Here is a 144,179-nt window from a genome sequence, read left to right as displayed (position 1 = left end):
AAGGAGGTGCCGAAGAATTGGGGCTTCATCTTTTTCATTTCCTGTCCCTGTTTACAGTTGGTATTTCTAGCAAAAATGTTTACATGTATTGTGCATTCAGTAGTGCCTGCTGAGTCTACAAGTAGCCCCTAACAATAGCACTCGGAGAAGTAAACTGCTATGTTCATCTTCTCCATAGAGTTCTCCAAGTGGTCTTGCAGCTGAAGAACATGTCATTTGCTCAGAACCCCACAGCATTCAATCTTTGGCTGCATCTAGACAACAAGGATTGAGTTTTCAGTCTTACCATACTGGAATTTCTTGCCAGCCTTCTACTTTCTCACAACGATAATTGATTTTATTGTGTGCTTCAGGTATTGTGCTGTGGAACAAGGGAACTGAGAATCATGGAACCACCTTGCAGGAGTCAGAAAGTCAGGATGGAGAGCTAGACAGTGTGGAGAGCAATGTGAGATGGAGGTCTGAGGGAAAAAGCCATAATGAACGTGATGAAAAACCATACATTGGTGGTAGAAATAAAGTTTATGTTCATAAGGGTACTGCTATCAAGACTTCCTAGTACAAAATTTTGTTCTGTTGTACTAGAAAGTATGCAAGGCCATGTCTGAGTTTGGTTTGCCCTCCTCTGTGCCTTCTGGTAGAGGACAGCATCTGGACCAGGGTTTTGAAAGGGAAGTCACTCATGTTTCTGTATCTCTTAGCACACTCCTCAGGTGTTTGACTCTTTCAAACCTTCTAATCATGTAGTAAAACATTTTAAAAGAATATATCTAGCCAACTAGGTGACTGACTCTCAAAAGCAATTGTTCTTTGCCAGCAATGTCTTCAAGTTCAAAAATCTCAGCCATCTGCTTTCCATCTTATGTATATTGATGTTATTTTTTATTTAGTCAGCATTTTATGGGGCCATTATAATAAGGGCAAGTCTGGGTAATTAAAACTGTATCATGGCTTCATGATCATTAGTGGTAAAACACATCTGTTGACACAAATTTATCTTTTTTTTTTCTTTTTTTTCCACTACTTCAGCTGCTTTGGAGATTCTGATGCTTTTCTTCTGCGACATCGGTTCAGTAGTCTACTGTACTCTCAGGGCTGGTGTTAATGTTAACAAGGGCTGGCTGCAAGCGTGTCAAGTACTTAGAAGCAAAATGGACAGGGCCATCTGAAACCACAGACTGCTGCCTTCCCTGTTTCTGCTGCTTGGCCCTTTCTCTGGAAAATAGACATTTTCAACTACTCCATCTTCCAGAATATTTTAGTTACAGCACAGGAGCAGCTGTAATATGCTGTGCTGTAATTAGAAGTTATTATTTCAGTATTAATATAGAACAATGCAGCATGCAGGTTTAAAAAGTGATCTTTTTCATATTAAGCTGGCGAGCAATAGTCACCTTGGACTGCTAGGTTTAGAAAGAGTACTCTCATTCAGAACCACTGGTGACCTGTGATCACTACCTTTTTTCTGTAGTGGCTGCTAAGTGAAAAGAGAGTGTTTTCAACCATTCAAAAATGGGAATGCCTGATTATATGGGCATGTCTACTAAACTGTCTTCTGACTAAGTATTCTGGATAATTTATATTTATATTGGGGAAACATTTCTGGTCTAACCCTTTTCTTTAAAGCTCTGTTAACCAAACTAGTACAGTTTTGCAGAGCTCATACTGGTCAAATGATGGGCTTGTTGACATTTCTGCAGTTTTGCTGGCAGCACTATCCCTTAAAAGCAGTTCGAACCAGAAAGTATTTTTTTCCTGTGTGATTGCACCTACTACAGGCTTTGGAGATGTGATTTTTATGTTTTATATTCTCTAACTGACATTATAGTCCTGGGAGGGGATTAGCCTGATGAGATTCTTGGGACTCATCTGTGGTGCTGTCCAAGGAACAAGAGGAGCTGGCTGTCAGGGTCTGACTCACCAACCGTGCTCATTGTGACCTCTCACGTCAGCCTGAAAAGGTCACTTCAGCAGAAGTCCCCGTGCCCTCCGGAGTCTGCAAGCACTGATACTGTCTGGGTTCTGTTCGTACAGTCTAGCTCCGGTGCATGGGGCTGAGCATGCTATAGCCCTGGTAGGCAGTAGATACCCACTCTGTGGATGCTTTGAGCTGCAGGATAATACCTGAGAGGGTGAGATCTGGCGATGTGGCTGATGGTGTGTGGATAACAGACCTCTCAATACTCAGTCCTGGTTTTGAGCCTCCTTTTTACCCTACATCATAAGCACGAGGTGGTTATTTTCACCTTACTCAGCAGCTAACAGACCTACCTGGTTGTACCGTACATCCAGACAGGAGGGGTAATAATTTGCTAGTGGAGAGAAAGGACAGAGGGAAGGAATTTTGGCTGTGACCATCCCTTTCACCCAGAGCTGGTAAATGTTAAAAAATCATCCAGAGTGAGGAAAGAAGCCCAAAGCAGAGACATGCTGTAACACAGGTCTTCTGACAGCTGTGATTTCTGGTGACAAATAGAAAATAGACAAAAATGAATAGACCTGCTTTTAGGAACTCTTTGAGATTGAATTAGAATTGATTAGTAGATTTTTGTCCTGCACAAACTGAATGTCCATTTTTAACCCTTGCATGTTAATGCTCAAGCTGGTCACTAAGTAGCATGGAAGTCCCCCATTGACTTCAGAGGAAGGGGGATGGAAAAAATTATGCAGCAGGATGAAACCCCATCAGTTACTTAGGGTTTTAAATACAAGGCTTGTCTGTGTCTGTTTTCCACTGTGTGTAACCTGGTGACAGTGGTTTGCCGGGTAGCTTTCTCTAGGCTCTTGAAAGCACATACATTTCCCTCAGCTTGTCCCTCAATAGAGGGTGCTTTCTGTGGATGTAGTGGATTTAATTATTTAAGCCTTGTTCATGTCTGGTACTTTATAGATAGCTGTACCTTAAATCTCTCACTAACATAATGTGAATTGGGATTCTCAACGGAAGAAATATGCAGACAATATGGTCACTACTGTAACACCCCTTTATTAAGCTGCAATTGCAATTCATGAAATCATTGCAAAATAATAAAAAAATGGTTGGAAGATAAATACCATAGATACAGTCCCTAGAAACCACCTCTCACTTTAATTGAGAGCAGCTGCAATATTGCAGAAGCCCAGGGAATGTTGCAGTTCATATTCTCCCTCCCTGGCTCTTTCTAGGGGAGCACAATACGTTTTGACTAACATACATCCTGGCAAGTTTGTATGCAAATGTTTCTCTTAAATATAAAACAAAATGAATTTAAAAGTTGCTTGCACTCAGGAATGTTGATGCATGGATGCTCTACAGCTTCAGAGCCAAACAGGCTGCTGTTTGCCCCTTTCCTTTGTTCTTGAAAAATTGCCCATACATTGGGTTGTGCCTTTAAGATTTTCAATTGAATGGGGCATCTGGGAACTCAAGGGAGCACTTGCTCTGCCAAAAATTTACAAGCACAAATAGAAATGAATTGGAAAATATATATCTGTTATCTGGTTCATCTTCCAGTTCAAAGATTTTGTTTGGGCTGGTCTTTCATGTTACTTCTTTATCATTACTTCTGGAAAAAAAATGCATGAAGTCATACAGTGCTCCCAGAACTCCTATCTCTATTGAAACAGGCATCAGAGCAAAGAAATAGTGAGAACCTGGTATTTTTCAGTCCCACTTGTATAACTGATGAGAGACTATAACATATCCTTAGTCTGAAAATACTCTTGTGTGTGTTTTTGGAGGCAGAAGACAGGTATTAAGGAACACAGAGACAAACAGCTTAATAGCCCAGGTGTATAACTTGCACTTTTAAGTCATTCTCCCCCACACACACACACCCGTATAAGCCATTTGATTTTCCTGAAAGCCAAGTCAGTTGCACAACCCAATATAACCATTTTAACAGCATCAGGTCTGCCTTTGTGTACCTCTCCTCTTGCTAGCTTTAAGGATTGACTAAAGTGAGTGCAATTCTCTGGGGGAACTATCAAGGTTTAGAAACCTTCAAAACAATTGCCAACCAAACACATTCAGTTCCTGCCAATGAATAGCTCAGTTAGCTGATCTAAGATAGATTTTATAGTGTATATATGTAGAAGAAAACACACAGACAGCAAGACAGCATCTCAGGGAGAACACTGCACATCATGCAGAAGAAATCTGTTAGAGTTAAGCTTGCAGGTTAATCTTTGTCCTGTGCGCTGCACTGGCCATTTGAAGTGTATGCCACACGTACTTTATTTGTTTAAAAAATATGTTGTTCCTCCTTACAAGATTTTTATAAACCCTAATGAAGAACCTCTCCAGATGGTTCTGGGAGAGACATGGGTAACATTAATCAATTTTTATTTTCCGAAGAGAAAGTGAGGCACAGCAGCTGTGTCTCTCACCCAAGATCTCCTAGAAAGCCTGAACAAGAGAAAGCAAAAGAATCCAGATCCCCCTTACTCCAAGCCTCTCTTCCTTCCCCACTAATATTCTGTCTTCCTCTTTAATATTTCAGATTAGCCATACAGTGTGTAGGGAAAGGGTTCATAATGAGATTTTCTTCTGTGGAATTTTTCCAGGGTTCCACCTAGACATGGCATTTTTATTTTTATTTTCACAGAAGGACTCTCCCTTCCCCAGGCCCCACAAAAGTTTCTCTGATGGAGAGATGGGACAACTTGGGAGGTCTGCGTGAAGAACTACATTTTGCTGGATACACTCCTGCTGTTAGCAAATTGCTCCAATGGGAGGACCAGCCAACTAACTCAGTCAACCTACTAAAATGGATTCCCTATTTTATAGAGATAGATCCTCTCAGTTAATTCATCTGTTAGATTGTAAAAAATGAGAAGACAGAGCACACACTACATGAGGAGAGTAAACAAAGGCTAATGGGTAAGGTTTTGTTGGTATCAACAAAGGTTGGTACTTCCCTGTTTGCTCTTTGCTCTGCATCAGTTTTCATGCTTTCCCAGTCTCTCTTGACTGATTCTGATTTTGATTCTGTAAACATAAACCTGTCAAAAATTTCTACAGGGAGCAAACAAAGAACTCCTTGCAGATTATTGCCAGGATTGTCAAAGGAAAAAAAAGTGTATGCAAACCCCACAAAGAAGTCTCAGGAGACCCTCATCGATGTTTGGATTTAACCTGAGCACTGTGAAATGTGAATCCGCTGCTCTTTACTGCTACCTGTACGAGTCGGAAACTGCCCAAGCAATTGGAAAACTGGTCCTAAGTTACAGGCTTTGACTGGATGTTTCCTTCAGTCAGCTTTGGCAGCCTATGAAAGAATACGGGCTTTTGGAACAGCTAGTTCATCACATGAAACCCATACTACAGAATTGTATTATTTCTGCTGCTGTCTTCGAAGACAGGTCTCTGGTTCTCCCTCTTGTAGTTCATGAATACTCTCAGTTGGCTAATTTTGCTCTTGTTAGTTTTCTGGCAGCAGCACTGTTACGTCAGTGAGTTTCTCACAGTGTTGGATAGCTTTTGAAAGCTGGTCACATTTTTTAAAAGAGCAATGGGTAGTTACAGCTTTTTTTTTTCCTTTATTGTAGCTAGTCAAAGCAACTGGTATGTCAATCAAATCTGAAGTCTGGGCTGTAAAGGCAAGAGAGTGGGCATAGATGGGTGATACGTTAGAATGTCTGTCAGATGGGAGATCCCGCAAAGGCAAATGACAAGATAGGAACTGTTTATTGAGTGTCTTTTTACAGGCTGTATGCAATAGTGAACAATGCAGGGAAGACAAATAGGATGCTTCTGCTTACTCTCTCAGTGTAATTGAAGGTCACTCAACTGCGAAGGGAGCAAAATATGACTTAACGTGGTAAACAGCTTGCTAAAGGAACTGATTGCTGCAAGTTCCAGACTGTGAACTTCGCACGCACAAAGCAAGCAACTAGATTGTTACAACCATGTATATTCAGTTTGAAACAGTAAACAAAGAATGAAGGCTGTAGAGAGACAAGCCCTCAGCTCGTGAAGCTGAACTTACTTTAATGGAAGTTATTAGTGGTTGGTCTAAACAGTTAATTGAGCACCGGCAGCATTATATGCCAGTAAAATGACCTGTAGCTTCCTTCTGTTTGCTGTAATGATCCGTCATCACTTGGTGACATTCTTGGAGATGGGATATTAGGCTAAACACAACATTGATCTGATCATTGTACTCCACATCAGGCTGTGTGCTCCTCAGTTAATTCCTGCTATTTTCAAAGCCGTGGTATGGCACTTTGTCAGTGTTTCTGGTGACCTCATTGAACCATGGCAGCCTGGATGCTAGCATGTTATGGTTAGCTCTATAACAGGTTCAGCTATCCAGGCCTGGAATGGGTGTAGGAGAAACTAGTCAATGTTTCATCTCAAAAGCAAAATAAGAAAAAAGGAAAAAAAAAAAAAAAAGATGTAATTCCAGATTCTTTGTCACAACTCTGTGGGAAACCCATATTCTTGCATCTTTAAGTCATGGCGGCATTTTTATTGTGTCGTTTTTTGTTGTTATACTACATTAACTGTACCACTGTATTAACCGTATAAACTCTGCCAGATTGTAAATTAGCTGTAAAATCATACCATGCATGACAAACAGATATTAGACAATATTATTTAAATTGGTCTTGATTGTTTTTTCAGTCACTCTCTAAAGCCAGTAAGTCCCAGTCTTGTAAATCTATCAGAAATGCTGTCTGTTCTTACACAATTTTTGCGTGCCTAGCAGTCTTATCTCCCAGTTTGGTTTCTCAAATCAAAGACTCACTCTGAGGTGTAGGAAAACACCTTCATCTCCTTGTTTACCATGCACTGATGCTTGTTACAAGATGAAACCATTCTGCTGTTCTAGAGGTGGGTGGCTATGCTATATTTTATTGAGAAAAAAGCTTGATGCAGAACTAGTATTGTGTAATGGAGTATTATTTTTAAAGATACAACAGTATGGGCTTTGGATCAAAAGATGAATACGAACTTGCAGTATAGCAGCTAAGCTTTGTTAACTCATATGTGGACCAAAAAATAGGATTTATATAAAGGCATGACATTGGCTTGTTTCTCAGAAGAAAAATCCCTGTTACAGACCTGTGTAATTTCAGACCTTGCATGGAAAAACCCAAACTAAATAAAATTAAATAGCTGCCTATTTGTATCCCAAGTTCCTTGGGTGGACAAAGGAAGGGGACTAGACTCCCAGGCTACCTTCAACTTGCAGACAAGGGCAGCTAAGCCAGCACACCTTTGTAAATGCAAGCTAAATGACCTAGACTTTCTTTTGGGTATGCAGGCACCGCTCTGCCCAGCAAGACCTAAAGAATTTAGATGATTGGTTTGGTGTTCAAAATGGTTCCCGGATGCATAAGGCCAGATCCAGCGAGGACTGCGGTGCCTAAAAGTTAATTCTCACAACACCAGTCTTTTGACACCTGCTCTCAGGGCTCTCTGGTAGATGCCTAGGCTCCCTCCACAGCAGGGGAAGAGCTGGGTTCCAAACCAGCTGGCAAGTTGAGCTGCTCTAAATGCCTGGAATTGACCAGTTGAGAAATCTGAAGAATGGAGATGGAGCTGTAAACCTTCTCCCCAGTGGATCTCATTCAAGGCTGCAGGAACTGTTTCCATTCACTCTGCATCTACAGCCTGGCACTTCTTGAAGAAGGTTGTCAGCATCCTTTCTGTCAGGAATTCAACACAGCTCATTTTTCTTCTGAAATGAGGCTCCAGTCCTGGTAGCCTAGCCGTCTTGCCTTGGGAATAGGAGTGGGAGCACACACTTCTGACACGAGACCAGGGTCAATCCCCAGCTCTGCTGGTGGGGACTCGCACCCAAGAGAACTGCCTGCCAGCGGGCTGCCTTGACCACCAGGTTAAGGGCTACGGGAAGGAGGGAGAAGGCGGGCTTTCTCCGTTCCTTCTGTTAGGGTTGTGCCATTGCAAAATGTGAATAAGAGTCTAAGGCCAAGCATGACTTTGTTCTAATAGTTAAGAAAGTTCCACTTGCTGCTTTCAGTGTATTTTCTGTATTTTGGGTGAGGACTACTTAACTTCACACTAACTTAGGAATATGAATGGTCCTGACAGACAGGATTCGGACTCAGGATTTCTCTCTTTGTGGTTCTGTTAAAAGAAGAGGATGGTTGATACTGCATTTTTCCAAGACATGTCATTCTGTCAGTGTTTCACATACATGCTTCATTTCTAGCCCTGATTAAGCACAGCCCTGCACATCTGGGGAAGCAGAAGTTTCAAGCTTTTCCATGGCACAGATAGAGGTGTCTTATTTTTTTTTTCAGCTAGATGCAGCCGAGCAGAGCTTTCCAGTGTCACATCTCTGTATGGAGGGCTAGTCTCTGTTTGGATTACATCCATGTTCTTTTTCAAACCTAGGCTAGTATCATGGAACACTGGAGTGAGTGAGGCTCCTTGGCATGCCAAGTGCATGGCTCTGTGGCAGGCTAGCTATGGTACTGAAAAACAGCTAGATCTGAAAGCAGATCACACGTCAACTTGATCCATATGTGCAAACTTGCACTGGCATGTGTATATCCACATGTACCAAATATTAATCAACAAAATTAGACAATGTTCAAAGCTAGAGAATTAAACAATAGTAGGATTGTCACTTGGCTTGCCATCTGCTATAACATTCATGCATGTCAGTAAAATGTCTTTTCTATTCATATGTGTATATCTAATTGTCCCAGTATGAATCAAGATGGGCTAGGAAGAAATAGAGTGTAAGAAGGCTACAATTATCACAGTACAATCACTTTATGTCTCATCACGGTGCTTGCCAGTGTTCTCTTGGAAACAAGTTTTGAACAACCATGTCCTTTGAGACCAGGCACAAGTATCTTCCTAAGGGCCTTCTACCAGAGTGTTCTGCTTGGTGTTTCATGCAAATATGTAGAAACACTTAGAGTTCAGATTTCTTAGACTTTTACTCTCTTTTGGTTTCACATTGCTCTTCAGATACTAAATAATGATAGGCATCATTATAATCAGAGGGACAGTACTGCTCTTCTGTTGGGTGTAAATCTGGAGCAGATCCATCGACGTTGGAAGTTTTACCCTAGATTTGGTTTTGTGTACATGAGAACAGAATTTGGACCATACATCTTATTTTTCTTTTGATATAATCCAGTGCATCCGGAAACAAGAAAGCCATATCAAGCCCCAAATCATAGAACTCAAGTTTTTAAGGATATCAGCTTTCTTTTATGATCTGGGTGGCCTTCACCATGTCTGGGAAAACATGAGCCCAATGGCCCTGGTAATGCATCACCTGCTTTTTTCCCAGACTGCTGTAATCAATTTGTCTTTATCCACCACATTACCAAAAGATACTATTAAAATTCATATCTGTGTGTTCTCCCCAGAGGGTAAACCATCAGAGATCTCCAGGGTTTTAGAGGTTTTGTGGAGATGCAGAAGGCTTTAATTAGGTTTAAAATAAGATCAAATTTCTTCCCTACAGTAATTTCAGATACTTCCACCAGATTCCTGTAGGGCTATTTTGCACTCTGAAAACTTGATCAATCCTCAACCCCACAAATTACAGTTTTTGTTTACATTTTCCTAGAACATCAAAGCAGAGGAGTGTTGCCCTTAACCAGTGTTCCCAGGCTTAAATAATGATGTTTCAGTTTTTTGCTTAAAGACTTGTGATGATCTCTCCTGTAGACCCTGGAATGGTTAATTTGGGAAGCATAAGAATGCATTTGGGCCTGAAGGATCTTAGTTGCACTTAGGATAATCTTTAAGATACTTGGTATTCTTTAAGAGCTGAATCCTAAGGTTATTCCTCAGGCAAAGCTGTTGAAACAAATGGAGTTCTGCCCAAGGAATGCATGCATAAGAACCAAGTACAAACTTTACATTTTGGCCTCAAGATCTCTTCTAAACTGTCAGGAGAGACACAGTATTGTCTTATCTCAGGGATTTGTTTCACTGCTTTACTAAAACCCTTGGCATTACAGTGAAGGAAGGAGACTCAGTTCTTCTTCCAGATGCCTCTCCCTGCAAAGCATAACCCTGGAGAAGATGAACATCCAAAAGAATATGTCTTTGGGCTACCATTCCCCTGCTTGTGTTTGAGGCACCTTCTTTCAAAAGAGCATCTTAGGAAAGCAAGCAGCATTCCAGAAATAAATAGAAATGCAAAACTGATTGGAAAGGGGGAATACATGTTAGTAATAATCCTACAATGAGAACTGTCATGAAGAACCTACTGGACTCTTAGAGCAGAGCTGCCGATAACTCTGCACCTGTGTCTGGCTACTCATTTACTATGTTCTTCTTGTCCATCATGTCCCAGAGTGTCGTTCTATGGAAATCCATGAGAAAACTTGATTACTTTTTTTGTGAGAGGCAAATCTTAGATTTCAAACACTGTAAAATTTCTTAGAGGAAATGAGTCCATAGATGTGGTTTGGCTTCTCTAAGATTCCATTTTAATAACTCTTTATATGTCCTTTTTTATTACTTTTTGCAACATCATATTTCTTGTATCCAGCAAACATCTCTGTATTGTTCCATTGTTTCCAGCGTGAACAAAAAATGTACTTTATAACTGGAGTCCCTACCCATAAACACTGATTGCTCGAATCCCTTTTTGCTTCATTCATACTGTTTTCCACACTCTCCTGCTCTAGCTACTACTGGATCCTACATCTATCCACTTACAATCTAAAGTTTTAAATGACAGCTAAATCTGGAGCAACCATAGGCATTGTTCCAGGAGTAGCTAACGAAGCCTGAACACACTCTCTGTGGGTGTTGGATACCCTCTAATTCCCCTCCTCCTTTTTGCTGCAAACAACCCCACATTTGACTTTCCCTACCAGACAAAAAGAGGAGTGTTGTAGCAAGCCTGGAACAGTACATGTTCTGAATGGCCAGTCAATCATTTGTACCGATTGGATAAAGGGCTACTGTCAAATTTAACGTATTACACCTGAATTCTGCCCAGCTTGCCCTCTATTGGAGCAGTCATTTAGATCCCTCATATTTACTTGTAGAAGCCTAATTATTTTTGAGACTTTGACTGTTTTTTCAAGTATGGTTGAAACTGATGGATTGTTTCTTTAGAAGAACAGGCTTAACATGATTGCTGGTGGTGTGCCATCCGTTTTGCAGAACATACTAGGGATTTCTTTTAAAAGCATACAATTCTCAGAAGCCTGTCCTCCCCACAGAACAAAACAAATTATCAAATCGTGACATCGAAAGCAAATTGTCTTCCCCAAATATTCCAGTGCTCTGCAGTCTTCCCCATGCTGTCTCTGTATTGAGACTCCCAAAGTCCCTGCAAAATTAGTAGAGCCTTGCAGCTTGCCCTAAATGTTAATGTAATAGGGGTACTGATGCAATACAAGCATCTTTCCAACAGTACCTATCTCCAAAACTAAGATGGCTTCAGCTGATCTTCTCTGCTGACTGCAGCAGCAGCAGAATCCTGCAAAAACAGCTTGGTGGCCGCTTTTGGATTAATACCGAGGCCAATTTCAAGTCTTTGTTCCTAGTTTCATCAGTTTCCCTCTTGATTCTACTTTTTCGAATCTATGCAGCCCTATACAACAAAACAAAATACAAAGTGTCCATATATTCAGCCTGCAGATGAGAATCTGAGAAGATCTGGAGTACTCTGCATTCTGTCCAGCAAAGCACATAATCTCCTGCTTAATTTTAGGCATGTGACAAACCCCACTGAAGAGAGCAGAATTACCTACTCAGCTGGGTCCTGGCCAAAGTACTTAGCCCATGAAGTATTGCATTCTCAGTGAAGGTAAGCTGTCTTGGTTTGAGTGAGATAGACCTTTGGAAATAGGAGAGTATTATATTCCATGCAGCTCTGTTATTCCATTATTTAGTTATGCCAATTAATGTGTGAAAGTTCCATCTAAATTTCTTTACTTCGCACAAAGTTCATGCGTTTAGGAGAGTGTTCAATCTGTCAAACAGTAAGAATTCCAGATAAATATATTCTGTTTTAAAGGACACGAACACTTGAAATAAACCAACGTTCAAACATCTGACATCTAGATATTGGGGATTTACTTAAAATTTACACTCCAAAAGTCTTACTCAACTCAACAGAAGCCTCTGTACTGATATTACTGGGCAAATGTTACCTTATACATTGTCAGAAATCAAAATAAAGTTACTACCTGTTCAGTTCTGATATGGATGTAGCACCTATTCTAAGTACTCTGTTATAAAATAATAATCTATGTGAAACTGTGACTTACATGTTTCTATTTAAAACACTTGTTACTAGACTCACAGAAGTTTAAACATTTGGCTTTAAGGGCAAAGAAGAAAGTGACTTTCTATTTCTTAAACTCAGAGTTCAAATTTTAATTGAGATGGGTATCTTTATGGACTATACATTTAGATACTAGAGACACATGGTGTATGTTGCATATATTTTACTGGTTCTTGTTTGGAGTGGCTTGCTTGTGGCTATTTTGTAGTGAAAGTGGAGCAAAGTCAAGCAGTTAAATATACGTTGCTAACACCCACTTCCCGCAAGAAAACATTTGTCTTTTTCCATAAATATGGAACATCATTCTTTAATGGGTAGGATAAACAATACTCTGCCTGGATCTATGTTAAATTTCTGCTATCCATTTTAACCTATCAGGTAATGTAGAATTTTATGCCACACGTGAGCTGAAAATCTCTAAGGCATTAGTTGTTATACATACTCAATCACATGGAAATAGACCCTAGAACTGCCATTGGACTGCTGTGCATCAAACTGCTGTATGGAAAAGCTATTCTGGATATATTAAGAGGGTTCTAATGTGTTAATATGTGCTTTTTTCCTTTCATCAGGCCTGGTAGTTAGACCTGTGGTACTAAGGTAGCCAGACTTTAAAAATGCAAGAAAAAACCGTGTGGGAAAAATATTGTCGATAAATCCAAGTATTCTCATAAGTGGAATAAATGAAACAAGTTTCTGTGTTATGCTTGATATGCCTTTCTCAGCACCCCCGACCACAGCTGTAGTCCCTTCCCTTTTCTGTCCCCTCCCTCAGTATCCTCTGTCACTCAGATGCGTGTGTGGTTAACCCAGCTCCATCCATGACCCCGACAATCAAATGGACAAGAAACAATATACGTTGTGTCCGATTCCAAACTATATGTACGTTTATTGCCTGACCAGCCTGAGCGTACTCAAAGGGGTGGTGACAGACAAAAAAAGGAGGAGGACTGCTGAGCTCCCACTGCAGCTTTTCTGCCAATGGAGGCATCTTTACCTTTTCCTGTAAAGCTCAGATAGCATTTCAGTTTTTTACTTCTGCTGGAGTGATTTTGGTGTCAGAAGTGACCCTAAGATTCTGAACTAAGTTAAAAACTGAGGACAGAGGTCTCCTTGCTGGAGAATGTTGCTGTTATGGAAATTGTTTTAGGTGCATCCCTCTTTCTAACACGTGATGGCTTGGGTTCAGTTTTTGCCAGTTATTTTATGTACAGGTCTGGATTATAGCGTGGCATTGAGGAATTTGGGAGATTTTGCTGTTGATATTTGAGGAGGAGTACAGAGCTGGACAGGCTTCGTGAGTTGCTAGCGTTTCAGCTCTTTCCCTACTGCTAGGTCCTGCAGATTGACTGATCAGGCAAAGACTAAACTTTGAAAGACTCCTCAGGGTAAGGACTGGGTGCTGAAGGTGCCACTGGACTCTGTAGTTCCCTGGACTTGGTCTGAAGGGATGGGCCTGACTCATTTTGGAGCATTCCTATTTGCTACTTTAGCTTTTTAGAAACCAGTCAGGACTGCCAGGTGATCCATACTATGAAATGCTACAGAAAAGTCTGGTAGGACTGATATTAAAGGTTAACTTCCTTTGCCAGTGATCTGAGTAACACTATCCACAGCATGGCAACGCTATCCTCAACATTATGCAGATATGTATCTTAGATATGTAAGACAGACTAAATTTGTCCTACCTTAACGCTCAACTAAGAGGATCTGATAACTAGGAAATGGTGATAGAGATTGACTTCAGATAACCAGCTTAGAAAGAAAAGCTGACTAGTACTTGGCATTTTTCTTCATCAAAGTTCTTGCATCAAAGAAACTATATTTGCTTTTCCTCACTGGCCAAGATATTCCAGCATCTGCTGGAAATAACCTATATGCGGGCAGAGGGACTTCAATCCACGCAGATCCTGGACAAGATGATTTTCTGAGAAAGCTTTTTGGTGAAAGATTTCTTCAAAGCCAGCCCTGGAGCTAGTCCAGGAGGGCAGTCTGTTCAGGAAAGCAAACCCAAAGAAGAGAGAATTAAGAAGGATGTAAGTAGTGCATCATCTCCTGCCCTTTCTGCCCATACACTTGAGTCAGTACTGAATCACTTCTGCTGTGACGAAAAAAAAAAGAAAGAAAATAGTCATAAGGAAAGAAAGTAACTGCTTTTGCTTTGGGAAGCTCTGGAGATTTTAGTGCCATTTGTTGTTGAAAGCAGAGGCGGGAGCGGCGCTCTGAGGACAGGCTACAAAGTTTGGTCTAATAAATGTGAATGGATATACAGGGCTTGATTGTTCTTTCACACCAATGAAACTCCATGGACTGAAGTCAGGCACACTAATTACACAATATACTTCTGTAAACGATTTGTAACTCTGGAGTGGCTGAATTGTAATATAACCTAAGGCACAATGTGAATGCGCACCCCTGGTCCCTGAGACATGTGTTAATAGTAACACAGCTTGTCATCATGTGTTTTTAAATTTTTAAATCTAAATAAAATATAAAATTGCATGTAATACGTACTTTAAATGGCAGATGTGTAATAAACATCTCTATTTATGACAGACTTGGGCAGCAAAACATAATGAGGTGTGGTTCTGGTACAAAATTTTGCTTCAGGTTCACTTTGTACTTTTAACCACCCCAGTTAATTACACAGCTAAGATCATGCCCTGGAGAGTTTTAATTTTCTCGTGATTATATAATGGACTCTTACTAATATCATTATTCAAAAAAATAAATAGAAGGCGAGGAATATTTTCAGACAGAACTTCAAGTACGAAGATTCGTTTAAACCTCTTTTTACTAATTCTGAGTCACAACCCAAAACATTTAAAGATGTCTCTTCGCCTTAGGTAGCCGCGCAGCTTTTCCTCCGTGTTTGCGCTACTGTCTCTCGTATATACGGGTTTTGAATGACTGCCATTACCCTAGTTTCTGTAGGCAAGAAATGTCTTCATAATGGCCCTGGAAGATAGGGAATGTTCGCATCTGCCATTTCCTGATAGGGCACGGGCTTTTTTTTCTGTTCTTGCTCAGCTCGGTGGGAGGTAGGCATCCGAGCACCTCCATGGAGCGGAGTGTAGGTGGTTTGCCCAAGGTCAGGCGGGAACGAACGCTCGGCCATGGGAGAGGAGGAATGGATCTCCGTTTCTGAGCTCCCAGCTGGCGCTGCGAGCCCTGGGCCCTCCTTCATGCTCCGTATACGCGCGCTGGGAAAACGGACAAAAAGCGGTCCAATTATCGAAGGGACGGAGCGGTTTGGGAACACGACGACTGTGTGCTGTAGGAAACAGGTGCTCGTCCTACGGAGCGCGGGCTTTGGTGGCAGACGGGACAATTTGTCGGGCCTGCGGCCTGTTCGCAGCAGCCTTCTTCCCCGGGTACCGCTCTGGAGCGTAGAAGGAAGGGGCTGCGTGTCGGATGAGTCGTTCTGGCAGCAGCCGCGGCTCCCACCCGGCCCCAGCCCTTCCTGACGGCTGCTTGGCTGCTCTCCCATCGCACGAGGGTTACACGTCTGGGATGTGACAGGCAGATGACCCCTGGGCAAAATGGCGGCTGGGAGCAGCTGCCATTGCCGGAAGAGCGCGTTCAGCCTTGCAGCCGGCTCTCCTCCCTGTTCCCAGGCCGTCCCGGGGACGGGAGGTAGCGAGGCGCAGGCTGAACCGATTCTGCCGCCCTGGCAGCGGCCCCGTTCGCCGGAGCAGCTCCGAAGCGGGGAGCGACTTACCTGTGCGGGCGTGCGGCCAAGCCGGCGAGCCCGGGCACCGCCATGTCGCTGCTCCCGCCGCCGGGAGAGGCCTCCCACCCTGCCGCCGCTGCGGTCAGCCGCGCAGCGTGCCCGGCTGCGAACCGTGGGCATCTCTTGGATCCGTGGGAAGTTGCTGGAAGGTCAGAAGGACTGCCCGCAGGAACTAGCGTACGCTGTGCCGCTAGAAGGAGGTGGGTGTGAGACGCGTAGCAGACCCAAATCCTCAGCTGCTGTAAGCTGTCGTCGCTTCGCTGGCCAGCCTGTATCTTTCTGCTCTGTACTAGGGCCTTTTCCTCCCCCCGGGGTTCGTTTTGTGGACAAATTTGTTTTGTTTTAGCCATATGACGGTGGTTGTAAGGCTTCAGCAGGCAACAAAAGATCTTAAGGATCTTAGTGTTAATGCACATTCACAAAATAGCCATCCCTTTGAACGAGAATGCTGATTTTAACACCTTTTGGAATAGGGACTAAGAATTTACTGTAATGTAAATAATTTACTACATACTTTGTGAAAGTAAGTATAGTGGAAAATTATATTTAGCCACTAATTTCTAAACTGAAACAGCAATATACTTCTCTGGTGTAATATATTTTCCAGTCATGTGCTGAAGAGAAGCATTTTTTTCAGCTGAGCTCACTTAAAGTTCAAAAGATAAATATATCACAATGACAAATTGCAAAATGCTATTCATACATTTAGGTAAAAATCGTTCCCTCATTTGTTTGTATTTCACATAAACTGTATTACTGTTATTTCCAAAGAAAATAGAGTACAAAATAATTCTGATTAAAAATACAAGTATTGTTAATGGACCACAGCAGAAATTTATCTTAGCTTGTGGGGAAAAAAATTATAGAAACTAAGCATACTCTCTTTGGGTGAAATTCATTCCGGCACAAAGTGATATCCACTCAGCCCTCTGAACTGCCTAATCCCCGAGTCAGGGCCCGACAGGGTGGGACATGAGTGGAATAGTTAGTGCAGGGGTTTTTGCATCTGTTCTGTTCTGGGTGGTTGAGAACGTCTCCACATGGGAAAGTGGCTCAATTTATGTCACTGGCAGACTGTGTTAGGACTTGTCCACGAGGAGAAGTTAAAAGAAATTTGGGAGCAAATTTGCCATGACTCCATACCCGCAATGGTGAGGACACTCAGCCTGCTGTGAGTGTGAACTGGTTTATTGGACGGGCTGTGAGCAAAGTCACACTTGCTGTGCACAAATCAGTCCATGTAGGGAATGAACATGCAGTTGATCGATGCTGCCTGTTTGCCACTTAAATGCATCCTCCATGTGTGGAGTCACAGGGAAGAGTCAAAAATGTGCACTGGGACAGGGCTACTTGCTGCATTTTGTCCTGGAAGCAGAGAGCCTTTTCTCAGCTAAAACCTCACGAGCTCTATCCATACGTTATGATGCTGTGAGTAAAGTTTTTTGTTTGTTTTGGTTAAAGCTTATGATTCGTCAAACAAAGCATCAAATCCTTCTTTTTCCCTAGATCGCTAACTTACCCTACGCGTGTACATTCTCTGTCGGGTCTTTAGCAGGTAATGAGCCTTTAGTGTAGTGAGTAAGGACTTTCAGATGGTGCCTTGGTTTCACCTTCATGTAGCTTACCATTGACTAACATGTTGTATGACTCGGGTCGAAGGATCTGCCTTTAGAACGTAAGTAAAAACGAGGAAATGTGACAACAGTAAGCCCAATCTTTTAAATTACATAGCAACGGAAGGTGAATGAGTCATTTTATTGGTAGAATATATATAGTAGAGTAACATGTTGGGATCAGAAGTAGTATTTACCACACATACAATGTAATGCACTGGAGGTCTATAATTTCACTGCTCGCTCTTTTTATCACTTTTATGTTATCAGTTCAGAAATCACTTATGGAATTAATATACCCTGATTTCTCTTTCCAAACAATTATATGCACCCTGCCTCGCTTCCAACACATATGCATGTTCTCTCTTTCTCACACACACACAAAGGATTCTATAACAACAGGACCATTATAGAGAATGATCTAAAACATGTGGACTGCAGCCAATATTTAGATATGGTATAGTAAATTCTGGAAGGTATAAAAAGGAAATAACTGAACTCATTGCAGAGAAAAATGAGCCAGTCTTAAGTTCTTTTAATCACAGAGTTTCATATAAAAACATATGCAAGATACTGAGCCTAATATTGAAGGGAAAAGGGGCTAAGGGAGAGGAGAAATCCAGTTCCACTGGGACTTGGGATGGGAGTTTTTTAGCATTTTTAGAAGAACCTTCAGGAGATTAAGGGAAACCATTTAAGCAAAGATATTAATACGTTTACCAAGGGGCAGGCTGCTTGTGTGACAACTGTGACCCGAGAAGGTTGTCATGCATCCCCACTGCTCAATCTGAGCTAAAGGGGTAGCCAATACATCGCTCCTTGCTGGCCCACCTGCTTTGCAGGCAGCTCAGTTACTCTGCCCGCTCCCTCACTTTGTCCAGAGGGATCCCTGGGAGAGAGAAACAGCCACCGCAGCAGTATCGGAGATGAAGGAAGAGTGAGCCAGTTCGTTTCCCCCCTTCTCAAAATACCCAGCTGTATCCAAGTTTCCGCCCAATCGTTTTTTGCTCAACATCCCAGCACCCTGAGCAGAGCCCTGCGGCTCACCTCCGGAGCTGGGAGAATGTGCACAGCACCTCTGCTGTCTCTGCCCCTGTGCCGTTTCCCCGGGCAGGTATGCTGAGCCTCTGTAGATATCGATAAGCCTATGCAGTTGCCCACCATTCTGCATGTAGCTGTGTTCTGTATTTGCATAAAATGCCGTGCATGAATTGAAACCTGCTTGTCATTAATCAAGGGCTTTAGTAAGCTAGAGTTTTTCACTGAGGTTTTTGCTGAGCCTGGACTTCAACATTTTCACACTTGTGAACTGCACTGAAAAAAAACCTAACCGCCGGCATCTGTCTGATAAATAGTTGTTAAAAAGTATAACAAATGCAGAACAACACTTCCTTGTTTCAGTGTTGGACACGGATGTGGGAGAAAGATAGAGAGGGGCTTTTTAGAAGTATTAGTCTTACTCAAAAGGGGGTGACACCCCCATTTCACAAGCCTGTTTCATAACTGCTTCCTAAAGCACACGGGAACAAGTGGGACCGACTCTGCCAACTCTGCTCATTCGAAATAGACCTTCACTCCATCAGAAATCAGCTTGAGTCTTCACAGTGCTGCTCTGCATAAATAAGGCTTTACTTGTCAGCATAAAAAAAGCAAAACTGCTGGTGAACAAGAATCTCCAGCCTCCAAAGAACTAGGCCTGCATTAAGAAATTAAAAACCAAACCAAATTACAAAGTTGCCAGGAGTGAAAGGGCAAATTTTGTTTTGAATTAATGGAAGTATGAATCAATGAAAAAACACCACCAGACAACTGGCTCTTCCTCCACGCACCTACAAGTCCAGAGCTAGTGAGAACTAATGAGCAGAAGCAGCCCTATGGAGGTGACAGGAACACCAGTTTGCTAAGATGAAGTCTACTGAGTATTTCATACAGAAATATAAAAAGCACCCTCTGGACTGAAAGGACTGTAAGAAAAACCTCATTATGAAGGGTGACAGCCTAGGTGCGTAGCTGTTGAGGTGCAGCGGAAGCCTGTTTTGTCCCATAAGGTGGCTATGTTGCATTTCTAGGCTGCTTTTAGGTTGGAGAATTGTTACCAAAATAATCCCATGTGGGCTGATTCTACTGCAGCTGCACCAGGGTTAGCAACAATGGGAGCCTTAGTATAGACAGCTTTCGGCTCCAGCAGCCGTTTTCAGCACTGTATCAGTTAACCCTGCTCTGAGGAGGGTTAATTGACACAGTGCTGCAAATGGCTGACGAGATGAAAACTCATATATTATGACTCCAAACATCCCTAACAATTGTGCAGCTGCATTCATATTAGCAATGGTGGGAATTTGGAGGAGGGAAGAAAATTCCCCAGTGCAGACAAGGCCTGAGAGTGAGCCTCAATGTTCTTTTCTGGGTCTTGTTTGTCAGTCGCAGTCATGCTTCCCTAAAGCATTCTCTCAGCCATCTGCAGATTGCCGATTCTGAAGCAGCAGCCGCTGTTGGTTCCCCCAGTTGGATGACAAGAAGTGAGGGGAAGAGTGGCGATTCCCCCTGGCCCATCTGGTAGGTGCACTCAAGGGTCCTGTGCCTGCTCTTCTCGCTCTCGTACCCCCAGAGACCAGAGGGAGTCCATTCAAAAAGAACCAGGAAAAACAGAAGTACTTTTCCCACAAATACAGACAATACTTGCAAAGTGTACTTCTTCTGGGAGGACCGGTTTTCTAGAAACAGAATATCAGGATTCCCGGCTCCTTGAGTACCCATCGTAGCCTTTGACTACGTAAAGATCTGTGGCTGCTCTGGTTGGCCACAAAAGTGAACTACCCACCCAGTATAGGACCCTTCGGGGCAGGGTGGCCTCTAGCACTGGTAGGCCAAGAGTGTTCCTCTGAGGCAGCGCAGAGCTGTACGCTCCTTGAAGAACTGAGGAAACAGCAGAAAAATTCTCCTGAATTTCACCATCTGCTCTCCCATCCCTGGCCGAGACCTCTTTCAAAGTCAAACCATTGCTGCTCCCCCCGAGCTAGGGCCTTAGTCTTGCCTTATCACTATCCCCTTTGAGTAGCTCACGCTCCATGAGAACGAGGGTGGAGAAAACAGGACCCCCCTTGAGCAGAACGGAGGGTGCCCTGACTCTGGGCGCTCTTACGTACACGGTGAGCAGGCGCTGTAAACTCGGTGACACGCTTCCAATCGCACAGGCTGCATTGCAGATCTTCGGGGAAACACAGCAGCTTGGGAAAAAAAAAAAAGTTCTCTCCTCGTGCAATGCACTACCAGCTGAGACCATCTGAGCTCCTGGACTTCCACAGGTGGGAGTCAGTTGTAGTTACGTATGGGTTATGTTAGGTTGCTGTCTGTAGGTGACATCTCCCCGTGATGGTGCACGGCATGAGCCTGTTGATTTGCAGGGATGAAGAAGTGAGCAGGGGAGGGGGAGGGGGGGTGTCCTTGTTGCTATTTGTAATCTCCAAGGCCTATTTAACCTGTAATTTTCTGTCTTTCTAAAACATACTTGGCTGCAGCCTGGAGTTCTGTGTTCTGATGCAAAATACTATCGCTGCTGTTAGACTGCACAGTTTAAAAAGATCCCCCCTGGGAACAGAGGCCAATTAACCCTCTCCAAGCCATCACACTGACTACTGAGTAACGAACAGCCTCTTTATAAGTGTCCTGGGTTAGGTAGCAAAATCTCCATCTTACTTTTGATTCCCTCCATCTTAATCTTGTAGGCAGTTACTCTAATTTCTTTGGAAATTTACTGAGTTTGTAGGCTCGTGGAGAGTGGAAACCAGGCCTTATTTTATGTTTATAAATTTCCTACCCTATTATGAATGCTTCCAGGAAAAAAAAAATAATAAAAGCACTGACAATTAATACTTCTGTTGATAGACCAAAGCTTAAATCTCAGACCAAAGCTGGCGGAAAGTAGGTCATCTCTACGCCAGTAACTTTGCAGTATTCTCCTCAATGAATTATACAGTTATATTCACTGGTGTTTGCACTGGATGGAGCAATAATCCATACTGTCAAAGGATGGATTGGAACAGTGGAAGGAACAGTTACCACATCTCTTTCGGGAAGGGATCTGGAACAAAACCAGGAGCTGTTTCTGGCTTCTCAGCTTCCACCAGCCACTTGAGGAAGCCGGGCTTTCTGGGCTCAGGATGCCGTGTGTTGCTTACCTGTGTTAAGGTACTCTGGATATAACTGATGTACGAACGAGTTTTTGGTTTAATCTAGACAGATTTGTATCCCCAGAGCTGCCATCAGGAATATCATACTGGTTCATAATCTAAGAACTTTTGGTTAAGGAGGGAATCGAGAAGTTTCAAATAAATGAAAGACCCGTAGTCGTTTAGATGCCTGATGCCAATTCTTGTTACGATAGTGAATCTGCAGGCAGATGTCCCTAGAAGGACCCAAACTCTGTTGTGCTGGGCACAGTGCAAGCGCCAAGTCCTTTCTTGTCCGCAACAGCTTTCAAACAGGGAGTTTAAGAACATTGCTCCCACGAGAAGATTATTTGCTTATGGCTGTATGTAGAAAATCTTTGGGCTACGGTACTGTTACTAGAACTACTCAAGGGAAGACTAATGGAACTATTAATAGCCCATATAGGATGAATCTGTGGAGACGGCAGTTTTGGAGCTACAGGCTTTTAGCAATTGCATGTACCACTTTCTTCCAGGGAACTGGATACACGAATATGCTTCAAAGAGATTAATGGATGTCATAAAAGTTATTTGCTGCTACGCTTTAAACTATAGACTTTACAGTCTCCGCTTGGAATCCTGATCTCATACAGCAGCTTAATCTTTTGATGTACAGAATGGATGCAGGGCCCTGTGGATTTCTTCACGGTGTGGCGGGAACTGAGTATTTTACGAAGCATAGTTGGGACTACAAGACTTTTTCTGATAGCTGTGAGATTTAACAGGTGGACTGTGTCCATCTTCCGTAGCTGGTTGCTTTTGGGGATGGGAGGGAAGCAGGCTTTGGGAGGCTGGTGATTGGATTAAGAACACTTTGGGAATATTTTCAGCCTTAAGAAGTGCTCTAGGATTACTCTTTCTTTAGCCCATCTGTCTGCAGTGTACTTTCCCTATTCCACAGAAAATAACTCAGCTGTCTCCTCAGCACAGTCCTCGCCCGTCAGCGATCGCCTATGTTTGACCGGAGTAACTTTTTTGCCCGATGATGTTTCTTTACTCCTCTCTGTCGAGGGAGAAGAATTTGTAAGGTGTCGAGACAACTGGATGTTTCCCGCACAGCCAGTGCGGGAAAGCGTCGCGGCAGTCTCCCTGCCCTGCTCAGCACCCCAGAGCAGAACGCGACCTTCCCCCTCCGGCGCGGGGCTCCGCCGCCTCCCTCCAGCCCTGCCCGGGGCAGGAAGGCTGCGAGGGCAACAGCCGCGGGGGCGGCTCGGTCCCCGCCCGGCTCCCGGCCCCCGAGGGAGCCCCGGGGCTGCCGGAGATGCCGGCCGGGGTCGCGCAGGGAGCCCAGGTGTGAGCGTTTTCTTCGGGTAACGCACAGACCCCGCGGTCCCCGTGTCGTCGTCCCCCCCCCGCCCCGGTCCTCGGCGGCCGTCTCCCACCCGCGGTCTGCGCGGGAGAGGACCGGGGCGGGAGGCTGGGGAGGACACCCTGCCTGCGGGCTTCGGGAGGACCCGCAGAGCCCGGCCCGGCCGCGCTCCCGGGCACCGAGCCGGGGCAGGGCTCCTCGGCAGCGCTCCTTCCCCCTCGCCCGTCCCCGGGGAAGCTCCGGCCGCGGCGGGCGGGCGTACTGCACGCCGCCCTCGATCTCACCGTCCACCGAGCCCGCCGCCGCACACCCCGTCCCCGCCGAGCGCGGCCCTTCCCCGGCGCAGCGAAGGGGTCGCGCTCACCCTCCCGCCCGCCGCGGCCGGAGCGCGGGTGGCGCCCGGCGGGCCCGGCCCAGGGGCGGCCCCGGCCCGGCCGCCTTTGTTCCGCTCGGCGGCGGGGCGCCCACGTGCAGCGGCGGCACCGCGCCCGCGCAGCCCCGGTCCGGCGGGGAGAGAGTGTGTGTGTGTTTGGGGGGGGGAGCCGCCGGTGGGACGCGGGCCGGGGCGCCGGGACCCCGGCCTGGCCCTTTAAACCTGCCGCGGCGGCGGGGCCCGGCCGGTGCGGGACACGTGAGGCGGCGGTGGCGGTGTGTGCTCTGCCGCCGCTGCCCCGGCTGCCGGGCCGCTCGTGTTTTATCTGGCCGGCCGCCAGCCCCCGGCCGCTGGGTTTTTCGGTTTTTCGCTCTGCCTCCTCCTCCCCTTCTCCCCCCCCCCCTTTTTTTTTTTGCACAGCCCCCTCCCGGTTTTTCCACCCACGGGTAAAGGTGGTTTTTCTTTTCTTTTCCTTTTTTTTTTTTTTTTTTTTTTAAAAACCCTCATCCTGGTTTAGTCCGTGGGCAGGACTCGCATAATAGTATTTCCAGTCCCGGCAGCTCGCATCGCAGACACGAACCCAGGACCGCCCCCCCTCCTTTTTTTTTCCTCTCCCCAACCTCCCGAATCGTTTTATTATTATTATTATTATTTTTTAAATGATCGCTCTTTTTGCCCGCTGCTCACGCTGCTGCCGAAATCCCCGTCTTCCCAGGGTGCATGCTTCTGGCAAGACCGTGCAGTGTTCTCAGTCCATTTTCAGTGTGTCTTATCTTAATTTGTCCTGATCCGATCTAAGCGCGATAGCCACCACTTGCTTTCAATTTGTAGGATTTTTTTCCCCCTTCTTGGTTTGCTCCGACTACCCTTGGAGTATTTCCCTCTCTCCTTGCATTTCCAGGGTCGCAATTTACTCTGCCTTTTCTTCTTCTTCTTTTTTTTTTTTTTTCTTCCTCCCCGCTTTTGAATTGCTTCACGTTACTAACCATTCCTAAATTGTAAGAGAGATTCATTCCCCCTCCTCTTCCACCACCACCAGCACCACTACCACCATCACCTCCTCCTCCTCCTCCTCCCCTTCTCTTCTCCTTTTTGGCAGCACCAGGACGTCCGGTGTGGTGGTGGCAGCGAGCAGCAAAAGCAGCGAGAGCTCGTTTTGCTTCCCCCCCCTTCCAAGGTGCTTTGGAGAGACTGGTGTAAGGCTGAGCAGCAGAAGTCACGATGAGTGCACAAGGTGAGGGACCCGGTCAGCCTTCCACTGCTGCCCAGGAGCAACCTGCAACCGCAGAGCCTCAGAAGAGAGGACGAGGCAGACCCAGGAAGCAACCACAAGTCAGTACCGTATAGATACGTAGAGCCGCAGATCTATAGCGGTGTAGGCATGTACATGTACGTATTATGCTGCGAGCGAAGGGAGTCCCGGAGCCGGGGCGGGGGGCTTTGTTGGGCGCTGCTTCCCGGCGAGGTGGTCGCAGAGGCTGAAGCGAGGGGCTCGGGGGGGGGGAACGGGGACGGGGGAGCGGGGACCCCTCGCCCGGGAGCGGCGGGGGCGGCGGGGTGCTGCCCGCCGCCCGGGGACTTTCACTATTGTGCAGGGAGCGAGCCGGGGCTTTTCAATGTAAATGGGGAACATGGAGCAGCGCGGCTCCGACCAACCAGCGCTCGCTGGGTCATTTCGAGCTGATTTTGAAATTGCGAAAGGCAGGAGCGGGGGAACGGGGCTGCTGTCTCCCTCCTCGCTCAGCCCTCGCAATGTCTCAATCTGGGCGTGTGGCGGGTCCCACCGGGGGCTGCTGCCGCCTCCGAGCTTGACCAGCCCAGCCCCTGCCTGCCCCTAGATCCTGGGCTTGGGGGAGAGGAGGGTGGCGAGAAAGTCGCAAAGGTTTTTTCGCTTTTCTCTTCCCCCCCCCCCGCCCCACCTCCCCCCTCACCCCCCTCGTCGTACGCAGAGAGGTGCCCCCGTTGCCGAGGGAGGTGGGGGAGGCAGCCGGAGGGGGCTTGCCGTGCATTTGCAACACCTTTTGCCTTCGCTCCGGCGCTTTCCCAGGCAGGTCGAGGCGAGGGGGGGGTCTGGGGGGGGCTGTTCCCGGGTCTCGGCGCGGGGAGCGGAGCCCGCCTTCCTCCCCCCGCACCCGCAGCCTCCTCCCGGGCCCCGAAAGGGACGCGCCGGGCTCCTATTTTTCACTGGGAAGACCCGAACCCGCGCTTAAGATTGCTCGATCCGTGCATTATTTCCAAACCAGCCCCCCCCCCCCCCCCCCCCGTTTTTTTCCCTTCCCTTCCCCTCCTCTCCCGAAGTGCCATTGTCGCATCGCCTGGAAATGCCGAGCTGCGCTCAGCCCCCGGGCCAGGCTGCCCGGGAGACCCCCGCGCTTTGCAGCCCCCCCCCCCCCTTTTGCAGACCCGACCGCCCCCCCCCCCGGCGGCGCCACCGAGGGGGGATCCCGCCCGCGGCCGCCGCCGCTGCAGCCGGCAGCTCGGCGGGGGCAGCGCGGGGTTGTTCGCAGCCCGTTCCGTGCCTCCCTCGGAAGTCACGGCTGGGAAGTCGGGCTGCCTGCGGAGCTCGATTTAAAGGCAGCGGCTTCCGCGGGCTTTTAAAAAAAAAAAAAAAAAAAAAAAAAGGTTTGACTCCCATTCATTTAGCATCAGCCCGCTGCCACCGGAGACGGCGAGGGGCTCCGAAACCGCCGAGGGAGCTGAGCAGCAGACCCCCGAGCCGGGGGAAACCCGGCTGCTTCGTCCCCGTCCCCCCCCCGCGATGTGCTCCTGCAAACTGCCCAGAAAGCCCTTTTTGGAGAGCCATCAAAGCCAGCCCCTGCCTCTCCCGCTCTGCCCTCCCTGCCGCTGCTGCTGCCCCCCGGCCCGCATCGCCCCCCGCGCTGCCCTCGCTCAGCCCCAGCAGCCGGCACCGGCCCTTCCTTCTGCCTTTTTTTTTTCTTTTCTTTCCTCCCCCCTTCCCGTAGCGTTTGAATGTATGGAAGAGGAAGAAAAGCACGTCTCCCGGGCGGCGCGGAGCCCAGCTGCGCGGCCCGGGGAAGCGGCGCGGGGAGCCGGGGCGGGCGGGGGGACCCTCGGCGGGACCCCGTCACCCACCGGGAGTGCGAGAGCTGCGGGCTTCGGGGCTGGTTTACGTTAACAAACTGCGTTTAATTAGTTTTACCACATCCTGTAATCCGAATGAAATGTATAACATTTAGGACTAGAGGAGTTTTATAGTATTTATGATTCACTGAATAAATATTTGGAATCCGAACTCTTAGTAATTCGTACCCATTTCGAAGGGCTGGTTATTTACTGTCAGGCAGAGGAGCTAGTTAAGAAAATAGCTGAAAGAATCAGTGTTACTGTCGAGTCGTTTTCGAGTTGGGTTTTTGTTCCGGGTATTTTCTTTCGTCGAGGTTTTTTTTGCCTTGCCAGTGCTCGATTTGAAGAAACTTTCACGTTTGCACTTTAATACAAATAAGTTGTGTGGAGAATAGGTGTGAATATAATGCCGACTGCAGAACAACAGGAAAAAAATCCCTCCCAAATATTTGTGCCCTTGAGAGAGAAAGTAGTCTAAGCTTACTTTACAGTTTTCAAGTAGTTAACTATTTTTTTCACCCAAGTTTGTGCTCGAAACTGCATGTGAAAATTGTATTTTCCTATAATGAAATGCAATTGAAATTAAATGGGTAACTATTATTTTTTTGAATAATCATTCTTACATGAGGGAAATCAGAGCCATCTTCTTTTAAGAATGTGTTTTCTGCTATAGCTTACGTGGTAGACCATGCAAACTTTTCCAAGTTTTTTATGCAATTACAAGGGAAGTTAAACTCTTACTGTGCAAAATATGTTTTTCCTTTACCTCGAGTTGTTTAATTTTTCATGTTGCATTTAAAATACTGTGTTATTTATTTATACTGTTATTTCATGATGTTTTAAGTAACTTCTCAGTTATAGTTTATCCTTCAGATCTGGGTTAGTTGTAGCCTCTCGCCACAATAGCGTGTTTTCCTGTATTTAGGAACCAACTGGTGAACCATCTCCTAAAAGACCAAGAGGAAGACCCAAAGGAAGCAAAAACAAGAGTCCCTCTAAAGCAGCTCAGAAGGTGAGAGATTATTAGAGAGAGTTCCTAATGCTGTTTCTTCATCAACTGGTAGCAAAAAATCCAGTCATTTAGGCTGTGAAGTGTGGGCTTGGAACCCTTTTAATAATGGAAGCTACATAAAGCATGTATTTTGCCTTTTTAAGATTAGAATTAACATGCTGCACGAAGACGCTAGGTACAGAACCTATAAGGGCAGCTTGCTTTTTGAATAGTGTACAGATTAGTGAAGTAACGTAATGTATTTGATCTATTTACTGAGACCTCCTGTATCTAGTAAGGGAATCAACATTAAGGATATTATTTTCTCGATTAAGATTTTTGAAGGAGGAAGATTAATTTCTTGCCCACTTACAGTCATTACTACTACAGACCCAATCTGTATATTAAAGCTAAGTGTTTTGTCAAACACAGGTTAATTAGAAGTAAATCCAATTATGTGTTGATGGAAATGAGTGCATATATTGAAATTTACAGCTTTAAAATGTGATGGTAAAGTAAACTATGAGTTACAGTAAAAGCCTACTATATCTTGTTTCAAAGAGACTTTTACTTGAAGTGCTATTAGTCTTCTGAACCACTACTTCTGCTTGGTGATGGGAGCAGACTTTTGTTCTGGTGGTTCTGAATGCATTTAGCTGTAGGAGAAGCTCCCTGAAGTCACTGCATTTAGTGCATGGACTTTACATCACAAATACAACGTGAAAATGTGACTTGATTTTACTTGCATTGGGGAAAGCTCAGTGTTAGAAAACTGTGCTATGGAGACAAATAATACCTTTCCGTAGGAATTCTTTTAGTGAAGGCAAATAGTTGTGTATAGGCTTGAAAACAAACACGGGAGTTTTGTTTATGTTGATGGTAACACAGCAGTTAGCACTAATTTACAGGTACTAAATTGGAAACAAAAGCTTACAAAATCTGGTAGTGAACTGTAGGGCTTAAGTGTATCAGTGTCTTTTAAGTAGATCTGTGACAAAATGTGTGTGGAAGGTATTTGTGGCCTCATGTAATTACGGTTCATTTTTCAATATGCCTATGGTACTGACCATATTAAGTTTGATAGTTTTCAGTGTTATGAATTACTATAGCAACTACTGATAAATATTAAATTATTAGGGGGTGACTATGGTTTCATGTCTGTTTTGTTGTAAGTGTTCTCAGCATTTGTTTGAGGGACGTTTTACAACTCACTTTAAATTTAAAATTGTTTTTTACATTCTGAGCTGGAAAAAAGCAGTATATTCTGTCAAGAAGTTCATGAATTAGTAAAAAATGCTTTACAGGTTAAGTATTTAAAATATATCAAAGCTACTCTGCAACCTAGTGAGCTTAAAATGTTGATTTTTTTTCTTTATATAGTAAAAATGTTCCTCAGATTCACTTTAAAATAGTTTAAATTTCACTCTTCAAAAGAGAGAGAGCAGTTTTTTATTAGTCTAGCAAATCCAAATGTGAGCTTTAGTATTTTAAATATTACTCTTAGGAGTGTTGGCTTTCCTAGGAGAAATATTTGTAATAAGATTAAATTTTAAGTAATGTGTAGAAATGTGTTTTAAAAAGATATTTCTAAAAGAAATATTAACATTATTTCATTTATATGAGTGATTTGGAAATCAGTATAAATGGCAAATAACTTCAAAACATTCATATATATGTAGGTATATCCCATCAAGAGCTTTCCAGATGATTCTGGTACATGCGGTTGTTTTTTTTTTTAATCTAATTTACGAACTGAGCAATTTCATTGTAACATTTTGATTTTCAGAATGCATCAAGTTACTGCTCTAATTAAAGCAAACCCTTTTGGGTGTTGATAATGTGAAAAATTGACCCAAGACCACAAGTCTTTTTTATCATAAAAAAAAATGTTGAGGGGTATGTAATTATAAGTCTTACTTGTTTCTAGGCTTGTAGATGAAGTATATAAATATTTGATATATCCTCTAAAACGTAAAACACCTATAAAGCCTTAGTAGAAGAAAGTCACTGAGATCACATTTCGAATAAATATTTTAGCTCTTTTTCCAAATTGATAATTAACCCTGTCTAAAATGGTTCAGCTTCTCACCAGGCATCTCAAAGTATCTTTTTATGTAATATTAATTCTGATAGTTTTCCTAACAGTAATACGAATGGAAAGGTTTTGGCACTGTAAGAAAGCTTCATTTGGTGGTGAGGGTATCACCTCTTAAAAGAGCGACCTATATGTTTGATTTTGCGGTAAACATGTTTACGCATACATATGCATACATGTATTTATTTAAGGTTTTCTAGAGCCTGTCTCAAGTCTCAGAAAGAGAGCTGGCTAACTTAGCCTAAGCCCCGCTACATGTGAACCAGCGTACTATACCACACTACTGGAAATTGCTGGAATTTCTAAAGGCTAGTGTGTGGCCTGTGTGTTCCAAAGGGACCTCACTGAAATGTATGAGAGTGTTCACAACATGTAAGATAAACGCTGGCCAGGAGAACCCACCGGGCAGCCATGAGAAGGCACTCATGATTAATTGATTGGGTGTTCTCTTGCAAACCATTACACATCACAATTAAAAATGTATTGCACAAACTGGCAGCGAGTTAAAAATACTCCAGAACTGGGACTTTGTTTTGTTACACTTCAAAAAGGAAATACCCCTAAATCAGTTGAGGGACAGTTTACCCTGGAATCATGGTTGTGTTGTGTATTTAAAATTTCTTGGTGCATGGGATTATTTTTTTTTCTTTTTTTTTTTTCTTTTTAGCTTTCAGAGCTTGTGTTTGGTCTTAGTAAACTGGCCTTGGGGCATCTGAAAACAAACTGTGCTTGTTAGGAAATTAGCAATGTGAAACTTGACAATGCATACAGAATGTTGCAAGACCAATTGGACAGCTAATAATGTGGCAATTACTCTAATTTTAGGTAATATGCATTTTTTTTAAAAGCCTTGCATATCACACATGCCTAACTTGTTATAAACTGGACACAAAAGGTAAACTGCATTTTATAGAAAACCAAACCATTTCTCGATTGTTTAATTTTCAGGAACAGAAGGAACACAACGAGTTAGCAGATGAGAAGAGATAGATGCAAAAAGACTCTTAATCATCTTGTACTTGAACCCCCACAATTAGGCTGTTACTGAAGTCTGTGTCTTTAAACAAGTCATTCTGTTATTCATTTAAAATATTTGTAAAAAATTAGCAAAAAAGTGAAGATTTAATTTTTTTTCCTAAAGAACAACTAGTTTTGTGGGAAGACCCTTGTAGGGATGTTCCTTTTTAGTTTCCCGGGTGTTCTGTGGTTGAGTTTTATTTGTTAGGCTGAGCTCTGTTCCCAGCCCGTCGCATTTCCCTTAAGCATTCAAGGGCTTTTCTTTGTTTAGCTCCTGTAGTTGAGCTTGACAAAAATACTGTATAGGCATAAATACTCTCCTGTTTGGAAGGAGGAAACACAACTGTGAGGTTAAAAAAAGGAGTAGTAGCTACTATGTGTTCGTCTCGAAAGAAAATGTCAAGTGATATCCCAGGAATACCCAAAAGTAAAGGCTCTGTAGTAAAATGCACCTTCAGTTTAAGTATTTTGAGTTTTCTGGTAGTTATGATGCAGTGAAATTCACTGCAAATACCTCCAGATCTTGAAACATTATCCTCTGAAAACCAGAACTTGTGGTGCTGTGTGTGACTGCTCTTACTACTGTCTCTACATTACATGGCCAGAGTTTGGTATGTAGAAAGGCATGTCCCTGAGTTAAGCAGTCCAAAGGTAAAAAAAAAAAAAAGGTGCATGTGACCAGGACTCTGCCCTAAATTGGTTCATGAAAATCTATTTGGCTTCTCCATGCTTCATTCATTCTCACCAACACCAGTCATTACAGGCTTAAAGGGAAAACAGGATCAGATTTATCAAGTGATCGTAGCATGGTTATTGTACCTAAAAAATAAGAGACCTCAAAATCAGGCGTTTTGAGCAAGATGGGAGAAGCAGGAGAAGACTGACGCCTGTTTAGAATTAAAATGGGTAAAACAGGACATGGGAAGTGTGATATTTTTGTATCTAGCCAATGCCTAAGTTTCTCTTAAGAGGATTGGGTTTTTTTAAGAAAATAACTTTTTTTTAGGAGAGGGACAGGTTCCTGGGCAAGGTCTTTTGACAACAGTGATCTTCCTCCCCAGAACTCTCAGTTATTTCACCTGATTTACAGCTCTGACATGTTTTATCTGAGGTCTCCAGCAGATCATTTTGCAAAGTGGATAGAGTTCTCCAAATTTGGATTCTGTTGCAGTTGAGATCTTCCTTGACAATAGATAGATGCCCAAAGAGCACTTTACAGCCGTTCAATTATTTATACTTGTCTTGTCTTGTTAATTGCTTTCAGTAGTACAGCCTGGGTTTCTGTCTGGGCACGGCACATTTATGCAAGGAGGAGGCAGAGCTGGTGGGCAGTCAGTCCCTGGGCTGCTGACAGCAGCTCTTTGGAAGCAGGTTTGGATGGAGGAGGGTTTAGGGGAATTGCAAATCTGCCTGGGGACTGTTCGCTCCCTTCCAGGCAGCAATGACTGGAACGCCCCTCTTTCTCACCTGAGACAGAAGAAACCCCACGCACTTAAAGCGAGTAAATCTAGTTCTGTTCCTAAAATGGGACGTGGCAAAAATGATGTGTTCGTATTATTGGTTATGAGAAATTTCATAGTTTTTCATGAAATACCATAAACTTGTGTTTGATAACATACCTGGCCTGCCTTCAAGTTTGGTGATCTTGTGTCTTAGCTGTGTAGAGCAAGATCACGCCTCGTAGCGTAGCACCAAATGGTAAGAAAACCCTGGCCAAACACATCTCGGTTTCAAAAAGCGCTTTGGAGGGTGACGGCAGCAGCTTCCTTCCTGACCGAGCAGGTACCCACCGCTGCGCGTCGGGTGCCTGGAACATGTGCGTCTCACTGCCCCGATGAGGATCCGTCTTCCCTCTGGGTGGCGTGGGGCTCTCTGGATTTGTTCCGAGCTTCAGAGGCAACACTTCAATTAAAGCAAAGAACCGACAGACTGGCATGTTTCTGATTATGCAAATACCTGTTTCAGAGGAAAGGCAATGCTTAGGCACTTACGTGTTCCTTTTCTTATTAATTACTTGAAAATTATATGGAGAAACATTGAATTATTTGTCTGATATGCAATAAAACCTTTCTTCAAGCGCTTAAATTAAAAGACAGTCTTGTGCTGTTGGAGAAAATACAGGCTGCGTTTGCAAAATGCAAAGGAAAAAAAATCCTGAGGGGAAGAGGGGGAACTTCATGTCTTTATAGTCACCACTGGCCTGCCACTGCTTCTTTTGGGTGTTCCAGAAGCGTTTTGTCTTTCTCTTCCCTTGGAATGGAGATAAAAACGTCCACTTTGGAGGTTCTTGTCGTTCATTTTCTGCAGTTTAGTCTGTGGAAGCCTTCCTATTTACTTACAGAATCGCTCTGTACCGAAACATCGTCTCTGGCATGCCCCGCTGTTTGCTCAGCTCACCTCTGGGGAAGATTTGGTTTTGATAAGAACTATGGAAATATTATTCTTCTAACATGAGGTGGAAATGGTATACAGCAGGAATATAGTGCCTTTCAATCCGAAGGGTCCCCGAGCATGTGACAAACTGATACCCTCACTAGCCAGCAGGAGCACTGGCCACTGCTGACATGGACCTTCCTCGGGGTGAAGCCTCGCATTGTTCGTGGCACGCGGCCACGCTGCGTGACAGTTTATGGCAGGAAGCAAAGATTAGTTATTCAAAGAAATCTCTCATGTTCTCTTTCCCATCAAACTAGATTATATGCTGCCGATAAACTTACCATTTGTGTCAGGTTTGTAGGAACTTTAATTGCGAGACCAAAGTAGTTTTCATTCATCAAAAGGTAATTTTTTTTTTCGTAGAGTTTTGGAAGAGGGCCTTTCCTTCAGATGTGGTAAAATACAGAAGAAAATAGATGGCGTTTGTGTTCTCATAACATGTCAGGTGTTGATTTGTTATGAAGAATTTTAAGCAATATTTTCTCTTAAGAGTTGTGGCCAGTGTTTCGTGAAATAAACATAAATGCAGGGGGCTACAGCTCGTCAAAACTAAACTACATCTTGGTTTGCATACTTCAGGTTTTAAGGTATAAAGAAATGAACACTTTAAAAGGAAACAAAACTCTGAAATAGACAGCTACAGTGTATAGTAAATGCACTTTAACAAGTATTCTCATAAGAGGGTTTCACCTTACATGTAACGCTGGTATAAGTGATTAAAGAGCAAGTTTCCTCTTTTAACAAGTCTGAGTGATAATTTTGCCCTTTAGGAGTGTGAATTTTATTTTTCACAGTTTTCTTCTTGGTGAGATATTTATTTCAAAGTAATTGCATTTAACTTGCAGGGCATTTATTTTTTTCCAGAGATTCCTCTACTACTTCCTCAGCTCAAGTTCTCTTTTAGAGGGATCCGCTTTACAGAGCATTAGGTTACAGTATATGTTACAGAGATTGACCAGCAAGTGATTTATTTAATGACACAGTTGATTTCTAAGGGCAAATCAAATACACATACAGTTAACTAGAAAAAAAGCAATTCATGGAAATGTGGAATCACATCTACAGAGTGTGTACTAAAAGTCTTCATTCTCAGGGACTTTGTATGTGGTGAGTCCTGCCCTCACTAGAGCTGGTGGCAAAATCCTCATCACCCTCAGTGGGATTACTCACTTGATGAGGTGTATGGATGGGCAGAGCCTACCTAGAGAAAATAACCTGCAATTCTCATTTTAAAGCCTGTAAGTATTTTAGTGTAGCATGTGAGTAGTAATATTTACAGTGTCACGCAGTGAATTAATGGAAGAGCCTGTAAGAGAACCTGTATTTCCTTTACACAGAGCTCCAGGACCGACTGCTGGGCTTACATAAATATAGCTGTCACTTCTAGGGCACCTTCCATGGTGTTGCCTTAACCCCGAAAAGGGAAGGTGTGTTTTGGACCAGCCAAAGGTTTGCTTACAGCTTAAGGATGTGCTCTTACCTGGAAAACTTCATGTGAAGTAGAGGAGCTCTGTCCCGGTATGAACGCACGCACGCGTTCGTGGTGATAGTCTGTCCAAATCCATTTCACGCATGAACATCGTGAGGCTAAAAGAAGGAATTTGGCTGCAATAAACCACTTTGTTGAGGCTTGAAGCAGGCTGTATTTTTCATTTAGTATCTTCAGGTAGTTTCTGACAGCCTGTGAAAGACCAGGTTTGATGGTGTTGGGGTTTCTGGGGTTCCCAAACTGCCCGGTGGCTGGCGGGGGCCGAGCTCCCCCAGCTGTACTGCGGGCGCTGGGCTGCTGGCTCTGCTGGGACACGCTCCTCTGTGCCCGTGGGCGTGGGGGGGATATCGGGGCTGGGGGCACCCGTAGGCGTGGGTGAGGCATCCCTGGGCCGCAGTGGCTAGGAAATGTCAGAAAAAGCAACGTAATCACGCTCCGCTGAAAACCCCGTAGAGCGGATGGGGGGCTCGGTGCCACCCCAGTGGTACAGTGATGGGTGATCTTACAGTGAAGGAGTTCCTAGTTACTGAGGCAGTTGAGCAATGCTGAGGTATAAAATACGTTGCGTTTCTTTTCCCTTTACAGAAAGCAGAAGCCACTGGCGAAAAGCGACCCAGAGGCCGGCCCAGAAAATGGGTAGGTATTTCACTTCCAGTCGTTTGATTTATTTGCTGTGTTATAAAGCATGTTATAAAGTCCATTCTTTAAGAGAAGAATTATTTCTGCTTCATTTGTGAAAAAGAACATCCATCTTCTGTGTCTGTTTGTTCTGGTGGATTGACTAAAGGGTTAAGATAGCAGAGGAGTTAAGCACAGCTTCCTACCTTTAGACTCTGGTAGTTTGCTCAGGATACTTTACTATTAAATGTTTGCTGGGAGTGAATATTTATGTGTCTCTTATCAGCATGAAAAGAGGCACAACTCTTCCTTCAAAAGAGAGTAACAATGAGATAACTTGTTCAGTAATTGAGTAACAAAGGTTAAAGGGGCACTATCAGACATCAGAAGGTGATTAAGAGAGGTGATAACATTCAGACGTAGTGTGCACAAGATAAAAGTTTTAAAACCGAAACTTTGTCCTACATTGCCTGGAAACACAGCATATTTTCCTTAAGTCCAGTGAGAAAGAACAAAAATGAACAGCAGGATATTTGCATTTAGAATTAAGTTTTTCCATTCTGGGCCATTCATGCCTCATATAATTGTAACGACTGGTAATATGTTTCATTAAGTTCCCTCTTTCCCTGGCCATTTAGTCTGTAGACGTGGCTATCGGACACATGTGGTTTGATTCTTGGGCCATGGAAAGATTTCAGTCTCAGATACTTGAAATTCTGTGTTCTCACTGATGTTTACAGCTGATGAGTCTGCCTGGTGCACCTCTCCTCTGCATGTCTTTCACTTATGCGTACGCTTTCAAAAGAAAAGTGATGGGGGTGTCACTTGGAAAACATGATGGGATATTAGAAGATACGAAGGTGTGGCCATGTGCTCCATCCCACATTAACATTTCTGATTTCCCTTTTCCAGTTCCCTTTCCCTTTTTCTGGTCAACATTTTTCTTTAAACTACTTTTTCGAATCCGTCCCTCCCAATCTCAGTTTTGCTCCCTTATTTGACTCTGCCTTCTCTTTCCTTTCTGCATCCTGTCGTTCTTCCCTCCTTTTGTTCAGTTCTTCTGCATAGATGTTAATACAGCTGTAAAAGTATACACTTGCAAAAGCTCCAACAGCACCAGAAGGTACTTAAAACTGCAAGCTGAGGTTCTCCAGAGTATCAGCAGCTAAACACAGGAGAGATGGCTTTACCAGTCACTTTAAGAAATAGTTCTGTAGCGTTGTCCAGTGATGAAGTACCCCAGGATATTGCTGTGGAGAAAACGGTCTGTTATGCGCTACATGTATTGCTTATGCCTCTACTTTTTAAGGCAGGCAGATTTCAGGTACAAGAAGCGGCTCTTTGGCATTAGGAAACAAGGTGGTGTATTCAAACCTACCCGTGGTGGGGATCTTCGCAAAGGCAGCTCGCAGAAAGCAAACGCCAAGAGCAGTAAAACATGGAGCGGTTACTGTCTGCTCCCTCCCATCCACCTCGGAGCTTGCACGTGTGGATGCCGAGTGTTACTTGCCTGATCCTCGCCTTGGGTGCAATCCCAGGGGAAGCAGCAGAAATAGCTGGTTTATGAGGGTCACTGAATTGGGAATGTGTGATAGATGGGGGTGGTGGAAGAGCTCTGCAAAAAGGGGAAATGCAGCGGTCTGAAATGGTAAAAGAGTTTCTCTCCCAAGCACTCATAGTCAGAAATTAAGGTGAGTTTTTGGTGAAAAGGGCTAAATCTAACGCTTGTGGCATCTTTTAGGCTAGAATGTTTTGTATCTTTATGGGGAGGAAAGAATGGGCAGCATCAGTGGAGCATTAAGTTTAGCATGGGCTGTTTGTCCGGTGAAGAATCTGATTGCAGAAATGGGTATTATTGGTTAGCTAGTAGGCATATGCATTACTTGATTGTGAGACTGATGCAACAGCTGAACTCATTTTTTTGAAATAAGGCATGTTTTCAAACTCGGTATTACTTTGCTGTTGTGCCTGTTGAAAGCAGTCTTTTTATTTGCTTATTCCAATGATATGATTGCTTCTTGTGATTTTCAGAGATAATGCTCCTATCTCCAGCTTGCCTTGAGATAATTCTATAGACTGTTAGAATTATATGTGCCTTTTTTCCCCTCTCTTTCTTCTCTCTTTCCAGTTTAAATTAGGTTCATGGGTTCCTCCTTTGTGCACGATGAAATGGAGAGTGATGTTATATTTTGCTCCAGAAAGAAATGTGGTTAAATGATTATAAGCCATTATGGTGCCAACTATAAGCAAAGGTAATATTTGAAATCAAGGGAGGATTCTGCCCAAAAGCAGATAGCACAGTATCATCCTTTCCATTTTGACATCCAACACGTACTCAGAAAACATCCCTTTTTATCACCCAAACTTCCATTAAGTCCTTAGTGATTATTTTCTTCTTTAATCCAATTTATTTACATATTAATCCTTAATTATGATGGTTCTGTATCAGTGAAAGTAAGGAGTGTGTAGGGTTCTTTTTTGTGGAGAGGGCAGAATTCTATTTGGCAGGTATTTTCCTAAGTTTGTAACCCTTTTTTCGAGTCTAGAGGTTCTGTGTCATATGTTGTTCATCAAATTGTAAAGTATTATTTCTGCTGTTTCCTTCAATATGCAGACGCAGAGACATATGAGCTAACAGACCACTGTAGAATTCCGGTAGCTGGTCTTTCTGCCGGTTCAAATTAAGTATTTAATGTTTGTGATTCGCAATGTATTTATTTATATATTATTTTTTAGAGGAGAAATAAATCTTTTTGACTAGTATAAAACTGGGAAGGGGGAGGGAGACCCCAAGTGAGGAGGGCAAGTAGCCCAGTTTATCACAAGCGCGTGAGACATCCAATGATCTTTTTAATGCAAGAACGTGTACTTTGCAAAGTTGTCAAGGAAAAGAAGACCTTTGTCAGCAGAACAGACAGTAAAGATTGACAAACTCTCTGAAAATAAAATATTTGGCTGCTTAGAAAAGCTTTCCAAATGCGGGGAGCTAATTGAATAAAAATCCTGATGATAACAAGGATCATGCAGGTGGTAAATGAACATATTTGGAATCAGAAACACAGTGCCTGCTGCTGTAAAACTCATCTTCACTGTAGGTCGCTGCACGTGTGTGAAGCGCATTGAAGGCTGTGAGTCCTATTAACTGGGAGGGAGGTAAACCTCTTCATGACCTTGGTACTCCTTAATTTTAGAGGTTTTAATGCAGGAACATTTTCTCAGCTCTTTGGATGCAGCTGCGTTAGTGTGTTAGGTCAAATGAGGAGCGTGCTTTGGAAATGAATCTCCTAATTGTCCCCACTCACAGTATGCACTATGGAGCAGTCCCTGAGCTCGTGGGCTGGATTCCTTTTGAGGGAAAGCAAATTGGATCCAGTAGGCATTCACCCCATAGGACTAGGCTAGGACAAAGTAAAAACCTCTTGAAAGGTGCGTGGTGTGGACCTTAGGTCCTCAGCACCAGCCTTTTTTTTTTCCTGCTGGTCCACATTGTCTATGTGTTGTAGACATACCCTTTGATGTTTGGAAAAGGCAGATGAAGCAGCCTGCTTTTTATTAGCAGAATTATTTTATGTAGCATAGGCATAAAGTCAAATTCATAGCTATGGAGATTCACATTCCCAGAAGTCAGTGGAAGGTTTGTCATTGAGTTCATCAGTGCCAGGTTTTCACCACTGAGCCCTCATGCTGCTGCTTGTGGAATCAGCAGCGGTTTTGCCAATGGCTTCACGTAACCCTCTGTAAAGAGCTCATAGTCAAAGCCATTTTATTTTGGTTTTTTTTGTGTATGTCTAGAAGTTGACTGAAAGGAGGGGTCTGAAGGGTTGGGAGTAGAGCAGGAGACTGAATAATCAATTATGCTGTTTGTTCCAAAGAACTGCATTGAAAACCCGTGGAAATTTCATAGACTTCTGGTGCTCTCAGGCATCAGTTTAATGGAGAAACCTGAAACCCAGTTCTGAAGTTGATGCTTAAAAGCATATTTGTGTTTTATTTCCATTGTTTTTGTTATGTCTTTAGATAGACTTTTGGCATTGTCTGATTTCACCTCCACATTGTCCAACCGGAACCACAGATTCACTGCATGGCATGGCAGAGTTGCTCAAAAAATCAAGGAACAGTCCCGAGCTTTTTGCAGCTTTGAGCAGGACTGTGGTGGGGAGGAGAGATGGCTGATGCTGTGCCATGAAACTGTTTTAAAGGGTGGAAAGATGCAGTTCTGGAAGCTGCATGATTGTAACAGCAGAAGAGAATCAGTGACTTTCCAAGTGCAGGGTGCACGTGAAGTACCTGTGTAGCCATCTCGTCACTGATGGCCAGGTAACAACTGAGACTTGTTCAGAAAACCTCTCTCTCTTTCAAGAATTTTGTTTTCTTCTAGATAGTCTAGGTAGCACATTTCAGGTTGGTAGAAGATAAAAGATAATCAGAAATGAACTTAATTTCCTTAAGCAGGAGCTTTATCTGATCCCATCATGATTAGCTAGACTTTATAGTACTTTTGAAGCTCAGGTTTTCCCCTTTTCAATGACGGCAGAATTTTACTTTATACTGAAAGTTAGTTTCAGCGGTGCCAAACCACGTTTAAAAAATCATTACAAAAATGCTTTTTGTTCTAGTAACTTTTTCCTCAGATTATTTCCCGCTGCAGTTTTGACATAGCTGAGATATCAAACCTTAAACATGGAATTTGTGAGATGTTTCTATGCCAGCAGTCCCAGAAAGCCTGTGTCAGGGCAAGGAATCCTAATCCTCGTTCACTTGTAAGATTTTGAAAATGAGGTTCTGAATGTTGAAGGAATGCATATCACGAGAACCTTGTTGGCTCAGAAGACCCATTGATGTTTTGAGGCTATTTCTTGCCCATAATGAGTCTTTGCAAACCGTTATCTAAGTAGAAGTTTCTGTCTGGTAGTGCCATGCTCTGTGATGTGAAGCTGTTTAACCAATTGTGCTTATTTCTCACGCAGTGCAGTCATTTTTGTCTCATATGAAGTCATAGTCTAGGAGGTGCTTAAAGTCACGCAGGCTTCTTCGCTGGCCAGTGGAGAGAGAAGGATGCTCTGAGATCGTAGCCCATCCTGACTTGAAAAAGTCTTTGTTACAGGCGTGGTGGATTCTTGGCTGGAAATGGCAACCTTTTGCCATTGGGAAGGACAGCTGAGATAATAAAAAAAAGACTCACATCGGACTTGTAGATAGCAAAAGCTATGTGTGAGAGATCCCCCCCTTTGCTGCCATGGTGCTTACCAGTGCATTCCGAAGCTGGGCTAGAGATTCCGTTGTTAGGAGAACATATATTTGTTTGAATGAATTACTTCATGGTCCCTTTCGAGCAAAACCATGATTGAGGTAAAACTTAAATCATGTGTATTGGATGAGAATGAAAAAGGAAGTTGCTATGTATGTAATTATAGAAGATTACACAGATAAAAATTTGGTTTCCTGTACTTGGAAGAATAATGTCATTTCAGTTACTTTATGTCTTTCCAGCTTTTGAATGCAGTATCTATGGTGTTCCTGTTTTGTGTGAAGCACATCATGAAAATTTGCACATGTGGCTGTTATTCTAATCTTCCAAATTACCTTACCTTCTTTGTGAAGGTCACTGATAATATTTTGTAACATGGTAATATAAAATACCTTCTTTCATGGACATGTTTTACATCTGTGTGGGCAAGACTGTCACCTGGGAGGGGTCATCATTTCAGTTGTCTAAAGAGCTTGAAGGGGCTTTTATAATTACGAAAACCAGACTATTGAGCTCTCTTCTTCAGAATTCCTAAACTTAAGAAGTGGATGAAGGATGTGAATTGAACTCCTTAAAAGCTTTATGCCTGTACATTTACTTTCCGGTTCAGATGATCTGTAGAAGAAATCATCTCTCAAAACCTGAAAATTTTGACAAAAGCAGTGACTGTTGAACTTTTCTCCTATGACTAACGTATTTAATGGTCTTTTTTTTGCCATTTTTTGTCCTTTTTTCTATTCAACATTCTGGGAAAGGGAAAAAACATCTTGCATGCTTGTATCACATGCATAAAAATTCACAAAAAATGTGGTCTGTCTCACTTATGTTCAGAGAGGTATGTGTCTTCAGTTGTCTAGAAGCTTGTCTGAGCAAATAGTGTCCTTCTTTGGAATCTCAAGTCCTGTTTCTTGTTGGTATAAGTAGATGTGGCACCGTTTATATCAAGTGCAGGTCTTCCTGTAGACCACAACAGAAAATTTAGCCAAATTGTTGCTTTTCTAAAATAAATCTATATTACTGAGAGGATATTTCACTCATTCTCTAATTTGCTTCCACTTCCCTTAAGGAGTATTAAAAGATACCCAGTTTAGCTAAAAAATAATTTGACTTTAGCTGTCATTTCAGAATTCTTAAAGGCAAATCTTTTATACTGTTTGAGGTCCAAAGAGGAAATTTTAACGGGCAAAAAATGCAGAAACTAAAAATACAACACCTGTACTGAAAGGTAAATTGAATTTCTGAGCCATTTCTTTTTTATGATCTCAGATAATGGCTGTTCAAGAACTTTAAAAATTAGTTTTCCATTTGGCTGTGTATTTGATTTTGTAAGCCTCACTGCCCATTTTACGTACAAGGAAACTGAGCACGGAGGCTGGTCGTGGCAGCATCAGGAGGCATTTTTTGCACCTGCAGTGTTTGAATTCTCAGGTTTGTTGCTAGTTATCAGCAATTGTTCATCCAACTACCTGGCAGAGAAAACCTATCGGGTAGTGGAAAGTACAGGCACTCGTTCTTGCTCCTACAATTCCATTTTCACCGTTGAAAATGTTATGAATGCAGAAAGAGAAGCTGGGCCTCACCTCCATTGAAAATGCACTCCACAAGGTTAATTGCCTTGCCCAAGGAAATCTGTAGAAGAGCCAGGAATAGAACTCGGATTTCCTGGCAGCCTGCCCTGTGCCTCAGCTCAAGGCCATCCTCCTTCAGTAAAGCTCGCTCACGAACAGGTTGGATGAGGGAGGGAAAGGCGCTTTTCAATTCTGTATCTTAAACCGATACATGGGTTTTAGCTGTTTCTGTAAACTCAGGCCTCGGTATCTCAGTATCTGTAGTGTGTGTCTAACTGGTGGGCAGTGAGGGGTATGAGTAAGATATTAAAAAAATCCATGTATTCTCTATAAACAGGATAGAGTGGAGAGATTGGGGACCAGAAGGGTTTTGAACCAAACCGAAATACAAGCCTGAAAGGTATTTGATGTGTATTGGTGGTATTTTCTCGTCGTTGTACCTTAATTACGTATACAAGTCCGATACTGATCCAGTAAACAACAAATGTAGTCACGAAACCTGAGTGCCTAGTTCCTTTGAAGGTTTTGGATGTGGTGACTCCACTTCCCAGCACTGGCCGACCTGAGCCACAGCCGTGGGACAGGGCCCTGCCAGGTCACCTCAGCCAGAGTCGGGATTTCCATTCCCTGACCTCTCCAAAGGTAGTGGTGCAGAGGGAGTAAAACCCCCGGGTGTTGAAGTGGGATCCAGGACAGAAGATTTGGAGTCAAGACTTCTAGGTTTTCTTGTAATTTCTGATTAATTGTGCAGCTTATTTAATGTATCCGTGCCAAATTCTGCTTTATGCTGTGAGCCCCAGTAATGCAGCAGGAGCCTTACGAGAAAATACCATTTACTCTCTGCCAGTGATAGAAAAGGGCCATCTTACAGATGGCAGTCAGTCCCCGTGTGGGTGAATTTGCTCCTCTCAATTAAGAGTTGTTATGATAATAATTAAAGAGGAGTAATACTTCTGGCTTTGTTCTGCATTCCTTACTGACCCAAGCAGGAGATGTGGATGCCGAAGGCATGCAGGGTTGGGGAGAGGCTAGTACTGTGATAATTAATATTTGGAAAGTGCTTTCAGGTGTTTGAATGAAAGTCATTACATGCTCTAAGTGCAAGTATTGTTATTTCCTCTTCCTTAATCCTGCAACTAAGCCTCACTTTAAATTGCAGTTCAGTATTAGATTTTTGGTATGAGGCTAGATTTTCAGTAAGAAAGTGGGCTTCTTTCAGTAAATAGCTGCAAAATATCCTCACCAGGAGGTGGCTTCTAGTTTTGTAGCACATAGAGCAAGGAAAAATATTTTTTGTATCAACAGTAATGTATTTTATATGTGATTTAGTTAGTATGCATTCTTGCTCTGCTATCTTGAACTTACTTTGTGCTAGCTACCAATTTAAGACATAGAGGTAGCATAGTTTACAATGGTGTCTACGAGTCCACCTGTTTTTCTATCCCAAGACCTATCTGAGATATTCATCAGACTACAAAGGAAAAACAAAATAAAAATAGAGGGACAAGAACCTGACTGAAATTTGAAAACTGTCACTTCACAGGCTGTACTGTTTAATAGTCAGATTGGGATCCGCAGTTCCGTGGTTTGAAGATGCAGTGGTGACGCTGCTGCTGAAGGAGAAAGAGATCTTTTCAGGTCTGAGAGAATCCAGGTATTTTCAGTCTTCAGGGGAGCCCCGAAATGGGAAACGCTGAGACCTGGGAAGTTGACAGACTGAGTGAGAAGGCTGTGTGTTGAGGGACATGTAATCATGGGGTTGACGCTGATAATGCTGATAGCATGCTGTTTGTTCTGCAGTCTTTTGTTGCTCCCTGTTCAGAATGATTCTGATCGCACAGAAAATACATACCAGCCTTGCTGTTCCTGGAGGCTGGTGATGGGCTATGATTGCCTTCTTTGCAATACCGCGAGGCAGGGAGGCAGCTTCTCTGTCGTTTTGATCTTGCAGCGATTTCTTTCTAGGAAGGAAATCTTTCTGCTGCGCAAGGGCAGCCGCTCGCCACCCTGAGCTGACAGACAGGAGGAGAAGGTGGGTTTGTTCTCCCAACACAGGCATCGCTGGGTTTCATCCCTTTTCTTTCATAGCCTGACACTGTGGGAAGTCCATTCCGCCCAAGCTGCATGCTGCCTCACTAGGATTTTAGGAGCCTGTCCTGGACAGGGACAGATGATACCATCTACCTGACAAAACCCATTCTTTCTTAGTCTGTGTACAGCCAGTGCTGTGAGATAGGTGCCTTAGAAGGGCTGCAGAGAGGAATCTGTTCATCCAGCTTAGGTGCTTCGTGCTCCCCCCGAGGTGATGCACTGAGCTTACTCTGAATCGATGCACCTGCCCCTCCGCTCTGGGCACGGGGAACCAGAAATGCGGCGCTTCCCCTCGTGCTGCTCAGGACCAGTTTCCATAAGGATGGACACTTTGTGGAGGAGGACTGTCAGCCCATCTTTAGTGGAACAGCCTAATAACTGCAGCACTGAGCGACCCCAGGGACTGCTCAGCCAGGGCTGAGCCTGCGTGCCAAGAGAAGTGGTGTGCCGTGAGCTGGTCGGGGTGACACCTCTTTAGACCCGGGGCTGCTTTTCAGCCATGCCGTTCAAAATAGTAGGGCCACATGGGAGAAGAAGAAAAGAAGAGGAAGCCTGGCCTGGAGCTTTAGACATCCCTGTAAAGATCTGAGGTGACATCCCGAGGGCTGCTTTTTGTCTGATCTAAAACGCAGGTGTTGGAGAACATAGCCTGGAACCCCACTTCTGCCTCAATTTGAGAATGGGCCTTAACTATTACTCAAAAGATACACTTTTCTTCTTGTTTTTCTTCTGGAGCCTTTTCTCTGCATGGCATTTCAGCCTCAAGAGAAGGGCTGGAGAATGCTTCTCATCCAGGAAAGCATAGGAGCTGGTGATGAGGACACTTGTATAGGAGGTGTGGGTATAAAATTTCGTCATATTTACTAATGGGCAGCCCCCTGCGAGCACTCTCGCTCCAAGACACCGACATACAAGTTGGGGATGAGCGCTGTGACCGGAGCTCTGGGCTGTCCCAACCCTGTGTAGCTTGGGAGGTTTCTTCAGAGGCCGGAGCTGGCTTTTGGGTGGCTGTTAGCTGAAACTTGAAATGCAAGGAAGTGTTGGTTGGGAGGAAAGGCTTGCTACCTTAGACTAACAGTTTTGAGCATGTTCAGCTAGTTAAACTTCACTCTGCAGAGGGCTTTAAGGTTAAGTAGGAAAATACTAGGCAACTGAGGAACTTGCAGAGATAGGCAGTTGTGGAGAATAGGTGGATCGAATCCCACCCTAGAGAAATCTCTGCACACGTAAGACATTATTTGTGTGTTTTATAGCATGGCTGCAAGAATTTTGCAGGCAACAGCTTGCTGTAATCTATTTGCACGTGATTTTAATTCTTTTTCTTACCAGTTCAAATGGTATTGCCTGTTACTATTGCAACTATTGTAGGGTTTCAGAGTTTTTTTGGCAGTTCATTTATATATCTCTGTATGTGCTATTTCCATAGCAGTTTTAGGAGGCTAGTAATGCATAATATACATCTTTTATTCTGCTTTTTTCTTTTTACTTTCTAAAAATAAACTTGCTGTTTTCAGTTTGTTTTATTCTAGTCTGTCAATCCTGAGAACTGTTGAACTGTGGAACTGCAGGGTCAGACGTTGGCGCTACTTAATGATGATTTAAATAATCGTACTGATGAGTTACACTTGAAGTAATGTATTGCTTGTGTATCTGTATCAGTGTCAATGAGAACAGAGTCTGGTCCGCAGAGGTTGGTTTGCTTTGATTAAAATTGATTTACCAGTAGTGGCAGTCTCCGTTCTGGAGCCTTTAAGATTATCAGTGAATTGGCAAGATTTAAGATTTTTACATCCTGTCTGTTAGAGTAACTGCTGGGAGCTTAAAAAACAGTCAGACTGGTAGTTCCTGTATACAGCAGAAATCATGACTTTACCCAATATATTATCCTAATCCATTTTGACTGTTATATCAATTACCCTATTAGGCAGCAATTGGAGCCTTTTACAAGACGTAATACAAACACATATGTGAGCTTCACTATTACGATCTTATCAAAGTTGCATTGTGTTAACATGTTCTTGGGGTTTCCTTAGTATTCACACAGAACCCATTCATGCTCTGGCTGGTCCTCCTGCATTGTTTCCTGTTAATGATGCTAAAGGCCTTGAGAAATCTGCCTGGGGACTCTCCTTCCACAGACAACTGTCTGTTTGGGTCTTGAAAAAACGACTCACACAACACATTGTCAAAGTACATACAGTGCTTGGATCACAGTATTAAAAATGCAGAGGAGACAAGGCGCTCTCTGCCATGGCATGCACTCTTGCATTCATTAACATTCATTAACATTCATAAACTATGTGGAGGAGGCAGAGGTGTATGCAATTTTTAAGGTGCTTCTTTTGCAAACTTCCCATTCAAGTCAGGGATGACCATTCAAGCCTGCAACAATTGTTTTATCAAGCTTTATCTGCAAGTCCGATTGATACATAGGTGGACAAATGGTCTGTCAGTGACACACAGTGCCTCTGGTCAAGTACTTCGGATATGGAGCCAGGAGATGAATGATAAAATCTTAGGCTTGTTGAAGTCAGTGGCCAAACTCCTAATGACATCATTTGCCTAGATTTCAGCCCTTCTCCATGTGCCACTGATGTGGTGTATAACTGTGTGTAGTGGTTGGTTATAAGCTGTACAAGTTGTGCAGATAGCCATGTTTGTGCAAAACTCAGGTCCTTTGAGGATGAAGATTATACATGTTCAAGTTAGGCACCAGGTGAACGGAAACTTTATGGTGACTACCACATAGCAAGAATAGTATTTGTATCTAGCTGTGAATATAATAAATTTATTATTTACATCAAGAAGTTTTGAGCACTCATTGCATGAGTAGCAGGTGGGCTAGACTTGTACGGAGATGCAGACAGCAGATTTTTATTGTTTTTTTTTATTACAGAGCAACTTGTGTGCCATATAAACAGTATTACTTCTTAAAAATGTAGAAGTTTTTTCTTGTTTGATCACTTTAGTGGACTATTTGAAAGCTGGAATATGGACACCTCTGCACTTTAACCTTCAGCAAATTTTTCTAAGATACACAAAGGTTTTGAAAATGCCTCAGTGATCTTGCTTCTTTCATGTTTCATTAAGGATATGCCCGGCTGTGGTCATAGGTAGGTAGATACTGAGGGTATATTACCCACTGAAACAAATTCTTTTTAAGGCAAGTCTGTGTAAAGTATTGGCTCCATTGAAGTGAATTCACTAGTAAGACTTCCAACTGACTTGGTTGGAGTTAGAATTTTCTCTCCAAATAGTTACAAATGGTGATATATAAATTGGGAACCCTTGCTTAGTTATGCTGACAAAAAGCCACTGATGATGGTTTTGAGTAAGGGAAAGAATTTGCCCTTTAATCTGCAGCATATCTTCAGTGAGGAGGTTTTGTGCATCGTACTTTTTGTTTAAACTAGATCAAAATTCCTTAGGTGAAGGCAATATCCATTGCACAGAGAGCAACAAAGAGAAATTATGTTATAGTTGAAGTTCACACATGCACACTAAAACGTTTCAAAATTATATACTTAATAATAATTTTGCTCCAAGCAGGAGCTACTTCATCTCCTTCATTGCTCATTTCCGGAAGCACAAGGTCTCAGAGCCTCTGCAGGCAAACCAGATGCCACTGGTTTCCAAGAAAGAGATTATTAATCCTATCCTTCCAAATCACTAAGAAAGCTATTTAAGGGAGAAGTTAGAGTCATCATGATCCTTTTAAATAATTATAAATCATTGTGGTTTGCTCTGCATGATTAAAATTTCAAATAGTTAATTAAATAATGTCCCAGAGCAAGCTTTGTGTATTACAAAGCTCTGTACACCCTTCTTTACACCCCCAAACCCCATTATCTCAAGTGTCTAACGACTGGGAGGCAGAACTCTCTTGATTTATTTAGCTTCCTCATTTTTTGTTGACTTGTTATTTTTCATAAAAGTTTTTAGTGGCCTTATAATAAAAAGCCAGGGGAGTGATTCTGTCCTTCCTTTGCACTTTTGCAGTGTGAGCATTCCAGACACTTTGCAGAAGTACAGAGGCAGGGGGTAGCTGTAGCCGCATCCATTCTCAGTTTGTTTGTCTTCTCCAGGTCGACGTTTGAATACTTAGCTTGCCTGCTCTCCTCATTCAGGGCTACATAAATGTCATGGATAGAAGGTTTGAAAAAGTTCTCGTTTTGAGTAATTTGAGCATGATAAGGCAGCTGAAAAATTGCAAAGGGCATTTATTTAATTAAAAAACATCTGACTGGATTTATTTGGAAGCTATCCAACAAAACAAACATCTGGTCCAAGACTAAATGTGAGAAATTTCAGGTAACCTTTGAGAAGGTCTTGCAGCAAGGAGTAGAAGACGGACAAAAAGAATGAACCTAGAGCCCAAGTCTCTATAGGACTTGGAGCAATGGGGAATTGTCACTCCTGGGTTCTTGGGCTGAATCTGACCTCACCGGCTTTCGGCTCAGTTGTGCCCCACGCACTGATATCAGTCTTCGTGCAGGGTGAGAGAGTGCCTAAGTTATCCATCCAGCTCTTTGTTTACGTGACTGGGGGGGGGGGTCAGTCATGGCCCCTCTACCTCTTGCAGTCTAGGAGACTGAAAGGAAGAATCATTTTTCCTCTTTCAGAAACAAAAATGATGCAGAAGGCTCTTTTGTTTACAGCAGTTCTGCTGCATGTCTCAAGGTTCAGGGTAGTTGTCTTACGTACCTGGGTTAGCTTTGGAAGATACAGTTCAGGAGGTTGCATCCTGTCTCCCTTCCTTCCAGTTTTCCCCATCAAATTCCTTTTTTAGATCCTATTGCTCAGGCGGACACCTGGGGATCTCCTAGTGACTGGTTTATTGTGGTTGTCTTTATCAGGGAGGGAATAGCCAGACCCCAGAGCCAAAAGCCATGTCAGCATGAGGACGAGGGCAGAATCATGGGAAGTTTGAAGGCAGTTCAAAATCACTTCATTCCCTTCATATCCGGCCTTAAGCTGTACGTTTGATTTTGCACTTCCAGAAAGTGCAGCAAAGCATTGGACCCTCAGCATGTGATTTAAACTGCTGCTGACATGAAGCTTGGCCCACGCAGCACTAACGCCAAGGCTGAGTTTGGGTGGCAACACATCAGCACCATGAATGACTTATGAATGAAACAGAAATTTTTAAGGGACATTTTCATACTTGGCTCGAGTGAAAAGTAGAGAACATTATTTATGCAGATGGAAATGTCCATGCCCAGTGAGGTGCAGTGTTGTCTTTGCTAATCTCAGATATGTTTGTATTTGAGTGTGGATTTTCTCCTTCTCAGAGGTTCTCCTTCTAGTCGGTCTGTCAATGAAGTCATAACCCCACGATTGACATCATAGTCTGTACTCATGGAAACTATTGCGATCTCACAAATTCCGTTTTATAGCAGTCTCTGAACGATGGGAAAATGAGCTTAAGAGAGGAAGTTGCTGTTTAAACTCAAATATCTTTGGTAATTATCAGAAATAGAGAAAGTATTAAGACATAGTTCTGTAGGGCCAAATTGATTCTTGGTGTAGTACTGCTGAAGGCACTTGAGTTACCCCAGGGAGGAACTTACCCCCTGTGTCTGGAATGACTTGATCGCAAACATGTGAAGAGGAAGTGAATTTATGCTCCAGTTTAATATATTGGAAAGTTTTCCCTCGTCTGAAAGTCTTTCTTTATCTCTGAATTTCCTGGCTTTTGTGGATTTATATTAGATCCTTAATGTTATTTCAATGTATTTTTTCTGGTGTTTGATGTCTTTCGGGTTGTTTTTACTGGGGATATAATATATATATATATTTAATGAAAGTAAAAGCAATCTTCCATTGAGGAGGTCACAAAGCTTTCATGAACACTGCGTAGCTACCAAGTGCAAGACGTCTCCTTATTTCAGATCTGTGGTTGTTGCTTGTGTAGATAAAGAAAGCATTCACTTCAATGAGAAGATGCAAATATCTCTTAAAGAACATTTTAGCACCTGTTTTCCAGAGTTAAATATTATTGTCATTTTTAATTCTTTACAACAGAATTACCTCTCCAACTCTATATGCAGAGTGCTTGTAACCTCTTAAAATTAATGATCTGCAGTATAAAGAGAACAACAATACATTATGCTTGTTGAAACCTTGAAAAAGAATTATTTTTAAGACACGTTGAAAGATGGGATAAACAATTACATGCTGTACCTATGTGCAAGTTGCTCGCCCTTATTCTGCATCAGCATTCCCCATTCTAAGCCTGCTGGGAGGCACAGATTACGTACAAAGTCAGGCCATGGGGAGTGGAGGCTTCTGAGGATGCAGGTGAATGGAGAGCGTCGTTTGTGCCCTAGCCAAATGCCTAACAGAAGCAGAACTCCGTTCTCCCCCACTTGCACAGGTCTACTGCGTCCCTGGCAGTTCCCCAGTTATCTAGTGGTGTAAGGGGACAAGGGGCAATGGCCACAAGTTTCAGCAAGGGAGATTCCCACGGAGCAAGGAAAAAATTTCCACAGTGGAAGAGGATGAGCACGGGACATGCTCTGCAGAGAGGCTGGGGAATCTCCCCTTTCCAAAAGTCAACCAGAGAAAGCCTAGACCAACCTGATCTAACTTTCCATTTAGAAGTTAGCCCAGCTTTGAGCAGGAGGTTGGACTAGTTAAGCTCCAGGCACCTTCCAAACCAAATTTTCAGTGTTTTTATGCTATACCTGTCAATGTACGTGAGCCTGTTTTATCTTCAATCTTTTAATGACTGGGAATGTTGTCCAAGTGAGTAAGTTGATGATAGGGCCCAATTTATGCGCAAATTCTTACTTGATCTGTTGGGGATGCATTAGATTTAAGGATCTTCCATTAGGTTTTTATGGAAGTATTCAGTAAAATATTAGACTTGGTCACGGTGAAGCCCTTGTGGTGCATAAAAGAATAGCTGTGTGCTGGGTCCCTCCCCATCAAGCAGAAGCCTGTCATGAGTCTGTCAGTTTTGCTGTTGCTCTATTTCTTTTTCTCTGTTTTACCTGGGAGAGGAAGGACAAAGAGGATTTGCGAGTGGCCAGTGTTTGAAAAGGATTCGAGTGTGCTAGGGCAGCTCCTTTTGCTGAGCAGCCGAGTAGAGCAATTTGTTGCGGAGCTGACCAGCTTTCCTGGTGTTTCCTGATTTACGGTAGTGAAACGACAGGTATTTGAGTCCCTGCTACTTAGAGGTTTTCTTTTGTGGCAGATCAAGCCTGCAACGAATAGTAGAGTTGCCCCAGCTTTACTTCAGCTGCCCATCACGCTCCGCAGTAAGTGAAGGGAGGAGGACAGAGGGCCCTGGTCTGGGAAGTCTTGGTGGGAGCCAGGTGGCATCCCAGCCCTGCACGGGCTCTTTGCTTCTAAGAGGAAGAGATTTTTTCCCCGTTACTAAGTGGATTTTTAACCCTTGTACAAAGAGTCTGCTGCTTCAGCTGGCAGCTGCCAGGCGCGGAGGAGAGAGGCTGCGGGGTGGGTGAGCTGCTGGGCAAGGTCCTCGCTCGGGGACGGACCCATCAGGCAGACGCTTCAGCCGCAGGCTGGCGCCCGTGGCTGCCAGGTGACCGCGCAGCGGGCCAGCCTCGTCCCTCTCCTCTGCCTCGCTGCACCCGTGTCACCCGGCAAAGGGAGAGACCGTGCAAGGCTGAGCATCTCGCGGTGGCGAGGCATGAGCAGCAGCTACCCTGCTTGACGGCGCAGCAGGCAGGAGCCGTCAGGGGTTAGTTTCAGTTAGTTTGATCTGGACTCCATTGAGAAGGTTAATTTTATCACTATGACAAATGCATCATTTTCCAGGGGGAAAAAAATATCCATGTATTAGCCACAGAATATTTATTTTTTTGCTGTGTTGAGAAGGGAAGAGAAGCACAAGGTTAACAGTAGTTTGAATGTAAGGTCCTGTGTTCTAGAAGTATCTTACCGAGACACAGTAAATATATTCACTACCCGTAGACTTTTCTGAACATTGCTTCTGGACCAAAAATCACAAAGTAAATTCTTCTATCCCTGGCCTGTGACAGCATGGTGTAAACGTGTGTCATAGATCAGGTTTGGGGGAAAGTTTTTGTTTCCTTTCTTTTTTTTTGTTTCTGTGAATAGTTGCAGGAAAACAGCCTCTTTGTTTTTTAAGAGTTCATCTGCTCAATCTGTTTATTCCCTACTTGCAGTTTTACTAATCCTTTTTTTTTGTGACATCATAATCATTTCCACTTTGTAAGGTTGTAAACAAAGGATTATGACTTCAGGTGCAGAGTGAACAGACAAACTCTTAGGAAACAGGTTTTCAGGCAAATGACCCCATTAATAAAGAATGAGAGGGAAGGGGAAAAAACCCCAAACACGTGATGTACAGTACCGATAGAGGCGATTCAAGTTGAACAGTTGTTAGGATTTCCTGTAAGGCTGTAGCATTATTTGAAGGCAGTAAAAATACATGAATCTGTCAGAAATGTGTTCTTCACATCTCTATTAGAAATGCTGAAGTTGCTCTTTAAAGCTGCTTTGTTTGTCAGAAAGAAGTTACCTCCTGACTTGTGTGTTGTTTCCAAACAACACAAACCCCAGGTATAACTGTTATTGAAAAAGACACTGTTGATTCCTCAAGGATGTTGTTGCGAGCATGATGCACGTGTAGCTGACGGCCGCGATGAGTTTCTTGCAAAAGCTTCCTCAGGTTGTAGGCAGCGAATGTTCCTGATCAACTCAGTGGCACGTACTCGCTGTCAGAGTGACACGGTTGAAAGGATTTTGCCAGGAATAATCTTACCTTTGATGCCAGAAGTTCCCAAGTCTTGTTGATGTTTCCTACTTCCAGCTTCACTTTTGGGTTTATGGCTCTTCTTTCACTTCTGCTGCTTCGTAGTGCCCAGAAAGCCCCCTTGAAGGAGTCCTGCCGTTCCCCCAGGTTCAGGAACGTGTCTGCCGTACGTCCTCTCCAAGTGGGTGCGTTTTTAATTCCTCCGCAATACAAAGGAGTCATCCGTGCAAACAGGACAGTAGGTGCAGGACTGAGTCCCCAGCAACCAAATGGTTTCTGTGGCCATCCTTTTGTGTTCCGTACCTCTGTAGTCCTTGTTCTTCTTCCCAGAGCACGTTGCTGGGAAAGCTTACAAATCAGAGCAGCTCTGGGAGCGTGTTTCTTACGCTTCTTTCTGGCTGCTAACAGAGGTGGAGGTCTGTCTGTGCCTGTGCTTTGGCCTCGGTTCAAGGCTCTCTGCAGAGTTCATGGCCCTGGTTCACTTCAGACTGGTAACTGCTGCCCTGCAACCACTTTCTATCCCTGTGGCAGCGACCTTCTCCCCCCTCCCACCTTCCTTCCCAGGGCATCTTTACCAAAAAGCACCTGGAAAGGGGTAACAAGTTTATGGAGTCTGTATTAAACAGCCAGCATCTCCCAGTGGAGCTTTCCTCTCTCCATGTTTGTTCTTCAGCTTCCTCCCTTATCAGACCTCAAAACAGGATTCATAGTTATGGACATGTCAATTAATAAAGTTGATAAGTTATGGTAGGTCTTGCCTTATTTAATTTCATTTGTGTTCTTCAGGCATCTTTGTCTTACTCTCATTTCCCTCTTCTGATAACGACAGGAGGGCTTTCTGTGGGGGCCAGTCATTCTAACTCTAAATGCTTTCCAAATTTCCTTTCCCCTTTAGTTTCCCACGGGCGCCATTTCTTAGTTTCTCAGAAATATTTCCCCTAGGATTTGTCACTTTTTTTTCCCCAGCATTTCAAAGTTTGGACAGGGACTCTCTGCTTCCTGGAGTTTTAATAATTACATCCTCTGTGCCCAGCCGTGGCCTGTTAATGGAGTCATACGCGCTGGGTTTCATACAGGAATTTTCTGCTTGCTGCTCCCGAGACAGCAGAAAGGTTTCTCACAACTGGTATTGGAGTAAGAACCACAAACGGGGCTTTTCCTGGGCAGTGGGACTGGCTGGCAGGGGCTGCTGACTCTCGATCTGTCCACCCTGAGGAAGCGTCTGGTGTGAGTTTGCTCGTCATTTTGATGAGCTGAGAGGAGAAGAGGTAGACCTGTCCTCCTGGGGAGCAGGGCCTTTCGTGCAGACCACTTTAATCAGATTTCTTGTGTAACCTTATAACTGTTTGTCGGGACGGTACCTTTCCCCTTTTGAACGTTAGGCATTAGGAAATCCTAACAACTGTTCAACTTGAATCGCCTCTATCGGTACTGTACATCACGTGTTTGGGGTTTTTTCCCCTTCCCTCTCATTAGCAACTCTGGCCCCAGTACAGTTTCTTCAGGTGCTTAAAAATTAAAGTTGTATGAGGGTAAACGTACTTGGCAGAAGAAGTTTTTTAGGGTTGTTGCAGTGGTACTGACATTGTTTCAGGGATGTGGATTATTTTCAGGCCCAGTGGGTAGTATTTACCAAACTAGGGTAGATGTATAATTGCGGTGACTAACTACTTTTCCTCATGGACTGATGAGTCAAAATGAGAGGTGATCAGCCATTCCTTGAGCTGCCTGTGTGGTCCAAATATAAAGCCATGCCGTGAAGAAAGGAGAGGACTGGTTGTAAGGTTCGTGTTTGATTCCCCTTCCCCCTGTTAGCCATATTTTCCTTTTTCCACCCTGGGCCAGGTCTTCCAGCCTGCCACAGGTTGCTGTAGGCACCTCTTTCCAGTTCTCTTTCACCCAAGTAAGCCTGGTGTAAGGGAATGGTGCTCTTCTTAGAAATAGTTACCCTAGTAGGTATTGCTTTCCCTGGGCCGTGTAGGTAAAAGAGCAAATCCTTCAGCTTGGTGAGGAAATGTGCAGATATCAACAGGCAGTGTCTGCTGAGGTTTTTGCGTGCCAGAAAGGACAAAGAGGATAAAAAGAAAAGCTGTTGCTTTTATCAGGTACCTAGAAAAACCTGTGGTTGTCAATGTATAAATGCAAACACACACACTCTCCCCATTCCCGGTCCGTGCATGCACCTGAAGCACTCCGCAACCCTGCTTGTAGTTGTTGCAAAGTCATTCACCTCTATATGTGCAGAGCTGTATTTTAGCCATGATGTGGGTGGTTATTTTAGTCTCAGTTTCACAGTAACTATACCTGGAATGATTGCACCAGCAACAATGTGAAACACGTTAATGCAAATGGCAGTGATGAGTGGTGTGGGCTGGAATCCTCTGTACCCACACGTCCGTACCCACAGCCCTGCTGCAAGTCGGGGCTTCCCGCAGCTGGGAGTGCTTAACTCACAGGCTTCAAGAAAATAGCTTCTATTTCATTTGGAGCCCCATAACATCTCTGCTAAAAAAGAAACTGACTTTCCTGCAACTTGCGGAGCTAGGCTTGGAGACAAACACATTTGCGAAGAGGTTTAAACGTTAAAAAATTGAGATTAGGTCTCATGTTCTGGGTTTGATTTTTTTCAGCCTCTCCTTAGCTGCTTCTCTTTCTTAAATGAGTATTTTATTCCATTAGCCTTGGTGAAGAGTACTTCCAGAGGCTAGTGGGAATGCATTTTGGTTAAGTATTCTTCAGTTGTTACATATGTAAAACCTCCATGGCTGTGAGTACATTTTAGTGTATTTTTGTAAGTTACAAAAATACTTGAGGGCCTGCGGTCATTTTGTAGCATCTGAATAACGCCTTCGTCTGTTGGAAGGAGGCGTCAGGAGGCTGTGAGTGGCTGTGGTGAGGAATCATGGAAGGATCAGCCAGACCTGAGTTGATCAGAATGAGATGCTGAATGAGAAATGAGGGAGAGACAGCCTTTGTGTGAATTGGATGCCATCTGAGAAAGACCAGGTTGGCTGGTATGTGGCTGGTGAGGTCCTCTGAAGTGCCTGTATTTCAGCCATTCCTCTATATCCATATATGCACAGACACACATACCTCTTTTTAAGCTGAAGAAATTCCAAGGCGAGAATCTTTCACTGTAACTAACAGAAACAGATAATACTAATAGAACATAGAAAGTATTAAATTGAACAGAAAATTAAATTCTATTAAATTGCATAGAAATAGAAAATAATTGTATAGAAAATAAAATAATATTGCAGTTAAAACTTTTCAATCCTAATGTCTGTAAGCCTGAGAGATTCAAAATTCAGGTTATATTTGGAAAAACCCCCACAAACAACCCAAAGCCCCACCATTTGCTATTTCCCAAAGCTTGGAAAATATGCAAATGCTTACTTAAGGTCAATCAACTTTATCTCCTCCTGATGTTCCTTTCCTCACAACCAGAATTTTAGTGACAACCTTTCCTGCAGAGACACTGCAGTAGTGACCCCTAATACTAAACCCCTATTTTTTAATAAGTTACTTTCCATTACAGCTCTGGCAGACATCAGCGAGGACAAAATTTTAACCTCCGCAGTGAAATCACTTGATTTCTCTTTTTAATTGCGATTTTTACTTCATCCTCAAGTAGCTTGACTTTGAATCCTAAATGGGTGCCGTGCTATCATCTGAAAAGAGCTGGCCAACTCTCCTGACTCCTTTCGCAGTGACGGAGTTGCTGCGGCAGCTGGACGTTTATGCCCAACTGTGGGGAACGTCCTCGGGTCTGGAGACGGAGCTGTCCGTGGGTCGGGTTCACCCCGCGGGTTGTGAGGAAGGCACCGCTGGTTTGTACCTGCTGGGAGCAAAGTAACGCAATTTCATTTTTCTCTGCAAAAAAGGAGTCCGTCTTGCTCCTGAAGTCACACACGAGCCAACAACATTTATCAACAATTACGTCTATGTCCTTAGTCACAAAAAAATGTTGTATCTCTAAAGAGAAAATGATGTGATACAAATCCTTAAATTATGGGATAATATATATGGAATAAATAATATGGAGTGCTATCTACAGAATATATAAAATGTATGGAATGCGCTAAGAACAATGTTTAATGATTTGGCAAACGATCTCACTCTCCGTGCATGCAGCTGGGGCTGCATTTAATGTGGCGTGTCCTACATGTGGCATTCAGCTCCCTGTGACTTTTCCATTAAGTTTGCTGACATGTGTGCTGGTTTTCTTGAAGTGCTTAGGAAAAGGAAGTTTTGCAGCAACTAATCTCTTTCAGGAAAATAATGATAATGTACCACTTTACAAAATAAATATGAAAGGTGAACGTTTGGTGGGGTTACTGAGAAGAGTTAAGGTTAGGGAGATAATCAGAATTGTACAATCCTATCTTTTACTTGTTTGCATGTTTATAGTGCTAATTGCTGCATCAGTTTTTATTTTAAAAATTACAAGTTGATACGCTGCTTTAAAAGGCTTCAGCTTATCTTACCGAGCAAATGAGCAATGATACACTTTCAGCAATACTTGTTAAAGAGTCATTTCCTAGTACCACAAACCGAGGAAGTAATTTTAAATGAGTAACCAGTTGATTTAATAAGTCAGCTAATGTACTCTTTAAAGGAATGGAAATAATTTAATATCAAACTACAATATTTGATAAAGAACCTATTGTACCTTCATCTCTCAGGCTCGACTCAAGTATTTAAAATCTGTGGAAGTGTTTTCTGTGACTTTAGTGTGGGTTAATCAAATTTTTACAAATACATTAAACAATTAGACTGGTTGATCCTTTACAGCACGGTTCTTACAGGAGATTATGCAGATAGATGGTAATTTTGACCTTTATTAACATTGCCTTCTGTGGTGGTCAGTGGAGATTTGTGAATAGTCATGAGGTGCTGATGTAGAATTGTCTGTTTGCTATTACCACCAAAATGGCTCTTTAGTACTAGAATGCAGTTAGCAGAGCTAAGCAATAAAAGCTGTTTGTTCAGCTAAAGTCCAAAACTTTGATTTTAATATGTTTGTCTCTTTGGTTGGGTTGCAAAATGTTTTTGTATTTAAATTGAAGATGACAAGCTCTTTTACATGGAAACCATTTCCCTTCACTGGGACTTCCAAGTGTTGCTCTCGCCTTTTTGTAAGTGGCGTTTGTAGGTCAGACAGGACAGGCATTGCTGCGTTATCTTAGCCTGTTGTGATTAAAATCACCTCCTTCACGTAGCAGTTACTGAATTTTAATGGCTTTTAAAAAATTTCTTTTTATGTATTAAAAATCAGTATAGCAACAGTAATAGATGCACTAGTAGTAATGAGTTGTACAATGAAGGCAGAAAACCCCCAATGGATATGTAGCTGGTTTTCAGTACTTTTTTTTTTCCCAGGTATTTTTGCTAGTTCCTTCCCCAGGAAGGAATTTTGTACGTGTAAGGCGAGCAGGGCTGAAAATTCACTTTCATAGAGAAGTCATTAATGACTGATAATGATTATAGTAGAAATTGATGTAGCTATAGAGTTTAATTTGTTTCTGTAGCAATTTTTCTAAAGCAGGTAGCAAATAATAGAAAAATATGTTCTTTTTAAGTATCCTGTATAATGCAGTAGCAAAGATACAATGATTTATTAAGTATACTAGGATTTGTTTGTTGGTTTTTTTCTTTTGCCGCCATTGGTATTTTTTTAACAGTAATGAAATTCACGATTCAGAGAGTTTTGTAATTAAAGGGTTTTTTTTCCATCAGGCTTGAGGGTCAATATGCAGAACAGTATCTGAAATGCTTATGGCTTTATGCTATAAAAGCTGTTAGCAGAGGTTCAGCACTTTCGGCACCTTTAGTATAGAGATGAACAAGGACCCAGTAGAAACTAAAAGATAAAGAGGATGTAATAGGAAAAACTGAACAAAGGAAAATTTAGATTGGCTATCAATCAGGAATATTTCTAAAAAAGCGAGATGTATTAGGCCATGGAGCAGACTCCCAGGGGTTGCACTGGAAACCCAATTGCTTTGAGTCACTTGGAGGAGAGCTACCCAACTGAACTGAAATTGGAGTTAAGCTCAGCTGCCTGCTGATCCACGGGGAGCTGAGCTGTGGTCAGCAGTGGTCCCAGCAGGTTTAGCTGCCCCGTTTCCCCGGTGCCCTTTGCTGCTCTGGTGGAATCCAAGCCCCCCGTCCCAGACGCTCTCCTGGAAGCTGGCGGGGTGGCTGTGTGGGTGCCCAGCAGCGGCAGTCCCGTGCTGTGCCAGCCGGGGAGGGTGTCCACGGCACCACTGCGCACGGTCTGCCCCAGCCTCTGCCGGTGTTACAGCTGGGGCTTCTCACAGGGCATGCGAAGCCAGATGGCCTCTGCAAACACCGATCGCCCTGACTCCTCCTCGGGTTCGTGTTGTCCCAGGGGGCCAGTCCTGACAGCGGTACGACGTTCTCTTTCACTCTTAGAGACGTATGGTCTATGAAAGAAAGTGGGCGTACGCGAGTTTCTGAATATAAGGCGTCCTGAGATGCCCTAGCTTATAGAGCCCTAAGCAAAACAATGAATGTCCACACATATTTCCCTGCCTCAGTTTCTTCTTAGGTTTATGGGGAAAGAGCAAAGTCATGGGAGACGTCTCTGATGTCCTCTCTGATGCTTCTGTTCTCTTCTGATCCATGGGGTCACTTTCTTCTTGGCAGTGAAATTTCCATCTGCCTCAGCCAGTTCAGCAGTGGGACACTGCTTTTCCCTCCTTTTCCCTTTTCCATCCTAGGAAAGCGTGCTTCTCCTTCCTGCTAAAGCCTCCTGTTCACGTGAGTCCTGTCCCTGTCTGCCTTACCTTCTTCTTTTTAAAAGCTTTTCCCAATACCTAGTTTCTTTGTTCTGCTTTTTCTTTAGACCCTGGGTTTCTTCTCAGAAATCAGAAAATATCTGGTTGAGAAGAGGTAGAGTGAGAAAGAGCATCTGGCAGTGATTGTGGACAAGTCAGAAAAGCCCACAGACGGTGGGACTGAGCATGCATAAAAAGAAAAGGGGCAAACAAGAACGTACTTTCAGAGCAAGAGAGGCTTTTATTCATATTCTTTAGACAGTTAAAAACCTGACGATAATGTATAAAAGTAAAGTAATCAGCATCATACTTGGGGTTGCAGGGACACAAACGACTCTTTCCTTTGTGTCTTTGATGAAGAGACCTAGCCCTCGGGTGTGAAGATGGGATGATAAAACAGGATCGAGTGGCAGAGATTTAGTGTGAGAAAGAGGAAGAGAGAACATGCAGGGGTAGTGTAGAAGGGGCATCACAGAAAGGAAAAGAAAACAGAGTGGATGAAAAGGGAAGAGGAAACAGACACTAAGGACAAATGGAAAGAAAGATAGGCTGTAATCTACTGTACAACAGAAAAGAAAGGAAAAGTGGAGCAAAGCCAGAGAGGGTAAGAAAAAGCAAGAGATTACGTTGCATTATAAAAAAATGTATTAGAAAGTTAGTGGGCTTTCCTGCAATCAGTGGGCTAGATGAGGCAGAGTTTCACAGTCCAGACTCTTGTGGCTCTGTGACACTACGGAAACAGAACGAGAGAGGGGAGCTCAAAGAAGGGACAGAGAAAATCAGGGTTTGAGTGGCATAAAAAAGGCAAAACTCCAGAGGAAACCTCAGAGTTTATACTTGCATATTTAAATGGAGAGTCAGTGGAGCTCTCTGCTGTGTAAGATGTTACCCATGTGGGAGGCTGTACTGAGCAGCCCTGAAGACAACGCTCGCGGGCTGCTCGGGAGCTCAGTGTGGTCAGCAGAACGGTCCCACTCGACGTTGGCTTGTTTCCCAGAGTCTCCAGACCACTCAGCCTGAAAGGCAAATGCAAAACTTTTGCCTTTACAATTTGGCGAGTGTTTGTGAAGCAAAGGAAATAGTCATGAGCGTGTTTTGCCCACTGACTTGCCCTCTGACTAAAATGTTGGTGTAGGAGGAGGACTCTTATATAAGAGCAATGAGACAGAATATTTCTGCTATTAGTGTCCATGGTTAAGGGGAAAAGGAAATAACACAGAACTGGTTCAAGCATCGTCACCCAGCAAACTCTGCACACTAGGATCACTCAAGGAGTATTTAGATAGCATTCCTATCTTAGGTACTCAACACTGCAACATGCTTCTGTCCCTTAATAATACCAGCGAGAAAGGCAGCTACCACTAAGAGTCCAATACTATTTTCCAGTTTCTCTTTGTTTCCTTCCCTTTGGGTAGACATGGGTTGATTCTTTGTAATGGGTTTAACCCTAGTGGGTACCAGATAACCAGCAACTGTAAGCAAGTTGAGGTCTCTGTAACTAATCAGCAGTTGCTAAAACTCGGACATTCCTTGACCATATCTGGTGTGCTGTGAGTTTCCAACTTCATTTGATCAGTAAGTTACTCTTCATAGTCTTTCTGGAAAGAGAACTGTATCTGTGTTTTCACATCCAGGCTCTCCACCCACTTGTGCCATATGTTCCATTTAAAGTTCCAGGACAGGAAGTATAGTAGAGATACCTTTCACTTTTACATCTAATGACAATTAAGTGCTTTACATTGAGTCAGATTTTCAGTTTCCCAGTTCCAGCATTCCACAGATGGGACTTTCAATTAAAGAAATGGGAGCTAAGGAAGGCTTTGCCTCTGTGCTCAAGAGTGTTGATTTTGTAATTTTCCTTCATTACTATCCAAGGCAAAAACAGGCAAAATGCCTTTTGTCTGTTGTGGATTTTTATTCCCATGGAAAGATTTTACAGGCAGAGTCTAATGTTTTCAGAGAATCTAGAGGTCTGTGTTACTGTGACCTTTTCTTATGCAAGGGTGCTAAGTTCTATGGGCAGAAGCCAGGTTGTAAGTGAGTGGAGTTCGAGAAGGGTTAGCACAAGATTTCTTAGCTGCAGAAAGCTGCAATAGCTCCACCGACTTACTACTTTTTATACTAACTGAGGATTCCAGCATGCTGCACTCACTATTTGAAAACATCTTGTATAAGTTGGAGTAAATCATCAGGAAACTGAAGAGCGGCAACGCTGAGGTCTACCAAGGTTGTAGTAGGTGCTGCCAGGAGAGTCACTAGTCAGCTCCCGTTAACCATGCTTCATATTTTTAAGGAGTCTTTATGTCAGTGCAAGGCATTGTGCTGTGTACGGCCCAAATACCCTGTAGAAGGATGACTGTATCTGACTGTATCTGACTATATATCTGACATATATGACTATATATGTCTATCTTGCATGCTATTTGCCTTTTATTCTTTTAACCTATAGAAGATAAAGACCTGAGGATGATAGACCAGAGCCTATGATGCTGTTGAAATTGCCAGGAGTTGAAAGGGAGTAACTCAGAGTAGTGTTTGTACCAGACTCACTGTCTTCATACCTCATGTGGTTAGAAGAAGGGGAGGCTTCGCTTTTATTACACAGGTACACATGCAAGAGACACCGCGCAGTGAAGTACAAATAGGCAAACAGATCTTAGGTGCATTTGCCCGCCTTTTTTTTAGGTTTGATAATCCGTCTGTAATAATTAAGAAAAGGTCTGAAAAGGCCAAGCATAAAGTAGTACTTGTCACCACATAACATTTACAGCTTCACTAAACGTAGCCAATATGTAACAATTATGAACCTAGCTTTTGCCACTTTGGGCATGACACCTCTAGCTGTATTTTAGTGCTGCTGAGGATGCTTTTATCTACAATTAAAAACACATTTCTAGTCTGTTTTTGAAAAATGGCCTTCCTTTTTTTGCCTGCAGATTTGCTTCAGGAAATAATTGTGGTTGCCATTTATGATACTTGGAACACTAACTACCTGATCACATCTACAAATTAGGCAATTAGACATCTAAGAACTAGAAAATGAACCTGTGAAATAATCCTCACAGGTATTTCTGGAAGCAAAATTCCAACCAAAGATTTAATGAGGTCAAGCTCTTTCAATAACAGCAAAAAGCCCAGCGCCTCTAAATCAGTTTTCTCACAAAATGGTTATTGCCACAGTTTTTGCTAGGTAAATGATGATACAAATATTTGATTAATCTGGAAAAGCAATGACCTAAAGCTGTGATTAACAGTATTGACAAAAGCAATACATGTGTAGAATATAAATATCTTAATGAAACTAAAGGTATTAATTAAAGGTGCTGGATAAATGACCTCTGAAATATTGTTCTGCATGCAAATAAAAGTTTGCTCCTAGCCAGAAGAATTGCAGGTTGGCCCGCACTGCTCTACCAGTTTGCCTAAAGCTGTTGAAAGGTAGATTTAAATACAGGCTCCAGAGTCTTTTCTCTGAAATCCTCAAAAATGTATACTTGAACAGAGGAATAATATTCATGAGGAGCTGAAGCCGACGCCATAGACTCATCTAATGTAAGCTAATCAACCAGCGTTTAAAGCCCAGCAATACTCAGTCACTTGTCGTTGGGTCTGCACATGAATGCACGATTCGAGAGCAAAGAGCTTTTTATTGGTCCTTGTGAAAAGGACCCTCAAATTATCCTATATAAAACCAGCATATATAAAATCCATGCAGTCATACTGGGCAAAAATGTCCTCCTGAATCATCCTTGTTCTTCTACTTCACTGTAATTTCTCCACAGTCACATCATAAGAAGGAACAACATAACGCTGAGGTTAAAAGGGAATTAAAAGGAAGAGTCAAGAGGGTGAAGTGACTTTCACTCGGCAGGAAAACTGCTTGCAGACTTCTTAAGTGTTCAAAGTATGTATATACCAGCTATCAAAAATACTTCAGAAGGATTATGAAAAGGTTGCCATTTTTAAGGAGATGAGTGGAGAGGACAATTTTAAATAAATAGTCTTCAAAAAGTAGAAGTCATGTCCAAATGAAAGAGAAAGGAAAATATGTTTATTTTATGGCATGTTAAATGGGAAGCATTGATGAAGCAGGCCTAAAAAGGTGCTGAGGAACAGCCTGTTAAAGGCTTGGAAGTCCTAATAAAAACACTTTCTAACATGCTGGAAACAGGAGGTCATTGAAGAGTCTGTAGAGGCAATGAATCTTGAACAAGTAAAAGGAGAGCTTGAGTAAGGCAAGGCCACAGGAGTAGAGAGATATGAATTCTGGGCATCTTAGAAGAATTTAAGGTTTCCACACCAGAACCTTTCTTTACAGGGAATGATTTTGGGGACCTGTCTAATGTTGAAATGCAGATGAAGGAGTTTTCAGACATATCAGTAAATCTGTAGTGACAAATTGTCAGGACCAAATACCATTCTCCAAAGAAGTCGGATCAATCTGAAATACAAAATTTCCAAACTTCCTACAGCAAAGCCCTAGCTGTCGGCCGTAGAGTAGGTGGCTCAGCCCCCGAGAAGGTGGTGGCAGCCATTCTGACACCAAGAGAGCTCCTGGAACTGGTAGGTCTAGTAGGTCTGATCCCCACACCGGGCAAATAGAGACAAGCCGTGAAAAGGAATAAAATTGTAGAGACTTGGGTAAGTATAATATTGATAGGAAGAGTGAGTAAAAAAAAATAAGAAAAGCAGTAAGCTTTTTTAGAAAGAAATTATCTGTGACAAACCTGTTGGAATTCTCTGAAAGAAAACTAGTAAGTGTGTGGCTAGGGACAGTTCAATCAATGTGATGTGTCTGGTTTTCCAAAATAGTTTTTTTCAGTGTTACTCATTGAGTGCTTTAAAGGAATTAAGTGGTCAGGGAATGTGAGAGAAGGTCCTCTTCTGGGCTACTTCGACAATGGAGAGGAGATGCCGGTATACTTACAGCAGGAGTTGTGCTGGGACCTATGCTGCTCAAAATGTATGATTTTGAAAGTAGGTGTGTGAAGTTATGAATTGGTGATCATAAAAAAATTGGTTAATACTAAAATGGATTGTGAGCAGTTGAAGAAGGAACTCCTGGTACTGAACAGCTTGGCAGTGCAACGGCAGGTGACCCTTTGTGTCGCTGTGTTCACAGTAATGAGCAGCAGCTCTGCCTTCATAAAGGTGAGCTCTGAGTTAGTTATTTCCAAACAGGAAAGAGAACTTGGAGTCATGATGGATAGTTCTTGCAAAATGTCAGTTCTGTGACAGCAGTGGTCAAAAGAAGCGAATAAAATATTACTGATTGTCAGGAAAGGAATAGAGAACAAAACCTAAGATGTAATTCTGGCATAGATAACTCAGTGGCGCACTTGGATTTTGAATGGATTTGAACACAACAAATAGTAATGGACCTGAAGAAATGCAGATGAATATTAGATCGTTCAGAGGTACAGAATTATTTCCCCACAAAGGGAGATAAATAGACAGGTCTTCTCAACTAAAAATAAGAGAGAACTGAAGAAGAAATATGAGAGAGACCTATAAATCTAATGAATTCTGTATAGCACATGAATGGAAAATCATTATTTATTGCTTCTCAAAATATAACAGCTAGAAGACCAACAGAAATGGTTAGGGTAAAAACAAACAAAAGGAAGTATTTTTTTCACACAACACAGTTCAATTCTTGCGCTCATTAGCATAGAAGTTCTTCATGTCACGTGTATAAATTAGTTTACAAAACTGTTAGACAAATTCAAAGAAAAAAGTAAGACACAGGAAAAGGATTTTTACAGACCTTATACAGAAGGTATTTTTAAACTCAGTGGACTTAGTGCCATCTCCCACTTCAAAAATGCAGGAAGTGTCATTCCATATTTGTCATGTGTATTTTTCCTCAGCATCCATTATTAGCCCCGTCTGAGCTGGCAGTACTCTAGAAATAGATCTTTATTCTGACTCACTGCAAGTGCCCTTAAGGTCTTCATTTCTAGTTCAGTATGCTTCTATATTATAGTTAATATTTCAGTAGTAAGTAATTTCAGCTGAAATAGCAGTTCCAACATATTCTACAATAAAGTTCGTATTTTGATGGATGTGAAGTATCTGGGACCCCTGGGCTGGAAGTGTGTCTCCAACTTTAACAGCTTTTTACATGACACAAATCAAGATTATAATTTCTTTTTTATGCAGAGAAACTGCAGTTATTCCTGTGTGCTTTCTGTCAGTTCTTTACCTGCTTTTGCTATGCCAGTATATGGTAGTATGCTGTAGGAGAACTTTTCTGAACACTTAATAGAAATACTAGCATTTTTAATGAACATGAGTGTAGGACAATTTGTCCCATAACAGTACATCTTCAATTGCATAGCAGCATATGTATGTCTTTCTTTCCATTATCATACGTATATATACCCATCTGTATGTGTCTGCGAGAGAGAATAACCCTTAGCATGTTACAAATAAGTTCTGTAGGTGAAAAATTTTTCATATTATACCCAAACATTTCCAAATGTTCAGGGTTAGTTATACATAATGAAGTGTACTTATTAGTCAGATAGGAAGAATCATGAACATGCTGAATTTCGGGTAGTATTGTGGTAGAAGTTACATTTGGATTCACTGAATTTCATCCCAGTATCATGAGGTGAGACGTAATGAATACAGGCAGAGCAAGAAAATCATGCCAACCGCACTGCTCTTCTTTATGGTTGGACTTGATGATCTTAAAGGTCTTTTCCAACCTAGATGATTCTGTGATTTTATTCTTCCTCCTCGGAACAAGAAGAACAAAAAAAACAACAAAAGAAAGCAAAGATATGAATTAAAAGCACCCTTCCAAAACAACAAGTCAGATACACCGGTGGTAGAAGTCTGTTGAGTCAGCTGACTTATTCCACAGGTGATTTTGCACAAACAGAATTTAAATAACATGATTCAAGCCCGAATGCCCTCAGTGGGTGCTGGGGGGTGGGTGAGCTGCCAGGTCCCCAGGCAGACAGGGCAGCGGAGGTCCCTCCGCGGTACCCCTCCTCCGGGTCTTACAGGGCACAAGGAGGAGGAGGAGGAGGAGGAGGAAGAGGCTTCCCTTGCATGGGCCAAGTGGTGCTGGCAGTGGGGACGGTAGGGAAGGATGGGGGGAGAGCGTGTCCTGCAGTACTGCACGGTTACTGTCTCCACCTGATTAGAAGGGGTTTTTTTTTCCTTTTTCTCTGGTTTATATCAGTGGAAGATTGCATCAATTAGAGATGTTTTCTAATAAATTCAACCAGTACAGACTCTTTAGCTCCTATAACATTTGAAAACATAGTCTTCACCTCTTGCAGCCAAGTCTGAGCGCTTCCGTAAAGGTTTGTGACCTATGCTGGAATAGATACAAGGCAGTAATAGGCCCTTTTATAGTCAGCAAAAATGAGATTCATTGTTTTGCTCAGAGAAGTATAGAAAGTCTTTAGCACATCCAGGAACAGAATCGAAATCTGTCAGTCCTGTTCCCTACAGGGTTGTTCCTCCTCCTGCATTAACTTCTGCACCGTAGATGTGAAGCCTTTAAATGGCGATTTTTGAAACTGAGCACATGTTAAAAGTAGATTTATATAGTATTTTATGGAGGTTCCGGTCAAAGATGGGGGACCAGTTACACATTTTTTAAAAAATGTTTATGGTCAGGTTAATGCAAGCCATGAAAACATTGCCAAATAATGCAGTGCCTGCCTCTGTCATGTTAGTGTAGCTCAAAGGTGGTTTAATTTCCCCATTTGTTTAACTCTCTGGAGAACAGCAGGTGTTAAAGTGGACGTAAAAATCTACCGAGCGTGCAAATCTATCTGGGGCTCTATGCAGAGACAATGTGATGACAGCGTTTCTGTTTTTGCCACGAAATTCCACTCCAATTCCAATTTAGGTCCAGTTACTGAAGCTATCAGAAGACAAACCAGATCCTTAGAGCTCCTGCTCCTTGGCTGAAGGGGACAGTTTAACAGCAGGAAGACCATGTTACCATTTGACAGATCCTGGGTTTCCCAAAACAACTGGAATGTCGTCAGGAGCAATTTAGAGCAGCTCGGGGCAAAGGCAGGTTGCTGCAAAACTAATTTAGCTGGCCCTGCATATGCAGTGCATGATTCCTTAATGGGAATTTAAGAAGCTTAGTTTAAAAAGCAAAGAAACCGTAAACAAAAATAAATCCTCGAGAATACGTACTTTGCATGCTTAGCATGAGTCTTGGAAACACTGGTAACTCGGTGAAACAGCCCCAGGCTGTATTTTTTTTTCTGGTTGATCTCTGTAGATCTATAAAGAGAACAAGGTAAGACCCGCATGGCTGTCCCCAGTTTTACCTTATCTCCTCTGCCTTCTGCAGAATGAACTTCTGGGGAAGCCAGAGGTCCTGAGGAAAGATCGCAGCTGAGCTGATGCTTTGCAGGGGACAACAGAGACTTGGTGTGCGGCGATTCCAGCGCAGGTGTTTCCAAAATGTGCTCTGTTCTGTATGGTCACGGGAGAGGCTTGCACTCAACGAGCCAGAGGAGGAGAGGGACCAAAGGGATGAGCTGGCACCGGGTTTCAAGCCATGGCCATATAGTTTATCCCCTGTCTTTGGGGCAAAGTTATGTGACCGACACTGGGAAGTTGAGATAGCAGCAGGCTTCTTCCTCGAGCTGTGTGCTGAAAGGGCATGCAGGATTTTTAGGATGCCTGAGTTCATGCTGTCATCAGAAGAGCATTGCCACTCTGCATTGAGTTGTAAAGGACAAAGTCGGGGTGACTTCGCGTGTCCTGCTTGACCCTCACAGCAGCAGGAATTGTTACTTACCCAAGCAGCTAGGCCGGTCATTAGCAGCCTAATTCTATGGGAATAAAAAGGTTACATATAAATTAGTGGACTTGAGAGTGTTAGTGAGCTCCCAACTCCAGCCGTGCACCCCAGCCGTGCTGCAAATCTATGTCCAGGCAAGACCCAGGAGCGGACCAGCCTCCCGCTCTTTCCTCCCCCAAAACGCACACACTTTTCTCCGTGCAAAGGAAACCAGAGCGCACGGGCCAGAATGGAGCCGTGGGGTGCTCAAACCACATCTCTGACCTGGACAGTTCAGCTGCTGCTCAGTCTGGACGCAGCCAAAGGAGACGTCAGGTCTCCTCCAGCCTCCGCGGAGCGTTCCTCGGCCATCCTGGGGGCTCTCCTCTGCCAGCCAAAAATGAGGGCGTAGAGGGTGTGAGGCGTTAAAAGGAGAGTAGGACTGGAAAAGACACACAGGAGAGTAAAATGGGGAACCTAAAGGTATAGAATGAATTTCAGGTGAAGAATCGAACAGAGCAGAGCTCTTTGGCCAGGAGGGAAGATGACTGTGGGTAGGATGTGTCGAGGGGGTCTCCAAAATCAGTCGTGGCACGCAGGAAGGGAGATGTTCACCGTCATTGTTCTGGTAACAGAATGGGGAGTCATTTAATGAAAGTAGTAGCTGGCAGGTCTGAAAGAAACAAGAGAAGATGCTTTATCACACAAGGCATATTGAAACCCTTCCTTACGGGATGTTGCAGAAACTGAAAGTTTTAATGGGAATTCAAAGATTAATTGGACAGAATCAAAGAATGTGATTTTTATCTTGGGCTATTCAGTACCAGAGCTTAGGTTCAGGAAGTCCCAGAGCCATAAATCATTGAAAACTGAAGCAGCATTATGGGAAGTATCGCTACATACTTGTCTTACTCATACGCTCTTCCCTAAGTGTTCCTCACTGGCAACCAGTTCAGAAGGGATACTGGCCTCAATAGTCTAACTGGAATGCTCATTCTCATCTTTTTAGGAAAGAGGTAATGGAGAAGAGATAGCATTTGAGATCTGAATAATGATGCAGAGATTTTACTAATAACATGATACTAGTAACCAACTAAACAAGGCATTACTGTCATTAACAGCAGAGGATTGAGCATACCATATTACCAGTCACTTGTTTTCGTTACGAGAGAGCTCTGCAGCCCTGCTCCAACTGGTCGGAAACTCTGTGAGGTCTCCGAGCTCCAGGTGCCGAGTACTGTCAGTTGTCAGTGAAGTCCTTCTGAGAGCATGGTGAATTCAAATTGGCAACAAGCAGGATTAGGTCATTTATCCCTCTCCCCCCAGATGAAAGTGCTTATTTAGGTCACATGGAAAATGAGTTTCTCCTTTAACAGACATTACAAAATTAGTACATGATAAACTGCGTACAGGATTTTGTTAAATATTACTTTTGAGCTGTAATTTTGTTAGGTGGTCAGTTGACTTTTTTGACGCTATTTCAGAGGTGGAAATTGGTAATTAATCGTACTGCATCATGGGTTTATATTAAAAACGTGCATTCATTTGCTACGCACGTATGCATTTATTTGAGTAAGATGCTGCAGCAGAATATACCTGTGTTAGGGGCAGGACATAGTGCTCATGATGGGAGGCTGTTTACAATTCAGCCCCAGCCTGTGACATCTGCTTTTATGTCATTTGGGGCCTTTCTTGAGCTGGGAGGTTTCTGCCAAACTGCACAAACTTCACTTGTTTGTTTTATGAGGTGAGAATAATCGGATGCTAAAGAGCATTTCTGCTTGTAATATGTGCTAAGACCTTGTGCCATTGAGGTGAAATGGATTAGCATACTGTCTCTGTTAGCTAAAATTCCCTTGGTGTTCTTCAAGCTTGATATACAAAAGTGATTTAATAGAAAACTGGAGCTGATTTCGGGGTTTTTTAGGCTTTTTTATCTTTATGTGGTATAGGTGAATAATTTCATAAGGTCTGAATTACAATTAAAAGGCAAAAGTGAATTAAGAGTACAATAAAATTACATATTTTACTTGAAGGGGCTTTATATTTTTGTAATTGCTATAAGCTGGGCCAGCAGACTGTAGAGCAGATTGAGACAGTCAACACTTTATAAGTAATGTAAAATGTAAAGGTATAGTGATAACGTAAATATCGTTTCTGTTACTTGGTGTTCCTCTACTTTGTCCCTTAGTTGTCATTCTCTTAAAACTTCAAAAGCTTTCTTGTATAAAAACTATAGATGTGATTTTGAAAAGCACCTCAGTGCCTCCTGTATGTAATTTCTGTAGCTGTACAGAAGTTTTTCTAAAAGAGAACGTATACACCTGGCTTCATGAGATTGGCTGGGAATCATAAGAGACTTAGAAGCTGCCTTCAGGATTTTGAGCTTTTCCTTTAAAAATATGGTGATGTATTTTAATAATTTCATATATGCATTTGACTCCAGCATCTGAGAATTTAAGAAACTCACCAAGTATCACAGGACACATCGCGAAACTTAGTGCACCTACCTCAGGGTGGTAGCTCCCAGCAGTTCTTCTAGCAGCCTTCACTGCCGTCCTCCCTCCTCTTCAGCATCCCGTCCTCTCCCAGTCTGGCCCGTTGCTTCCGTACCTGCCTTGCTGGCTACAGGAGCCCAGCTTTCCTCTCTTCTCCCGTTCCCTGCCTCTCCCCAGTCCCACCAAAGTGGCACCAAGCTCAGCTGGATCATGATGTCTTGGGGAATGAGCTTGGGCTCCGTGCCACGACTCACCTCTGTTGTTGCCGTACCTCACCCATCAGGAATGCTGCATTTCTGGAACGATGGTTTTGACTGGCATAATCCAGGGATACTCCTATCCATGAGTATTTCCAGGCTTAGATCCATGCCCGGAAGGACTCCTCCGGTCAGTACAAGTGGCAAGGTGAATATCAGAAGGGAATCTTTCCTATTCTGCTAGATTAACTTTTACATAAGAATCTCCAAGGAAGACTTTTTCCTGTCCCGTACGACATGGTCAGCAGGCTGCAGCAGTTCCAAATAAGCCATTTCAGCCCAGCATATAAATTACTTACTTGAACGTTTTGGTATGTTGTATAAAATATGTATTTAGGGCAGGGATTTTTTTTTTTTTTTAAACATATCTGTGCATAGTTAAAACTGCTTCTTCAAACATGTGCAAGTCTGTCCCTTAGAGATGGAGGACCACGTCCTGCTTTGGCTGAAGCCATTTTAAGAGGTGGTGAATAAGCTGGAGCCTCACACAATGCCAAATCTGTCTCTCCCCATTTGATAGGAAAAATGTAGTAATCCAAAGCCATGCTAAGATTTCTCATTACAGAGATGTCGTAGCTTTTTTCAGTACTCTGCAGCACATTTGCTGGTGCATTATCAGTTACTAACACAAGCAGTAAAAGTTGATCTGAAAAGCACCATGCTCCATCAGTCAGGTATGTTATCTCTTCCTCTTTACCGTGTTTCTTATTCACTAGATGGCAAACATGGCCAGCTTAGACCTGGCAGATCCAGCAAAGCCTGGTTGCCACAGGCTAATAGCAGGAGATACGGTGGTGGTTTCTTTTCTGCGGACACGTAGGCAAGACAGGGATGCGCAGATTTAGTGTACCTAGTGTACACAGACGCAATCGGCATCCCAATGGTATGTATACTGGTGGGGCAGGATGTCGATGAGGTAGATGATGGAGCAGGAGCAGTGCTGGAGTGTCTGCCGAGCAGTACGTCTCCTGAGCTGAGGTGATGTAAAATAGGAAGAATCCATCCGTGGAGAAGACATTCTCCGCACTAACGAAGCACCGTGTCAGGGTTATGTTGAGGAGCTGCAGGCAGAGCTGGATGCCCCAGGTGTAGCACCAACCAAGTTTTTCATACCAATACAGGTTAGTGCTAAGAGACAGGCTTGGGCAGGTACGACAAATCCACCCTGGCAGGCTGTAAGCCATTATTTCCTACGGCCCCGTGCCTCGGGTGAGAAGAGCGGTGGGAGACTGTGGCCCACGGGGACTCTTGGCTCCGGCGGGCAGATTCCCCCTCTGCAGCCGTTCTGTGCTTGCTCCCCGTAGAGCTGGCCCGATGAAGTCCATGCGGGTCTCTGGCCAAGAAAAGGGTCCACGGCGTGAACCGTTTTAAACGCCTGTTATTTTTCAAGTGGCTGGTTCAGTGTGGCGTCGTTAGTAATACATGAGAAAGTTTGATGGTGAGTCACGGGTGGTTGTTCCAGAAAGTTTGCTCCCTAGGGCTGGAGCTGGGCTGTAGATACCAGTAATAGCACCCGGGCTCTTCCAGAGGACTGCCTGGTTGCTGCCCGTGGCGCTGAGCACCTCCTGCATCTGTCCTGCGCCTGCACGGGGCCGGGCACTGCTGCTGCACCGGCAGGGATGCATGGGCAAAACCAAATTGAGGAGCCCCTAAGTTAGGGCAAGGCTAGGCATGCTTCCTTTCAGTCGCTGCCTGGTAAAGAGCCCGTGTGTGGGCTGAGCATCTTAGACACCTGCTTGCCATTCCGTCTGGACTGTGAATTTTTACCATCGTGCATGTAATTTAGCTTGAAACACTTCTTTGAATTTCTTCGGTGTCAAGCATCATGTGCATTCTGTCTAGAAGGCATATTGTCCAAGGAAAGAGTGAGACATCTGAGTCCTTGCACACACAGTGTATGTACCTGCTAAGCTGCCTTTTTACGACTGAATATGGTGGTCATTATTCTTTTATTTTCCCAAACAGACTAGCTGACTAGGAGATTGGTGTTTCTTTGTAGAAATGGAAGATATATACCAAAAAGCATCCAGACATGGTAACCTCTTTTCTTTTTTAAAACATTAGTATGATTTTAAAAGAGCCAAACCAATTATTTTTGAAATATAGTAAAAATCATTTGCTCCCTGGCTCACAGCTGTGTGCGCCAAGTTCTGCTCAGTGAGCCAGTTTTACAGCCAGTTGTAAACTCTCGAATATAGGGGTTTATAATGGAAACTGCAACTCTGCCTTCACCAAGGCTGTGCAGAAACACCACTGTAATATCGATTTAATTAGATGCTGCACAGTTATTCCTGGTAACAAAAGCAAAGGGCATGGAGCGTTTTAGCATCACACATACTGCTTTTATTTGGGATACTTGGCAGGTGAAAATCTGAAGGGGAGAGCTAGAAATAGAGGCTCTAAGCTGTTTGAATTCCCTCCTTGCAGCACTGGTTTGTGAAGTGATTTATTTGAGCTGCAGCCTATAGACCATACATCACCTTCCTGGTTGGCTTTGTTGGCACCTTGTCACATTCTTGCGGGCTTGAGGAATTCATTGTTCTTGTTTGAACTGATAAGAACAAAAAAGGATTTTCTGCCGGAGACCTTGGGAAAGGCAGAGGGGGAGGAATGTTGACATGAAACAGCAGGGCTGCACTTTCCCAAGCCTTTCAGCCGGCACAGCAGCCCGCATTCTTCCCTGGCTGGGGAGCCGGGGCTTGAGGTGCGCTGTGTGCTGCGTTGCTTGCCGCTGCCCGCAAGCGTGCCCCGGGGTGGTGGCGGAGCGAGGAGGGAGCTGGGTCATAGATGCTTTCGGGGCCCAGGGTGGGATTGCTTTGGAGGGAATCTCACGTAGTGGCAGGAGATGATGATCGCCGTAGTGGCAGGAGATGATGATCGCCAAGAGGAATGCGAAACGCGGGGTGTCGCTTGATTTGAGCCAGCCCTCCAAAATTCACCTCGCTGTGTGTGTGCCTTTTGGGAAAGGTGCCGCCCTGATCCGTCTTCCTCTGCCGTATCCTTGAAGGCCCAGCTCAGGGAGGTGGCCTAAAGCTTTTGGTTCCAGCTGTCAAAGGAACCGCTCCTTGGAGGTGGAATGTGTAATGGATATTGAGAGCATCCCTTTGCGTCATACAGGCTTGGCTACAAGCACTGTTACAGACGTGATAGCTCATCACTATCCTGGCGGTCGCTATCCTAGATGAAAACTCTAGCTGGGTTTTTTCACTTTTCCTCAACATTATGAAAAAGGTGTGGTTTTTTGCTCCACCTGAAAGCACAGAAGGTCACCACAAGGGCTTGAGGCTTACAAAGATGTGCCGGTATGAACCATATTGGTACTGATGAGCAGTGAGCTACAAAAAGTACTGATTAAAGCCAGAATTTTTGCTGGAGCAGACAACCAGCTGCTCTAAAGGTTTTCCCCTGCTATGTGCACAGTGGAGTGTTTTGCTCTTTTTATGCCTTCCAGGTACCTGGGGAAAGGAGATCATTGTATCGTCAAGCTCTCTTGTTGAGAGGACATCAGAAAGCCCAAACAGAGGCTGTTCTTGAAATAATATCGTCTCTCTTTGTAATAATAATAGTAATAGAAAAAATAGCTCTTTACCTTTCCAAACAGTGCCAAACTTAAATTTCAAAATGCTGATGACAAATAGATAGGCTTGTATCATTTTTAAATTCAAACAGAAACAAGGATGTTGGTCGCAAGGGGCAGGGGGTGTAGGGTCAGTGCATGGCAAAGGATCTGACCAGAAAAGTCCTTTGTTTCTGCTTTTGTGCTTATTTTTCTTACCGTTTAGGCTACTGATCTGCTGGCTACAGGCTACATGGTGTCTGCAGGACTATCTAGTGTGATCCATAGACACAACATGCTACTTGGCAGTACAGCCCAGGCTGATGGAGAAAGCAAGGGTTTCCCTCTCCTTAGTGCTGTTGCCCAGTCATGGGGAAGGCTGGGAACCGTTACAGAAGACAAAGCTCGCTCTCAGCCCCTTCTCATTCATGCTGTATCCTGCAGGGTCATGTGCCCACAAGATGCAGAAAGACTATGTGGTTATTTGAGTAAAAAAGGAATTGTGCCCACATGCATTCTTGAGACCAAAAAGCATAGGATTAATTCAGGCAGGATATGGTGAAATGAGAGGAGAAAACAGCAGAACCCCGTATTTACTGCTGTGAAATTCTGTCTTGATGTAATTCTTACATGTTTCTATTGCCTCAGGAGTTTTACAGATAAGTTTTATAGCAGATGCTGACCTGGAAGTATCTCAGGGCTGCCGAGGCAGGAACAAGGAGGGAAGTAGGAAGAATCAAGACGAGCTCCTCATTTGGAGCCCGTGGCCAGCATCTCTGGGTTACTGCAGCCGAGGATACAAGCTTGCCGGAGCTCCCCAGCCCTGCCACCACCCGGATGGGCTCCAGCAGAAGGGGAGCCAGTCTGGTTCCTACCAGCACCAGCAAGGCTCTCACCACCACCCTTTCTCCTACACCCCCACCATCCCCTGCAACGGGGGGTGTAGCAGAATTCACAAGCTTTCCTTATCTTGCACGTGGGTGCCAAGAGAGACTGGCTAGCCAGGTTGTACAGCTGTATATAACCTGGAGCCAGCTCCGACTGAACCATCATTGCTTAAAGAGCAGTTCCTGCCTGGGTTTCATTAAGACAAGACAGACTCCTTTGCTGCTCCAAGCGAGGTGAAGTGGCCATGGTGAGGGCTGGACGGTGTGTGTACGCATGGATGCTCGTGATTGATGAAGCTGCCCGCTGACGTAACAGCCTTCTTTTGGTGGTAGCTGGTGCGAAGTAGCCTTATAGCTCCAATATTAAAAGGCTGGCCTAACAGTGCTTTTCAGATAATACAATTTGTGTGATATAATGGATGGTCTGTGTTTTCTTCCACTGTAAGAGCAGGCTTGTGCCTACATGTGGGACACAAAGCCAGAGGAGACGAGTTAGGATTTAAATCAGCTGCTGTCACCCAAGGAGGTGGCTCTCACTACACCAGGTCACCCACTGAGCCAGGGAGCTGTGCTGGGAGGATGCGGGAGAGATGAGGCAGCAGCCAGGGAGGAGAGAGCAGGCATGAATGATGTTGTCCTGATGTTGACAGGACAGAGGGGAACAAGTGAAGTGGCAAAGGATGCTGAGGTGGTAGCGGCAGAGAGCCAAGGTGATGTGGCAGGTGTGCTTCAGTTTTCATCACGTGTGAAATAGGAATGGTAATACCAGTCTTTGGCTTTGTGAAATGTTTTGAGATCTTTAGGTGAAAAACAGACATTTCTTTTACTAGCACACGGGACAGAGGAAAATATTTCTACCTGGGAAGGCCTGCTTCTAGTGGTCCAGGGCAGTTCCTTTGGGGTTGGGACAGGTAAGGCCGTCACCTACCTGTTGCTTAGACCACAGCAGTGAAAGCTGTAATATAACATTCAGTACCTTTTATTGCCTAAGAGGGGTTCACATTTTTACTTTGTTGCTACTAGTAGTGGCTATTGAGAATATGTACAAGGATAAAATAGGAGGTGTAAAGGGTGAAGTACCAAAGTGTGTGGATGTGCATGTGCGTATGTGTAAGCCTTTCTTTGTAATATGTGAACCAGCTTATATAAGGACAAAGATTGAGACAGGCTTGTCGGGTTTTTAAGTCCGTATTGGCTAGTCTATCGGCAGAATCTATTTCTGCCTGCAAATCTTGCCTTGCTCACAACCTGAGCTGATCAAATTTACAGTGACTGTGGCATTTCACACACAGTGTAAGAGATGCTGTTCTCTTGGCAGCATGGCATCTTCTCCTTGACATCAGTTGGATAGGTATAAGCATCTTCAGCAATGGCTATCAGAGAGTATTAGATACTAATTTGGAGGCAGGTGGAGTTCATGGTACAAATGCCCCCTGCACTTCTTGGCTTACAGTGCAAAGTGCTGCAAGGGTTGCCTGTCTGACCGGAGAGCTCTCGCTCACCTGAGTGTTCCTCCTGAAGCGAGGGCTGCTGCTCAGGCACTGCCTTTGCAGGTGTTTTGCACGGTTCTCTTTTCAGATGAGCCCACGTTGTCATCTCTTTCTCCAAGTCCAGCTCCTCTGACATTCACATTGGCCAGCTTGCCAGCTTTGAGCTTTGCCTTTTCTCCAGCTTGGAAGCTGCCCTGCTTTCCAGGGCTGAGCTCACTGACAGCGTATCACTGCTCTCTGCTGGAGAAGCACTGAGCTGGGCCAGGCCTCTGCATCTCCAGCTGTTTGTCAGGAATGCAGGTGTGATGGCCGGACCGATAACCTCTGAGCCTTCAAGAGCAAACTTCACGTACAGCTTATGCCTGTTCCCCACGCAGCGCAATTTAGGGTCTTTGTTGTGCAGGCTGGAGACAAGAGTTTTCAGACAGAAGATGAGGGAGATAAATACGGTGATGCTGGCTGAACATAAACATCTGCGGTCACTGGACTCACTCCCTGATAGTGCAGGGTAACAGGCACTGGTGTAATTTTCACAGGTTTCTGCTCTAGCCTGGAGTGATTTCCTGATTGCATTTGCAGTCATATAATGTTCCATCTGTAAAATGTTTCTTCTGGTCAGATGCAATGCCCAGTTACGAGTGTATTGTTTTTGTACTCAAGGGGCGTAGCAAGCATGAAGCCCTATGAGTTCCTGCTGAGAGAGCCTTGTTCCGGTCATCTTGATTAGATTTTGGTAGTTGCAGAAGATAATCTGGCTGTTGCAGTGAGTCATTTTTCAAAGATACAGGCAAATGATCAGGTCTTCCCCACAAAATGAAAATCATTTAAAATAGTCTCTCCCACTTGAGCCCACACACACACAAATACGTATCATGTACATGCACACATGATATATTTTCTAATTTCGTATACTTTTGTAGCTCTGGCATCTTTTTTGCTTGAAAACAACTCAAACATAAATCAGAAAAAGGCAGCTTTACAACAGCTTTAAAGTGCTATTATATTCTGCAGCATTCCAAGTGAGTTATTGCTGTGCTGTCAAAGAAAACAAAAACATTTGGGAAGGACTGTTTATTTTACAGTGGTTGACCAAAAGTATGCAAGTGGTTATAAAAAATGTAGACAGCTAACGATGGGAGGTGCCATTGCTCATTCTGTAACCCATTCACAAACCTTTGACACTGATTTTAGATCACTAGAGATAGAGCTAGGCACTTCCCACAGGAAAACACACACACTTTCAAATCACTCAAGTTATAAACAAAACACACCGTTCTCCCCTCCCTCACTCCACCCTGATCCTTCTTCCCCACCCACCCACCCAGCCAAGCAAAAAGCACAGGATTTCTGTATGTGTAGTGAGGCCTATTCAACCATTTCTGTGAACTGTTTTCCTCTACGACAAGGTGTGACTTGTAGAGCTGTATTTAAATTTGACTTGTCTTTCAGAGAAACCTTTTTATTAAGGTGGTACCATTTTTGGTGCTATAGGGTACCATTTCCTATCATTAGAGTCTCTTTGTATTGAGCTCCCCACCAAAATTGTTGCATGCAATTTGAAGGTAAGTCGGAGTCTGTATGCTAACGTGTTTGTCAACGTCTTGGAAATATGGCATGCGGTTCTGGTCTGCTCATCCTAGAAAGAAAGCAGTAGAACAGAAGGTTGCTTAAAGGGTGACCAAAGAGGCTGCCACATGAGTGGCTACCCTGTGATGAATGACTGAGTGAGCTGGGGCTCTTCAGCCTGGAAGAGAGATGATTTAAAGGAGTCTACAAAGTCATGAGAGGCATGGAGAGAGTTGGTAGGGATTGGCTGTTGACTAGCTTTTCGAAGACAGGAGTGAGTGAATCAACTAAAATCAGTAGTAGACTATTTCAGAACAAGCAGAGATGGTTCCTCACACTGCAGGTTGTAGATCGGTGGAACTCCTTGCCACAGGGCATTGGATGCTAACATGTTATGAGGGTTCAAGGGAAGACTGGAGAAATTCATGGAAGGGACATCCTTTGAGGCTTACTAAACACACACAGACCGCATTTGGCTGAGGAACCCCCACAACATAAAATAACTAAAGGCTTGGAGGGTATCAGGGGATTATCCTTTCTCTGTGTGTTCCTTTTCTAGGCACCTGCTTACAGAAAAAGAATACAGGGATAGATCAACATCTGTTCTGTCCTAGCAGGACTGTTCCTGTATACATAGTGTAAGTCTGAGTGGAGATATCTTGTAATGCACTCAGCTGCTCTTGCCTTCCCTCTTAACAATAGTAATGCAGGCAGGAATGAGTTCTTGAAGATGCTGAACACCTTATGCTGAGCATTCTTACTTTTCTGTATGTTCTTGTATGAGCACCATGCAGGATCAGCCTCCAGTGACAGGACACTAAAGGCTCAATCTTCAGCGCCATGTTGATTTCATTGGAAATCCACCTGGATAGGGGACTAATCCTAAGACAATCTTAAATCCTTTGGTCAGGATCCTCATGAGCTAAGTGCTGACCTTGGTATCCTCAAACACATCTCACAGTTACCATCGTTTAATAACATCGGAGGCCGTACACATGTCTTCAGTGAATCAAAAACATCAAGTTGCCTGTGTTGGTCTCTCACAATAGGTGTCGTAGAAGCTCATACTGTACTTGAGCATATTTATTCTGGCTTGAGTGGAAGTAAGTGCATTTATCAAGCGGATGCCGAGCCCACCAAAGTCAGCGGAAAGCTGGCTGTACTGAGGATTAGATCAAGCCCTTGGTGCTGCCCTCAGGTGCTTAGTGGTCTCCCAACGTGCAGACACCAAATTTAGTACTTCAGGAGAGTGCATGTCTTCCTAGAAGATCTGTATCAGTTGTCACTGCCCAGCGTGAAACACTTCACCATCCCTTTCTGCTCAATCCCTCCTGTGACAAAACATCTGCCAGAGGCTTTTACAAAGAAATAGGAATTGTGATTTTTATCAGATGAGCCCATGAAGAAATGGGAAATGGCAGAAAAAGAAAGAAATGACAGAAAATTCACCTCTGATTTGGGAATGATCTTACATTATATTTCCTTGCTCTGTGGAGTCCCTGAATTAGCCATCTTGCTTTGGTTGATCACAGTGCAAATGTTGGGTGGGTGGGGGAGGAATCCTTAAAAGCAAAACAGTAATAGTCATAGTAATAGTCATGGTCATAATCATAATTTATAACAATCATAAGAATAATAATTTAGGAAAAAATCCCCCTGCAAGTCTTCATACTCATTGCAAAGTGGTAGAAAGATTAGCCTTGGTCTGCCCCACTTTTTAGCTGCCAATATCCTGCAGCAAACTAAAAAAGAGAAGGAAAGAAAACTGTTGAAAGAGTATCATCCACCCACTGCCATACTCTGTAGATGCCGAAACGCCTGCAGGCTCTGTGTGGTTGTTAATGAAGATCAGTTGATGAAGGAAGCACGTGAATCCCAGTGAACCTGCCTTTCATAAATGTGCCTGGATTACTGCGTCAGTGCTGTTGACACATTTCCCTTCCCTGTAGGTGCACACCCTTTCCCATGCATTCCTGCAGTGCATGTGAGTTGGTCTGAGGAGTCCTCCAGCTACACCCCTTATGTGGAATTTCATTAGAAAGCCAAGGTGGGGAGTATCTGTGAGCTGCTCAACAGCTGATCGGTCCTTTTGCCCTCTATTTACTACCCTAGTACATCAGCAGTGCCAGAGAGTGTACAGTATTACCTTGCACAGCTACATAATTAAAGCTATCTTCCCTGACCAGAGGGAAATAAGCATGCAAAAGCCTGCTGCTGTTTGTCAAAAGCAACCTTAGTCAATGGGAGAGAGAGAGATGTTTTGTGCTTGGTCTTTTTGCTGCTTGTATTAGAATCATGCGCTGCTATTTCTATCTGTTTTGCCACTTGGCATCCATCCACCTTTTCTGTTCATGCTCAAGCAGCCAGGAACACTACGGCGGGAGAGGAAGGCCCTTCTCATATGTTGCTGACTGAGCTGCCAATGGCTTGTGTTTGTACTGGATCCAGCAACAAAACAAAACAACCCCATCAAATCAGCTGTGTTCGCTAACGAATAGGTCTGCTGCATAGTGTTGGAGCAGCGTCCCAGAGCTTCCCTTCCTCTTCAGTCGCAATAAAGGCATTAGATTTATTTAATGTCGAAAGCAAAAATGGGCATATGTTTCTCTAAACTTGAATAGCTATTTTGTTAGACAACAAAACAACAGAAGGAAAACCCCGAGTCACTACTCAAATGTAGGCGGAGGTGAATGAACCTGGTCTGAACTGATCAAGTTGATTAGACGGTTTAATTGAGCTCTGGTACAGCAGAAAGGTAGAAATCTCTTCTGACCAGGAAATGGTAAAAGCTGCTTATAAACAGCCTGCAACGACAGAATCTGAGTCATTAACTTGCATGTGCAGATGGGGTATACACTTACGTTACAGCCACAACAGAAATACTTTTGTAGGGACTGAATAGTAGTTGGGAGAAACAGAGGGGGTAGGGAAGCAAGAAAAACAGCCAAGTAATTGAAAACATCATCCGGAGAAGTAGTAGCCTACAAATGGCATTTGGGATGCTGAACGTGAACTGGCAATATGAATACAATTCTTACCGAAAAGCTGTTTGTCGAGGTGATCATATTTCGGGACTGCTTGATGTGAAAGGATACACTTGCTGATAGAAACAGACTTATGCCAGCCTTCCCCCATGGGAGCAGTACCTACTGATGCTGGGGCTGAATTCTGCTCTTGGTGTCTCGCTGAAAAATGATCTTTCGGGTTTTTTTCCACCCGCTCGTTCTCAACCACCTACTTACATGGTCACCATGGGAGTCAAGGTATACCTAAGGTGCTGTGTCCTATCCTAACCTTAGTGGAACCACATACTAGCTTTAGTTCAAAGACTCAGATCAGTCTGTTATGTTTTCTAAAGCAACTTGCTATCAAGAATGATGGAAGGGAATATTTCTAACATGAATAGTGCGGTCTTCTTGTAGTTAGATGCTTTTATTTCCAGAATTTATTGGTGCCTGCAAATAGTGCTTTCTCCCCTTAAGACAGAGGTAACGATGATTTATTCAGCTTTTTAAAAATTCTAGACAAACAGAATGTAATGTAGTCAGGGAAAGTTAATAATAATTTATTTAAAATGGTGTGACCCACATTTTAAATAGTCTCTTTTTCTTCTGAATTAACTGGTATTTTTGTTCTCAGTCCAGAGACCTCTGATTGGGGAAGTACTTTTTACAAGAGTGAAAAATTGAGTATCTTCTATGGATACCACATTGCTGATGTGTAGAACTCTTGGGCATTGTATAAAGGAGACTGCCATTGTCCCATTTAAGAAATTAGGCAGCAGAAAGTGAATTGGTGGCATATTCCAACTCTTAGATAGACTGCTGCTTCTATTACCCATAAGTGTGTTTTAGGAGTTTAAATTATGTTATAAGGTACATAATATATTTTCCTATTGGTTGCAAGAAAAATAATGTATTTTGAGAAATTTTATCCTTCAGCTGGGAGGAAGGAGTATTGTGAAGGTGTTTCAGAAACCGACAGTATGTTTTCTGAAAGACTGTCCTTTCTCTTACATGGAATCTTGCCAGCGGTTTTTTCCTCGGCTCCATACTAAGGAATACTTTAAAAATGGAAAATCTAGTCAATAAGCTGCTCACACCACAGAAAAGGAGCAAGGGTTGACCCCGGGCATTTCATGTGTTCTTATTCAGTGTCTGCTCCCCGCAAAGCCTGTCAGAGCTGCGATAGCCACGGCATGCTGTTCCGTAGAGAAAGTTGGTGAAAGGAGAGGGACCTGGGATCCGTTCTGCCTGTTGGCTGACCTGCGGTAGCCAGCCACGTGTGTGTCGTTAGCCTGCTGCAAATAGAAGGTAAAAGGCATCGCTTAAAGTGCTCTCGGAGAGTGAGCATGTGGTCAGTAACTTGACTGGGTGCCTGTGATTCCTATTTTGAACTGACCCAGAGGCAGTGGGTTGGTGGTTAAAAACCTACCTGAGAGAGAAGGTTTAAGGCATAACCAGTGTGGGAACGGGCTTAGTAAAAAGGGGATTAATTCAATGTAAATTGGGAGAAGTCAGTCCAAGCTTTTCATCCTACAGTTAGCAGGGTTCTCAGCATAGCTGCAACGTCTCGGGAAGGTGGGCATTCACTTCTGGGATGTCCCTGAGCCCGGGGTCTCTGGCCGTGGGAACACTGCGTGCACAGAACAAAGCACCAGAGCTCTGAGATTCCAGAGTTTAATATCCTTTGGGGTGCTTTTCCTTCCTTGCTTTTATGGACAATGAATAAACCTGAGAGAATAATATAAGTCTAGATTTACTGTACACTTTTTAAGTCTCATATTCTTTATGGCACAAGGTAAGCTGTAAAAGTTCAAGGTTTCAGCTCTGTGTAAATCAGTGTAGAGCCATCAAAGAGATTGGGACAGTGCTTGCATATAAGGATCAGGGCATAATGTGGAAAAAAAACCCAAAGCTAGTTCTGTATTATTCAGCTAGAACCTTTTCACTACCTTAAAGGAATTAAAACCATCCAAGATAAGTAAAGCTTTTCCAGTGGCAAAACGTTCATCTTCATAATTTTTCAATCATTTAGAAGCAGACCAGTATCTGTAAGGCCAGGTGGAGATGCTTTTAGTTGTGCCTGAAAGAATGAACCTTTTACAATCCTGAATCTCCGATCTTGCTCCTGTATCTAGTGTTCTGAGCTGTCACAGCCATTCTTCTTATGAAAAGAAAATACCTTCTTTAAGATGGGCAGTGATTTTTGCACAGGTAAATAATATCAGCACATTATATGAAAAGCATTTGAAAGGCAGGATTCTTTTGTCTGAAAGCTCTGCATTAAAGAGTTCATGGATTTTCCATTATTTTATTTTTACTGGGGGTACTCGCTGTATTCTTTGTGCTGTACGTACTCAATAGCAGCTAGTGGGTGGATTCTGCTGATAATGACTTGCAAGTGCAACGCACTGTCTTTTTTACTTGGCTTAAAACCCAATTTCAGGATTTTGTATTGTCATCCCTTAGGGCAGTTCCAGCATGCCTTCTGCATAAAATCAGTGCTGGTAGCAAAGACCCTACAGAAGGGCACAGAACCTCTTCTTCCTCTCCGCAGCCGAGGTAGAAACCTTTGTCAGAGGTGTGGGTTTGTCAGCTTGGCTGGCAGGAGGGCTGGTGGCTGGGCAGCTCCGGCGTGAGGCTGCGAGTGCTGCTCTTGCACCCTGCTGAGGGTGCTTGCCGGTCCTGCCAGATCCTACCAGCCCTCACCCTGACCCTCTATGACGGGGTGGGCAGCTCTCGGAAACCAAGGGAAAACTCCCATCCGTGGCCCTGCATGTCTCTATACATGCTCACTGGTTGTTGAAACGTCCAGAAGCCCACGTGCTTCAACTGCAGCATCCTCCCCTTCACAGGTAAAGTGTATTTATTTATTCTTGCCTCAGCTGCAGGCGTGAGCTTGGCACACAGAACAGCATTAAGCACGACAGCCTCTTTTCTCGCCTTTTGCAGAGCGAAATGATGTGACCTGTGTGCTCGTGTTCCTCAAGCTCCTCTCAGTTAATAACCTTTCTTCTCGCTCTCCTGTCCACCACGGACGGGGGCATTGATGCTACAGCCTGGGAAAACAGGTTCTGCTGGAGTTAGGTAGCCTCGCAGCACTGCTCTCGTGCTGAAGAAATGTGCCTGGTTGGCAGCAGCCTCGTCCTGATGTGCTGCCGTGGGACGGAGGGGTCGGGAGCGTGTCGGGGGGTGGCAGGGAGGATGCGGTGCTCGGTCCAGCTGGGTCCAGCTGGCCCCGCGCATCCCCCTTCCCCTCTGCCTCCCTCCGTTTCGGCTGCCTGCTTACTCCTTCTCTCCTTCTCGACCTCCTCCACCACCGGTGCGGTTAGCCCCACGGTTGCAGGTCGCTAACGCTGCGCCTGCTTGTTTCCTCGGAGGGGAAGGACGGAGGGAGGGAAGGACGGAGGGATGGAGCCCCGTCTCTCCCGCTGACACTCGCCCCGTGGTCTTGGCTGGGGGACAGCCGCTGCTGGCAGCTGCCTGCGAGGAACTCGCGGTGGTAGCAGAAGAAAAGAATTTGGCAGGGAGGTGAGCCACATGATTGTGATTCATCCTGCACTCTTGAAATGTGGCAGGAGGGCTAGGAAAGGCTTCGGGTGCCAGCACCGAGAGCAGAGACACTCACGTTCAAACATCACATTCTTTTTATAGTAAGGCATGCCTCATAGGAAAAATATTGAACTTGGCCTTCCAGGATGAAGAAAATAGGCCCAACTGTGATTTTACTGCTTGAGTCACTCACTTAATCAGTTACTGGTTGCATGTAGGAAGCCTTCTATTAGCTGACTTGGAAAAATTGTTTTTAATTAATTAATAGTGACACCGAGCTGTTTTTCAATTTGCTCAAAACTGCTTTCGTTTGTAGTTCCCTTTGTGTAAAAACACTCCTAAGATGCCATAATTCAGAAGAGTAGTCGCCTTAATCCAGTCACTTGATGTTACTGCCTTCTAGATAGGGCTCTTTTTTTTATCAGGGGCTGGAAGTTTGCTGGAAAGCTGAACCAAGTTGTACTGGAATCCTGATGGCTTTGTGGGCCCGAGTCTTCCACCTTTCCTTGTAGAGGACGGCCGCTTAGCCCTGGGTTGCATGCGTGTCCCATTCACATCCCACGTAGGAATGAAAGAAACAGAAGATGTCATTTAAGAGGCATGGAAGTGCGGGACGGCAGTTTGAAGACCACGTAAAAAATCGATTCCAGCCCAGCTTAAAAATTCTGGCTTTCCTTTCGGAGGCTACCTAGTAGTGAAAATCCAGCTTACCAAGACCACCTCCTTAGCCTTCTTTCGACCCAGCTGCCTTGTCCGGCGGGAGGTGGTTACAGATGCCGTTGTGGAAGTGCCGTTGGATTGAGGAACGCCGGTCTGCGCAGCCCCGCACGCTCGCAAGGCCCACATTGGCTCAAAGGCTTATTGCTTCCCATGCGCCATAAATCTGCATCTGCATCCAAAAATGTAGAGGCCACAGTGTATGGAAGTTCCTCTTCCTCGCCGAGGGTGTTTATGACAGATTTATATTGATGGCAGCAGTGCACCACAGCCACAGACTTCTATTATATTCAGGCTCTCCTAACTCAGCCCCTGTTTCCTGTTGGAGGTGAGACAAGGTCCTGTATGAATGAGGGGTGAAATTACAGCTGAACTTTCTAATTGCTGTTAGTACAGGAGAACCTTTAAGAAACAGAGCAAGACCTTTTGTGTTCGGAGCTACCTCTGCCCTCTCTTCGCCGGTTCGCTTTATGCTCAGTTCACGTTTTTCCCCCTACGAGAAGCCAGTAAATGTGTGCCTGTATCTCTCATTATGTTTACAGAGGGTATGTGAAAAGAAGGTCAGAAGTGCTTTAATTCTTGAAAAAAAACAGCCAGTTTTAGCTACCCAGAATCTCCAAAGTGTATACAAAACCACAAATGCTGGTAACTGTTATTTCAGGCCTCGGGCTTAGACATGATAAATTAATGCTGTCCAGATTTCATATAGGAAACAGTGCTTACTCCTGCACAGACCCATTCGCATCCCAATGAACTCCGGGGCGGCTCGGAGGGACGGTCACCACGTCCTCCATCTGACCTTGATGGTGACGGCTTCCTCCTGCCTCCCACACGGGGGCTGAGTGGCCGAGCCGGGCTGCAAACACCGGCCGTGGCTCGGAAAGCCGAGCAAATGTCAAGTTTAGCTCTGCCGGAGTGTTCTAGGAGCAGATAGTCCTTCATCCCGTCCTCCTTTCCCTCTGCCCTCTCCCTGTTCCACTGTGACGGCGGAGGAGGAAGACTCCCGTGTGTACAGTGCGGGCTTCAGAGGTTCCTGGCGTCGGTGTCTTTGGGGCTTTGAGGAATCCCATCATGAAGCTGCTCTGATAAACCCCCATCCTCCTCCTGGTCTCATACTGATTTGGCACACTGTTTTAATTGGAATAATTCCTTCTCAATTCCAAGTCTGAATCGGGAACCAGAAGGAGGCAATGCTAGGTGGTAACCAGAAAGAGGCAGTGGCAGGTTGACCCTTTCTCTGTCCCCTGTAAAAGTTCTTACTTCTTACGTTTGTTGGACAAACGTCCATTTTATTTAGCTTGCTGTTGTGGGATCTGGCCACTTCGCCGGGAGACCGGAGGAGAAGCAGGTCTCCCACGGACACGAGCAGTACCTAACTCCTTGGAAGAGACCATGGAAGAAACTGAACCAGCCCCAGAAGTCACAGGGTGCCAAAATGCCTCCAAGCTGCCTTTCCACTTCTCTTGTTGCCTGTACCGGGCTCTGAATCTAGGCCAGTCGGTTATTTCTTGCTTCAGTCCTTGTTTCCCTACAGGATTTAATGGCTTAGAACTTAATGGTTGTTTGCTGTGGTAAATAACTCCGCCTTTGATTGAAAGGAGAGTTCAAAATCTCCTGAACCGAATCCCCTCTTTAAACAGCCAGTCTTTATTTTTTCCTGTAGAGCAGGAATCACCGGGGTGTTACTGTCTGTGCTTGCCGTGATTCACCCATCGGCCACCTCACGCCGGCTGGTTTCGTGCCGTCCCTGCCTCGAGCCTCTGTGTCACCCCTCGTGCAGGAGGTTGTGCTGCTGGCTGAGCCGCGGTGTCTGAACAGCCAAGGTGTCTGCTGCTGGATTATCACGGGTTTTTTTGGTCTGACATATTATTGCAAACATCTGTCTGTGCCTTTAGGTTCCTAAAATATCTTTAAATGCCTGGGTGTATGTGTCTTTCCAAAGACACAGAGGAAGTCTGTGGTAGAGCAGGAACTTCTCCCTGGGGGAGGGACCCTGACGGTGCAGAACAGCGAGTAAATCAGTACGTCGCTCGTGGACGTTTTTGAAGGGAGCTCAAAACACTGGCTAGTAAAAGGAGCATGTGTGAGATGATGTAACCCTGGCTTGGGAGGAAGAGCTCAGGGCTTCACACTGCTCCATGGCAGCGTGACAAATCAGGCTTCCAGGGACAGTCATTTACCCTGCTAGCCTGGATTTTAATGGATTATGGCTGGCGTTGTTACGGTCCGTTTGGTGGAAAACAAACAAACAAACAAACAAACTGATCTGTAGTTTTAGGAGCCTCTTTTAAAATGTTAGCCATATGCTAGGCAGAGGCTCAATAAATCAAGACTGCAGGAGAAGGTTAGTGCGTACACGTGTGTTCTGCAGGCTTTGCATACTTCTCCAATGACCAGTTTTCTAAGTTGATACTTACTTTGCAGAAGATGCTCCTAGGATTTGCGCAGCTGATGGCAATTAAAGAACTGTGCTGGGGAGACATGTGCCCTGTTTGGAGGGAATTTAATTACTATTTCTCAGCATATTTCTTTTTTAACTATAGCTAACTGTGATTTGATTGTCTCACCTTGGAAGGCACTGAATATTTGCACTTCCCGTTGTATTTAAGTGGCACCGTAGGTATTGTATACCTTCGCTGGAGGAATGATGTATCTCGAGATCTGTTGTTTTGCTCAGTGTCCGCGTTAAGTGTGGGCCGGGGCGGGGGGATGAGTGGCATAGCCCTTCCAGCCTGTCTGCCTTAATGCCACGGTTTTTTCTCAAGGCCCCGTTCTCAGGGCATCTCTCCTGTGAGAGCAGTTTGGTACCTTACTCTCAGAGGAATCCCATTGAAGAAAACAAGCCAGCGTGAATGAGGGTGAGAGACTCCAGCTCTCCCTTTCCTAACAGAGAAGGAGATACTGTCCCAAGTTTTGCAGTCAGTTACAGCGGCGGCGCTCCCATGGACATCGAAGGGAGCTAGAGCATCCCCTGACCAGCTTGCTTGGGAATATTCAGGAGAAAGCAGAACCTAGGTCTTAGCAGAAAGCTTCGGTTGCTTTTGTTCCTTAGAAAACAGAGGAAAAGAGCTCTTTTAACATTGCTGCTTTTTTAACACACCACTGCAAAACGCGGTGGTGCTCTGCACAGCCCCGCTTTGTTTGCACACCCAGCTCTTTATCCCTTCGCTGCCACTGCGCTGCTGTGTGAACGTAAATCCGCTTGGACCAGTAAAAGATCATTTAAAACAAATAGTAAAATGAACAGCATTTTCAGAGCAATAAAGGAAACACCTTTGCAAACAATTCACACCTGTTCTGAAAAATGTTAGAGTATCAGTCTCCAAAGTTGCAAATAATATTTTTATTAGGTTTCAGATGCACGCACACAAACAGGCGCAGCATACACCCATAGATGCTTACAGAGCCCGCTTCCAACTGCATGATTATTACTTCACTCCTTCGTCATCACAGAAAATTCTTTAATGCGGGACATAAAATAAAAGTCATTAACAATGTTTATGAGGAAGCATATTGTGTTTAAGTGCACATTGTGAAGCAAAAAAGGCATTAAGATTGTTCAGAGCATAGGAAGTGAGGAGGGAAGGAGGAAATCATGTTTGTTGAATGTGTTTATGTGAGGATTACATGCAGTTTATGCAATTCAAGATTTCAGAAGCAGATAAGATGATCTAAATCAGCCATAAAATCTGTATCTGATTTTTCACACCAAAGAAATAACAAAAACTGGTTTTGTTTTCTCTGGAGGAAAACAGGGGGAAGGAGGCATAGGGCCAAATTCTGATCTCACTTTTGCTGGTGTTCGGTGAAACTGTTGGAAATATGCTGGATTTACACTGATGTAAGCAAGATTAGAGCCTTGCCTGTGGCAGACAGAACATCACCTCTGTGCGTTTAGTATGGTTTGGGGCTATTTTAATACACAACCTACTTTAAATTCGTTGGTATTACTGTAATGTAGTTGACAAGGTCATGGTAAGCAAATGTGGACAAAAGTTACAGAACAATTTGCAGATTTAATGTAATTTTGCTGATATTTGGCTGAGTTCTTTGGGTCTCTATAATTTTGCTAGTTTAAATGTGTTTCTTATGAACGAGTTCTTAACTTAGAAGAAGTAAAAGAGCATCCGCCGAGTGAATCTGAAATGAATCAACACCCACATGTCATGTCCCTTTCAGTTGCTAAATGACAGCTCATCTCATCCGATCTTGTGAATTTAATTTCTGCCTGGATGTGTTTATACTCTCAAAACAAATCTATCCAGGAGAATCTTTCGTTCTGCAGCGCAGTCTTAGCCGCTGCTGCATAGCTCATAGGTGATGCATATTCACTTGGCACAGACACTAACAAGGTGGGGTGAATCACAGACAGGGCGTCAGCATCCCTTCTCCACGGGCTGTCCATCCATTCTGGTGTTTGGGTGCATTTCGTCTATTTTACAGGCTAAATCTGAGGTCAAATTCTATACTGCTGTAAGGTGGCGGAGATCCTTTTATTTCAGTGGTTCTGCAGCAATTTGCACTGGCTGAGAATTTGGCCCCTAAAAGCTTGTGTCAACAAAAGTTTTAACTGGGGAAAAAGCAGTAGAAAAACCTAAGTAAAGCTCTTACTGTCAGGAGACATTTCTATTATGTAATCCTAAAATAGTAATGTTTTGAGTATAGCCCATTCGGTCATCCTAAACAGAATTAGTACAGTTGGGAAAGGGGGGGAGGTGTGAATGTTTCAAGGAGGTCTTTGAACGTTTTCTTCAAATGTTCATTGCATCTAAGATCCCATTTTTTGTGTGCCTTTATTTGCTCCAGAATACCGCTGGACTGCCAACAAAGGAGGGCCTGTCCTCCCAGGAATTTTCTGCATTCCTCTCTGGAGTAGGCATTTTTCTCAGCTACAAAGGCCCTTTGGCAAATTCCCTCTAATCATTGGATTTACCCTGGGCTCTGATAGGTGCCATTCATGAACTTGGTCTGCTGTTTGATGGGGCTGAAGCATTAATGGGATCTTTTCATGATAAACAAAACAGAGTAACATTACTGGAGGAATCACAAAGCTGCTCTTGTAGGGCAGTGCGGTTCCTTCTCCCTCCGTTCTCTCTCTGTTTCCCTCCGTTCTCCATTTTCCTTTCCTTTTTTCCTCATCCTTACCTAACTTTTATGAACATACATTCTTTTTTGTCTCTGGGACGGTTTTTAGTGGCAGATCTTGCCAGCTCTGCTCACCTCAGGAGGCAGTGGGCTAGCTCACTGCCTGGGCTCGGCCGCAGGAGATGCAGTAAACCCATACAAAAACTGCCCAGGAGATGTGGTAAACCCGTACAAACTGCCCAGGAGATGCGGTAAACCCCTACAAACTGCCCAGCTTTGCCAGCTCAGTGGCTTCTCCAGGAGTCTCATACACCATCAATGCAGACACAACCATGGATCCTGATTCCTGTCTTCCCTCCCATGGGTTTCATTCCCATCAGTGGGTTTCAATCCCATCAAGAACTGGTGTTCAAACAAGGAGAGGGAGGAAAAGAAGTTAAGGAAGGACTCACCTTGGTATCAAAATAAAAGCCGAAGTTGCCTCTGCTTTTAAACTCCATTGGTAATAGTGAGTTTGGAGTCTTTTAGACAACACATGTGCAGGGTTTCTTTCTCTGGTAACTTTTTAAAAAGTGCTATACTGTCCTAGTAATGGATATGTTGTGAAAAGCAATATTCTGAATTCACAGAGGTAATAGAAAAGTATTTATAAAAAATAAGCTTAGCAACCAAAGATAAGACAGAACTGCATCTTTTCTTTGAAGTTGTTCCTGCTCGTCTTTGTGGGGTGTTGGGATCCAGTAAAATGTAAACAGTACAATGCTCTTTCTACCAACACTCCTTTCATTTAAACATCTCACACGTCTTCTGATGAAACATCACACCAACGGCTTGGGTGAGCAGTATAGCTCCTTTTGAAACAACAAAAATTGCAAGATTTTTCTTAAAAATACCTTTCATTTTACAATTCTGAGTTTGAAAAACAATACATTTCCAACCGGCAGTTTCAAACCAATTCATTTTCACATTCACCACTTGATTTGTTAAATCATCTACATTTGAAGCTGATAATGAATCAATTAAGTAAACATAAACTAGTTGGTTTTATTTCCAAATTTCCTAAAGCCAAACGATCTTTTTCCACAAAAAAAGAATTCTTTTGCTGGAATTTTCCTCTCCAAGATGAGAAGAGGGAGGAATCAGACAGAAGGGAAAGGAGCAAGTTGTCTTCATGTGCCGCACGTAACTTCTCACACTTCCATCCTGCTGAACAACGCTGTGTCTGGAAGGTGTTGGGGGAAAAGCTGGATGTACTGCGAGTATGTTAGAGATCTCTTCTTAGACTCATACCAGTAGATCAACAGGCTACATGGGAAGGTGTTGCACTCCCAAACTCCTTTTTTTGGTACCCTGGAGAACCCTCCTCGCTCTTCAGGTAAGAGCCTTAACCTTAAGCACCTAATGGGATTGTTTAGGTTGGAGGAGACATAAGAGATCTACTGTAATTGGGCCTACTTATAGTTCTTTTGGGGAAAACTCCCCAAATCTTCCTTCCTTCCTTCGTCTGTCCATCTGTTTATGCGTCTACCCATCTTGGTCTCATTGCAAAGCTATTGGGGAAGGCAGGGCTTTTCTGATGTCCTCGGAGACGGTAAGGCTGCCTGAGCTGACAGTCGCAGAGTGGAAAGCCCCCACAGATCCAGCTGACAGCTCTGAAGTGAGAATGAATGTGAACAAGTGAGAGGAAGAGGTTGAATCTCTGACAGGTTACGGGAAGAACGGGGCGAGAATGGCCGTGGTAGTGGGTACGCTGACCAGGCTGGCTGGCCTGGACATAACGGACACCTTGGTGGGACAACCGCCTTGGTCATGCCACAGCCTGGACCCCTTGGATGTGTTTCACCAGCTTCCAAGTGCCGTGTTTCCAAGCTGATAGCATGCACTTGTGGAAATTTGGCAGCTACGAAGGGTCGGGAGAGTACAGAAAGGAGTCAAGGCGCTTTGGCTTGACAAAAATTCAGTCTCCTTAACTGTAAGGGGACACAAGAGAGGAATGAACTCAAGGTCCCCTCGGCTCTTCCGTATCAGCTTCCAAACCTGGAGTGCACGATGTATTATTAACAGATGGTATAACTATAAACACTTACTTGGCACCAATCACTGTGGTGTCCAAGGACCTTCGTGCATTTTAGCGAATTAATTAGACATATTACAGTGTTTAATGCCCACGGTGGGAGATGCAGCCCTGGGCCATGTGCACTCAGAGTTGCGTGGTTTGAGTGGGACACATGATTAAAGGATGTGTAGTCATAGTTCCAATCAGTGCGCTGACAACTTTATTTTGTATTTATTCTCTTTTTAAATTCACCTTCCAAAACACTCATTGCCAAAAATACCACAGGGATAATGAAATAATGTGAAAGCAACTTTATGTTCGAAATTGTATGTTTTGTACCTCCCGAGAATATCTTGAATGGTATAGAAATTAGAGGTACCTTTAAATAATGGAGTCTTTTTCTCAAAGACTATTGGTAAAAATGAGCTTTGCTGTTCTCAAAGAACTAGTGCTATAAAATGCCAATCATGGTTTAATTGTGATTCAGTATGTTAATCACATGTGACAGACTAAAGGTCTTTGAAGTCTAATTCTTGATTGTCTCTAATAATCTGGTTTTTTATAGTGCTGAACTTTAAAGCATAGGCCTGCAGCTAAACCGATGCAGGCAAATACAGTCGTGCGGTCACATTTAACAGCGATTGAAGGTGAAGTCCTTCCAGTGTTCACTTGGAGACTAGAGTCGTAAAGGGGTCACCCCAGAGGTCAGTCCCCAGCCACAAGCTCACATTTTCTGCAGATCTATTTCCCATGTATTTGACTGAAAAAGGGTAAGAAGAACCATTTGAAAACTCTGGTGACTCAAGTAAAATGCTGCCCTTCCCATCGAACATAGGAAATAGTGGCATGAGGAGGGGGAAGGCTGTGCTTCCGTGTGCCAGATGGCCTCTTCCAGCTCACTGGAAAAAGACATCGGACCTCTGCCTCTGCTGGATGGAGTGAACCAGCAGATAGATGAGAGTCTGCTGAGGATCTTCTCCATAGCCATACCCTTTGGGTGATTTGATTCCTCCAGGTGAAAAAGAACTTGGAGAATACCTGCTCTGTATGGGAGATAAGATTTGCATGGGAGAAAACCTTCTGGCGTTATAGAAAGAGCACGATGATGATTGTCTCCTTAGATCCCAGTGACGCTAACGGGTTGACATCTTCTTCAAGGGAAGAGCAGATGACAGCACACGTAAGTGCTTGTTTTGGACTTTATTCCAAGATAAGAAAACAAAAGACACGCAACACTGACTTCGCCCCCAAAAGATGTCCCGTACTGCTCATCGCTTCCCTCCTGCCCGCGGCTGCTGCGCAGATGGGCTGCGAGCAGCTGTGTCCCGCTGTTGCCATGAGCTCCCAGCACCGGCTCTGGCCTTTTCCTCGCTGTTGCAGAGGTGTAGCTCGTGAGCAATAGCAACTGAGTGTGAGGAGATGCGTCTTCTCTGTTCTGTGCAGGGCTGCGATTACAGCTGCAGCAAAATTTGAGACGCGCTGGCGTGGGTTTCAGCTTGGGTAAGAGTTTACTGGAACTGGTTTGGAATTTTTGAAGGATTGGTTTTTTTCATCCAGATACACTAAATTGTTTTATCAAAGATTCCTAAGAGGAAAGGTGTGTTTCAGTGAATTTCCCATTTCAATTAAAACCAAAAAGAGTTATGTGTCCTTTTCTGGCATTTTCTAAATGAAAAGGTCTGCTTTTCTTTTTGAAATATGAATCAGTCTGTGATTAAAGCAAGCATGAACGATCAGAACTGAGTACGGATATCTGAAATGAGAAATTTCAGTTGATTCATTGTGTTGGTGTTATTGTTTCATGAACCTTTTTTGATGGTTTTATTTTTAAAGGACTTTTAATTAACTTTTCTTCCTCAATCCTTGAAATACCAGCTGCTGGGTCAAACAACTTCCAATTCTCTGACCCTTAGCATGGCATTTGTCAGATTGCAAGGCAAAGTCACCCTCCTTTGGTTGCATGTCAGCGGCGCGTCCTCTGATTTGGTTCATGTGGTGGAACCAGAGCTGTAGCTGGAAAGAAAAACGTGCTCTTTGATTGATAGCACCATGGTCTCTTTTAACTTCAAGAGCCAACTTTTCAGCCCCAGCAGCTTGGCAAGCAAGCCAGTCTGGGGGCCAGAAAGAGCCATGGTATCACTACTGTCGTGGTGGCTGTTGTAGATGGTACACCTTGTGCAAAAATTATGCAACTTGTCAAGTCCGTTTTAGTCTTGAAAAGGAAACACAGGCTGAAAAGTTCTCACAAAGTAGGGAAAATGATTAGCACTTCTCGTGCTAAATTCTGCACGAGATCTTCCAGGAAGATAGTGTAGCCTTTTATGTGGAGTTATAATAACCTCATAAAACTGATATGAGGTTGATTCTTCACTTGTGCCAGAGCACCAGAACTTGGCTCACTCACCCTTTGCGTTTTCAGTTCCCACATGCACATGAGGTATACATTTTGAAGAATGAAGGCAATTGATCATGAGAACAGCTTGCTTAGGGGATGTGGTGAATTCTTCAAGACTTGCAGTCTTTAAATCACAATTGGGTGTTTTTCTAAAAGATATGCAATACTTCAACCTGAAATTATGATGTTGAAGCAAGAATTGCTGGGCAAAGCTCTGTGCCTTGTGCTGCGCGGGAGGTCAGACTAGGTGATAGCAATGGCACCTTCTGGTCTTACTGGTGTCTGTTGGGGGTGTTTGGGGATTTATTAATTACTACGACCCGTACACTGTGCCCCTGTTCAGTGTTTTATTTAGTTCGCTGTTACCATGAAGACTATTCACGTTGCTGTAGTAGCAAAGCAAAACGTCATCCCTTCCAGAGCTGTGTGCTGGCGAGAAGGGACTGATTGCCCGGGCGGTACGAAGCGGGTGAGGTCCCTGGAGGAAAGAGGACAAGTCATCCCGGCTGCCCGTTGCCGGTGGAGGGCCCCGCGTAGTTAAGCCGTAGGAAGATGTCCCCTTCGAGATCCAGCTGTGCCAGTGGAAGAGGTCACTGCCCTTGGCTGCTCGTCGCAGCCTCCCGGCCAGAGGTGACCGACCTTGCCCAGCTGTGGCTGAGCGCTTCCTCATCTGCTCCGAGCGAAATCAGCCCGATTAGTTCAGTCCATTTAAATGGTTGATCTGAGCGAGCCTGGCTGCTTTTGTCTGAAGGGGATGGGAAGCCGTGCCCCAGCCCAGTGGCAGAGCTCTTTGCCGGGAGCGGTGCCGTCCCCCTGCGGGAAGAGGGTGCCTGTCCACGGGTTCAGAGCTGGCTCCAGCTTCCCCTCTCCGCTGCCCGGTTCCCATCTTGGAGACGGTCTCATCGGGAACAGAAGATTAGACTCCTTACGTTACATATCTAATTATCCCGTGGCACGAGACCTTTTGTTGCCGTATTTGGGCGCACCCAAGCCCCACCTGAATTCCACTGTAATTATCTTGACTGCGCCTCTGCCGTATCGAGTCCGGGTTACAGGCACATCCTTTAAAAAGGGTTTGTTGTATTTACTCATCTAGGAAACAGAAGTTCACATCCTATGAGTTGTACCGGCCTTGTTTTTCCTGCTCATTTTGGGCATTACTCTGCCACTACTGCAAAAATCTGTTTAACTTGTCAGCTCCTGGCAAGCAATAATTGCATTATCAGCTCTATCAAGCTATCAGTGAATCTATAAAGCAGCATCTTTTCATGAACCCCTATGCCTTGCAGCCTCAGTGCTTGCAAAGCACACATGAAAGAGATTGCTGTGCCTGGCATCAGTACAGACTTGTGCTGAGACCGGCCTCATTTAGTGCAAGTTTTATTACCTGTGGAATTTAAAAAGGATGTTCAGTGTAGCATGTCCAATGGACAGGAAGCTTAGTTTGCTTGATTTTTAACTCTGGGTAATATCCAAATATTTTGTTGTACAGGAACTGCTAATTTTTGTTTAATCTTTTCAACAGCTACTGAGCCAAAGTCAGCTGTAGTCATAACCTCAGTAAGGAGGCTGAGGGCTTGTGTAGTCAGCAGTGATATTCTAGATTTAAAGGAGTGTACTCTGGTCAAATGAAGAGGGAATCTGGTCTAGCATTGGTAGTTTCTGTTGATTTGAAGAAGGTGCGTTGGTTTATAAAACCTGCTACTCTGTGGGAGGAATTTGAGGATGGCAGTCTTTGAGAACTGACAGCAGCCTGTCCACGCTAGTTTTATTTTATTCCGAGCATAATGTTAGTTGGCATGTGATGAGATCAGAGTTTCTATTAGATGTTAATTGAATTTATTACAGCGGCTGGTATCGCTTTGGTGGAGGTCCTGTCAATGTTTCCATTATAACCTTTGTTTATTAGTAATAAAAGCCGTAAAAATTCTCTCCAGATTGAAATGTAGTGCACAAGTTCTCAGCCGAGATCCAAGAACATTTCTCTTTTCCTTAAAATTTGAAGGAAATTGGTTTGGCCATGGTTTAGTTAGAATAAGATGAAAATAGGATTTTGGCTGCATTTGGACATATTTTACATTTCTTTTGCTAAAACAGAAACAAACATTTTATAGGCAATAATTTTCTTTAGTGTTTTTATATATAACAAAATTAAGGAACCAGACAGTAAAAAAATTTTGCATACAATTTGACTGGCTATCCACATGTGAAAATATGGCATAATTCTCCTGAGCAAGAGGATTCTGTTTTAAGGTCGGCAGTGAGGGAGTAGGGATTGTTACGCTCCGCAAGTAGCATGTAGGCATCTCCTTTTTAAAAAAATACACCTACAATACAGGATTAGATCATGGATTCGCTAATCTAATGTCCTGTGTATAGTAGTCAGCGCCAGAAAAGGATACAAACAGCCTCCTAATAGATGGTTATTAACGAAGGAAGCCCACGAGGAAAGATTCAGTCCGGCTTATGGGCCTTTAATGGTTGTCAGATGCCTTGAAACACGAGGATGTAGACGTAGATGTCAGATGGCACTAATCCACTTTTTCGTTTCTCTCCATTCTCCTTTAGTTTCTATAGCTGCGTTTGCTAATTGGATGTAAATAACGGACCCCCGAGCGGGATGAGAGCCCCGCAGACACCTCGTGCAGCCCCCCCCCGAGCACTCCCTCGCTGTGGGCAGCGGGGGACTGGGGAGGTGCCGTGGTCTAAACCCTGGGAACGCAGGGACGGACGGGTGCCCAGTCTGCAGGCGGCTGTGCTGGAGAAGGGCGATTCGCTCCCTCTCAGCTCCCAGCGGCCGCTCTCCGATCACCGGCGGTGGGAGACCCCCTGCTCCCGACACCAGCCGTGCTGGTCCCGCTCGGCGGCGGGGGGGCAGCCCCAACACGAGTGGCCTGGGGCTCGGCAGGGTGCGCAGGGGAAGGCAAGTCCAGCTTCTCGCAGTTGGACTCCCCCTGTTTCTTGGTGGCAGACTGCTTTGGGGGGTTCTTCGGAGGAGAGAGAAGGGTTTTCGGGTGGAGCTTCTGTAGGTATTGTTCGTCTGTAACATCCGCCAGATTCAGCTGGAAATTCTAGGGTTGTTTTAAGATATAAAGCTGCTGTCGGTGTTTCGCAGCCTGTTTTGCAGAGGCCAGTACTATGCATGGTCTTTCTTTTAAAAACTGTTTTGTCAGGTGAATTTAGTTCACGTGAAAGGTGTTAGCCTGACAGTCCTGGAAATCAAAGTCATCTGATAGTCTGGATTACATCGTTACTGTGTTATCATTACTGTCAAAGCTGCCTGGAAAAGGTACTAGCCCCATCATTTCAGTGAAGCGGTCATGTACTGAAGTCCTGACTGGGAGGAACAAGAGAGTCTTAAGCTTGGTTGCTTGCCCTTGGTCTGTGACTGCTAACGAGAGCTCCGATGAGCAGCAATTGCAGCATCCTTCCTATGGAGCCAATGGCTGCTGCAGCGGGACTGGGACACCCCCATCACGTTTTGCACCGAGACACTTGCTGGTTTGGATGACGCACGCTGTATCTTTATTGAGGTTTTAAACTTTCGTGCTAGAAGCTGTGTAGCCTCTCACTGTGCTGACGGAGCGGCTGACACCGTGGTGTGGATGGCCGGCACCGCGCTCGTGCCACTGCCGCCCCGGACAAGCCTGCAGGGAAGGGGTTAACGGCCCTGCGACCTACGCTGGCACGATATGGCGTACATGGCACTTCCCAGAGGTTTGGTAGGGGTTTTTTAATGCAAGTCCCTCTGTTAAGCATAGGCTGCCCGATTAACATTTCACTTCCCAGACGGCTGTTGTGTCAGATGTGACGGAGGCTCATGCAGAAGTGATGGAAGGATTAAGAGCGCAAACGTGTGTTCCTCGGGGACTTTGGGAACATGAAGTGACCAAAGGAGATCTTAGAAGATGAGGTGGCAGAGGCTGTTTTAGGGTGCGTAAGCATGGGTGCTCAGATGTGCTGGAATTTGGTGCATGCTCATGAGAACATCCTCCGTAGACACTCGCGGCATGAGAGAAACTCAGTGCGGTAATTAAGCTGTTTCTATGAGCCAACAGGAAGCAGGGGAAAGAGTCATTATTTATGTATATTTTTTAGCATATGGGAAATTGTCCAGTACAGTAGCAACAGGGGCTTCACACAAACTTCAAACGGTGCTGCAAGCCAGAGAGATCTCAGTACTCTGCTACACTGAGTGCCTGGGTTACTCCGAGGGGCTCCGAGGGGCTCCGAGGGGCTCCGAGGGGTTCCTCCTGGAGCTCTTCACAGCAGAGTGCGTCTCCTCGCGTGACACCAGCCTGTTCTCACCAGCACTGCACCGCTGGAGTGAGACCTGGCGGATCACCAGCTGCCAGGTGTTGGTTTTGTCCGGCGCATCACCCAACGGCTCACGTTTGGCTCTCAAACACATCACTGTTCTTTCCCTGTACACTTGGAGCCCGCAGATCCCGTCGTTTAATGTGTGCTAATCTCCCCTTCGCTCTGGTGACGGGACGATAAAAGCAGGGCACACGGGGGTCCGAGTCGGTGAAGTCTCCGTCCAGGGATCTGCAGGCCATACTGAAAGCCAAAATGTGCCAGAATGGAGAAGGGTACGGGTTTCGGGCGCGCACAGAGGTGTGCTGTTATAGCGGGGTATAAAGCTTTGTTAGATACTGACAAGGCTATTTCTGTTGAAGTGTTTTTGTCAGAAAATTGGGTTTCAGCTGAAAATTAAATTTTGAGCTGAAAGTACTTGCTCGCTTCAGAAGATTTTGTCTTTGTGGAAAACCCCCAGATGTAACATTTTATAGTCCACACCGAACTAGCGTATCAGTAATCAGTTTTCCTATGAAAAGCTGCTGTTATCTCTCCATCAGCGTGTGGGAGCGTGTGGGGAGCGGGGTGAGGTGGCAGAGGTGCGTGTGTGTTTCCCAGCCTGCTTTCGCGTGACCTGAACCGAATCCAAAGAGTTCAGAGGTGTGCCGAGATACGCAGCATTAACCCATTCACGACTTGGAGGAGGAGGGAAGGGAGGAGGTACTTCCAGAGATACCACGCTCATGTGAACCTTGCGGGCCGTCTGTTGAACTGGTGTAAATTGGTCTGGCTCCATTGACCTGGAGCTATGCTAAGTATGCATTAGGGGGCTGATGCATTCAAGCAGATCTTGCTTTGTTTGCAGTCATTCAGAAATTGCGCCAGTACCCAAAGCATGACATGAGCATATCTTTTAGAATTTAAAAATATAAATCTGGCGGATTTTGAATGCGCTGTATTTATTTTCCTTTGTGTTAGTTATTTACGGCACTGGAAAGTACAAATTAGTGTGGATCCCAAGGAAGTGTTTGATCTAAAATAAGGAAAATTCCTTTAAAGGAGAAATGTTTAAGGGGCTGATTGTTATTTATTTTATTAAGCATATAAGGGTTGTTTGGATTTGTGTCCTGCCCATAATTCCTGTGTTTAGAGCAATGCTGATGGGAAAATGGTATCCAGCAATTTATGAAAGGTGATACTGTGTCAACAGATAGGCAGTGGGTTAGGACATGTGACAGTAATCTTCTACGGCATTCAGAGCATTCAGACCATATGCTTTAAAACATCAGTAAAATACATGTCAGAACCACTTCCTTCCCGTGCCCCCCCCCCCGAGGACCACGGCGGGGGGACGCTGAGGAGGGGAGCCGGGAGGCTGCTTTGCAGCCGGCGGTGCTGGGGTGCTCTCGGGAAAGGAAACGGGCTGGGGGGGACATGCAGCACCTTCTCCCGAATGAATGAATGAATGGATGTATGAATGAATGAAGTTCAGACGTGCGAGGAAGCGAATGGAGGAGGGCAGCGGCTGCGTGACGTTAGCAGGACGCAGTGGACTGGTGTGAGGTTTGCTCACGAGTATGTACTGACGGCTTTTTGGACGGTCTTGTTGCAGCAAACTCATGGAAATAAATGGTGGACACGTGGCCGCTGGCTATTGTTTCTGCTCCTGCTTTTCTGCACTGTCCTGGTTTTCATCTACAGGTTGTAAGAGCTTGTTAGAAACACAGCACATCTTAGTGTATATAGTTCGCAGAGGGGATAAAGACTAAAGAATGGTAGAGAAAGATTTTTTGTCTTTGGAGGCTAGCATTGGAGAAAGATTATTTTTCAACTTGGCCGAGGCTCGTTGTCAAGACATCCCATCTCTACCCGCTGCTTGTGCTCAGTGAAGGCGGGGGTTGCGGGTACAAACTCAAGTCACAAAACACAAGAGAATAATTAGGGAGCCCTTCTGACTTCAGGTACAAGCTGGGGGATCGCGGGAAACCCCCTTTGTACCTCTTTGGCTCAGCCTGGAAAACTGAAAGTTCAGACAGGAGGAAGCACCTCAAACCACAAATAGACTGCTCTGTTCATTTGAAGGTAATGGGCCAAAACTTGGTATTTTTACTCAGGCAGAACTCTCACTGAAGTCATTAGGCAGTGTGTCTGGAGACAGGCAGCAGGTCTCGCTCTGGAGTTATTTATTAGGACCAGAATTTCTGAACCTCCTGCTGGTAGCGCTCATCTGCCTAAAAACCAGACTTCTTGGGAAGGGAGCGACAGGGGAGACCTGTGTGGAGGCTATAAAATGGTTTACATTCTGTATTAATATTGATTTAACAATCATAAAAGGAACATAAATGTTTAAAAATTAAACAATTTTTTGTTTAAATATTAAACATTGGCATTTCTCCTCCTCCTGATTTTTAAATTGGGCTTGAAGGGGGCTGGGGCTGGTTTACAGTCATTTCTTGCTATCCCTCCTAGGTCACTTTTCAGTAGCACAAAAACTTCCAGGCAGGAGAGGGTACCAAACAGCTAATTGTAATTGCAAGGGTTATTTCCAAATGTGCGTCACTGTTTATTCCTGTTGAGAGGTGTTCCTCACCTTTTGAACTTTCTGACTGCCAGCCTAGGTCATCCAAAGTGTCATGCAGATTGATATTTCTGAGTTCAGCACAGCGTAGAGGGGAATAACCCATTCAGGCCTCCTTGAAAGATCAGTGACGGCTTCTTTAATTGAATAAGGGGTGAGTCAGTGTTTTATGAGCATCTCTCAACACAGTCATTAGTTTTATCAGTCTGAAGTTTTAAAAGACAGCCCTTGTGCAAACAGCCTCTGAGTCAGTGCCAGCTCGCAGCTCTCTTCTGCCAGCAAGACGTCGCCGTCGCCCGACTGCTAAATCCAAATACCTGGGCAGGACTGCTGGAGAGGGGAAAATTCTCCACTGGTTTGCGATAGTCCTCGTGTCTGGGAAAGGGCATGGTGACTTTATGCCTCTTTGCTTTTCTCTTCTTGGGCAGCTTTGGAGCTGCTTGCGCCAGTGCCGCATCCGCGGCTGGGACCCGCTGGCTTTCAGCCTTGTTCCCGCACCGGGGCGGAGGAGCCTGCGTCACCCCTGGCTCTGCCAAATGTGGAGCTCGTTCCCCGGCAGCAGGCTGGCTTGGCTCTGGCCGTGCAGCTCCCCGGCGTGAGCGGGGCTGGAGGGCGACTCGGGGAAGCTGCCGCCTCATTCGTGCCCTTCTGTGCGGCCAGCCAAAAAGAAAGTTTCCTTTAATCCAGCCAGTAAGGCTCACTGCCCTCCCTCGGCAGTCTCCAGTGCTGTTGCTTGAAATAGAGATACGTCTTGAAACACCCTCATCATAAAAAAAAAAAAAAAATCGCTTCAAGGCATTCCTCCCAGAAGTGAAATCTCTGGGATGTGTTCGGTCAGCCAAGAAGAAACTGAGCAAGAAAGTTCCCACAGTCACGCTTCCTCCTGAGCCGCAGAGCTGGATTTGGACAGACCTCCACAAATAAAGCCGTTTTTGAGCACGTTTGTGCCTTCGGTCCGGTTGCCTCATGCTCGCCAGTAGGTGCGATTCTGGGAGAAGTGATAGGCGGCTGTGAATGCCCCACTGCCCCCGACGTTTGGGGGGACGTGATGTGCAGCCTCACTGCCACTGCCGCGTCCGCTCAAAGCGGGTCCTCTGCTCTGCGCTGCGGGGCACGGCTCTTCCCCGCCAGCGTAAGCTTGGGAGGAGGAAACAAAACAGCCAAAGATAAGTTTGAGTTTGAAGGGCTGGGAAGAAGGCTATTAAAGACTAACGTGCTCCGTGTTGTGTAGGTAACGCATCAGAAATGGGCAGGATTGCAGCTTCCCTCTAACGGGTCTCCTCCTTCCTGCCCAACCCCTCAAGGCTGTGCTGAGAAGGGAATAAAATTGCTGGAGTTTGTGTTGGTGGCCGCCTCAAAATGCCTCTCCAGGGAAAAAGCGCTGAAAGGCTCAAGTTTGCTTTTGGGATATTTGCTACAGCTGTCGGGAAGGTCTCAAGGCTTGCGAACACCTAACTGGGGGCGGCTTTCCTTCCCCTGCCGACGGTCCCCAAATGCCGCGTTCTCACACCCAATGAGTAAAAGGTTAGAAGGAAGACGTCCAACTCCCTGCAGAAACCGCGCTCGAGCCTCCTCTATTCCTGCAAGGGAGTAAATCCTCTGGCTGCATCCACCAGCTCATTCCTGAGTGCTGTTCGCGGAGGGTGGACGAATGCGCTCGGGCAGCACCCCAGCTCCGAAGGAGAGCTGCCCGAGCAGGGGAGACCGGTGGAGAGGCTGAATCGCTCCCATAGTCCTGTGGAAGTGACAGGGACAGCTGTGTGTGAAACACGCTCTTGTTTCAGCAGTAAGTTGTTTGTCTTCTCACTCTTGATTGTTAATGACCATGAAATGCTAGGGGCAGGCCAGCCAGGACACCCATTCCCTCACTTTCTAGCTTTCAGGGATCCCAACACTTTGGGATAATGAAATAAATGTAGGTTGTCAGTCCAAAATAATAACACTTTACAAAGTGGAAATGCAAATTTCCTGCGATATCCCTGAATAGCAGGTGGTATTTCCTGAGGTCTTGTTTCTGACCTTCAGGGAAATTGATATTATGAACTGACTGAGGAAAATGAGTACGGTATCAAGCTCCAGCAATTGAAGTAAAACAATGAGAGGATAGTAAACTGAGTAAAGCAACAAGCAAGAGAAGGCTTGGATTTTGTATATTTGTTGCTGGGGTTTTTTATAATGCTGTGGGCCTTGGGTGCAGTTAAGGTGCAGCAGCGCTCTTTTTACAGAAAAGGCAGTGACAGAAAGGAAATAGGAGAAAACATTTAACATTAAGTTCAGTTGCTTTTAAGGGTACAAGCAAATAATATGGAATAATTAATAGTATTAGTATTATTAAATAAGTAAAAATTAGCTGGGTGACAAGTTAACTAATACTTGTATATGTCCAGCAAAGCAGACGAACATTCACTCGAGCTTCTCACGGTGAAATCGGGAGCAAACACGCTTGTGTTTCTGCTAACTAGATTTTGCTTTGAAAATAGGACAACCTGTGCTTGGTTACCATCAGGCAAAAATCACAGTTTTCATTCTGATTTTATAAAAAGGAGATGAGCTATTAGGTTTGCTGGTCTACACTTCATGCAGTGTCACTTGTATCTCGTTTGAGTGAAAGCCATGTAATGTGATCTTAGGTACATAATGCCGTTTCCTCAAGTGTATTCAAAACCAGTACCTACCTAAAGCAAAGACTGATAACTGATTTTAAATTTCTTCTGAACAGGCATTGCTGCATATGCCTACATTATATATAACTTTATAGCTGAAAGACCTATATAATACCTTGCCTCACACTGTAGAACCTCCGAGATTAATTTTCTTCCAGTGCCGCCGTCCTGCGCTCTCCGGTGTGCAGTTACTCTTACTCGTGCTATCAAGCCGGTGGAATTGAGTTGGATTCAGTTCTGAGAGATTGTTAAACAAACTTGAGATTTCTAGTTATGTGCATCTGGTCTTAGCGGATTTTGTGTCAACTCCTCTAATTTTCCTTGATGATAATTTACTATTTAATTTCTCTGCAGCACATGCGTGCATGTTCCGGCTATGTAAGGAAATGCTTGTGAAAAAGAGACCGTCTTGGCAGTATTTCTAACAGACAGACTAGCTCTCCCTTGTTAGACTAGTGACATCAGTATCTGACCCTTGATTCACAGATGCTAAAGCCAGATGGGACCGTGTGATAATCTGATGTGACCTCCTGTGCAGGATGGGCTGTCGGAGTCCATCACCAGCGAAGGTCTGCTACAGATTGCTTAGGATTATGGCCAGAGGGGGATTCCTTCCTATGGATGGCATTTGAGTGCAGGTGACAAACTCTCATAATCTTTTGAGTTGTATTTTAAAAAGGGGGATTGTGACAGAGGTCTAGACCCATTCCAAGAAACCTGCATTCAGTAATATTTTTGACACCGACATGTTCTGTGAGGAAACATTTCATCTCTTGGGGCCTCTTTTCCACAGCCCACCTTTTGTCCATCTTCCATGTTTGGAGCATCCATTCTTCGTGCGAGGGGATCAGCTCTGCAGCATCTAATGCAGGGACACGAAATTTCCCTAGTTCTCCCAACGTTGTATGAAGCTCTTGTTGCCCAGAGTCTTTCTGCCTCCCTTGCTGGGTTCATTGCTTGTTTCCCCAGAGCTGCGCAGTGCCACGGGAAGACAGGAACGGAGCGAGTAGCTGGGTGAACATTTGCCAGGCAGCCTGGAAATATTGGCTTTGGTATTTTTTCCTGTCTCCAGTAGCACGGGATTTGATTCCTCCCGGTCCCACTGCTGGCTGTGGTGCGTAGTCCAGCACGACAGAGCTGTTCCTGCGCTGCTGGAGAGCTGCAGTCCGTGAGTGCCTGCGGGCACCTGCCGGGAGGTCCAGCTCGCAGCTGACAGAGTCTGAGAATTACCCGGGGAGCAACAGGGGCTTGTTGAGGATTGTGTGATGTTTTGTGCCAGGTGGAATCTGTTCGGGGTGGGTAGGCTGCTGAACTTGATTTTCAGAATGAAGACTGATCAAAAATTAACAGTCTTAAGGTGTAAGTCACCTTAGTGCATTAACACTAAGTTCCTCTATCAATTCTATAAAATTTATGGACATAATTTCTAGTCTTGAGATATTTAATGCACAACGGAGTTACAGTGTCCTGGCTGAGCTTTGATAAGTATTAGTGACTACCCATGCACAGGCTGCTAGCCTATCCTCATTGCTAAGTACTGTTCCTTCACCTTAGTAAAATACGTGTAAAGTGATGCTGTATATCCTCGCATCTGAAGTAGGCTAAAACCCGTATGTATTCTGTTACTGCTGCTTACCTGGCAGTGACTTTTAAAATGCTTTTAAATCAGTGAGGTGTTTGTGTACTTAAATCATGCAGAATGCAGTAGCTTACCAATACCTCAATGGAAAATTGTTTGTTTGTTTGTTTAGTAGCCGTGCACAGATTAAATACTCAGCGTGATTCCCATTTTAGACAACAGAAGTCAAGTCACAAGATGGTCATGGGAGGAGGATTGCTGTATTCAAAATAGTGGGGTTATGATCTGCGGTTCTGATAAATATATCCAACACAAGCAGTGTCCTGTTCTCTTTGTAGACTAGTGCTGTGTAAGGGGTGTGTGTATGTCCACTGGGCTCTCAGATTGTATAGGCTACCTGGGAAACAAAATTAATACCTCCAAGGATACCTAGCTGCTGTGCTGGGATGCACTTTTCTCTCTGATTCACTTAGGATGAATGCCTCTGCATGGTACTCAAGAAAACTGTCGTTGGAGGTGTTATTTTTCAGATGAGATGAAAAACCAAGGCCCTGACCACTTGTGGTCATTAGCATTCCCATGGCACTTTTCAAAAGACTCGGGGTTTTGACCCCAGTGTCCTGGCCAAATTCCAGTTTGGATAATTACATCCTTCCTTCCCTGCCACGTACACTGGATACGCTATTCTTCACCTCATTCCCCAACTGTATGTAACATTGTCTTGTGCTGTTAAAACAGCTGCCAAACCTCATCCCAGAAATGGCTGCGTTTTGGTGCAGGGTGATCCCTTTATAACAGATCCCTTTATAATGTTCCCATGTCACTTGCAGTGTATAAATCACTTTGGAATCTGCAGAGATGAAAAGGATATTCAGAGATGAGATTATGTAGTTAAATATTGTGATTGTTTTTAGTTATCTGATACATATTCTTAAGCTTTTCATAAAGAAGTCCACGTTGAACTGAGGAGTAGTACCCGTATGACCCATCACACAGCATCACAGGTCTCCCACAAGACATCTGGTAATGAGTTACATTTCCATTTCTGAAGGAACACTGAGGTTTAAGAAAAATGTACGTGGGAAAAAAGAAGGAATCTACCGCAAGTGATACTGATGAGGAGGTAGACAAACATGTTCATCATGGTGGTGTCCAGGCTTCCCAGGCTTTTTTTGCCTGGAGTTTGCACTTGTCTGCTACGTACCAATAGGTCAGGTTCAGATTGGGATTAGTTCTGTAGTCTTCAGGACCTGGATGTCCTTGTCTGTATTTGTGTTACTACGGGATGCTAATCAGTGAACTTATTATGCATTTTGCTCCTAAAGTCTCCGTGGTTCATTGGCATCCCAAGCTTTTCCAGGCCCGTAAGTCCTGCACACTGAAGACGTTGGCAGCCCTGTAGTTCGAGTGTAGTATGGCTGAGACAGCCAGGCGAAAGTGCACACCCAGGTATTACTGGCCAGAGCTATAAGTGAAGGTTCAAAATTTAAAATCGACATACTAACTGTTTTCTAGGGCAGGGCTGGTTAAACGAAAGCCTGTGGGCTGGATCCTCCCTGCCAAAATTATCGACAGTGCAAAATTACCCTGCATCCTCTTCTCTGAAGGCCCTTACCCTGGGCAGAGGGCAACAGCGTTCTTCCCACCGTGCTCTCTCTTCAAGGACGTGTGGATCCGGCTCTTCACCCATCTGATCTCATGGCTATGGGTTGGTCCAAGCACAGAGGTCATCTTGTCATGGGATGAGCATGGATGTGAAAGAAGTGTCTTCATGTATTAAGTCATGGTTGGAGTTGAGCGTAGAGACCTTGAGTACCTCCGTAAGGGACTGTTCAACCAACCCCAGCCCAAAAGGTTGGGCCCCATCACACTTAGGAGTAAGGGGAGGGAGGAGACGTCCACAGTGCTGAGCAGGGAGCCATATGGAGCTTACGTGATACCGGCGGGGTTCCCTCTGAGATACAGAACGTTTATTAATAATAACCTGATGTGGAGATCTCGCAGAAGTCCTGGCTTTCTTGTCAGTCAGGAAGCTTTCTGGAACTGTGATGGTGCATCTGGAAGACTAATGAAATCATCAGTTTTGGGCTTGCAAATGAGTTTACAGTTAGCAAAACATTGTCTTTTTGACTGAGAAAAAGAAGAAAAGAAAGAAAAAGAAAAAAGCCCAGTATTTGCTAAGTAAAATGGAGCTAGACTATATCACTTCCATGAGCTCTGCATTTGCTTAACTATAAAAAAAATAATCTATATTCAGTAATAAAGGACAATTATACAATGCCGAATGAGCAAAATAACCACAAATTGCCAAGGGCATGTGCCAGCAAGGGCAGACAGGAATTAAAGTGAAAAAACGTGACTGAAAAGGCCACACATTTATTAACGTAAATGCATCTAAATTAGCCCCGAAGGCAGACATTCCTGGGAGGTGATGAAAGGCGAAGAGGCATGGGCAACTCCTTATCCCACCACTGTCCCCCACCCTTTTGAAGTGCTTGTATAACAAACAGTGAATGTCCTGGCTGTCCCGCTGCCAACGCCGTCTAACCACAAAGCTGAAGCAGACCTGCTTCTGCACAGATCGCCGTGCTGAGAGATGGCTTGAGTTCTTCTTCAGGAAGACCATGGGCTCCTGCGGATCCTGCTGTCATCAGCCCTGAACGGCAGATTGTTTCTTCGCTTGCGGGGAGGGGTGTCATCCTCCACTCCCCACGGCAGTACGGTCCCAGGGCTCTTCCTCTTTCTTTCGTCCTTTTTATGACCTGAGAAGGTGAAGAACCCTATAAAGCCTATTAAATGCATCTGATCCCAAAATCTAAAAAACCCACTGGTACCTAAAAACAGTCCTTCTAACCAAATTTCCCAAGTGCTCTCTTTAAAAACACCACACACCGCCCCAAATGTGGCAGTAACACACACACACTTTTAAGAGCATAAAAGAAGGCAAAAATATGACAACAATACAGCCATCTTGTGTGCATTGGTGGACAAAAAAGAAATACGAATGAGGTATTTCTATGTGTTTCCTCTCAGTTCCTTGCAGATAACGGGCAGCAGAGAGACCTCGTTCCCATTTGTGTGCAAGCAGGGAAGGCGGTGTGTGTTTGGTCCCCCTCTTCCCCACCATCTCTCCTTGCCACTTCCATTCCTCCATCCCATCCTTTTGGATCTTTCCCGCTGTGCAACCCAACCAAAACTTCCCAGCACTGTTCCCTACCAGCCAAAGATTTCCAGAAGCTCCTACACACGCTGTCCCAAGCTATGCTGTTGTTTCCTCACCCCTCCTCCAAATGCTGTCCTTCCTTCGCTGGTGGCCTCCTTGTTGGCCATGGGATTTCCCTGGGAGACCAACGGGCTCATGGCAAGCTCCGGTGTCCGTGGGGCTCGTCCCAAGGCACACCCTCGCACTCCCTGGCTCCGTTCTCAAGACCAAGTCTTGCTTGAGGCTGGGCTGGGGGGTCAGGGGCATGGAACATGGGCACGTGTAGGTGCCTGGGAGCAGCCTGCTGACCACCAGCAGAAAAGGACCTTGCTCCACACCGTTTGTAGCTCCCAGAGCTCTTAATATCTAGAGTATTAGGGTATCTTTGGCCACCTTGCTGCCAATGCTCAAATGATCTTGCAGCTGCCGTTAAGTGATCTGGTGCTGATATAATACCTGATCTCATGGAGGCGGATTGTGTTCGGCTGCAAACCAAGCTTCTGTCTACCCAGCATACCTAATTCCCAGAAAGGGTGTATCTCTGTGCCAACTACAGCAGCATTTGGAGGCCAGCTATCCTGCTCCTTCAGCCAGCCAGCTGCTTTCACCTCTGCTGCCAGGACCACCTAGCCACAGATGCTACCAACTGGTATATTTTTGGCACATCCCAAACCACGTAGGTTCCAAGCACAATAAAACGTGACTGGTTGGGAGATGGAAGCATTTACCTCTTCGGGTAGACTCTGCAACTGGTTTGAACCAAGGGCAGAATTTAGCCAAGGACAGGATTTAGCTTTGTTTTTTGTGGCATGAAAAATCAGGTTTTGTCACTTAAGCAACAGAAACAACAAAATATGGAAGGGTTATCAGGAACTGAGAGTAAATACTGAGCGGTGCTATTCTCTGAAATGACCTGCGTTTGGTGAAATGTTCCCAAGCCCTCCCTAGCAACCGTAACATTTAAAAGCAGGCTGCTTTCCAAGTGGTGGATGGAGCTCTGTGAGCGAGGAAACCACTTTAAGCTGTCCCAGGGAGCGGGGCTGTAGTAGGGTGCTCCAGGCGCTGCATTCTTGATGCCGTATCGGGTTTCAGTACTATTATGAAAAAAGCTGCAGGGGATTTGCGAGCATACCTAACGTACATACCTTTGATGTTCACATTGTTAGATCCAAGCAACAAATAGGATCTTCAGGTCAGATGTAGCTTCCAACAGGCTATTAAATAACTGTAGCTAGACAGTCAGGTAATTGTCCTGTAAAAATTACAGTCAAATTATTCTCTCCTAGACTGGGCTAAATTCAGTGTCTGTCCAGGGACATAAATAGAACAACTCCAAAATTACACCAGGATTATTAAGAGCAGAATCTCTTTCTCCCTCCCTCTCTTCCCCCTTCTTTCTCTCGCTTTCAGACCGAGGGAAGCATCTGTACACAGACACTATTCATATTTCTGCTGCTGTTGAGAGGCTGACGATAGGATATTGCAGGCTTTGACTTTGCAACCTTTTAGTAAATAGTTCTAGCTGGTTAAAAGAGAAAATCGTTTTGCTGCCATCTTTTAAAATACGTTACTGTGTCACGCAGATTTCACAATGATGCATGTGGTGAAATTGCTGTTAATGAGTGAATGGTAAACGCACGCCAGAAATGCAGTGCAATGGGTTTTTTTCTGCTTTGCAAGGGGTGTCTACAAATCACGCTTTTGGACATAATGAATGTAATTTCCCTACAAAAAAATAACAGTATGAACTGAGTTCAGTATTTAACATACAACGCACCAGAATGATCCCAAAATATGTCAAGCCAGGAAGTGGATTAATTACAACAACTCGCCACCAAGCCCCTGGTATATTTCAAGTACTTGGAAAAGGTATTTCTGTTTTGGACAGTGACTTCTTTATCAAACTGTGCCGGGATGTCAGCAGGCTCTGGTCAGACTCCGACAGACCCTCTTAGCAGCATCAGTTTCCTGGAGGCAGTAATAACTATCGAATCTATTCGATAGACAGACAGCTATCAGACATCTGTATATCCCAGACCTAGAAAAACATCCCCAGCCAACCATGTGGCTACCAATGGATCTGCTCAGACAAAGAAGTTCAAGAGAAGTGCCTCAGGCCAGATCCTCAGCTGCAGAAAATCAGCCAGGCACAGTCGGTTGGCCTTCCTCGCGCTGTGTGCCTTTTCTTGGGAGGCGAACCCTGCCCAGCCGTCCCAGGGCAATGGGAGGTCACGGAGGCAGTGGGCTGGATGGGAAGGGGAAGCTCCTGCAGGAGTTTAGGGCCGGCCCCGGGGGCGACCACGTAAGCTCTGTACAAGATGCTTTACATCTCCGGAGGGGCAGAAATGGCCGTGCAAAAGAGGCTGCTGAGATCCCTTGCATCCTTACCCCGATCTGTGCAGAGGAGGGGACGGATCGCTCTTCCTCACGGGCTCCAGAGTTGTGTCTGTGCTCAGCGAGCCCAGCAGTGCCCAGGCACAGCCTCCAGCACTGCCCTGCAGTCATCTGTGCGGTGCAGCTGGGACCCTTCTCTCCTTCCCCGTCCCGTTCTCTGCCACATGAGATGGTGCCCAGCTGTGGTTAAGGATGGGCATCCCATCCCATCCCCAAGGCCACGGGGAAGAGACGGCCCCGTACGGGAGGAGGAAAGGTGGTATGGATGCAAGCCAGGCTGTGGACCTGGACTGGATTGTTTTCTGCCGTAGGGGAGGTCTGTAGGTGTTCTAGGCAGATCATGTTCTCCTGCACCTGCCTTCACATAGTGCCCGCTCTCATGCTCTGGGCACGTTCTCCAGTCTCTAAATGACACAAGGGCACTGTTACTGAACGAGTTAAGGTCTCTGTGACCTTAAAATGAGGAGGAGAATGAACGTAGGAGGCCAGAAAGAGAAATGGTACCTGACAACGGTCACATTTTGAGCAAACCCACTGAAGTACAGACTTCACTTTCCAAACTTGAGTAGATTTTGCAGCAGGTTGTCTGGTTTGGGACTCCACTGCCCAGTTTCCTCGGCTGTTTCACGGGAGGCCAGTGCAAAGGCCGGGGGGATTCGGGAGCTCCTGGCAGTCAGGTCCAGAGAGGAGTCCACCGATGACAGTCGTGCAGCTCCAATCAGCTCCGTGCAGCCCCCGTCAGCGGTACGGCCAGGAACGGCCCCTGGAGCAGGAGCTGCCCCTGGTTTTTCGGTCCATACGGCGGGAGGTGCCTGAGCAGCAAGAGAGGGGAGACTCTAAAAGGAAAGTTGGAACCGGATGGTAACGTGATACAGTGCTTTTCACCTCTAGGTCATCAATTAAAATCTGGCCTGTTTAGTAGTGACCAAAAATCATTTCCACATGGGCCAAGAGAAATGCCTGGTGAACACAGGGGTTGCTGTTTCCAAACAGACAAGATAGTCTGGAGATAAACAGTTGCACAATAGTTATTTGTGTGGAAAAGTCTGCAAGGTGTAAAGCTAAGTAGTTCCTGATCGGTTTATATCCCTGAATCATGAGGGCTTAGTTTCTTTGCAAATAACTTACCATTTATTTCTGTCTACTAAGATGTAGGTTTTTTCCCTTACGCTGTAACTAAGAATAAGTGGAACCTCCCATTTGGCTTTCTCAATAGTTTGTCAGTGTAGGGAGTTATAAATAGACAGATACATATGACGTTCGCCAGACAAAAGAGCCAGCTCATGTTTCCTTAGGTGCATATCAAGAAAACCTCAATGCTGGACTGTGTAGTGGAATTATTCTGAAAGGCAGAAATTGCTTCTTAATATTTTAGCAGAGAAATGCACAGGGTGCTGAACTTAAACTTGAGCAAAATGCATCAGGAAAGCTTATCAAATACATGATGGATGATAATGAAGTAACGGGGGAACCCAACAGAGCAGCGGTGACTCTGAAGAAGAGCAGTCAGCAACAGCAGATCCTCCTGCTGCCAACCTGTATTGATTTTAGCTGAGTATGCCAATTTAAACTTCGCTTATGGTATTGAACCACAGATACAAGGCCCATTAAATGGGTATTTCATAAGCTGCACTGCCCTAAATATTTTATGGAAACGTAACCAATACTGGCTGAAACATTATAAAAATTAATAGCATCTATCAAGAGCACTGAACCAACAGCTACTGTGCTTTGAATTTTGATTATATCCTTGATAAACTCAGTGGAGTATTGTTGTGCTTGAACTAACAGTTCAGCTAGCAGATGAAGAAAAATTATGGTTTTTCCTTTTCCGTTCTAGCCATTAAATTTGTACTTACCAAGATCTGTAATGGTGGGAAATCTACTGCTGTGAGGAAGGCTGGATCAAAGCAACTGGAAAATAATGGGCTATATGAGTGTAAAAGAAAACAGAATTTGTTTTTTGATACATTCCTTTCACAGTTTTTGTCCCCTCAGAACATAAAACCATTGTGAATGTATCAACTGAGAGACATTTTGTAGTGAAGGTAGCTTTCCGTAAACAAAACGTGTGAAATCCTAACCCTGCTGAAGTCAGTTGTTTGACTTCCATTAGATATATACAGACCCGACTCGATAGATGTACCAGTGCCTGAATTTTCAGGCTACCAGAAGAGTGATTTGAAGCAGTGTGTTTTGAATTCGCCTATTAAAATATAAAATACTGTTGCCAGTCAAATAACTATTAAAAGTCACTTTGTGTACTTGGAAAACTCTGATGCTCTCTGCTCTCCTCCGCAAGTGGAATAGAAGTACTATTTACTTTGTCATCAGCTAAAGTTACTGGTGCAGCTCCTGAGATGTTGCAGGGTTTTCCAGCAGCAGTCAGGGGAGGTCAGTTTAATAAGCTAATAAATATTTTTTGAATGACCTGACTTTGTATTTGGTATTAAAAACTCAGAGGAGTGCCAAGTAGGATAGAAAATAAAGAATAAAAGTTCCACACATTTTGCCAAAATTCTCCACAGATTACTATTAGCCTCATTTATGAGACTGCACAGAGGACTGTGAAATCTCCTTTGAACTCTAAGGGCCAGATGGTTTTGCTGTTAGATCCTAATGACCCACAGCAGTGTGCGTACACAGACACCACGGTTGCCAGTTGACTGCAAACATGCGCCGGAGGCAGGAGAATTCATGACCTGTGCTTCCAAAACACAAGCCAGTCCTGCCTGGGCAGAGGGGGCATCCCCCCCCTTGCTATTGATGCCTTCAAAAAGCATTTCTGCTACCCCCTCGAGAGGAAGATCGTTTCCAAAGCAAGCCGTGAGCGTACCTGGGTCGGAGGAGCGAATAGCGGGCGCACCGTCCCCGGCAGCCTGGGCTGGATCCCTGCTGATGGTCACGCAGCTGGAAGTCGCTTTTGCCCAGAGACGAGGGCTCTCTCGCAGGTCCCCGTGTTGTATCTGCCACTCTGTGCTGGGAGAGGGAGGGAAAGGCTGGACTCGAACCGATTAAAGCTGTAGGGCAGAACAGTAGTTACTCCGCTGTCATATGGAACTGCTTGGAAGACGTGATTTATTTTGTATTATATTGGTTTCAACTGGTATAATATGAACTTCCTGATTTTTCGAGGATATGTGGACAAAAATAGTAAATATGGTTTTACTCATCTTATAATTTAGAACTACAAGTGTTTGGGTGACCTGTGAAATTGTTTTAATGATCTCTGCACAACACTGAGCTGTCAGCACTATAAATGTCATCCTGACTGGGTGTTAGTTTCCATCATGGTCATTTAGTGTCACCAGCAGAGCTACCTCCATGCAAATGTCTTGTCTGTTTCAAGCTGTGGGAGTAAAACAGAGAGTTGCTGTTGCCAAGAAGCATCCGTCAAACATCTTCATAATACTCAGTTTGAGGAGGAAGACACGAACACAAAATCTAGGAGCGCTGTGAGTGCAGCTTGCCCTTGGAGCTTCGGGCACAGCAGTCAGGGGATGATTTGCATTCAGACCAGTGCTTTTATCTCTGATCATTAAAAATGTGTTCCAGCACTGCTCATACTAGTTGACATAGACTTACCCTTATCCTTCCTTATTTTCATAACGCTATGAAAAGTCACAGGGTAAGAAGAAGTACGCCAGCGAATGAGAAGTGTGACAAATTGAATTTGATGCAACTTTTGACCCCTGGTACAAGATGAATATGAACTCATCACATGAGGCTGCTCTTTTGTTCTCATATAGAAGGCAAAGAAATTGTTTGGCCAGTGACTGCATAGGCTATAGGGATGCATCTAAGATACTGACAAAGAGTAAAGTAACAGAATTTGAAAATAAAATGTGTGGTGACAGAGGAGGAGTGGAAGAAGTGTCTTGTAGGAGATAAACAGTTGGGCTTTGAACATGAAAAACTTAGAGCAAAGATAAAACCACCAAAAAATTGTGTACTTTCCTCTTTAGGTGGTTTATTTTTTTTCTGTTCAAAGTTAGGAATCTTATCCTGAAGTTTTAAATTACTATCTTTCGCCTCAGTTCACATACTTAATAGTTTAAACATGGCAAAAGCAATTCTGCTGTATTTTGGATTTGTTCTTGTATGACAGACATTTAAATGACATGGTCATAGGATTTTTCCAACACTGTCACTTGTGTTTTTCTGTCTCATACAGATCTAAGAAAGCTACTTAAGGTTGACCTGTACTTGCATATGATGTGAAAAAAACCCCTGAATTTTGCTTTCAAGTGTGTGGAATTTCAGCTGATATACATTCAGTGTACAATAGCTGTTTTTTAAACTTGGGATAAAAAGAAAGTCCTGTGTTGCACGAAGCTCCCCTTACCTATGATCACTGACAGAAGTGAGAGCCTCTGGCAGAGCAGAAGGTCTGCCATCTCACTCTGCACACCCCTGGGGGGATGCATGGTAGTTCAGAGCTCTTGTGTCTTGCCTACAACTCTATTTTGCTCCAAAGCACCTCTTTAAAGTCTCTTGTCCTTGGCTTTTTTATGTTTCCAGGCTTTTCCATAACCGAGACAGATTCTCTTTCTTTCCAGCTAGTTGAACATGCAGTTGCAACACTCTCTTGAATCGGAGGTGTCTCCTTTGAAGCCCTGAAAAGGTCTCTTAACTGAGCGAACACAAAGCTTGGCGAGTTGAGGCGTTTGTATCTATAGCGTGTCAAAAAGTTTCCAAAGGCATCACATCCACAACAGTTAAAGAAATGAAAGGGAGTGCTTGGGAAATTTCTCATTATTCCTGTCCGCTGCAGTTCGTCTGCTCTGGGGTGACCTAAGCGAGCGGGCGCTGCAATCCTCGCCGGGCTGGACCTTGCTGGATTTGTCCAGTCTGCATTCGTGCAGACAGCTCCTGCACTCAGCCAGGCTGAAGCAGGAGAAGCAACGTCCCTGAAAACCAGCACTTGCAGCGATTGAGCGGCCACAAGCCGGAGCCCTCAGCCTGGCACGAGCGGGCATGGCGCCCCGCACGTCGGTGGTGCGTGCCCTCAATACCAGCGGAGGGGCTGAGCCCTGCTTTTGAGCTTTCGTAGCTGTGCTGATTCTGTTTAAGGGAGAAAGCGTAACACGCGCTCAACTCCAGATCCCACATCCAGTGGAAACCTAGCCGGCAGTGAGCAAGCCCCACCAGGGAGCTCTCGATAGGAAGCACTACGATAGCAAAGGTCTTGAATGACTAAGATTCTTGAAAGCCTTGGTCAGTATCAGAGGCAGTTTCCAACTGGGCAAAGTACAATATTTTCCCTCTGCTTTTTATGAATGGCTGGATAGGATTGTGCTGGAGTCTGAGTCCTCTGCGAAAGCCATTCATAAAAATAACAACAAAACAAAACAAACACACACAAAAAACTTTCTAGGTCCAGTCCGGAGCCACTGGGTGCCAGAGGCTGGGAAAACACGCTGGCAGTTTGAGCCCCAGCTATCACTGAAAGTATTCAAGGGGCTTTTTGGTGGTCTGAAAAGTATGAAGTGCTGTGTAGAAGGGCAGCTGGTAGAATTACTGTGACACATACTAGGCAGAAAGCCAGAGCTGGCCTTGTTTCAGACATTGTCTTTCCTCTCATTGAAGTGTCAGGACCTAATTCATGGAAAATTTGGTGAGTTGGCAGCTCTTTCAGAAGATTTCATTGAGCTACAGTGTGTGAGAGTCACATGAATGCAGAGTGCACAGCCAAAAATATATGTGGGGATTTCTGAGCAGGAGAAAACAGTCAGCCTCTAAGAATGTCTGTGGACTTCATGTGGTTTGGGAGTAAACACGTGTACAGGTGTAATCAGCAGGCAAAAAAAGAAATTAAAGCAGAAAAGCACTAGTGGCAGGTTACCGAAGAGCTCAATGAGTTCTGTAATTATGAGGGATTTCTTTGAAACAAATCATTCCTTTGTCTGAGGGCAGCAAATGTCCATTAATGAGTTCAGGGCTTGCAGTCCACCTGGAGAAGGCATCAGTAAAATGTGTGCCTTGGTAATAGCTTCTCCATTGCAAGGGAATTTAATGGAAAAGAAAAGGGTCCAACCTGAACTTTAAAGACGGACCCAGTCATCACATAGTTTTTTTCTCATATGTATTTGAGAGCAGAACTTGGAGCCTGAGGCACAGATAGAAAAATATAGCAGCAATAGGATTCCGCTGAATTAGAAAAAGACTGAAAATAAACAAAGCATCTCTTGTTAAAATGGGACGCTTGTGGTGGGCAGTCTGAATTGAATCAGTTACATTTAATTTACATTTTCATTGATCCTTCCCACTGAAATATTGCTCTGAAAGGCCAGTTACACTAAACTGTTTATTCAGAAATATTCCAGTTATTTCCTACTACACTGTCATGAAAATGAGGTTTTTGGCCATGCAGAGGGACAGCATGTTGGCTTCTGCCCAAGCGAGGCACTAAAATCACGGCTGAGATTAGGAACAGGCAGGAAGGAAGGGCAGGAAGAAAATCATTGGGTGCGATTCATATACTTTGAAAACAGAAAGTCCTGGGCGGGGGAAGGCAGCAGCTTTGCCCCACTGAAGTAAGAAAAGCCCTTTTGTGCTCTCAGTGTCAGGATTTCATCCTTTATCTGTGGTCTTTTTGTTCCGTGCTGCTCCTAGCACCCACAAGGGTCGTCACATCATCTGGGCGGTGGTGATGTATTTTAAGTGCGCCTGTATTAGTTCCTCTTCCTCCCCAGGGTGGGGAGGAAGGGCACCGGCACCTTGGTGGGTCTCCTGACTCCTGTGGGGACTGTGTTTCCCGTCCCCAGGTGGGAGCAGCCAGGAGGCAGACTTGCTGAGGAGCCCACGGCTGTGCCACCAGGTCCTGCGTAGGCAGGTGGACACGGCCTCCGGCTCTCCCTGCCCACACACCCACCCTGCCCGGTGACGGGCATCCCCAAAATCACGTCAACAGGCTCACGAGGGTCAGCACAGCATCGCCTTCGTGCAGCTAGAGATCTCAAACCAGAGCTTCCGAGGGCTGGAGCAACTGCCCGTCCCAGCCTCCCGACTTTGGCAGGGATGGCTTTGGTCAAGTGGGAAGCCCTGGCTGGGAATGGGGTTATGTGTCCCTCACCCCTCTGCCCGAGCTGTGCTCCTGCTCGTGGCCAGGAGGAAGAATTTCCCCACAGCACGGCACTCCACTCACGGCTGAAAGAGTGCGCTAAGAGAGTGAACAGCATCAGTGCAGACAACAAAACCTAGTTATAGAATTAGGCCACTCTCGTGGTCTGATCCGTAATGCAGCAAAGTAAATCTAGCAGTATGATAGGAGAGCTGAAAGATGCAACATGCTAAATTAGATTTCACCTGCGTTTTAATTATACAAGCTTAATGTACTCCTCTGCATCCACAGTAATCTGAACTACTTCAGAGCCAAGTCATAGATAGGTATAAGAGAGGCTAGGTGTGAGAGCTTGGTATGTTCATCACTCCATTTCTGAATGTGGGGTTTGCCTGTGTTTTATTTCTATTGCTGAAAACATTTTTCCCAGCATCTGTGAAATCACAGTTAAGTGACCTCAGCGAATTTTGTTTCTCACCGTACTTTTGTTTTACTTTTCAGCCTCAACAAGTGGTTCAGAAGAAGCCTGCTCAGGTAAGAAAAGCTAATTTAAATTCTTTAGACTACTTTAAATGAAATAATTCTTCAGTATTCAAACTGGTCTCCTTTACTGTAAAGAATGAAGAGAAATATATCAATCGTATGAGCTGGGGACAGCTGTTGGCTTGCTAGGCACAACCACCAGAACAATTCACATGGTGGCCCTTGGGAAGGAGAGGAGGAAGCAGCGGATGGTGCTTGCTCAGAAACGTCCTCTTTCTGCAGCAGCCGCCTTGTGATGATAAAGCAGGCACACGCGCACACACGCGTGGTGCGAGTCTGGCATGTGATGGGTATCTCTCTGCGTCCTGAACGTGGGTAACTGGGGACTGCTTACAGCAAGGAGGGGGCACAGGTATAAAACCCTTCTCCCCACTGGTCTAAAGGAGCCTCTAAATCCACAAAATAAAATAGGCCGAACTTGGTAACTGGACTGGATCCATCATAAAGACTAACACGTTTGAACTTCTTCTGTTGGATGGTATTATTCTTCTTTAACACCTTGGATAAAGTGCAAGCCGCAAGGTGTCATGAAACTGGTCAAACACTGCCTTCACGATTGCCTCCATTTTCTTTCCCCAGCCTGCCCTGTGTTAAAAAAAAACCAAAACCTAACTCTGCCACTTTGTTACATATGCATCAGCAGAGAAGAGCCTGTGGGCATGGGAGCAGGTCCCTCCCTGCTCAGCAGAGTCCGTGGGCTGTGCTGCTGTACCGCCAGGAATATGAATGATTGCTGAGTCAAGAGCATAAAGGGTCCATTGCTTTTCTGGAAAGAGGTCTGCTTTCAGAGAGCAGTAATACTTTTGTTTTTCCACCTTATGGTTTTAATACATTATTGTACAGGGTACATTGTTGTAATATCTACTGTAATCTGAATTAGGAGCTGTTACGTAAGAAACAGAAAACATCCTAGCTGTGAGTTGAAGGGGCGAAATGATGTAACTCTCCAAAGCATGTGCAGGAATCCAGTTTCTACAAAAGAAATCAATACAGTCGCAGCAACGATGAATCCGTGGCACTGGAAGTAATATTAATGTTTCCAAGTGGCGGAGATAACATACAGGATGAATGTAGTAGTATTTTCAAGTGAGGTCAGTTCTGCAAGGAGAGGTAGTGTCTTTTATTAGGCCAGCTTATGCAAGAAACACAACATCAGTCCCTGAGGACTTACCATCTATAACCTTCTGACTACACCACACAATTCAAAACACACCAAGTTGTTCTAATAAAAGATATTTCCTCTCCCTGGTCTAGCTTATATCCTCCGACTGTTAGGGCTGCCATCAGGCGATTCCTACTACAACATAGTAGTAAATCTGCCGGCGGGCAGAAAGCCAGCCATCCCCTCCGTGGCACCTGAGAGACGGGGAGGCTTAAACCCTGCTGTGCAAAAGGAGGCCAAATCCAGGAAGCCGAGAATCCCGGGAGGAGGCTGTTCGTGTTGCGATTTCCTCCGGTACGCAGCAGAGCTCATCCCTGCCGGAGTCAGCAGGATGAAGGGCTCCGGAGCCGGTGGCTCTGCCGCAGCCCAGCCTGGCAGAAACCGTTGCTGCCGATGGCACGTGCGGTGCCGCTAGGTCTCCGATCTCCCCGGGCGAGTGTTTTGTTTGAACAGCGATCTAGTGCGAGCCCCAGCGCGAGGGAGGGAGAAATGGCTGGGACCGAGGCTGGGCTGGGCTGTGGGAGGGCAAAGAGGGGACCTGGGACTCCGTCTTTTGGTAGCAGAACAAAGTAATGACAGATTTAATTGATGGCGAAGTAATGTAGGCGTTTGAGCCGAAGCACCAGGGTTCCCTGTAGGGGTCTTCCCCTCCCTCCCTTCCCGAAGCGGTGATCCTGGTGGGGATGCCGTAGGGTGTTTCAGCCAGCCGAACGCAGCCGCCGCTGCACGGTGCCTCGGCAGCATCTCTGTGGTCAGAGACAGAGAGAGAGAGAAGGAGGCCCTTTGACATTCGCATTAGTAATGGAAATGTTTGTATGGAAAACGAGGAGGCACAGAAGAATGCATGAAAGGAGAGAGAGGGCTTTTTAGAAATCCCCGGTCACCACAGCACAACTAGTGAAATTACACTCTTTAAATTATTTGTGTGCCATGTCTTCACTCAGAGAACGTTTCTTTTTTTTAATCCTTGGCCTGAGGATGTTCAGTGAAATCACTGACTTGTCTTTAACCCTTCCTGGTTTTAACAGGCCTCGCTCCCACGCTTATGCTAGCGCAACATTGCGGTTTTGCCGGGTGTGGGTGCATGGCAGAGAACAAAAATGATAGCTGTGAGCAAGCGCTCGTGACAGTGTCTTCCTGAGGCTGAAAGAAGGAGGAGGTAAAACAGTGTGATTCCTGGGACAATCAGGAACTTCATGCTGCTGGGTTTCACTTAAGGCCAGTTGCCTTTCTCCGTTTTCTTTTTACACTACTGAATTTCCCTTTAAAGGAGGGAGGTTCAGACTCAGAATTAACAACAAGAACATGAGCTCATGCAGGCTTCCTAATCTGAGCTGTCTAAGGAAATAGTGATAAATAATATAAACATGGGGACTACATGGAAGTTCATGGAGGATAATGTAAATCTTACACTACATTCAGAGGAATCTCTTCCTTTTCCATCTGTTTCCTTCAAAATATCCTCCCAGATGGCTTTACCATGTGGCAGTCTGGATTAAGTTAGAAATGTATTCTTTCTTCATCAGTGGGGACTGTAAGAGGTTACAGTTGAGAACTGCTGTGTGATGGTAAGCGTGTTACCCCAGCCTGCCTTGGTAAAAGTGGCAGAAATTCTTGGTCAGGCTTCATCCCTGAGTGCTTTCCCATGCTTTGAATTTTTGGTGCATTCTCAAAGACTTCTATGAGCATTAGTTTACATCACCATTGCTGTTGTTATTGCTGCTAGCGCCTGTGCCTCTTGGGTTTGTGCTATTTTTAAAAATATAGAAGCAGCAAGACCAGATAAAATTCTCATTTTATGAATAACAGCTCTGTTCCCATTACTGTTTCCCAGATTTTAAGCATCGTGCAGGGCTCTGCCATGCTCTAAATCTCTTTATGGATATCTGCTGTCCAGTTTAGGGCCATACAGATGCCTATATAAACTTCTGCAATATCTTCAAACATCCCCAGAGCTCTGAAGATTTACCATCACACAGAGGGTAAATGCAGCCATAAAATCCACTGGAAATCTACACACCCATATCATAATAGCAACCTTTAAATACTGTGGTCTGTACACATCTTTGTGATGATCACTGACGCATACTCTTACACTTCTTTGGGGAAATGAGGAAAAGATAGCCAGCCTAGTTGCGTGATGTGGGTAAGTTTAGCACTTTCACGTAAATACGTGCCTAAACCTCAAAACCAAGACGGTCCTTTGAAATCTGCTCTGTCGCCAAAGAATGGACAGCCAGATCTTACAATCATGATGTAGTAATATTCTTACCGAGGTGTGCAAATAAGCAGTCCAAATAGAAATAGAAATTTCTCCATTTCCTCATTTTTAAGCTATTTGTAGCAGCTGTAGTCTCAGCCATATGGGGGAGTTACACTCTTAAGTAATACAAAGGAAATAGATATTTTTAGGAAAACATCATGAAAGCCATCAAAGTTTTCTGGAAACAGGACATGTTTTACTTTTATCATTTCTGGAGAGAAGAAATACTGTGAGTGTAGAACAGCCCTTTGAAAATCTTCTTATAATCTCATTGGGAGGTCTATTAAACTCTCAAATGCTTGCAAATCCTTTGTATCCGAGTCTGAAAGGCAGCATATCAGTCAGAAAGACAGCGTATCAGTCAGAAAAGTATACATAAAGTGTATGTAGAAAAGCATACACAAAAAAGTGTACAGAAAAAGTACACCAAAAGTACACTTAAAGTGCACTTCAAGTGTACTTTTCCACCTAATGCTAAACACATTAGATGCTTTTAAAAGAATGTCCAAAAAAATCAAATCCCAACAAGAATAAAAGCTGAAAAGAAAAGTGTTATTTTGTATAGGAAAGAACATGCAGATTTGCTGTATTTTTTCCTGTTACTCCTTTCTTAGTCTTGGTATCAGTAAAGTTATGCATGGTAATTAGTCATAATATACATACACCTCACAGCCTCAAGTTATCTGTGTTCCCCAGCTGCCTCCATCACATATGCCTACTCAGCATAGGACACAGTAAATGCTAAAAGCTTCAGACAGGCTCTGCAGCCCAGGAGCTACATCTGTGATTCACACATTCATATGCAGCCCAAAAGCAGCAGACTTTGTGAGCAAAGCAGAGCCTGGGACCCGTGGTGGTTGTGTGGCAGGTCCGATGCGCAGGGACACCCTGGCCAGCAGGCCCACGGTACACGTGCTGCGTCACCTCTCCGCGCCGTGCAATAAATCTGCGCTTCCACAAGCTTCAGGCATTCTGCGTACGTGCTAGCCACCACATGTGGACTTATTTTTTTCCCTTCTGGGAAGTCTCAGGCAGAAATGTGGTAGAAATACTCCAGAGATCCACTTTAGCAGGTTGAAAAGAAGCTTCCAGTGTCACAGACAGGATGGCAAAGCCTTTGGACCCAAGCAGGTGCACATGCACATCCAAGAGAGCGTGTGCTGCTGTCCGAGCCCACCCTGTGTCCTGCCGAGCCAGGAATATTGCAGCCTTACTCAACTGAGCCTCGGCTGTAGAACCATTGGAGAACCTCTGCCCTGGAGGTTGACCTGGCGCCCCGCGGTTTCGTTGCTCTTCCCACCGCATCCAGCAAGCTGTGTTGTGTGTCCTGTACTTTTTCTGTATTTACTGGTATGGAGCGTCAGAAAGTTGTCAGATCCCAGAAGGGCAAGGCTCTATTTTCCAATGGTACCTGGAATTTTATACTTCAGCGTAGGGTAGGTGCATGTGTGTTCTATCCGCCGCTCCAGAACATCCTCGGAAAGGCTGAGTTACCATTCTTTTATTGTTTTTTTTTTAAAGCAAATACTCAATGTTTTCCCAAAGGCAGAGGTTGGGGCCATCTTATAGGTGCTGGAGGCTCTTGGTACCATGCGAACACATGCCGAGCGAGTGTAGATCCCAGCTCAGTCAGCCCAGACTCACCGCACCTCCCCGTCTGGAGGGTGGTCCCAGTGGAGCTGCCTGAAGTTTGCCCAGTGGGTCTGAGCCCCAGCCCTGTTGCGGGGCCCTCGGCTCAGTGCTCTGCCTCCCACACCACTGGGCAGGGGGGACGGTGCTTGTTGGAGCTGGTCAGAGGTTTTGCATAAATAGCTTCATGATGAAATAACCTGGGTTTATTGACCCTTTTCCCCATAGATGTCCTTGGAATTTTTGTTTTTCAAAAGCTTCACAGTATTATGATCACTTGGGGACTGAACTTTTTATATCGAAATAGGGTTTGGGTTTGGTTTTTCAACACTTTTGCTTTGCAAAATCCTTCCAGATTTTGCTTTTGAGTGTTCTGGAAACATTTTTCTGGTTTGAAAACATCATTTTAACAAATGGATAAAAATGTCATGCAAAGTCTTATGAAAAATGGCTCCAATTTGAAAGTTATGTTTCGTCATTGCCAGTTCTGCTGTTTATATTTCAGGCAACCTGTGAGGATTGCTTCGTGTAAAATGAAAAAAAACAAAATTAGAATATCAAACTTGTGGATTGCAGCCAGAATTATTAAGAAATTAGGTGGATGCCTGAACTGCAGGAATGGACCTACCATTGCTCTGGGCGAGGTTTGAATTTGATTTTAAGGAAATCAGGAAAGTATCTTGCTTTCTTCATGGATGCGGTAGATGGAGTCTCATGGAGGGTGCTGGGCTGTACGTCCTTACTTTCTTCTTCCAAGGCAAAATGGTGGCAACTGCATGATGCGGTTTCCAAGGGAAGACATATTCAGTCTTCTTTTATAATTGTTTTTTTTGTGACAGGGGCACTGAATAGTTTGTCTGATGACTGGAAAAAAAAAAAAAGGCACAGTTTTTTTTTAAAAAAAACAAACACCAAAAAAAAATCTGGGGAAAAATAAAGAAGTTGCAATTAACGGTTCTGTGAACAGATGAAGCACTAACCTGTGCTAAAGAGTGAGGTCTAGAAGAGGAAGCTGGGTATTTCTGACAGGAAATATTTTGTGTGTTATTTATACGACATAACTTCTGAATAGACTCTGAATAACATAATTGAATGAGGCTACACCTAAATACCCAAATCAGTGTAGGATTCAGGTTTCCAAGGTTTTAAGTATTTATGATTGTCATTTATTACGTAGCTATGATAGAGTAACATTTTTGAGATGGCTGCTTCCAGGAATTTGGCTGTAAAGAAATTAAACAAGTAAGTTGAGATATTATGTGACCAGAAGGAAGGGAAGAAAAGGAAAAAAATTACCTCCAGGACAGGATTATATTCAGATATTCGGTCACTTTTAAAGAGTCAAAAATCAGAAATACATATAATGATCTGAAAATGGAGGTTGCTGCTCTGTGAGGCAAATTTTTTTTACATTTTTATAGTTTCTTTTATTGATAGTGGTAGGTACACGCTGGCCTCGCAGTGTTGGGATGGCAAAGACTTTGCCAGCAAGTACAGTTTCACACAGTGAACACTGGAGCCACGAGGTCATGACCACAAATCAATTTTATAAAAATTACTTTTGTAAAAATTGCTTTTGCTCTCAGCTCATTTGAGTATTTTCTTCAACTGAACCCGTCCTACCAGTAATGACAACACAGAAAGAGCTGCAGCAGCCCCATTTCTCATCCCAGCAGCGCTCCTGGCTGCCAAGGGAGAAAGCGTTCTTCGTGCCACTTGCTGGACCTGGGATGCAGCGCAGCTAACGAACAATTCAAAGGCCGAAGAGCCACTGAGTGAACAACCAGGAGAAAGACGGTTTGGTTGAGTCCCAGCTTCACAGCAGCACCGGCCTCAGTGCTGCCAGGCAATGCCTGAGCGCAGGCAAGAAACGGGATTTTGGATGGTCCCGTCTGTTCAATTCAGATGCATAATTCAGTCAGTAAATGCTGACTGAGTTACGCATCCCCGTGCTTATCGTACCTGTGGCCCCCAAGGCAGGCTGGGGTGCCGGTTCTGTGTCCCCATACGCTGCCTAAGGAGCAGCGGTGCCCCAGCCAGCTCTCTCCCGGGTGAGCCTCTTGCTTCCCTTGAAGCCTTTAGCGCGGAGCACTGCAGGGTGCAAGTCCCGTTTTAGGCAAGTCTCCCAGTGTCTTGATTCCCCTTCTGCTAAAACTGAGGTGCTGATGCTCCCTTCTTGCATAAGGGACTTATGAGAGTACGCACACTCGTGATTTGATGTGACTAAAAAGGGATCGGATTTAGCAAGATATTTTTGCTTCACGGCTTGTCAGGGACTGTCTGGGCAATTCAGAGTCCTGCCTGCTGCAGCGTGCTGCTTGGAGATGGCGTGTCCTTGTCAGCCAGTTTCTGAGTCAGCCGAAGAGCAGGAGTGCCATGCATAGCCCAACACGGGAGGAGCCTTCAGCTCTGAACAAGAGCAAAAAAAGATTATTTTAACTGTTCAAATATGCAACGTTTCATTCCTTTGAGACAAGCCCTAGAGCAGGAGGCAGCTTTCTGCATGCAGTCCTGGTCACTCATTTGCCAGTTCAGTACAGACATGCTCTTGGGTCACTGCTCTTTCCTTGTGTGCTGGGCAAGAACTGTCCCTAAAAGCACATATAAACGTCCAGGAACTATGGCTGTTGAACTGCTCCACGCGTAGCTCTTGGAGCAGGCGCTGCCGTTGGTGGCAGAAGGCTGGAGGACAAGGGGTAAGCTAAAACATTTCCCTAAGTCAGCAGCACCCCTCCTTCGCCCTCTCCCCACCTCTTCCCTCTCCCCTCCCTGCTTGGGGAAGAAGCCCGGGACAGGCAGGCGATGGCTGTGGACAGGGTGGCTTTGTGTTTGACCCCGTGGCCATGGCCACAGAAGCTGTTTAGGGAGGTACTCCATCCTGTTCAGAACTTGGCTCCAATTTGACACGAACTGAAACCTCACTAATGACAGCCAGAAGAGAAGGGACTGTGAGCTCTGCTTGGGAAACACCATTGAGGAAGATGACTGGGCAGGGAACAGCGTTTTAAAAAAAATGTCATTCAAGAGTAAGTTGGACACTGCTACTTTTGCCTACACATGCTACATATTTTGGCCAAGATTTCCAAGAGCCTGTGCTGCTAACACTTGGTATCTTCACAGACACGCAGGATTCTAGGCAGTACTTGGCTGCCCTCTGAAAATCTGTATTATTTGAAGATGTTTCCCAAATAATATCCAGAAAGTTGAAACTACCAGAACGATCAGCCACTGGACTTACAGCAACAAAAATAATCAAAATGCTGATTAGCGAAGACGAGGTGTGTCAGAAGGCTGCGCAGGAAGAAAGTGCTCTTCTCTGAGAGCTTGGTTCCTGAGCTTCTCATAAAGGCTCTGCATCTTGCACAGTCAGCATTGTTGTTGCTCCTCCACACCCGTCTGAAGTCACTGAAAGATGCCCTATTTCCTGACATAAATATTATTAATAGATACTCCAGGGCTGTAACCCAACTCATCTGCTTCACTGGAAAACATGGGTACATGAACCTTCTATGTAGCTGCTTCTAGAAATTGCTACATCTTTGCTGTGCCAGTTCAGGAACATATAAATTCTGTTGCAAATTGTATGTTAAAAATGAGGTATGCTGCAACGGATGTGCAATAAGGTAAACACAATGAAAATCAAAGTTAAGACCAATGAAAATAGATTTTTTTATGTATTAAATAATTTGCTAGGATGGTCAGTTATAGTATTTGCGTACCAGCACTATTAAAAAAGATTTGGCTAGGGAAAAGAGCAGTATGGTCAGCCCTTATTAAATGATATACATCTTTAAACATGTTCTGGAAGGAAGCAATAAGAAGCCAATATCATATTTTATTCTGGGGTTTCCATGACATCTGGGGAATTTTATAAGTTCCCCTTGTTGCCCAGAATAACAGTCTTGGAATGGAAGAAGAATAAGGAGCATTTCACAGCTACTCTGTCAGTCACTGTGGGGCATTTGTGGAATTCGGTGAATTTAGTTCCTTGAAATCAGTGCTGCCATGCTACCCTGGGGTGACATCTGGCCTCCCTGGGCAGCCCGTCAGCTTGGGACGCCTGTGCCAGACCTTAGGGCTGGGATGGGTGGGCTGGACCTACGAGCATGCCTCCTCCTTTGGAGCTGGGAGAGGACAACTCAGGCAAAGGATCCTATCGTAAGAGTCGGGACGAACTAAAATCACAACAGACGCTCTAAAACCGTTTTCCCTGGTGCAGCTTCCATCCCTTATCGCTTTGTTGGTGCTCTCATTGCGCTGTCTCTTGGTGCTGTGATGGTGTGAAGGAACCCAGGCGGCACGCACTGGCTGTGACAGACAGGCTGCTGCCTGGGGGGCCGCTCAGGGCTCATGGTCATCAGTTGCTCCTTGGATATTGTGAGCATGGTGCTGCTGTGTTTATAGACACAGTAAGAAGTTTGGGAGTATCACAACCACTTAGCAGATTATGCAATGAGAATTATGCTACTAGGTGCGTCGCGTTGAAGGCTACAGGAGTATGTAGGTGGTTTTCAGACATCAGCACATTGCCAAGCAGTGCATGAAGGACCTAAACCTTTGGGCAGTCCAGTGTTTGTAAGCATCTTGAGTTCATCCTTATAGGACCTAAATAAATAAATGTGCTTTTCTCACACCGAGGAAGGAAAAAAGCCATTCAAAATGGCAGCCTGACTGTTGGGCATTGTAGCACTCACATCACTATAGCAAAATATCTCATGGATCCTGTTTCACTGGGATCCCAATGCCACAAATGTTAAATTCTTTATGAAGTCTGCTCCAGCAGATGGTGAGCATCGCCACGATGAAGTTCTGCTGCTGATCCCATTGTAAGGCATTTCTGGAAATGCCAGAATGTTTTCAGAAAATGTTGGCCAAAATCTCTTTTTAGAAATGGCTGTTGCTTATATTAAAAAGGGATGTAATATCGCCAATGTACTTCTTGCTTTGCCTCTGCTCTGTCAATATAGTCACATTGTTCAGGGCCGATCTCTGATCTCAGGTTTGGAGGGTTATTTGCCACACAACAACCATGGGAAAAGAGAAGGAGAGAAATAAAAAAATGAATCACCCACATTCTGCCCGAATTCAGATCTCAGATTTCCCACATCCTGGTATTTAATTTCTCACAGAGTTACCAATGGTTGATCTCACGGCAGGATTAGTGGGAAGAAAAATGAGAGCTCCATTGAAACCAGACTTGAGTCTGGAAGGAAGGGACATGTGAGCTCTAGGACCTGGGAGATATCAGATTCAGGGCAGCGAATGGCTTCCACCCCTTCCCCTTCCCTGATTCTCATGCTTATTTTGAGGCAAAATCTGGAAACTGAAATCAGAACAGCAAAAGAGACAGTTACAGTATGTTAGGCAGCTCACCCATCGCTTTAATAGTCTCCTGAGAACTGTGTTATATAGTGAGGCATTAACTGTAATTTATATTAGTATTTTTTTATGTTTAGGAAGAGGAGAATAGATTAACATTGAGGTATAAATTGCAGTAAATCTGTCTCAGTCCTACCTAAAAGAAAACATGTTTCCACCAGGATACCTTTTCTGATTTGATTATAGCATATAGATGTGTTCAATTGGAAAAGAAACTCCCATAAAAGGTTCTGTAATCAAAAGGAAATAATCACTATCTATTAAGTTGGACAGCCCCACTCACTTTGAATCAGACTGTCTTGCTTGGAGAAAGAAAAAGCTTCGCCCTGTGGTAGCACGGCTTGCGGCGCAGATGGAGCTTGAAAAGTTGGATTGCTGCTCTGTGCTGAAGAGGACCATACCTTATCGCCCTTTCCACCAGACTGTGTGGAGATATTCAAGAAGTTGAAAAAAAATCTTTAAATGCATCACTTTAAATCCGTTAGGAGTTGAACATATTAAGATGACAAGAAGAGTATGTCATTAAACCGTAACGACCCTTTTTGGATTACCTGGTATTTGTAGATTTATTGGCAAGATGGCTTAAATTAGGGATATATTTTTAGCCTGCAGCATTACATAATAAAATAGCAGCAGAATTCTTTGCAGTAAAAAAAGGGAAGGGATGGGGGGTGGTTTATTAAAACCAACACAAACTTCTCTGATTTTGCGCTTTCGCCTGCACAAAGAGGTGCTCCATGGTTACACAATCAGTAAAGTTTGCAAGAAAAGCATTTCCATTACCCCGTTTTGCTCAGGAGTCGTCGCCCTGCCTTTCAGTGCAGACCTGCTGTTTAGTCTGAAACTGAAAATTAAACCCAGAACTTCAGCTCTCAAAGTTAAATACTGTGCTTTGCTGCCAGCACACAGCCTCACCAGTGTCTGTGTGGTAAGATCGATGATTAAACTCTTCAGACGTTTTTAAAAGCATTTTACAAGTCTGTTAAGCTTTCGTGTTTTGGGTTGTGTGGGGTTTTTTTAAGAAAAAAATCATTTAGCTGAATTATACCACGGAGTCTCACGTGAACTCTGCTGAACCAGCTCGGAGAACCCCGCTCGCTATCTTTCAGAAATATGTTTCTCATTTGGGGGCGCATTTCTGAGCACGACCCAGGGAAGGTAGAGCCCTGTGCGTCCGACCCTCTCCTCCAGAAACAACAAAAGAAAGGACGGGAAAAGCCGGGGGAGACCGAGGAAGAGCGGCGGCAGAGCCCCCCGCGCCCCCGCTCGCCCCGAGGCCTGCGCTGGCGGGCGGCAGCGTGGCGCGGGCCGCTCAGCCTCACGGCTGGCACTCGTAAAAATGTCACCGGTGCATTTCCACTGTGAAAGGCTCTTTTATCTTCCCTTCCCGCAGCCCCTTTCCGATGGGTACGCGGGGCCAGGCCCAGCGGCTGCCGCTCGGCCTTCCCGCATGGCTGGGCCCTAATGAGGTGTGTGCGGCTCTTGGCTGCAGGTTTTCAATCTCTTTCTTATTACTTCAAAGCTGCTGCTGCGAGGTTCAGACAAGTTTGATCACTTGGCAAAATCTCTCAGCTGGGATTCAAAAGGGAAGACGCTTTACTTTATTATTTATCATTACGGATAGATAGCTGTTCCCAAACCGCAGTTGCCAGTGGCCCCGCGGACAGAGCCGTAATGCTTTTTTAAGTGATAAAGGATTGGAGGTGAATAACTTCTGGCAGTTGCTTCCTGTCTGTAACAAGCAGTCGGTTTTAGTGGGGGGAAAAAAGGAGAATAGAAGTCTAACAGGCCTTATTTTATTCTCCTTTTCATGTTCTAAAATGGGGGGGAGGGGGAGCAAAAGGTAAATGATGTGGGTTTGACCTCCATTTCAAAGCCTGTCCTAGTGTTCCTTTCCCTGCTCCGTTCTGGGAGACCTTCACCATATTCCTTCCCCTGTCGCTCAACATCAAATACGCGCAGATATCGGCGCTGTTTCAGGTACCACAGGGGCTCAGGGGGAAGGCAGACTCCCTCAGGTTTACCTGTGTGGGCTCCAGTATCCTTCTGGGCATTTCAGTGAACTGTACAAGCCTAAGGATTTTTAAAGGTTGGCATCTACCCTTTTTTTCACTCTTTCATCTAATGATGAACATACGTATTAGTGATTAGAGACCATTATTAGAGCCTCTGCTTGCCTAACGCTCCAGTCTGGATTTTGGCTCTGGAGCGTGGTGTGTTGTGTGAATGCAGAGCAGTTTACCCCTCCTCCAGTTTACAGCCTCCACAAGAGGTTTGTAAGAGCAGCTCCTCAAAGTTGGGGTTAGTCCAGTTCGGTTGTATATGTTTGTAACAGCACCGCTGCCTTTTTTCCCTTAATATTTTATTTCCTTCCCACCAGAACTGTTTACATCTTGTAGGTTTGAAGTTCTCCAAGACAAAATATGTCTCTGTCAGTGTTAGCACAGCACCCGCGACTGCTTCAAGCACCATTTTCACTTTAGGTCTGTGCTTTGCAGACTTTAAATGGTGCTTCCTGCAGAATTCTTCTGACTGGTACTGAGATTTTGCTGAAGATTTTAACTCTCCTTTTAATCACATGGGGAACAGATTTTTTCGAAGTGTTTTGACCTCCTTAGGTCAAAAAGGCACTTGCTATACTCAGATGCCAAAACGCGTTTAAGAAATCTGGCCTGACGTAATTTAGACAGCTGAGTCTCAATTTCAAAAGGCTTCAGCAGCGCAGGCTTCAGCGCTGAGCGACATGCTGCCTTGCAGAAGCCTCATTGCTGAGTTAACTTCAGGGCTGCTCTAAAACCCATGGCAAAGTTGGGCACCTGGAACTGAGGTTCGTTCAAGCCCATCTGTAGGAGACGTTGAGAGGCAGAGCCTAAGGCAGGTACTTTTTAGGGTATCTAAAAGTTGGCCAGCCTAATTCCTGTCTCTGGAAGTTCTCAGTGTGAGCCCTCCTGGATTTAAAAATCCTGTGTCAGATAAGCCCTTTCTTTCAAAGTAACCAGAGAGACTCATTATCACTCCGTTGTATCAAACAGTTCTCCTAGTGGGAGATAAGCTAGGAGATAGAGAAATGTTTTTGAATCCCCCTTAATCTAGTAGGAAGAAGAGACTTGAATCTAAGTTTAAAGAAGGCTGTCCTGTCCTGAGAGGATCCTCCTGAGCACTGTCCTGGTCCCCTCCAGTTATCTGAACCTGTTACTCAAGGACCAAAACTTGGCCAAGCCTTGGGAGACACTTCCTCCAGCAGAGGAAGGGGATCTCTAGGAGTGGTTCCTGGGCATGCAAGGATGGGCGCTCGCTCTGACCTCCACCACTGTCGTTGGCCTGGGCCATGGTCACCAGCAGCTGAGTCCCAGCGCAGCCCCAGCAGCATCACTCTGGCTGCCCCAGCTAGTTCACTTCCTCCAACAGCTGGTGATGTGGATTATCCAGTAATCCCCGTGAGCAGCCGTTTTGCTAGTCGAGCAGTGTTGTTCCAGCAGTGAAAGGAGAGGAGACCCTTAATTTGCTTGCTAACTATGCTGCTCAAAAGCCACAGGCTGGTCACCTGCAGGACAGCATCCGTGTTTTGTTTTATTCTCTCTGCTTCCTTTCCATCTCTCACAGAATATATGATTATTTATATAAAAGCAGAGTGACTTCAACAGAAGAAAGATGCATCCTTCATACACAACAGTTTGGTGGGTAGGCTTCTTTCTAGAAGGTAGAAAACTCAGCTTGAAGTGTCTGCTTCAAATCAGAGAGCATGGGGATTTCAAAACAAGTCTGCGTGTGAGTTTCCAAACCAGTGCTATTGTATATGTGCACACTCATAGATGAGTCTTATTCTTGCTGTCTGTTGTGCATTGCCTTCCTAAGCGTGGAAACTTTGAGGACATCTCCAAGTCAAAATGATCTTTAAGACGCTTGCCAGCCCTCAGACTACTCCCAAGAGCATTAGGCAGCTCTGTGTATGCCCACCAGCATGCAGTTGGGCATTGGGAAAGTTAAGCAGCAGCTCAGCAAAGCTGCTTGCTAGTATCCAAATATTGGACTCACACTATGGGGAAGTCTGTAGTCTTTTGAAGGCCAACATCCTTACATGACAAGGTGGGCCATTACTGGCTAAATCCATAGGAACTTACACATTTAAAGCAAGAGTGTTGGTTTCCAGTCCTTAAATCTCAACCCCAAAGTGCCCCATCAGCTGCCATCTCTCTACTTGTCTCTCTGTTTAACGTCATTAAAGTACCGAGAGTTTTGCTTCCCTGGGGGTACCTGCCTGCTCACTACCACCAGTCCTGTCCCATGCGGTAGTCAATGGCTGCAGAAACAGTGCTGGGAGGGGGCGGGGGGTCTCAGAACTGCTCTGTAGGCAGAGTTTTTAACTTCGCTTTTAGCCACCAGGCTAGAGTAGTTGTGCTCCTTCTTGCATACTAGCAGTGATGGTGCACTGAAATTGCTTGCTTGTGGGCTGGTTGACTTACATGTATTCCAATATGGAGTTTCTGTATTGAAATAATTTCCTTAGGTGCCCTTCTTAAAAACATGCTTTAATCCAGCAGTAAGAAGGGTTGTGTGGCCTTTCTGTATATGGTCATGGTGATCTCTTCTGCCCTAATAAATCCTTTTATTGTGATGTGTGAAGTAAATACCTGCAATAATTTGAGCTCTGAATCCAGCTTCTGGAATTAAACTTTGCCTTACTGCTGAGTGACAGCTGTCACTGAGCTCGCCAGTGTGCTTTGCAGAGAGTGAGTAGCTCAAAGCAGCAGATCCCACTCTAAGCTTCAGGCAGAGCAAACCTACTCTGAGTGTCTGTTAGTGCTGTAAGAATTTCTAAAGCGGTTTGGTGCGTTGGCTGTGGAGCAGTCAGGATGGCACTGTGTCTCAGCTGGGCACAGCCTGGGCCCCTACATCTGCAATAGGAGCCACTGGCTTCAGGGACTCCTCTGAAAATATTAGCTTGCATGCCAGGGGATTTCAGACAAGTTAACAGCAGACAATGGTCCACAGTTTGCAAGTTGCTCTTGTCAGCAGTTCTTTTTGACATATTTATTCAAGCATACCCTCTTGAGCTTAGAAAGCAGCCAGCAAAATCTGTGCCAATAGCTAATTCTTTGTTATAAAATAAAAGCTCTGACAAATTCAGAGGCTCCGTATGTAGCATTATTGTGGTCCTGAAGTTCATCTCACAAAATTGGTTCTAGATTTTTAAATCCACAGTTCAGAAATTCATGAGCAGAAGGTGAAAAAATTGAATTGCCAGCTGAATTGCCAGTGAGTTTCTTGAGGCAAAGACAATTAACCTTGAAGTAGCCACAAAGGGGCTTTGCCCCAGGGTATTAGAACAGAACAAACATTTTTACAAAAATGCCAAACAGTTGCCCTTCTGCAGGTGGGGAGAATGCTCCTCTCAAACACCAACAATTGTCTCATCATCAGGTTTTGTTGTGACCACGTTGTGGGCGTCCACAAAAAAAAAGGAATGCAGAGGATGTACAAAGACCGAACTAAGCCTGTCTGTTCTGGAGGACACCAGGATGCTACTGGCTGCTTGTACTCCCAGAAAAATAGCCTGCACCAACCAAACGTGGATCACCAAATAGAGGTCTTGGGCCACAGGTAGAGCTACATTTCACCCACGCAGGATGTCACGGGAAAGAAGTCTCTCGGGAACACGGTGTGACTCTGACCTGAAAAGATACTGTAGTTTAAATATGGTTATTCGTTGCACAGCTCCATTCTAGATGATGCCACGTCTGAGCTTTAGGAATGAAGTGCACATGCTAGTGGTTATCACTTCACGTATTCCTGCAGTATACATCAGTTTGTTTTTCCGCAGTGGAGAATCTTCAAAAGCAGAGATGCAGCATCATAGGTCTAGAGAGGGTTAGTGGGTCCACACATCTCGACACTACTCTTCTGTGCCCTTGTAGGTGTCCCAGGGGATCACAGGCAGCCACACAGAGCAGGCAGACATGACACATGAGACCAGCGCCCTTCTGGCCTGGCTGCTGGATACCAGATGAGGTACCCGGGGCATCTAAAACTGCCCCAGGCTCCTGTCTTCAGGCAACCAGATCTCACCAAGGATGTTGTATTTTGAAATCGTGTGTTGGGCAAGCATACTGGCTGCAGATAGCACTTCTAGATATCTAGAAGTGCTTCTGCAGATAACAGAAGCCTGCTGTCCTGCCTCCTGGTCCTTTTTGTTACCTTCACCACTGTTAAATCAGCGCTAACAACAGCAGTGCCAGCTCCCCATGGAGTAACCCTTCAGAGGGCAGGTACCTGCTGTGAGCCGTTGGGAAACATTTGTCCTTTCTCTCCTGCTGGGGCCCAACATCAGTGAGGTGAGGGTCCCAGTCCGGTGTCCACATCTGCCAGCCGCTTGCCAGTGATACCCCTCAAGAAAAGACCTGTTAAATATTTGTGCACATAGGAGCTTTGGAGAAAGCCTTCTTGCTGCTCTTTTTTAAGAGGCGCAGCAGCTCCCCATCGCTCCCTGCTTGGCAGGGCAGTTACAGCAATTAAGGGTGGAAGCAGCTTAGGGTGCTGGCCGCAGTTTGTCGTACAATGTCACGCTGTGACCTGTCGCAACTCAGGAGAAACGTACCCGTTGCATGGGACAACCAAGGACAGGACATGCCAAGTAAAAGTGCCCCGGTGGCACATCCCCGTGTCAGTCAGCCCCTGCAGATACATGTATGGGGGGCACATGGATGCACGGGATATTGTCTTAGCAGCAGGGAGTAGAGTAAAGCCTGAGCTACGCATGTGAGTATTTACCCTGCCCTTCAGGTGCTTGTCCTATTCACCCTGAGCTCTGCATGGCTGTAGCTTCCCTGTTAGCTGGATCCGACCTGGTTGGTTTGAAGCTTTCTCAGGTTTCTCTTTGCAGTCTGCTGGCCCAGCTTCTCCCTAGCTTGCTGCAGCAGAAAACAAATAACCAGGGGAGTAGCTGTTCCAGGCAAAACTGGGTCGATGAACATTTACGCTCAATTAACACATGTCACCATTCTGTCTCCACAACTACAGTGAGTGCACCTAAAAAGTGAGAACAACCTGAATTAAGGCTGCCGGGTAACCTGAAACCTTTGCTTCTTGGCTGAGCCCTTCCTGTGGTGGTGTTGCTGAATTTATGCTCTGCATGGCTATTGCACTGGGACTGAGTGACTTGGATTTCTCATGTCTGCTCTAATGACCGTGCTTCTTGATTTTTGCCCTTCTCATCAACTTGATCAGAAGCACACCTGGACTTAGAAAATATTTAACTCCAGCCCCAGTTCCTCCTAGGACTTTTGACTAAAGGTCTGATCCTATGATACGTGGCTATACGATCGACCTTGGTGGGTCTGTGAGGGCTTGTAAGTGCCTGGAGGGTGCTTACTGATGGTAAAGCGTCCTTCCCCTGAGGTTCCCAGTGCCCTGACATGCCAAGCAATGCACTTCAGTGGATCTCTGGCTGAAATGATTCAGTGCAGAGCCGGTTTGCAACTTCTAAGGGGTGCGCAGTTTTCAAAATGCCTGCCCCCCTCCATCTTCTGGGGAGAAGTGTGTGTGCATCTGGGTGCTGTAGAGGCAAAGAGTGGATTGAGGATCACAGCAGCACAACCTTCTGATATTTGCAACCGGTTTTTCACAAGGGCAAAAAATCCTTCTCTGTTCCTGTCTTATACATCTGCATTTTCTCTTTCAGAACCTCTACTGGCTTCTTCCTTTGGGTTCCTCCATGCATGTATGTCTGATTTGTATTAGCTCTTTGTTTGAATTGTAAGCACTTCAGAGCAGCAATCATGTCTCCATCTGTGTCTTGACAAGGGACTTACATGATAGGTTGGCTTAAAACCACCCGTCTGCAACTGAGCTATCTTAGGCTTTTGCAAGGAATGAACTTAATGAAGGAAAGTCTTCTTTTTGCTGCACAACAGTCTGATCCCTTTGCCAGCTTTTCTTCATGAAAAAAAGTCTTTCCCAAGACTGATGTGAATTTGAAGTCTGCCAGTCTCAAAAAATTTTTAATAGTTTATTATTTAAATTTGGGGGGGGGGTGTTATCTTGATTTTTTGTTTCTCATCCTTCCATGTACTACAGGTACATACATTTGCATGTACATATGCAAATGAGAGAAACTCATGCTTCATTACATGAACATATATATACGCAAGAAGGAAGAGCTTCTCATTAATTTTCTTGGTCACTGTAGCAGGGGCTACAAGGAAAAAGAAATATTGTGAGATTCACAGTAAAAATCACTAGAGTGGGTAAAACTTTAACTAAAAATAGCTCTTTGTGGCCACCCTGGCTGGGCTCTGAGTATGTCCTTCCACATACTTTGCCACTCCTGCATCCTTCTTACGCTGTGATCGGAAGTCTACCTTCATGGAAAATGAGCCCATGAAGTTTCAGTAGTCTCCTGACAAGCCAGGCATAAAACGAAGAGAGCTGCTACTTGGTGCTCACGCGTGCGCTGCCGTCTTCTGGGAAACAATGATGAGAGGCTCAGGGCTGACCACAGTGCTCTAAGGAATTAAGCACGCGATCATCACCAAATACCAAAACACGTCTACCTGTATTATTTTAAGAGCACAGAACCCACAGTCGTAATTTTTAACTGAAATACTTGGCTTGGAGGCAAAGCCAGTGTCTGCCACGATCATCCCGAGTTCTGAATGAGCAAGGCTCAGACCAACATATTTTGCACTGTCTCTCCACATGCAGCCCAAATTAGCCCTTCGTTAGGTGCCTGTAGACACCATTTTTCTTCTTGACTGAAATGTTGTAACAGTCACAGTCCCGTTCTGCGGGGAAGATAAGCAGGGAAAATGCATTACGCGTTAATGGGATTCGATGGAGTGTGAGCTCAGGTCCCCCAGCGCTGCCAGGGACGGAGTAAAATTGGCTTAATCGTTTCGTGAGTCGGGGATCATTTTCGTAGCAGCATTGTGAATATAACCCTGCTACAACTGGTCACAAGTTGTGAGGAAGAAATTATCCTTCTGCATGATAGATTGGTGTCTTCTGGAATTTAAATATTAATTGAAAATTCAAGGTCAGAGGGCAGCTGACACTTGACTTTGCTCTCTTTCCTCCGTCCACGGCTTTGATCATGCTACATCTTCCTTTGTGCCTGGTGCTCGAGAGAGTACCCCAGGGTCATGGCCCGTTTCCTAGTCAAGAGGTATAAACCTACTGGCTTAAATATCTGAGGCCCAAGCTTTAATGGGGGGGTAAGGGTACGAAGGGAGAGGGGAGAGCGCTTGCTTCATGCTTTTCACATTTCCCACATAACCCAAAGCAGACTAAACAAAACCAGTGTGAAATCTCATGGCTTGATGCTGCTATGGTTATATTTTTTAAGCTGTCATCCATTCATTTATACTTACGTTTATTCCCTGGATTTACAGCTTTTTTTCAGCCTTTTCTTGCGGGGAGGAGGGGGGGAGGTTAAAGCCTTTTGAAAGGAGATTGCAGTGAGCAGTGGCCTATGATTAAAGCCCAGTGTTTTTCCTTGATGCTGCTCCTCTGCAGCAGTGTCACACATGGTAGCATTTAGGAGCCCTTCACAGCTGAGGTGTTTCAAACACTAATGAATGGAAGTTTGGTCATATAACGCAGGCAAGCTTTAAGGCATGCTTTGCTGAATGGCGTACTGTAGTGGCCTGGGAAAGGAAGAGAGTTATAAATTGTGTCAGTTAGCCACCCAGACAAAATGAAGCCATGTGGAAAATCAAATCTATTAAAGTATGAAGACTGTTATAAGCTGTTTTAAGCTGGTCATTCTTAAAAGGTCTCAGTTGGCTGAGGGGGTAAATTCCTCTTCTTCCTAGATCTTTTTCACGTGCTGTCTTAGGCAATGATGTGCAGCGTTTGATAAAAAACAACTTTTCACTGACAGCCACTTTTATCAGAAATGTTTGTTGCCCCCAGTTTACCGCCCATGTCCTGAAAGGTACTGCACGTTTGTTGAATAAGCAACATAAGAGCATCGCGTTTGGTCAGGCCTGCTGACGGCAAACGCAAAGGCAGCACTAGGGCAGAGGAGGACGGCCGGTGGGGAGGAGAAGGGCTTCCCAGAGCACCCGCTTAACACTGGATACCTGCTCAAAATGCTTTCCATCTTCTGGCTGCCCATGTCTGCTGGCCCTAGGAGGCCCATGACGGAGCAAAACACAGAGAACTTTTTCTTGGCACCCCCCGGGGTAGGAGGAAAGCCTGGCAAGGCAAAGCGGGAGGATCAGAGAGCAGGGAACCTCCGTCCCCGGGTGGCTTCTTGAGGTGTCACAGCAGCTGTAAAGGGCATTTTGTAGCTCCGGAGGTAATTGTCAGCTGCGTGAGAGAAGAGTGAGGTGGCAGCCTGAGACGCACAGTCGCCACAGTATTTTTTTCTGTTTGTGTATTCTAGGAAGAGACTGAAGAAACGTCCTCACAAGAATCGGCAGAGGAAGACTAGGAGACCGCACCATGCAATTTCTACCTCATCAGCAGTTGGGTCTTTTGAAGGGAGAAGACACTGCCTTGACCACTTATTTTCTATTGCCATGGTCTTTCCACTTTTGCCTGGGGGGAAAAAAAATAATCACATAACCTTAAAAAGGATTTGACTAATCATCTTCTTTGTAATCCCTTCACAGTCCCAGGTTTAGTGAAAAACTGCTGTAACACACAGGGGACACAGATTAACGATGCAACTTTTAATTACTGTTTTCTTTTTTCTTAACCTACTAATAGTTTGTTTGAGCTGCTAAGTAAGGGTGAATGGGTCAAGAAGAGCTCCAAATCAGGTTTATGTCATTCACTGCACTGCATATAAACAAGAAACTTGTAACATAGTCATTATAATGGGCATTGAAATAGGAAAGGCTGGGTGTGTAACACTAAAGCCTTGCAACACTTCCAGCAACCCACTCCCTACTTAGTGAACTCCCTGTTTTAGAACACCAAAGATAAGGGATAGATACTACTCTATTTTTTTTTTTTTTGTAACCTTCTTGTAGACTTGTACTTGATTTTTTTTTTTTTTTTAAGACTTACTGTTATTTCAGGAAAAAAATTGAAAGCTGATCTTTCACTTCATTCAGCTGGTAATTGGAAGAAAGAAATCAACCCAAAAAAGGTACTTTCATTTTGCAAAAGGGAAGAAAGACAAAGATACGTTGTATAGTTACAGATACAAACATATCAGCAGTAGTAGTAGTAGTAAACGAGACGAACAGCCCTCATCTTCTGGACAATAGGAAGCCAGATGGAGTTGGCTTTCTGTAGAGCCAGGCGTTTTCTATGGAAACAAAAATGACTGACACCAAACACTCTTATGCCATTAATGACTAAGTCTTTATCGAGAAAAGTGTTTTAAAACATACAGAAAGGTACCTCAAAATTAATGATGAATTTATCTGAACATAAATAATCCAGATGTTTTGCTTAGTTTCGACTAATTCCACACGCCCCGTACCAGTATTTCAAAAGAATTGAATCTCTCCTCATTACTCATCAGTCATGATGTAAGAACCAACACCACGTACCTCAGCTAAGCTCGTGCATTACTTTAAGCAATGTATTTTGACATAGGATGGTTCACTGAGCACCTCTGTGCCAGTGGCATTTCTCCATCTTTTCATTCAAAGCAGCACTTTTAGCACCAGATGCAATATTACCCCACTATTCAATACTACCTCTGATTTTTGCAAATAACTCAACAGACTGATAAATACATGCTGCTATACACATTCAATGCAGGAAATTTTTACTGGGTAGATAATCATGAGTATCTGCATTTTCCCCTTATTTCTACTTCAACACTTAATTGCAGTTAAGGAAGCAATATCTTTATTGTGTTTCGGCATGACTATGTATTTTTCTTTCTCTTGGTTTGTTTTTGGTTTTGTTTTTTTTTTTAATGTACTTACCCTATTCTCTGCTAGACTTCTGTGTAATGTACTGTTAACTTGAATATATTTTTGTACTGAATTGCTGATAGGTTTGTAAGGATAATTTTCTTCAATGACACTACATGACATAGAAAAAAATTTAGCTGTAATGTTTAAATATTACTGTCCAAGTTTGTACCTCAAATGAATTGTTTAAAGAAATGGACTAATTGATTGACAAAGACCTACCTCCAGACTTTAAATGGAATGAACTTGTTACTTTCAGCATTAGTTTTGAGACGTTTGAAACAGTTAGGACTGCAACTAATCCCTAATTCAAAACTATTTTTGTAAAATAACTTGTGGAAAATGAACACATTTTAAATTACTTTCGTATTAAAAAAAAAACCGAACAAAAAAAAACCCTTCAAAGAAACTTGAAGCTTTGTAGGTGGGAAGCAACAAGCTCAGCTTTTGCATAATGCAATCACAAATATGTGTTTTAAAAAAAATAATTAGTAGATTGTAAGAAAATACTTGACAAGTATTTTCGTGTATTTTACACAAATGTGATTTTGTAATATGTTTCAGCCAGATTTATTTTAAATGCTTCTTATGTAGAGGTTTTTTATTCTCCTTTCTCTCACTTTCGTTGTTCTTTCTCTCTCTCTCCTCTCCTATTTCTTCTTCTCTATTTCTTTTCCCTTCTTCCTCTCTTTCCTAGTCAGTACTTTGTACCATTGTATTAATAACTGGGCCAGGGGTAGTTTCTCAGGAAGGCGTCTGTTGGTATGGCTTTAGTACCGAGCCAAATGCAGTTAAAGATAACTACTTACTGGCTTCTTCCAAGAGGCAGTGTCAAGAAATGCGGACCTCCTCGAAAGCCCGCAGAGGGTTCAGTGACGGAAATCGCTGAGAAAGAGCTGATCGGAGTATTACAACCAGGCACGTTAATATTAAGTGAAAGAGAAATAATCCTAGCTATACAGTAGCCAAATCCAGCGTCACTTGAAGGCAGTAGAAGGAAGTCTGCTGACTTCAAAGGGCATCGAATCAAGCCTTAGCAAGTCCCTTTTGGGGTTTGGGGGGTTTTTTGCATTTTTTAAAACCACAGTATTCAGTGGATGACACAGAAATAATCGCTGGGTGTGTGTCACACTTCAACCTCCGAGAGACTTACCACTCTGATGAACTGAATCTTGTATTTTCTATATATTGTAGTACAATCAAAACACATTACTACCTCTTAGGGCCTACTATACCTCATTTTTTCAGACTGAAAAATTGCATGTGGCCATTGAATCAGTGAGAACATCATAAAATTTTTTATATATATAGTTTATTTTTGTGGGAGATAAATTTTATACGACTGTTCTTTGCTGTCATTGGTCACTGCTAACTAAGACTGGACATTTAACTCTTCTACCATTTCTGCAAGAGAGGTGTGTTTGCAGAAAAAAACCGCTTCAAGATGTTTGACTACAGTTTACTTTTTCTTTTGAGTGTCTTCTAACTTTTAGCTTTGTTCTTCGTGTAGAGTTGCTGTCTACAATTGTACTTCGAATCGCTTGCTTGTTGAAAATGTTCCTTTAATGGATTATCACAGTCTGTTCAGCACAATAAACATAATAGCCTCTGTGATCCCCATGTTGTTTGATTCCTAGACTTTTGTCACAGTTCCATAAAATGGGTAATAAAGTTTGGTCACAGTGACCAAATTTGTAAAAACTTTGCATGCAAGTAGTCTTTTTTTGTCCCAGGACCGGAGGCGTGTGCCTTAGAAGAAGTGCATTTGCTGTTAGGGGTCCCAGGGGTGGGCACTCGGCAGAGGGACACGTCTTACGAGGCTCCCCTAAAGGTGAGGCACCCCTTCCTGGCCTGGAACTCACTGTGCTGAGCTAAGGGCGAAGCCGTGCCCTTGGGGACCACTGATCTACCCACCAGATGGGAAACACCCGTAGCACGGGCCAGGCTGAAATGGGGTTTGTTGCCTGGCCTCGGACCTGCCTCTCAGGGGGGTCCACCAAGATGACGAGCCTTCTCCTCTTTTTTAGGCAAGATCGCAGTTTGCATCCAAGCTTATGGAATTTCCATTATGG

The 144,179-nt window shown here is 44.5% G+C and overlaps 1 protein-coding gene across 2 annotated transcripts; it reads left to right on the top strand.

Annotated features, from left to right (window-relative positions):
* Positions 1-23,627: 23,627 nt before the first annotated feature.
* HMGA2 (high mobility group AT-hook 2) lies at positions 23,628-143,766 on the top strand. Of its 2 annotated transcripts, none has more exons than XM_075058054.1 (5): positions 23,628-24,795; positions 27,473-27,559; positions 35,161-35,211; positions 119,757-119,789; positions 140,616-143,766. In XM_075058054.1, exons 1-5 carry the CDS (start codon positions 24,685-24,687, stop codon positions 140,661-140,663), a joined length of 330 nt encoding a protein of 109 aa, XP_074914155.1. In that variant the 5' UTR covers positions 23,628-24,684; the 3' UTR covers positions 140,664-143,766. The 2 variants fall into 2 exon arrangements, with proteins under 2 accessions (XP_074914155.1, XP_074914156.1); XM_075058055.1 differs by lacking the exon at positions 140,616-143,766 and adding an exon at positions 125,358-126,083.
* Positions 143,767-144,179: the final 413 nt, after the last annotated feature.

Source organism: Buteo buteo, chromosome 26 (genome assembly GCF_964188355.1).
Source record: "Buteo buteo chromosome 26, bButBut1.hap1.1, whole genome shotgun sequence".
Classification (NCBI taxonomy): Eukaryota; Metazoa; Chordata; class Aves; order Accipitriformes; family Accipitridae; genus Buteo; species Buteo buteo.
This window is presented reverse-complemented; position numbering and strand designations above follow the sequence as displayed.

Coding starts and splice junctions, on each gene's coding strand:
- HMGA2 (XM_075058054.1), top strand. CDS start 24,685: ATGAGTGCACAAGGTGAGGGACCCGGTCAGCCTTCCACTGCTGCCCAG. Junction 24,796..27,472: donor GACCCAGGAAGCAACCACAA/GTCAGTACCGTA, acceptor TCCTGTATTTAG/GAACCAACTGGTGAACCATC. Junction 35,212..119,756: donor GAGGCCGGCCCAGAAAATGG/GTAGGTATTTCA, acceptor TTTACTTTTCAG/CCTCAACAAGTGGTTCAGAA.